The sequence below is a fragment of the Aythya fuligula genome, chromosome 14 (genome assembly GCF_009819795.1).
Source record: "Aythya fuligula isolate bAytFul2 chromosome 14, bAytFul2.pri, whole genome shotgun sequence".
Lineage (NCBI taxonomy): Eukaryota > Metazoa > Chordata > Aves > Anseriformes > Anatidae > Aythya > Aythya fuligula.
In genome coordinates this window covers 9,264,827-9,386,208 of record NC_045572.1, presented here as the reverse complement: position 1 = coordinate 9,386,208, position 121,382 = coordinate 9,264,827, and the positions used below count along the sequence as shown (strand labels likewise).

General features: G+C 45.3%; 1 protein-coding gene across 1 annotated transcript; it reads right to left on the bottom strand.

The window, feature by feature from the left end:
- Positions 1–12,897: 12,897 nt before the first annotated feature.
- Positions 12,898–66,849, bottom strand: UBTD2 (ubiquitin domain containing 2). The gene is made up of 3 exons (XM_032196913.1): positions 66,760–66,849; positions 36,330–36,566; positions 12,898–13,535 (listed from the first exon to the last, which is right to left on the bottom strand). Exons 1-3 carry the CDS (start codon positions 66,827–66,829, stop codon positions 13,138–13,140), a joined length of 705 nt encoding a protein of 234 aa, XP_032052804.1. The 5' UTR covers positions 66,830–66,849; the 3' UTR covers positions 12,898–13,137.
- Between the last annotated feature and the right edge of the window lie 54,533 nt (positions 66,850–121,382).

Below are 121,382 nucleotides of genomic sequence, written 5' to 3'. Positions count from 1 at the left end.
GAGTCTTGGATACAATGCAACATGCAGATTTGGCAGTGCTGGAGTAAGATTAGAATTAGAGCAGCTGCTTTTCAAAATCACACACCTTTTAATCTTATTTTTCCTCTTTTCAGTTATTTATATCAGTAGTAGTGTACTTACTTTATTGCAGAAGTGGGCCTGGGTGCTGCACACAAGCATAGAAATGGTGCTTGAATGGCACCCCCAGTGCTCACCCAGCCCAAGTTCCCACGTGGGGCAGGGGCATCATGGCATGCAGCGGGACAGGCAGCAGTCTGTCCATCTGAGTGCTGGCAGTCTCCCAGGATGGAGCAGACACCACCTCCCCAGGTTACCTGCTCTGGGACACACGCCATCCCAGGGGAAGTTTTTTCCCAGCTGCTACCTGTGGTCATTCCCCTTGCTCTGTTATCTACCTCCCTGATCAGTGTTTGCATCAGTCATCTTTGTAATTGCCACCACAAGAGCTGAGGGCACGTATTGGGAATCTCCATCCTTATCGGATTTGGTAAAGATAACCTGTGCCAAAGGGCTCGCAGTGTGGGCAGATGCCCTGCAGCCTATCGGAGGGTAGTCCGGTCAGACAGGAGCTCACACAGGTGATTTCTCTGCTAGCAAAAATTTTGCAAACACACATTAACCCTTCAGAAGTTTTTGAGCAACTCAGATACAGCACAGCATTTTGAGGGCTGTGGCATTTTTTATCCAGTGCTTGACACCTTATAACCAGATTTGCTGTCTCTTCACAGCCAAGAGGAACCAGCCATCTGCACTCTTTCCACCCATTTCTTGCAGAAAGCGTGCAAATGTTAAACCAAGTCAGCAAGCAGGCTAATCGTCTGCCTCCAGATTACTTCTCCTTACCATTTCCCAAATGATAAATAGGAGAAAGAGAATAGAAACTTCAGAAGCAACAACATAAACCCTTGCAGGTCTGCCCCAGGCTCACGGGAACAGCCCTGATCGTGTGAGCAGACTGCCACGAGCATCACCACTGCGTTAAACACGACTGCTCAGAGCAGTCAGCACAACACAACCGATGGAGCAGAAGCTGCTAACTCGATGATGAGACTACACACAGCTCTGCATTTAAATGTCGGCCACAGAGGGTCCTTGGACTGAAGCAAGCCAGTGGAGTTTGGTTTTATTATTAGTGATCCCGGTACGGTTTAGGGGGTAAGGACTGGGTTGGACTCATTCTGTATGGGAAGAGGAATTGTTGATGAACACTTCAGATAAATATGAGTGGTTCAGCTACCCGACAGCTAACCTGAATAAGAAGTTAGCCATTCCAAAGCAGCCATCTCTGAGCTATAGATCACAAGGATGTTTCACAGGCCAGTATGAGGTACTGGAAATTAGAAAAGTTAAAACCACGGCTAGCAGGAAAACCAAAGCACTGCATAGGGTGCTCTGTAGGACTACCTCAGCCTGGACATACAAAATTTGAGGTACCACTTGTCTGAGCTTGAGATTTGCATTACAGTCATTTGCTTTGCTAGAGTAAGTCCTTAAATCTGTGTTATCTTGCACAATTTAATCAGACTTAATGCTCTTAAGCATTGCCAGAATAATTTCTGTCACTTGTATATAATACATAATACATTTTATTTATATGTATATGTACATAATACATTTTATTATGTATTATGCTTTAGCAGTCAATGGTAGGTGAGGCTTTGCCTCCACAACTGATGGGAAATCTTGAAAACATGGAAAAAGCATTGAAGTGTGTGACAGAGGCTGTGTTCTGGTTCTAGGGCAGAGTTTTCTTATTGTGAGGGGTCAGCGCCTTGGTGCTAATTCTGTTTGGGAGATGAAGCTGAGATCTGGGTGTTTTCTGCAGCGTCTGTACTTAGATGAAGTGCTCTGCTTAGTGGCAGTGGCACTGGCACAGCGTTTCCAGTGCCTAGATTTTCAGTGCGAGAAAGCCCTAACAGCAAGCGCTTCTCCAAAATGAGATTGGCATTAATGCTATACAATTACAGGCCCTGTGTAATGTTTTGAAAAAAGATATAGGGAACGCTACATCGCTTAGGGTTTAAATCCGGAGATTACAAACACTGCACTTCAGATGTTACAACAAACGCAGCGCTCCGTAATACTAATTACCTAGCCGCTAGCTGATACGAGCGCTTGGCAATACCCCAAAGAGCTTTCTGTTACAGCACACACCAGCACGTTGTCCCTGCTCTATCACGCCCTGGGTGCGCTGGAAGTTACCTGGCCTGGCTGCTCCTGGACCTCGTACAGCTTGTGGGACCACCTGGAGCAGTTGAGGGGGATTTTCAGCTCCTACTGAGGGTATCCCTTTCCCCCTTCAATTGCCTCCTTGCCTATCTGTGAAACAGAAAGGGGTCCAAAATCCCAATAAACCTGTTTGATTTTATAGTATCACCACCCCCTGCATCCCAGCAGCTTGTAAAGCCCCCTGTCAGGCTTACTACCACTGCACAAACACGATAACCAGCTCCCGGCCCCATTGAGCAGATAATCAATGTACAAAAACACCGGGGTGGTGATAAAGGGGATCTTTACAGCTGTACAAGCAAGATGCCAGGAACACAGGGCAGGAGTGAGTTTCTGGCTCACCGAAGCTAATTCCTTAGTACTGCAGCAAACCCCATCATGTAATCCTTTCCATAAACCGACCGTGCTCCACGCTACAAAGCAGGTGGGGTTGCTGCCAACAGTTTTCTCCACATGGGGCTGTTCGCAGATGCTGGTCTGCTGGTTCACAGCTTCCTCACGTCCTGCCTGCAGGTCTGGAGTCTATTCCTGTGCTTTTGCAAGCCACCGTGGTGCTCCAGCTCAGACGACACCTCTTCCCATGGACTGAGCCACTGGCAGCAATTCAGGAGAAAAAGAGTTGTGTTTTTTTTTTTTTTTTTTTTTTCCCCCAATGTTTCTGGTTTACTGAAAAAAGTTTTTTGTATTTTTTTTTTCTTTGGGGTGTAGTGGAAGAAAAGGAAGACAGAAAATCATGGGTGCTTCAACATTGCCTTCCATGTAGAAATTGCATATGCCCCTTTCATAAATCAGACATCTCATTAATGCCATCTATTAATTCTGAACAGTATCTCTTGTCTGCTGCTGTGTTTTTAATTGCCTGTGCAACTTGTTTAGGAGCAGCGGGCATTTAAAACAAAATAAATCCTGCTAATTACTGCTCACAGCTTTGTGCAGACGAGGCCTGAGAGCTCACTCTTTTCCAGATCTGCAGTTTTATTGCATGCTCTGTTATGACAGGCCTGAATAAAAACCAGCTCGTGCTGCTATTTGACCTTCTGGACCACAACGTGATGGGGAAGGAAGATCGGCCTTAATGACTTCTGCATCACGGTGTGCATCCTGAACCACGAGGAGCCCCCCAGCACAGCCAACAGCCCCAACCCATCCATGTGCTGCTGCCTGTGCGCAGGAAGCACCGGGGGCTTGGTATTTCCTGCAGGCACAGCCAGAAAGGGGTCACCTTTATTCTCTGGACACGAGCAGCGTCTGGTATTCCACGTATTCTTTCAAAGCAGGAAATCAGCGCTCGTGACCTGTTTCTAAACCTTTCTGCCCCAAAACAGAACCGTCTTGAGAAGGATTTTGTCCACCAGCACTGGGGAACTGCCATTCAGCTGCTGGATGTTGATGGTGATGTGATTGTGTCATGAGTTTCAAGCCACAGAGCTTCTCTTTAACATCCAGAAAGAAGAACTTAAGATATTCAAAGACCAATATTCCTGGAAATGAGGTAAAATTAGAGAAATTACAGTCCAGACAGAGGCTGTGAAAATGCATCTGTATTTAAAATTAGTCCTTGGGAGGTGAAAAGTTTGCTGCCTCTGGGAGAGGAAGTCAGAAACTACATGGGAGAAAGCAAGAAGAGCAGCCTGTCTTCTTTAAGGATGTAATTCCCAAAGTATTAATTGAAAATGGTTTAACAGCAAAATAGCAAAAGGTAGAAAGTATTTTGGGGGGTAACAGCGTCAGTCCCACTGGGGACAGCTCTCCAGTGCCCTCAGAGCAGCTTCCTGGACCAAGCAGCCTCAGCCCTGGGCTGCAGTGATGCTGTGCTCCCACCTGAAGGCTGCCTGATGGAAAGGATGCTGTCGGTAGGAGCAGCCCAGCCGTGTGATGCAGTAGCAAAGGCTCTCTGCTTTCCCCCTTTATGCCCACGCAGTGACCCAGAGGTTATGAATTACCATGACACCTGCAAGTCATTACAGAACGGTGGAGAAATATCCATGTGCCAGGGAGGTGCCCTGTAACGTGTTTGGGTTGAGCTGGGGGCAATAAGTTGAATCCAATTTCTCCTGAGTGAGCTGGGGAACCAGAGCAAGTTGGAGAAGGGAGTGAGAGCTGGGGTGCTGGGTTTGCCTCTGTCTCTGAAATAACTGATTATATCAGCCAAGGCTTTTTTTGCTAAGCTAGATACTCATCTCCAGATCTAGAAATTGAGCTACGTGGAATTCAAGATGTTCGCAGTCTTCTGCATTGATAACCAAGAGGAGAAGAAAAGAGGAGAAGGAGAAAAGGGAACAGTAGCTGACCTCCCAGAAGGACCAGCATGCTCCCAGCAGACCAAACCAGACTTTCCCCAGCTGGGAACAATGCAGCCTTGCTTCTCCATCCTCCAGTTCACTTTCTAGACACCAAATAGGTGGATCAAACTTGTAGAAGGTGAATAAACCAAAGGGATGTGGCCCAGCAACTGCTTGTTCTGTTTTCTCCATTTCATGTTGCTGCTGCCCTACCAAGATGAATACCAGAGACTGACATCCGAGGAGGAGGAGGAAGGATGGGCACAACTCAGACTTCAGCCTCATGCTTCACACCTCTCCCCAGGAGTAGCTGATAGCAGCATTGCCCCCTGCCCTGTACAAAAGGGGGGGTCTCTGCATGCCCCCCAGTGCCATCACACACTGCCTTAGCAAGGAGCCTCCTCCCCGGCTACTTGGCGATGCTCAGATGCAGATGAGCACAAAGAAAAAACAATTTTATGTTCAGCAGCCTCATCTCTCCAGTGTAGCACCCATTTGGGGTTGTCAGCTTCCCCTTCCTGTGTTTTCTGCCTCAGTGTGCGTGCCTGCGGGTCGGGCAGCTTCCCTGCATCCTCGTCACTGCTCTTATGGGGAACAGCTCAGCTAAAGGAAACGCTGTTTTCTTTGTTAACTAAACCACCTAATTAAAGCCATGTGGAGGGAAAGCAAGAGAGGAGGTTTCTCTTGCTAAATATTGATTGTTTACACTTTGGACACAGCAGCCCAGTGAATTTATTTCCCTTCTCACCTTACACCGAGGGCATCACACCATTCAGCCTCCTCCACACTCACTGCCATTAAAGACCTCCCCTAATGAAGCTGCAAGGCTGTAGCATAAGGGATTAATTAGAACAGAAAATTCCCATCTCCAGGCTCAGCCACTGACCCCACATGAAGCCAGGCTTGAACACGCCTGCAGCATGGCATCCCGGCTCCCAGACCTTTACAACCGCTCCGACTCTAGAGAAAATAAACCGAGCGCCTGAAAGCCCCACTTTGAGGGATTGTGAGAAGGGAACACAATGAACCACTCCTCACAAAGCTGGAATTTACCTTTATGCCCTGTGTTTTTACGAGCTCCCCACCAGATTCCCCCTGTGGCACAGGGGGGCATCTGGAGTTCCTGCACTGAGGCAGCCACCCCAGTATGAGCAGCAGCAAAATGAGGTCCACAGCCAGGACAGTCCCTCCGTGCAGCAGATGTGATGCCTTTGGAGCTGACCACCAGGTACGAGTGCAGCACCAGGCTGCAGGAGCCCAGACGCTTGGGTGTTTGTATGAACAAACACCCAAGCTCACTGCTTGCAGCAGCAACTGGGAAAATTTAATTTCTCGTGCAGACTTTTGACACAAAGTTCACTTTCTGCTGGGGTTTTGCTTAGGTTCACAGTCAGGTTGGTGTTCCCCTGCTCGTTTCACACACCAGGCTTCTGGACACCACAGAGAGTTTGGGGTGCGTGGGGCTGTGCATGCAGACACGCAGCGATGTACGGTGAACATCCCTCCTGCTGTTTCACAGGAGAAAACACTGCTCAGCTAGAAGGTGGGTGAAGAGGGAAGACCACACGTTGCTTATAAATCATGGTGTCTGAGGGCATCAGCTCTGAGAATGGGAATATGTATATGTAAAAGGGATTATATATATATATATATACACACAAAAATATATATAAAAATTCAGGCAAGTTTATAATTCACATGGATTCTACCATGAAAATATCCTAAGACTTAAATAAATTAATAAATATATAAAACAAAAACAAAACAAACATTGAAAGGCTTGGTTGTGATAACATTAGATCAAAGCAGACTACAAAAAAAATTATTCGTACTCCTCTGATACATTAGGTAGTTAATCAAGACTAGGCAGCGGTGACCTGAATTAAGACAACATGTCAGTTAATTTAATTACAGGACAATTACACCAATCCATCATTTTGCACTTTCCCTGTTCACCAAGGAGCCTGAGGCACATTTGCAGGAGCCGTGGACACAGGAGGCTCCCATGAGGTGCCCAAAAGCTGCTCTACCCTTCCTTAGGGCCCTGCATTGTCCACGGATCGCACATCTGACTTGCAAGGTGCTTTGGCACACACCAAAACCACCACCAAAACGTGGCTCTAGGGTATTAGAAGGCAATGAAAAAGTCGTGGAATTCCAGCTCAGAATTAAAAGTCCTATTTAAAGAAATTCAAAAAGAAAAACAACACTGAGTTTAGTTCTTAAGGCATAGCATTTCCAGTATTACTTTTATTTTTAAAAGCAGGAAAAAAAAATCTTTTTGTTTGTTATTTTTTGTTTTAAATACAGGAAATTTTGTACAGCACTTCCAACTCATAGAAGATCATGATGGTTTGCTCTCAATGGTAAAAATCTTCCCTAGGTTAAAAAAAAAAATAATCACATAATTTAACAGTCTAAAGACAACCTACTTGTGCTTTGCAGTTGATTAAATATGTGCACACACTACTGCAAGATGTCAGCCAAGAAACAGAGGTACAATGTAAAAACACAGAATGCATTTTAAAAGTTACGTGGTGTTCACAGCATCTTTATATAGGCCTAGAACTCTTCACTGGCTGAATGAGCCAGGAAGGGGGGAAAAAAGTTAAAAACCATGTTTTACACAGTTGTAAGTTTGATTCTAAAAGATTTTATAAAAGTTACAGGGGGGAAAAAATCACATCACTGGGATTCCCTCATCCTTGTTTCGCTGTGTGCTGTGTATTTTCTGTGTCAGTACCAAATCTAGCACCGTATCCTACGTAGTATGAGTGTTTCTTTGTTACGTGGCACACACAAACAAACTGCGTACAAAAGGTTTTTACCATAAAAATGAAGATATTTATTCAAGAAGTACAAATTTGATGGTACCAGCCATCTTTGAAAGCCATTACCATGAGGCAGAGAGGACACAAACCTAAGTCTCTTGCTCAGAACATATGAAAGCAAGTGGCTTACAAATCTCCAGCTAACGCAGTAATGTCAATCATTGCTCAAAAGCCACCTCCACTTTTTAAACATTCCCTGGACTTGAGAGGCACAAACAGGGTTTTTAATACAAGACCAGTTAGTTATTTTAATAAAGACATCAGCTAAAATTTAATTGGATTTAAATTTCCTTAAATCGTCTCCAGCCTTTAACTGGACTCAAATTTCCTAAGGAAAAAGGGACTTTGAAACAAGCAGGTGCAGAATTTTTGGAGCTCAAGATGAACTACGAGTTTTAAGGCAGGAGTCAGGATTTTAAGTTCTCTGTTTGCCCCATGGCTCTGATCAAATGGTCATCGTCTGTAAAATATACAAATACAGAGTTCTACCGGATAAATACCCAACAAGTGGTCCTGCTTGAAGGACAGAAACACACTTCTTCGTGGAGAGTCCAGTGGACACATTTATTAGGTTTCCAAGTCCACAGAAAGAAGCCCGCTGGTTAACACATCTCTTCTTCCAACTGCTTGAATTTTGGAGGCTCGGTGGCATGTATACGTCTCCCGTGGAAGGAGAGCTTTAGCTCCATCTCCTAGGAACAAGAGCAACACACATGCGGCTACGGAGTATCTAAATGAAATGTGGAAGAGGAGAGCCGTTTGCAGAGCAGAACAATCAAAAACACTTGATGAAAATGAAAGTCTTAAAGCAGGCAGACTTGTTATATACAGTCGTTAACCAACAAAAGTGTTTGTAGCTGCAGATATAAGAGTAGGACATTCATCTTCTTCGGGAGAAGACAGAAGCACAGCTGCTGAAAAGTTTAACTCAAAGACTTCCTAGAGCTTGCACCAACATCTAGGGGGTTTGAAGGTGTTTTTTTTTTTTTTTTTCTTTTTTCTCCCAAGACAGTTTGCGGAGCGTACAAAACTCACCCCCACCCACCCAAAGCAAGTTTTCAAAAACTCCTTTCTCAAAGTACCTCTACGCCCTACTCCAAGAGGGTGCGAGCTGTCCAGGAGCTGCCAGCCATCATCCAGGAGGGAGCCTGATGTACGGAGGAAGTGGTCAAGGGCAAAGAGAAAAGGCCCCTTTCTAACAGAGACTGCTTTTATTTCAACGTAACAAGGTCTGAGCAGCTTAGTGAAAAAGCCAACAAAAACTTAACTTTTTTTCTTAAAAAAACGTAAACATTCTCTGCATAAGGTGCAGGGTCTTGAACGTATTTACAGTGACATAAAAAACAGTTTGTAAAATACAGATCAAGAGTCAGAAATGTAGCTACCACTTTTGTTTCTGAAGAAGATAGAAATGGAGAAATGTACAGCATTCAATTCGTCAACACTTACACAGCTAAAATGCTTTCAAAACTCCATGGCTAAAAGCATCCCACCACTGTAACAAACTAGGATTTTTAATAGCATTTTTGAAGTTTTTATATTATTTACTAACGATAGATATATATGCAGAAGCATGTCATACTACAGCAATATTTTATCAGTTGGCCACCTGGTTTACTAAGCGTTATGCACATGGCACGTGTTGCCTTGTTGCATCACTGGATCCCTTTCCTCTCCTCCCCAACTTGTGAGTTTTCTGTGAAAGGCAAAGAGGTGCTGTGGGTTTGTCTGGTTGCTCCTGGGATAAGTTGTCTTTTTTTTTTTTTTAGTTTTGTTGTTGCTGCTTTTAGCATTTGTGTGGCTATTTAAAAAAAATAAACTCGTTATACTGATGATTCACATCAGTTAGTTTTCCAAGCTCTAGAGAAGAAAAGGCTTTCAGAAAACTAAAAAGAGGTTTCACAGAGCAGCTATTCTCAACTACGTTTTCTGTAGAAAACACTAATAAGCAGAAGAACACAAAAAGCCAACGTAGTGAATCAAGCTTTTGGGTGCTGGATGCTCTGCAGGAGTGCTGTCACTTGACTCTGGAGGACGACCTGAAGCATCCTTTTGCAATGTACCTACAGCATCTGAGGCTTTCCTGGAGCTCCCCAGCAGACTCTGCAATGTTCGTGCCTCTCAGGCTGCACAGGAGCGTGGGTTTCCCTGGTTTACTACTTCTGGGTCAGGCAGAAACAACAAGAGCATAAAACTCTGAAGCACGTCAAACAGACCTGTCATTGACATGGCAAAAAATGTACTCTACTGGCATCAGTTCGTGGCCAGAATTAATCAGGAATGACACAAAGGGCTGATGGGTCTAACCAAACAAAACAAAGAAAATCCTATTACTCCTCTCGTCAGCGCTTGGCGTTGCTGTTCATGGCTGTGTGCGCTACAAATCCGCTGTGTTACTTCAGCTCTGCCCAGGACACCTCACCAAGCAGCCTGCCAGAACCAGCACAGGCCAGGCTGCCAGGAGCACCGAGCTTACAGCTCAAAGTACGCCTGTGCTACAGAGTAAAGGTGCAGCACCACCAGCAGGCTTCTCTCCGTCCTCCCCACGTGAGCAGCCGCATGCGGACCTGCACCTGGTGCTGTAAGCTAAATGGCATTTTAGTCCTTCGTTAGTCTTGCTTCAGCCATGCCTCCTCTGCTCAGCAAAGCCTTTCTCCTTTCCTCCCTGCTCTGGGAACAGCCACGAGTCCTGCAGGAGCCCCAGCCTGGTCCCCTGCACTTGCACTGAAGACAACCTCACAGGACAAGGACAAGGACAAGGCATTGCTCAGAGCCAGCAACGGCTGCTTTCGATGCGTACTGCAACCTCTAGGTATGTACAAGGGGTATGTCAGACAACATGCTGTATGCTTTCATTACTGGTTTTTATAATATATATAGATATACTTTGGAAACTTAGAATTCTTTCCTAATACAAATCTTGTAAAATTTGGTTCCAGTAGGGTACGTGCTTGGCACACCTGCCATTTTATAAAGAAATTAAAATTGTCTTCACTTCCACCTGTAAATGCATTTTACCATTTATTTCAGGTTTAGCTATGTACTAACTGGACAGGAGAGGAGAGAGGTTATCAGAGAACAGTGCATCTTCATAAATCAGGTCTCTGTTCTACTCAAAGCCCACTTATGACATAGCCTTCAGATCATCGCCTTGCTCCCTGCCATAAAACAGTTGATATAAAACACGGTAATCTGTTACAACATAACACGACTGGTGCTTTTCTAGGAGGGGGAGAAAGGAAAGAAGGAGCTCTCCCAGCTCCTACACGCTGTCATCTCAAAACCAGGACATGCTAACAACTGCCTGAACAAAAAGAAGAAAAAAAAAGTCTCCAAAAGGCAACCTAAAAAAAAAAAATTAGTGTTTTAGTGTTCGCAGTTGCAGAATTGTCATCCAGGTTTCAGCTTTGCTCTTTCTTAATCAGCTATCACAATTCTACCCATCCCACACCCCCCTTTCCAGAAAGGACTGGAAGGTAATGACACTGCAAAGACCATTTACATGAAGACGTAAATTATGTCTTATGAGACAAGTAGTGTCTTCCTGGCACAAAACTATCCTTTGACCAGTGGAAATCCAAGAGATTTTTGAGTTGTTTATATATCAAATAAATATTTTTCCCTCTGGAATGCAAAAGATCTGGCTGCAAAACCCCAGTATATTAAATCATACCTGTCTTTAAAAAAAAAAAAAAAAAAGAAAAGAAAAACAATAGAAAACTTTTGTTCTAGATTGTTAATCAGCTTTGATTTTTTCTTTAGAAAGAAAAAATAAAACCAAGTCACTTGGGTGTTTATGAGAACAGAGAACTAATTTTCCTTTACACACCTCTGCCACTACCCTTCAGTCATCCTGTACAGAACTGGGGTTTAAGGAACTGTCAGGAACTCTTTGCATACAACACAAGGATGAAAATGAAAGCTGTATTTATTCGGGGTAGAGTGGGAAATGCACAGAGAACGTGGATCTGTTTTCCAAGTGGTGGAAGTTGGCTGCACCAACATCAATGTAAATTTTGCATCCGCTTCCATCTGTTGGGAAAGACTTGCAACATTGCGTGCGTGACCTTAGCTCATTCTGGCTCTACACTGATGCTTGTGGAGCAAGAAACTCCAGTGGATTCTGAGAAATAGAGTTCTACTGCATGAATGCAGCAGGAACAGGTTTAAAATTGTCAATCCTAACCCACCAGTTTCACTAGCAGATGACTAAGAGTTGGGACAACTGTAGGTTTAGACCCTAGACGCAGAGAGGGAAGACAGAACCCAGTAAAAAGGATTAGCCTGATCAGCATATTAGACTTTGGAAGAAATAAAGTAATTTCAGTAATGGCTGGAAAAACAAGCCAACTAGCAATCAAGTTTAAAAGGAACAGGGAATTTGATCTCAACGAAAGGCATTGCTAGACAAGGGTGCAGAGCAGCCAAGGAACAGAGCGCATCTCTAACCAAGGTGACCATCAAGTTCTTTCCCCCACAGACATGCTCATCTGATTCAGATTTTTGAGACTAGAAAAGGACTTCTTGTGTGCCAAAAAGGCTGCTCTTACGCTCTGAAGGGAAAAGCACTGGTTATTGAACACTCTGATCATGCTCTGGGCTGCCAGCGTGTGTTGGTGAGGGTACCTCCAATTGTCCTGACTTCAGGATCACCTGAGCTAGAAGACAGACTGCTGCTGCAAATGACACTCAAGAGGAAAAGCTGCAATTTGTGTGCTTGTGTGTCCTCCTATTCCCACACTTTGTGCCCTCTAGGAGCCAAGCAGGGGAAGTTGCAATCCATTAGGTGTGGGTGTAACTGCAGTTTAACCTGGACCTATTACAGCGAGCAGGCCAGCGCCACTTGACAAGGGTCGTGCACCTACCCCTTAATCGCAGACCAGCGCATCACGCACCTGAGCTAGCTTGTTCAACGCTTGCTTTAATGATCTGAGTGACATACAGTAATTGGGCAGGCACGTACTCGGGTGCCAGTCAGCCTGTAAGCTTCAGGCTAAGTCAGTCGTGTAGCAGGTTTACAGTACAGTACACAGAAGTACACATTTACGAAGTTATTGCCTAAGGCTCCAGCAGGCTGTTTCCCCAGCGCTGGAGCCAGCAATGGCACAGGACTGCGTTGCCACCTTGGAATGTACAATTGCTTGGTCTGAGCATCGCCAGGAGCCACCCACGTGGGGCAGGGACAGAGCCCCCAGCCCAACTCCTCCGCCCAGAGCTCGCGGTGCCTCGGCAGCACCCGTACGAAGCACACAAGTTAGGTCAAACCACACACGATCCCCATGGACACGCAGCGCGGCTCCTACCCAGAGCAGCTGCAAGTCTTGCATGAACTGTAGGTGGTGCTGATATGAAATATTGATTTTCGTATTTATTTTCTTTTAAATCAAAGTGCTCTCTGTTACTCCTGCTCTGTAGATCAGGACACCACTTACAGTTTTAAGAATCATTACGTATTTGTATTGTTTAAGTGAAAGACCACCTCTTCCCCACCCCTCTTTGCGTGTCCCCCCTTTTCCCTTCCCCTCCCCACTCCTTTCTTTGCCCTTGCCCTGTGCTGCTTGCTGTTGGTTGTGTTAAATACAAGATCAGGCAAACCCCAAAGGCCAGTTTACATTTTTATGTTTTGTTTTTGCAGATCTCCATCACAGATGGAATTTTTGCTGGTCATTTCTTGGAACCAATCCATTAGCAGGACAAACCAAAAGAAGAGAGGGCAGTGAAAACCAATCCCATGACAGAGACGGAGGAAAGAAGAATCAATAAACAAGCAGAAATCAGTTCTCCACCGGGGTTGGGTTCGCTAAGGGCTGGCTCACGATGACTTGCACCACGTAGTCCTTTGGGATTTTCAGCTCCTCCAGTTTCATTTTGTCTGCGAGGGGCCTGCCCGAGAAGAACCAGCGCTGGCTGCCGGGCTCCACTCCCTCCACCGCATGCAGCCGCCTCTTCATGTGGTACACCGTGTCCATGCTGCGGACCATCAGTTTGAGGTCTTTGCCTGTGGACAGGCGCAAACGAAGCTGGCATTCGTGCCCCGAGTTAGGCGGCGGGTCGGGGATATCCAGAGTCTCCAGGTCGCCTTTCTCCTCGATCATGTTGATGGGGGGAGCGAGGCAGTAGACGGGGAGCTGGTACCGGTTGCCCAGTTCATCGTAACACTCCGTAAGAGCACCTTCAGGAGGTAAGAGAGAAGGGGGAAAGTGAGCATCAATGCATTTCACATTGAAAACTGAAGCACTTGTGCTTGGAAACGTTGACCCTGCTGTTAATGCACCTGATAAGGACTAATTTCAGGCCTTACCGGATCAGTAGGAAACCTTGAAGTATTCATTAAAAATTGCTTACTTTGTTTTCATATGGAAACTTGGGGTTGAGTTAAAGCACTCCCCACAAAAGCCAAACGCACCCAACCCGACAGATAAAGCAGGGTAAACTTCAAAAGCAGCAGGAAGGAAAAGATGAGGGAGGATACTATTTTCTCCACGTGTAATTTAAACAAAGAGCATTTCACTGGCAGCATGGATGAGATTTAGGGCATGCGAACACCCAGAAAACACTGCTGGGATGAAACGCGCGATCCCAAACCCAAAATGGCAAAGACTGGAGGCAAAAGACTACTATGAAAGAATGATTTTGTAACTTCTCAAACATTCAAAAATTGCTGAAGTGGTTTTATATAGGATTTGTGTTTTAGTGATAACTGCCAGAGAAAATAAACATGACCACCCAAGTTCAACAACTCTGTGGCTGTGGTGTCATCGCTGGAGCAGTGACATGCAGCGACACAGAACTGATGCAAGTTTAAAGCAGCTCCCACATTCAAATCCCTGAAGTTTCAGGAATGAATTTTCTCCCCCCAAAATCCCGAGAGGTTCCCCAGGATGATCTGGGTGTTTGTGTTAAAGCAAGACAGGGAAGCGGTGTGTTGCCTTGCATATGGCATATCCTTCCCTACTGAAATTGTGCAACATGCACACAGAACAGCTCGGAATTACAGCTCCTACAGAACTAACAAACAGCTTTTTGCCTTTTTAAAAAAAAAAAAAACAAAAAAACAAAACAACAACAAAAACAAAAAAACAATGAAACACCCTCACACCCTTTATAAAAAGGCATTTCAAGAACTACCCCTGACAAACAGCAGCACATTTTTCATTACCTCCTAAGAGTTCAAGTGTCAGAAGCCCAGAAACGAGAGCCCTAACACACAGCACCTATCACCTCTTGCAGCGAGCCAGGAAAACAAGACGCAGAGGAAGTTACATCCCAGTCCCAACAGAAATCCCTTCTCAGAGGGGTTAAAAACCCCAGGTAGTCACACTCCAAATAAATGCTGCACCAGTGTCTTGGGTTTACCTGCTGTAACAGATTTCCACATTTTTGCCCCTAGAGGGGGCACATTCACTTGCAAGATTCTCCATCCTTTTGTAGTTGGAAGTGTTTGAAGAGCAGCCAAGTCCTTGAGCTACAGAATATTTAAAAAACTCTTTGACTCGGCAGTTCTGCACACAATGCTCTACTGCTCCTTGTTATAAACTAAGGCTTTTTCTTGTTTTGTTTTCTTGGTTGGAGGCTTTTCTGTGCTGACAGTGAGTTGTCTTAAACTTCGCTGTTTGATCAGCAAAATTACTGCACTATAAAATTATAACTTGGGGATTTGTTGTTGCTTAGCTCACTCTTGTGCCAGATATATACTGTCTTTCAGGCAGAAATTCCCCATTTTTTTTATTTTTTTTTTAAGGGTAATTTATGTTGATGAACACAGGAAATCTTTGGCTAAAATATCAGTGTTTTAGGTACAGCCACTTTGGGGGGCTATTCTGTTTGTACCACTAGTGCTGAGGCTGTCATGCAGTGATATTTGTTGGGAAAACAAAGCAAAGAAAGGAAATTCTGCAGAAATAGTTATACCATTCAGTAGAGTCTTGTATCATTTATGAATCTCAGAGCAAACCAGCTTTATCAAAATTGTATTGGATCCAGAGCTTCCAGCATACTGTGTGTGTGATTTATATACCAGGGCCTGAAGCTCTCATATTTTAGTTTTAAAATGATAATTTCATTCTGTACACCTAATCAATTTAGGTAATGGCACAGTACTAACTTTAAATCAATGCATAGGAAAAAGCAGACAGTTTTTTGTTTTTTTGTTTTGGCTGAAAAGAGAAAAACCCAAACCCCAGTAATTCTTAAATTTAGGTAGAAAAGATAAAATTGTACCATTGGTAGGTATCTTAAAAAGGATGTCCCTATTTTAGAGAAGTACACTAAAGAGTTAATTTCAATTACAATGGTAAGCTAGCTATGGTATTTATTCATCATTTATATCCTTGCCCAGTTGAACTAACATCAAGGTCAAAGCATATGCTATAAACATGGGATTGCTTAATCATAATCAGATAAACAAAATTAAAATCCTCTGAAAGAGCAGCTAACTTGGAGGTGTGGGCGAGTTTTTTTTGTTTTGTTTGTTTTTATTTAAGACAGCACAGAAAACCTCTTGCCAATAAAACCTGCACAGTTTCATCCAAGGCTGACGATCAGTTAGTGACAAATTGATGATGCAAGCACAAGTTACCATAAACCTAACCAACAAACGCCCATCCCTTCACTCTTGCTGGTAAAAATATTCCTAAGACCCTCGAGCCGTCTCACGTACCACTCGATATCGTCAAGACTGGACATATTGATTAAAGCAGAAGTCTCCTGCAAGCTGAGGAGACTTTACGACTGCACCTACTTAGCCAGACCACGTCTGCAAGAGCCCAGAGGGGGGTCAGGAGGCGTCAGCCCTCGGTCCCGACAGACGTACGGATGGATGGCTGCGCACAGGCACGCAGCACTGCCCCGTCCTCTTCAGACAGCTCATTCACGCAGGGCTCCTCCAGGCTCTAAGGGATTTTTGAAGAGGATGGGGCTCTGCTGACAACCTTCAAAATGCTGTCAACGGTAACAACTCGAAGGCAGGGCGTGAAGAAGCATCGTGTTGGTTGCAGCTCAGAAGTTAAGGGACGGCTGAGTGCTTTTACCTGAAGGGACGGTGAGTCTGGAGCTATTTTAAGCAATGCAGGCAAAGCAAGTTATCGGAGAGGAAAAGAGAAAGCGAGCACATTACCCACAGCCATCACGACCGGGCCTATCTCCCCAGCCAGATGGCAGCTCTTCACCGAGGCGTTCGCTGCAGCGTCCCTTGCACAGAGCAGAGCACACGGCGAATTACACGTCGGGACTGCAGCCCCCTCCTAATTTCCCTGCTATAATTGAAAACCATGTTTCTGAGCCTTCCTGCGAGATACATCAGCTCTGGCCACAGAAGTCATTCAGCACAAAGGGGCATGAAAAGAATGTCAAGCTCTCATGAAAAAACACAGAGAAATAAAAAAAAATAAATTATTTTTTGTAAGGTTTCCCTGTTCCCTAGGCAACAAGGGTCCTCAGCAGCCGGTTACGGCACAGGAAGGATGCAGCCTCCCTTAAAACGGAGGAAAAGCAAGTGCCACACACGGAGGTACACACGTGAAAGCCCAAGATGTTATAAAAAGACTTTAAAACAATAGCAAGGAGAGAATAAATTAAGCACATTGATACTTTATATGCTTGAGTATTCATCATGCACTTAAATAGTTCTCTAGATGTTCTCATGACTTCAGTGATGACACACTAATCCTTTCCAAAGCTAGAACCACAGGCAGGTGGTGTTTTTGTTGTTGTCTTTTAGTATTATTTTTTAATAGTTCGAAAGTAATACAGCCCTGGAGACCGGGGAATTCTGGAAAGAACCACAAGACCAAGCTTCTTGCTGGTTGTTATCCAGGTAGGAGACAGCTTGAGAGTTTCGGGTGGAAAAATAAGCAGATGTGATCATCCAGCATACGGAATTGAAACATTTCGAAATGAATTGCTTTGCAGGCCATAAAGTTGTTTTCCTAAGATTATTAGGATGTGGATGTTTCTCTGGATTTGTAAGGGAAAACACTGAAAAAGGACTGGCTGAGATACTGTTTCCATCCCCAATGAGTTCCAAATTTGGATGTACTGGCCTTTTGCACATGAGAGCACTACCAGTGAGAGACCTAACCAGCACAAAGGTAAACTTCTCTAAGAGTTACTGAAATTAGGTGTATATGAGCACCTCCATCCAGAAACATAAAAAAGCTTTAATGCATTTTAATGGCATTTCTAGAAAGCTACATAACATTCTTTCTTACGAAAAAGCAACAAATTTCTCGTTTTCTGTTCCTAAAGTGCCTTTTAAGATTTTGAGCAGTTTTGCAGAGGGTTGCTCAGAAAAACCGAGCAGATTTCTTTTCTTACTCCCCTCCCCCAGACAGACTTGCTGCAGGAAGAGAAATTAAAACAACACAACCTAAAATCTAGCATTGCAAAGAGACTAGCTAATTTAAGGAGCTTAAGTGTCTGTGTATAACACATTTGCCCTAGGAACAGCTGCTTTGTTTGTTTTTCTTACTGAAAAACTCCACTCCAAAACCAAGCTCAGCATGGATTGCCGAATGAATTGGCAATAGCAGAGCTCTCACCTGTAGACTACTGCTTTTTACCCAAAACAGGTCATGAATGCCTGAAACTCATTACAAGCATCAGGAAACAAGTGGGTCTTATTCTGGATCCTACAGCACAACAATTCCTAGAGAGCACTGATTAAGTCAGGCAGAAAAGCCGAACTATCTCTTCATCTGTATTAGCAGCTGATTCCAGGTCATGGCTGGGAAACGCAGAACCTTGTAAGAAAAAAGCACACTGACGTCAACAGCACGCACGAGTGGTGAAGGGTGACTTTGCTCGCTAAGAGAACAGGATTGAGCCAAACAAGTGAAAACACGCAGAGCTTTGTTCTAGCTCACCTACAACCACTGCAAACCGGGAGGAGTTAAAAGACAGAAGTTATTTCACATTGAAGTCCGTATAATGTAATGACAACTGTAAGGGATTAATGCTGCAGTTAGCAGCTGTACTCGCCCATTTTCTGGAGAGCACCGTGTGGGAGTTACTTGTGGAAGCCTGTGCCTCAAAACATGTATGGAGAACACTAAACTAGAATCATTAGTGGTGTGGATGAACCATTTCATAATGAACTAAATACATGGGCCCCCTCTCATGCTTCTTCCACAGTAAATTTCCATGGGCCATGCACATTTAAGCTACAATAAGCGATGTACAGTCTTGTTTCTCAACTCTTTATGAAGATATGCACTTGCCTTCTAAGCCACTGCACAACCACTGACCCAACGCTGCTCTGCTCTCATTTTCAGCCTATTTTTATTCCAACGAACTTACTCCAGCACCTTAAAAAATGCGTTTTGTAAGTCATAAGTGTTAAGCATTTAATAATTCCCATTTCAAGTTCCCTGAGAAAGCTCTTCCATTAGGAGAGCATCATCGGTCTGGCTCCGTTCCATGGCAGAGCCGCTCCCAGAGGCGGCAGGGGATGCCAGAGCTTCGGGAGCTGCTCGACGAGCGGGGCCCGGCTCATTCCTGCTTGTGGCAACTGGCACAAGACAGACTGGAATTGCGCTTAGCGTACTGCGAGGGAGAGGAGCAGGAAATTTTGGCACTCTGCTACTGCCTTTGTAATCGTCCCGCCCCGTTCCTGGCAGGAGATGTAGCTAGTGGGTGCTGCACTGAGTCAGCTACCGCACTGTTCATACTCAGATCCCTGCTTGGGTGCTCTTCAGCGAGCCGAGCTCACCTGGGCTCCAAGATTGCTGATAAAATAATGTATGTTCAGCTGTCTGAAGGAGCTTGCAAAGCAGTAATGCAAGACATGCTTGCAGCAGAGCACTGGACTGGACAGCCTCGTGTGTCCCTTCCAACCTGAAGGATCCCAGCTAGCTGTAATTAACAGCAGAGCTCAGCCCGAGTATCTAGTCAGAGATCGCGTGCATGTTCAAGTCCTCTGCTTCCAGTGCAGCAGACCTCACCCGAGCGAGGGGCAGGGTTTGTGAAGCAGATCTCATGAGTAATCCATTCTTTAAACCAGTTTTGCAACTCACGCCTGCAGGCTGGAACACAGGAGGGTAACCCAAGCTGCTCCCACCACATCAGCAGCACGGGGCGCCTGCAGAAACAAGCCAGGAAAACTGAGACGCAACGAGACAAGTTTGGTTCAGCAGCAATTTGCTGGGTAAGAGGGATACACCATCACTACCCAAGTGAGAGACACACTTCATGCACGTGTTGTAAATTAAAGCCGATCTGTCTGCACGTCATCACTACCTACTTTTGTCTTTGCATTTGTATTGGGTTGGATTTGAGGGGTGGGAGGGAGCAGGGAAGGAGCAGAGGTGTTTCGTTTGGAAAAGGCTGGTGCAGATATGGAAAGTGCATTACTGGATATGCTGAGCCCGTCTCTCTGTCGTAACAGCACCAGCATCAGTTAATTCGTTAGCACTGATTAACTGGGCTGAAGGTAAAAGTTAATTAAGATTAACATCATCTTCTGAAAGACAAATTTCAGCACTAGAATAGCAATCCACTTTTCCTCAGATTTCAGCCACAGTTAGTACAACCCTGCACATCTCCTGCCAGATAACCCCTCTAAATAAGTGGGGCGCCAAAATCCAGGCTGGAAGCAAAGCCCCCCTACGTGACCCTTAGAGCAACACCAAGCCACTCAACTGGGTTTCACCACAAATGGGTGATGATGGGGCACGCAGATACACACACTGCCTACTACACACTCCACATAACAGGGACCGAGTTGACCCTATGGCAGTCTTCTCTGTCAACTCTGACAGAATGCATCATTTCATCCCAAAACATAAGGGGCAGAGGAGGCAGCAACCATTTGCATGTTTCTTCTATTCATGTTTTAGCCACAAGAAATTGCTTTTTCTTTCCTCAGATAAGAGAATAATTGTGTTTCAAGCATGAAATCTGCAATGTGCAATTCCCCCCTCAATTTTCAGGGGACCATGGCAGTGGTAGGCCCATAAGAACTGGGGTCTGCAGTCTCACCTTGCTTTCCTGGTCAATGGCATGGCAGTCCTGCTGGACAAGGAGAGGAAGCTAGAGAAGAGGTGATCTACATCTGAAAGCTCAAAGTTTAACAGCGATGTAACTTACAGAACAGTTACTTTTTGCTTTATATGTTTAAGTAGAGCACAAATACCTACAGCGAGGTTCATTCTGTTTTCACCTTCTCTAGTTGATGCACTCAACTAAGCCACAAGCTGAGCTAACGTGTACCTGTAACTCACAACAGAGCAGAGGGCAGCCAATAACTAGACCAGGACCACCGCTAATAACTGTGAGCTAAACATCACAAGAAGACCATGAACTTTAACCACAACTGTGGGTTCAGAGGCTGGTTAACCAGTCACACGGTCATAGCATCATTTACAGTAAATTTCCACTTCTGTTTCCTTGCGGGCTTTTGCTGTGCTACAAACTCTAGAAGGGGTTTGCTGGTGAGCATTCCTTTAACCAAATGAGGTTTGATAGAGAAAGTCAATTATGCATTAATGCTCCGTAGTTGTCACATTAACAATACCATATGTACTGCCACTTCTCCACCACGCTGTAAAACTTCAATCTAATATTGCAAGAAGGTAACAGCTTTCAAGAAACATTACATCAGGGTTCAAAGATGACAAGTCGTTTTACTAATGAAGTATTCATGCACTATTCTGCTTTGCATTTCATTAAAATGGATGTCTGTCTAGACAGGCTTCTTAGATAACCAGATTTTCATTTTTTGGTAAAAGAGCTCCTCTGTATATCCTTTTCATTTGCATTTGCTGTTCTCCATTATCCATTTTCTTTAAGGGGGTGAAGTGGTGTTAGGGGAAAAAAAAAAGGATGGTATTCTGATCATCTGAGCCTGCATCACATCCCTCCACACACAGCTAACTCCACAATGTGACCAGGTTATCCGGTCAGTGGGAGGATGCACAGAAGCAGAAAGGCCACCACAAAACAAAGCATATCAGCTCTTGAGCTACAAACATCTCATTTTTTTTCAGAAATAGAAGAGAAGGTGCCATTCAGACAGAAGAAGTTGTGTTAAATCTAAACAAGACCCCTGTATTTACATTTACAACAGGGCTCCATCACCCTATGAGCAACAACATGCTTTGGGAGCACTGTTTTCTGAGGGAAAAAAGCCTTTGCCCATTACAACAGGATGTTTTGCATAATAACCACATACAGAACATCCAGCTATTCAGCCTCACTTTCCTAACATGACAAACTGCTTTGCTATTTCCAGTTACTCCTGGAAGACAAGGTAACTGCTCTCTATTTGCATTTCCCTTTAAGAGGATTTTCCTCTCGCTGAGATCAGCAGGGCACTATTGATCAACACCATAAACTACTTCATCATCCAACAAATATGCCAGAGCCTGCTGCACTCCTTTCCAAATAAAGGACAAAAGGCAAAGACAGCAGCTTTACCTTTGCTTGGGACTAATCTCATTAGGTGCAATCCACTTGTCCTTGCTGCTTGTTCTACCTTGCACTGACTCATGTACCGACCCCAAGACACAGCACATCCTTTCTCTTGGCAGGCAGAGAAGGCATGGTGTGACCAGTGGAAGCAGTGCCCTGCACGGGGAGGTCCCAACAGCAACTCAAACAGTTGCTGAAACTCGAGCTGCTCCATCCCCACTGCATGACCAGCGTCAGGGCGCTTAACCTTGAGCAACCCCCTGCCAGCCACAATGCCCTCTCTGGGCAGCAGAATGATATTTGAGACTGAGTCTAATATGAGCTAGAAGTGGATATGGATGGAAATTTGGCTCAGGACGGTACTTATTATAGCTTGAGCTAACACAGCAGCAGAGACAACCCCGCAGACTGAACACAAAAGCAAACGTAGGCTTTTATGGAATGCACTGAAGTCCCACATCGGTTTACAGCGAGAGATGGACATGTGAAAAACGTCTGCTTTCTAAGACTAAACAGCAATCCATTCCCCTCCACAACCTACCTACATGCAACAGGGGGATGGGAAGAAAGAATAACCTAGATAAGTTTGCCCTGTAACATTTTGTTACTGCTCCCAAACTTGCTGATACCCCTGTGTTGACATTCAAAGCCAAGTTACTGAGCACCGAGTCATTCATTTGCATGCTCAGTCTCCAAGGATAACCAGGAAAAATGTTAAAGGCTCCAGGGAGGTCAAGCAGACTGACATAATCCCACATTAGTACCTATGTCCTAAAATAAAACTACAACACAGGACTATTTAAAAAGAAGGAAAGAGGAAGGGAGGGAGGGAGGGAGGGAGGGAGGATTAAATAAGGTTACGGAAAAGATTTAAAGCAAATCTGCAGAATTGCTTTTTACTCCATGTAACGTCCTCTTTACCCTCCAAGGTGTTGTTCCTTCAGTTACCTTACTTATAATAAATAAATAAAAAAGTACTGAGTAAGCATAAATGTAGAAGGCAATGTTAGTTAAATCTGTATCGCCCTCTAAGTGTGTAAATTTGGGGGGAGTCTGCACAAATTATGAGAACCCAGGCAGGTTAAAAATATAACACCTAGCTGTAATCTACAAAAAATTACTTGATTGCTACAAAACAATTAAAGACGGGCCTATAATTTAATTATTTTTTTTCTGAACAATGAAATTACTTAGAAATTAGTACTTTTTCTTTTTACTGGTAAATCCATATTTCACCAGATGAAGCCAGTGTCTCCCACATGGTTTTGTGAGGCTTCAACACTCCTTTGCCTACCAGCCTGGTAAACCTGCAAAGCGCTGGGCAGTGCAAGATATCCAGGAACCGGGGAGTTTTCTCCTCCATTTCCAGTGGTAAATCTATTCTGTAATACTCACTGAAACCCTGCAATGACTTAAAGTTACCACCTCAAAGTGTTTATTGAAAGACAATGTGGAAGATTTAGAGTGCTAACACATCTCCTTTTGGGTCGCTTGCCGACTTGTGAGTACTGTGTGGCTCCATAACGCACACCATGTAGGACTTCTCCTTAGTCATCACCTGACCCCAAAAGAAGCCAATTCCTGCAACTCAGACACTTCTGAACATAACTATTTTGCCTTGGCCTTGTAGAAAAGATACAATCATCGTCTTATTCAGATATTTTAAGCTGGAACAGAGAAAGATGACAGATATGCTGACCACCACCCACTCCAGATCACGGAGGAAGAGTGGGGTGCAAGAGTGGGCAGAGAACAAGCGAGGCACCTAAGGCCTTGCTGACCCCTCATTTATCTACTCAATCCTCCTAACACGCAGTGCTTCAGGTGCACCAGTTTGGGGGAAGAACATCTATATCAATTACAGAAACAATACCACCTCCGAAGACCACCTGTGCAGGGCAAAGGCAGCTCCTAGGTGGCTCTCGTGGCTTACACTGTTATTTTCTATGAGGAATACATTTTAAATGCTTCATATTTCTTTTTCTCATTTTACTAGCAGACAGCAAGGCAGATTAAGCAGATACCCTGTTTCATTGTTGTAAGCAGTCAAGGAGGGGGTAGAAGTCCACTGTGGAGTATCTAATAAACTACACATCACGTCCTGGCCACTACCAGATACCAAAGGAATTATTCACCTAAGCAGACATTTTCCTATCCAGAAGATCTGCAACACACCATCGACAAGCAGTCTGCAGCTCATTTGTTGCTTAATGGTTAGACTTGATGATCTTAGAGGTATTTTTCAACCTAAATGATTCTTCTGAAATGAATTTGAGACATTTTTTCATCACAAGGCCAATTTTATTTTGAGTGTTTAATGGCCATCATGTACAGTCAGTCAGTCTTTTTTTTTTTTTCTTCTTCCCCTTAAAGCAGTTAGCTGCACTTTCCTGGCCACACGTTAATGGTACAAAAAATTGCAGTTTTGAGAACAGTGCTGCACAGTCGTCCTTACCACAGCAGAAAAGGCAAACTGAAACCAAAGACAGAAAACAGACGGGCATATGCTACCAGGGGAAGAGACTTGAGAAGAGTCCAAGCAATTATGTTGACGAAGCTCCTCAAAATACCTTTCAAAAACAAGAGCAGAAGTTAAAAATATTTAAGGAAAACAACTGTAGGATGTAGCCATAAGTGCATTTTTACTTGAAGGGTTGATGCTTTCTAACCTGCACTTAGATATGTAACTATTTCAGTCAGCCACAACTGCTTTACATCCTGATGACTTGATTCAATATTCCATTTGAGGAAAACATGGAAATCCAGCATCCCTCAGAAAGGATACTGTGCATCTATTTTAAAAACATTAATCGCAGCAGTAATGTCAGACAGCATTATCTTAGCTGCTGATCATCAGGACTCAAGAGGTTTTTGAGAAAATACACTGCGTTTCAAGGTTAGGAGTCCTGCCAAGTACCCATTCCAGCCTGCGCAGCAGTAACGTGTCCTTTGCTGGCTTCAAGACACTTCACCAGGAGCAGCAATGAGACTTGTGCAATTCCTACTGAAAACACACGATTCATGAGAAAGCTGCCACAGACACATCACAGTGCCATGAGCACTCATGAAGGCTATAAGGAACCACAGAATGGTTTGGAAGGGACCTTAAAGATCACCCAGTTCCACACCCAGCTGTGTGCAGGGATGCCCTCCACTAGATCAGGTTGCCCAAAGCCCCATCCAACCTGGCCTTGGCCAGTTCCAGGGATGGGGCATCCACAACATCTAGAAATCTGATGAAAACATAATAAAAATAAAAATGGGTGCACCACTGAAATAAAAGTACCTGCAGTAGCAATGTAACAATCCCATTCAAACAGTTCTCATTATTTGACTCATTGATAAGCCATTGGCATTTCCCTTCATTCTCCTCTCACAAAACTCCATGTTGAGCTTTCCACTACATGCTATGCAAAGTGGTTGCAATACATAAAACAAACAATAAACCGGCCAAACATTAGTCTGGCTGTTATTTCCTTCCTCAAGAAGCAAAGAAACATGCACACTTCGGAGCACTGTGCAGTAGGCGCTCTAGATGCAACCTTCTCAAACGGAATTTGCCAATTATAGAAGAATTTATTGGCATTTCTCTAGTTTTCAGCCAGGGGATCTCTTGAAGGGCTCACTTTTACGAGCGTTTCTCTAATGAATGCTGCTATATAAACATACGGTTCTGATCTGGCCACAGGCTGCACAGTGACAGCCTAGCAATGGATGATAATCAAAGCACCTCTCATGTATCTCTGCCTCTCACCTCTAATCACACCGCAGTAGAGCGCCGTCCTCCCAGGACACAGGGGACACATCCCAGAGCTCTTCAGAAACCTGGCATCACACCCAGCTTACAACTCTCCAGCAGAGGGGATGGAAATGATTAACCCATTTAACGATGCTGTTAAGAGTCACTTTGTTACGTGGCAGACCGAGGTTCCTCTGCAGTGCGTTGCATTTTCAATCGGTGCTGGTTTACATACTTGTCCGAAACACACACAAGCTGACAGTTGTAAAAATAGAGACCTTTCATAAATGATCCCTTCCCCATCCACTTCTGAGGCTGTGGACAGATGGATGGATACTTTTCCAAGCAGCAAAACCATCCCAGCAGTTGCCTGACTCCCAGCTCCTGCACTGCCCATTGAGCTGCTCTGCTGTAGGTGCTTGCAGCTACATCAAGAACTGAACTTGGGAACTGATCAGTGCCAAAAGCAACCTGAGGTTGGGGCAAAGGACATTTAAAGCTAGAGATGTTCAGCAACATTGTTCACCATCCTGCAGCCCCATGAACAGAGGTACTGGGGGAAACTAGGAGGTTACATAAAGGAAAGCAAGCAACCTGCTTAGTCTTGCTCCGCTGCTTACAGCTTTCAGGGTCCACAGCCACGATCTGTGCTGGGAAGCCAACTCCTTGCTCTCTTGAACTGAGAAAATGCATGTTCTGCTTTCTTCCATGCTACCTCTCATACCTGTAGTAAACTACAAACACAGACACCTCTCCCCCCCCCCCCCAAAAAAAAAATTAGTTCTTGGTGCTTGCCCTGCTAAAATACACACTTCCCCCCTCCCAAGTGTCAACAGCTCTAAAGATGGGAACATGGCAAAGCAGCAGCCCCATCGTGCTGTGCAGTACTGCTTCCATGCATCCATCTTCTGATTCCAGTAAAAGCAATCTAAAGAATTGTATGAAATAGATAAGAAAAAGCAACGCCTAACTTTACTATTTAGGAAAGCAATCTTTTATACCACTTCACATAAAATCAAGGCTCTCTCTACCTCAGTTTATTTTATACCTTACAGCCACCTTCCCAGTAACACTCCACTTTGAATGGGTCCTTCTGGAGTAAAAACTGAAGCAAACACAGAACAAAACACATCTGAAGAGTAGAAACAATCGGCTGTGAGATTCCAGGTCAATGCAGGATTGCGTTATTCACATTATCTCCCTGCCCCTCTCAGTCAGAAGGCTTTCAAAAGGGAAATGGGTAGAGTACTCAAGAGATTAAGCGTTCAGAGCTCCACTTAAACACAAAAATCAAATCAAAGGTTTCTCCAAAGCTTTCTACTACCAGCTCTGAAGTGGTTACTACGAAAGATGTTTCTACTGCACCATAGTCTATAAATTAATGCTACAAATTTGCCCCTTTTCAGTGTGAAGGTAAACAAATGCATTTCTTTAAGCACCCAAGAACTGAAGTAATGTGCTGTATTTCCAGCCAGGAAGAGCTGTGTTCTCATGCATTTCTGTATGCTATCTCCTCCCCAGAGTTCTAGTTTAAAAAAAAAATAAATAAAAAAACAGATGAAGTTGCCAACAGTGCAATATAGTCACGTAGTGAGGCGTATGGGCTTACTGTTTTTAAATGACCACAAAGTGGTAGAAAAGAATGCAAAACACAGCCTTGAAAATAATTTAAACATTTAGTAGTTTGCATCTACATTTAATTCCTTTTCCAAAGGACAGAAGAAGGTAAAATCATTGGTGTAGTGATTCACTTTTGTCCTTTGTCTTTTTAAATGTCACATGGATCCAGGGCAAAAATTAAACAATTCTCTGCCTTTCACCAGACAACTTGTTAGACCTCCTAAATATTTGGCCGGTCTTAAATGATGACAACTGCAGAGCTGAGGGATCCTCCCTGACCCAAGTCTTACATTTTTAAGGACTTTGCTCATGCAAAGGGCTGCAGCACAGGCACAGCACATCCACTCTTTCCCAGCACTGCTTGCACATACACTTTGCTAGGAAAAGACATTTCACAAATGGAAAAAAAACACCTTGCCAGGTGTATGGGCTGTGTGACAGAGGAGATGCCAGGGAGCCAGGAGGCGGCAGAGGAGGAGCTGCCACCAAGCAGTCCCAGGGCGTGGGTTGCAGCAGGCTGAAATCGGTGTCTGAGCAGGGCGTGCACAGCCGGGGGGCACTGGTTGAAGATCCCTGATTTAGAAGAAGTCTCCTAAGAAAAAAAAGACAATTACTGTGCCTGAGCAGAACTGAAACGGCCAGAGCATTTGCGATGCTTCATACCAGCAGGAGGTGCTCACTTTGTGAGGACGGAGAGGGCAGCAGGAGTGGGCTCAGAGGCGCTCCCTGAAGAGGATGCTGAACATGCGAGGAGCTGGTGCTTGCCTGGCTGCAGATCGAGCAGCTTGGTGGTGGGAGCCCTGCTCACACTTGTCACACCCCTGCGTCGTGTCAGCGGCCCAAAGGAAAGCGACACCTAGACCACAACACCCAGTGGTCAAAGCCTGTGGGAGGCACCACCAAAGCCGAGCTGCGGCTTTCCCCGAGGTGTGCCAGCCTCCTTCAAACATCTAGCGGCACTGCTCGCAGGCACGATGCTATTAATGCAGTTTGGGTGCAGCTTTACTAAAAACTGGACTCGATGTATTTATTCACTAACCGTTTTAGCAAAGATAAGCCTAAGGAAGGAACTTGATGTCAACAGCTTTTAAAAATAGACACCAATGGGTAGAAGAAACACTGACACACGACGAGCACTCTCCTTATACATACTTATGTCCTCGGCGCTAACAGCAGCCAGACTGCTTCCTTGCAATACACCAGCTCTTCTTGGTTTTAATTCCTCACTCTTGTTTTGTGGTGGTGTGTTTTTTTAAACTGAAGAAAGAAAGAAAAAAAGAGAAAAACCTCCTCCTGAACTAAGAACTGTTTTCTGCTCAGCAGATTTCATACAAAAATAATTAAGTAGCCTCTGTTGTAAGTTTTATGATATCTATGACAGAAAGATTTTCAAGTTTCCTTAACTTTTATAGCCTGCATGCTCATCTCAGTACTACTGCTGATCATATTGACAGATATGCTTTCACAGTCAGACCTCCCAAAGCTTTCATAACTCGACTGAAGTCTAAAATTAGACAGCTAGAGTCACTATAAATATCATTCACTATCGTTTTAAACAGACATTAGAAAAACCTGACCGAGGATTCTGTATACAGACAGAAAAACACGTGGTTCACCACGGTTTTTATGTTTGAATGTAGACAATATAATACATAAAAAAAATTCTTAACAACAATTAAAAATCTCTTCAGACAAACAAGCTATTGAGAAAGTGATTTCTATCTCCTGAACCCACCAGCAATGGATACAGCAGCTTGCAGGCAAGGGTGGAAAAAACCCACAAGGATTTTACAGCTGAACAGGCAGCAGCAGATGAAATTCAAAACACTAAAGGTGCCCCTGTGAAACATACAGTATAAATTTCTGCAACCATAGATTCATCAACATAACAGTTAATAAATCGAATATAGCTATCACATACAAAGCACTGCAAAAATTAAAGAGTTCCACTTTTGTAGCTACTTATTTTAAGTGAGACATATCTTAAATGCTCAGTGTTAAAGATCTACTCTACAATTTTTCAGTGCATATTTCTGAATTATTGTACAAATTTAAAGACCAGCTCCTGAGCTTATTGACTACCTTATACTGCTTCCTCTCCTGTCTTTGTCTAGCAACTCACTTTTAGCAATTACAGTTTTGGGAGCCCAGAAAGTCAGGCTAAGAGATGGATACGCAGGGTCTTTTGCAGGAAGCTCTTACAGCAGCACCCCACCACTGGCATCTTTATGCAGCACCTCTTGGGTGTTAGGAAAGGTCAGGCGTGTGGCACAGGAGTCTTCAAAAAGGAGTAAGGAGTTTAGCAGACGTTCCCCATTAACAGGTAAGACACCAGAGTAGATGTATTTTCTAGGACTTGATGTGCAAGATCTGTGGCAGAATAAAATTCACGCCTAATCATTTGAACTACAGATGATGCTTCAGCCCCATTTAGGGAAAAGAAGTCCGATTTCTCTCCTGTATACCAGAAACCTTCTGATAAAGGATCTGGCTTTAATGCAAATGAGTTCGTATGTCTGTGATACGTAATATCTTTAATTAAATTAATGCCAAGTGGCTCAGGCATCAAGGGCTGACAAAGCCCTAAGACGATGCTTGCTCTTGGGTGCTAACTTACCATCTCCAGGACAGAAAGCTGCCTGGTTCCTTTTCAATAAAAGCACTGAATGTTACTTTCATCCTTAATTACTGTTGCTACAAAAATAAACTACTGTGACTCCCTCCCCTCCCTCGCTCCAAGCCATGCACAACCTTGGTCCATTTTGTTGTGCAAGGGAAGGTCTTTACAGACTCCTCTCTCCTTATAAGCAAGGACGAGGCTGGTTGGGATGTCTAATTAGTACTGATGGTATACACAGATCTGCATTCCCATCGCTACTGGGCTTCTTGGCCCTGCAAGGAAGAAGGAAATGGTATTTTGCTTGTGGTTTGCTTTCACTGCCAGTACAGACTGTTGTCCACCCAAACATGCTGGGGATGACTGCTTTACGCAAAGTGACTTTTTGTGTACCAAAAAGATCTTGGTATGAAGATTTCTCATAAAACTAATCACTTTTCTACAAAGCAAGGAGAAGTCTGTCTGCCCAAAACTTCCCCAAACACCAGAATCATCTCAGTAAGGATGGAAACAAGGTAATATTGTCATCTGAAAAATGGTAAAATAACACTATTCTAATAAAGCTAACATAAAAGTAGTGTGTCAGCCATAAACACCTAAGAAGCACACAGATACCCAACGTCAATACCCTGTGTGCCTGTCCAATGCTTCTGAGCACAGACACAGCTTTCATTTCCAAAAAAGTTTCAATTCTTCTTCTGATTTACACCAAGATCAGTGAGGAAAGGTGAAATAACTGCAGCAGGGAGTAGAAGTTTTCCAACACTTCCAGTGATTTACTTTAGCATAACAACCTCCTCAGGACTTTCTGCACAACGAATGCAATCAATGCTAAAAGCAACACTGACATCCTGCCAAACACACCCGGGCTGTGGGCTCCTCTCCCACTTACCCAGTGTCATGCGCTGTTTGATTGCATTTAACTATCACCCTCTCTCCTCTTCACCTTGCACTCTCACGGTCTTGGGTAACAGTGTGAAAACCTTCATTTGCAAACAGAAATGGAGTTTAACACCATGGAGGGTAACTTCCTTTCAAAAATAAAATAAATACGTGTTCTCCTTGTACTAGTTTTATACTTTAAGCAAACAAAGTAGTAGTGAGAAGCAGATGCATCCTGATGGTCTGCTGAACCCTGGTCCCCATCTCCTGATGTACTGCACCGAGATGCAGTGAGCACTAAAGGACAGCACACACATTAAGGCATTAACGTGTCCTTTCAGATGATGGAAGCCTCGGAAATCCAAATGCACCCAAACGAGAGACGGTGCTCAGAGGGATGCAGGACTTGAGGCACAAACGTTAAGAGCTGAGCTTTAGCGCAGGGAGCCCTCAGCCCAGAGGCAGCAAGCACCACAGCATGATGTATAATTACAGCTCAACAGGGGGAAAAATAGTTTTGCCAGAGTCAGGTTTTTGTGTTTGGATCGGGGTGGGGGTAAACAGAAGAGGCACGCTTCCTTTACATCACCATTGTTGGTTTGAGGTGTTGTTGGTTTTGTTTTTTTATGGTTTTCTGTTGAATATTTCACCCAAAGGGGTAAAAAACTCTCTACCCACTGCTAGAACATTTGAGTAACTTCATTTACTTTTCCCCAGCATTTAAGGTAAATATTCACATCCCCACTTTTCACGATCTCGAGTGTTACACACAGTAAATGTGACAGCTCTGCTTACACACAAAAAGCCAACGCTGCAAGACTGCTCACTGAAAAAGCTCGCTGCGAGCTACAGTAGCTGTATTTTAAGGCACAGAGAAGTTGGCTGCTCCTGAGCACAAAGCCACCAGGCTTAACAGAGAGGCCCTTTTATCGTTCAAATAGTATTAAACGAGATAAATTCAATATACTGGTAGCTATGCTACAGTGGATTAAGTGTCCATCCTGAAATTTTAAAACTCCACTTAACCCCAGAGAGATTCCAATTAAAATTAACTACTTCCAGGACAAGTTCAGCCCCAGCATTTGGTGCAGACCCTAATAAAATACTACACACTCCAACATTTTGTTCTTAGTAGCTAAGAAGTATGCAAAGTGTTCATTAAATTTAAATGGACTCATTAATAGAATATTGAGGATGTGCTACTTTAAGACATCAGAAAAACATAAATTGGTGAGAACGTTATTTCTATTTTTAAGTACATCCCACAGAGGCACCCAAGATAGATGAGAAGTGCTAAGCCCATCCCACAAGCTTATTTATTTATTTAATACTTACGTGCTATTTTTAACTGCAGAAGACAGCAAAAGGCATCCATTAGAAAAATTACATTGGTTAGATTTTTTTCTCACTCAGGTTAGACAAGGAAGATGTCTGGCTGAAGGCAACGGTAAAGAGAGATGCATTTTTCCTCACTTCCCTACAGGTTTTCAGAATGAAATAGCAATTTCATATTTGCAGGAGCAGCCAGGCCAGTATCTTTACCTGCAAACCTCTGCCACTCCTTAATCCCCAGACCCCTCTTCCCACAGGTTTAATTTTGTAAGCAATACACAGTTTGCATGCAAGCCCATCACACAGGGACAGTTAAAATGTAGGTGTTTGGCTATGTTATTGTTTTTTTTTGTTGTTGTTGCTTGTTTGTTTTTTTGTTTTTTTTTTTTTTGTTTTTTTGTTTTTTTAAGCCTCAGTTGTGTTCACACAAAAGAAATAAGAGGAAATGCCACAGTCTCATGTCAATGTACTGCATCATTCTATATTTCCACTAACAAAATTTATCCTAGTTGATGCTTGTAACACAGTTTCCCTTAGGAACTGGGGCTCTTTGGTGAGCTATGAAATCAAAGGAGGGTGTCCCATCCTTGTCTGTCAAAAAAATAAAATCAAATCCCACCACAAATAGCAGCTTTCATGGCCAGAATTACCAGAACTACGCTGTCAAGCTATTTAGAAAAAAAAATCTTGACATGATTTCTACACTTCATCTTACTAAATGCTTTCTTGCTTTGAGCAAGCAGTGTTTTCATGCACAGCCTAATCAGTAAATCCCCCTTTTTCCTCCTACCTGAAGGAGCAAAGCCTAGGCTCCAAGGACGCACATTAGCACTCCAGAGCAGTTTCTACCATGGCTTGTGGACCAGACGACAAAACCATGCGTGGGCATTTGTGTGTGTTATTTCAGGAGGCTCTGCAAGCAGTCGATTCCCATGCTAACTGTGAAGGACAGACAGCCTGAACTGGATGTGTATTTGCTGCACGGACAAGTAAACTGCTGTAGAAAATAAAAAAAGAGTACAAAAGCTGGATGTGAGGGGTGACACAGGTGGTACCTGCCATGTTCCAGGGTCAGTGCGAGGAGCAGTCCGCCCCTGGGGGGCAGAGCTGCAGCCGCTGCAAAGAGCACTGCTGGCAAGCACACCTGTAAATCTAGGTGGTGGCACTAGTCTGGTACATGTAGGATTTGGTATTTAATGCATATGCAAGCAGTCAGATTCCTTAACAGCTAGCTTCCCCTCTTTTTGAATTTCACCCAATTTGAGGTTTTTATAAACAAAAACGTGGAGATTTTTAGTGTCCCTTGGAACAAGGACAGTTTGTTTGTTCTACCTGCCTGGGGATAAACTCAGCTTGCTGATAACAGGCACTACCGAGCCCACAGATGAAAGGGTTTTATTCATAATCCATTCACGCATGACACTAACAATGCTTGATGACTAAGAAACACTTGAGTTTCTAAATGAAATGGCTTTCTCTGTAGTGGAAAGGTCACACAACATTGAGAACCATGCAAGCAGCTGATGCACAAGACGAGTGTCAACAGCAGAAAGATGGTGAAAGAGCGAGTAACTCAATTTTGTGGGTACAAAAATGACTGCACTCCACTCAAGATTCTGGATAAATACTGAAAATATTCTCTCTGTTTGGGATCTGACCAAAGGCCAGGCCTGCCTAGGCAACAGCAGCTCTGATACAAGCTTGATTCCTGGCTTATTTCTGAAATATTCTGAATATTCTGTATGTGGGCCTCAGAGCAGGCCGCAGTCTGCCAGTAGTAGGCAGTACCCCGAGCAAATTCTCTGCTGAAGAGCCAAAGCTTCACAGCACACATACTTCTTCCCCCTCAAGTATTACACTCAGCGTCATTGAAAGGGCTAATTTCTAGGGCAGGGCGTTCATCCTAAATTCCTCAGACTGCCCAGGGAGGAGAAATGAGAGCTATCTGCCCAGTTTCACATTTTTGCTTGCAACGAGAAACTTCAAGTCTGGGACTTCGAGTCTGAAACTCTGAACGGGATTAGTAAAACGCTATTTGAGAAGCTAAGAAACACTATTTTCAAAGTGTGGTAGTGTTAGAGGTATACATAGCACATCCTCCCTCCTGCTAAGGAAAGTGCACGGACACAGAAGTGATTCCATCTCAGAACCCAAAGACCTGAACTACTTAAACTTCCCACTTTGAATAAAATCCTCCTCCTCAACAAGTTGTTGTGCCATTTTAACCAAAGGAAGCAGGGAGCTAACATGTCGAGCAGCTTCTTAGCATGACTTGATGCTATAAATTTAACATTTCCCTGCAAGTGTTCTTCATATGTATACTTGTGCAACACTTAAAATGAATACATAATCCAGTGCTGTCAAAATACTTCATTATCAGGGTCTTGTCAAATTCCACGACTGCATTATACAAATAATACCCCTCTCTCTGCCAGAGCGTGCTCTGTGACTCAGATTGGCATTTACTAAATGAATTATGCTTCCATCAGTCTTTTGTGTACGGCTATAAGCAGAATGAGACCCTCACTGCAGAGGGTGAGCACTCACACATTAAGAGGTTATTTTTCAGGTTAAGCTCAAATCCCATCTGGAGATAGCTCACATCCGCTGTAAGAAACCATGGTGGGAGGCAATCTGCATTTTGTTCATCTTAACTCACTTGTAAGATTGAGTTTTCCTGACCTCTACTATTTTTATTTCACCACCTAAGCAAGACAATACAGTGGCTATTTTAGGTCTGCAAATACTCAGTTTCTGAAAAATTATTTCCATTTGAGGGGTAACTGAAAATTATCAGTATTTTCACCAATCCATTTTGCCAGACCCCTCCCACCTAGGCAGTTCCCACTAGGTCACAACTTGCCTAAATACCCAGCTTCTTCATATTTTCAGCAGAGTAGATGTTTGGGAAGGACAACAATTCAGTAACATTATCAATTTAGAAGGAGAATATTCTTTTTTTTTTTTTTTTTTTTTTTGGAGACAGTAAATATAACGTGCTATTTAAAATTCATACATAAAATGTGTATTGATGCATAAAATCAAGAAACCTAGTAGGTAATTTAGGATTTCCATGTTCTGGCCAATTTTATGAACCACTGCAAGGGAAGAAAACACATTATGACAAATAGAGGCACAAAAACATTACCCGTTCCACATTAGACAACCTGACTCCTGTCTCTATCTTTTGAAAAATCACACTAGCTTATAAGCAGTGGAATTACTTTTCTCTCCCCGATTGATTAGGACTAGAATATCGACAGAACTGTTGCAGGTTTGTAGAAGAGGAACACCGAGATTTCCTTGGCATTGGCAGGTTCTGGAAATAATTGACAAAACCATTTCCATATGCATAACTGCCCTTGACAAAAACTCCCTCGTTATCAGTCAAACCAGCAAAACAGAAACCTCCTTGAAAGCAAACAATGATCTGGGAGGACTACAATAGGCCGCCCATGAATTATGGAAGAGACAGGTCATGTTGCAGCACTGAAACTTTCCACCTCTCGGCTACGTTAGTGACATCCTACTGACAGCTCAACAGGAGTGGGAAAAAGAATATCCTGAGCCACAATGACTAGCAATGTTCCACACTTCAGTATGGAAAAAAAGACACCACATCCACCCTTTCCAAAGGAAATAGGTGATCAATCGACTGCTTACGGAAATCGTGATCCTAAACACAACAATGAAAGAAAAAAAGGGCAACACGAGTAGTCAACCTCACAAAGAGCAGTTACTGCAGAAAGGAAGGCGTGAGATCTTCCAAATCATCCTTTTTCTCTTCCCAGGAGACCTGAGTCAGCATATACACAGTGTCTTCTATACTGCACTCAGTTCAGCGTCTCTGGAAGTAGTTCATTACTTGGCATAAACCTCTTCACCTCCCTTCTGGTAGAAGAGACACCAAGAACAGCCTCTTTTATCCACCCCACCCTCCCTTTCTGTTTTCTCTTGAGATTAGCAAACCTATAAATCCATTAAAACTTTTCTTTTTTAATTTTCTGTATTTCTGTTTGGCATAAAGGGAAGTGATTCATTTCTGAGGAGCAGAGTAAGAACAGAGCCTGCAAAAATCAGAATTCAGAATGACAAAGTGAAAGGGAAAACAACCAAGATAGTAAATGCTTACACTGCATCCTGTACAAAGTCTTAAAGCAGAGTGTCAGCACCAAGTTTTTGGGAAAGTTTTTCATATTCTCTACGTACTAACAATTTTGCTTTGAAACACCAAAGAGAAGACATTGTGCATACTGGAATAACAGTGTTTGAAACTACTACTTGCTGCAATTGATTTTCATGTTAAAACCTCATTTGCTTAACCTCCTGTTACACTTCTCACCGGCCACATCCATCTCAGATGAACCTACCATGTGGTAGTGTTATGTTTGCGCCATCAATGATTGCTTGCGCCAGTTCATGATCATTGCTCTCAAAAGCGTGTGCAGCAGCCTTGAGGGCATCCCAAATCTCCTTGCGGCCTTCGAAAGCTGGTGCTGTGTCCCAAAACTCGTCCCTCTTACTGCGCAGCTGTCCGTCTGTCATGGGGTAATCACTTTTCCATTTCGGTTTCTCTTTCTTCAAGGGTTGGTTCCGACCAAGAGCAACTGTGGAGTAGAAAGAGGAAGAGAAATTGAAAAAATGGTAACAGCACAAAGTTACTCAAGCGTATCTTGATTATTCTGTCTAGGTTTTATGAAAAGAAAGTTCACTTTCAGGCAATCCCGATCCTTTTTTCACCCATCTTCTCCAGGAGAGCACGTTCCTCCCTCTGGCCTCCAATTTGTTTTTACCTCTCAGAAAAAATTAAGGGCAACCCAACACTTGCTGGTTCCACCTGCACCTCCAAGCACCCCACAACTTCTCTCCAGGCTCCTGGAAAGTGCATCCCTCCTCCTGCACCACGTGCCCCTGGCTGGCTGACGCAAACCCCACAGAAATTCTCGAAGGCAGCAGCAGCGCTGCAGGCAGAAGCCCATTATCTGCACACCAGGGTGCAGGGAGACAGCGCTGCATCAGGATCCTCCTCTCTGTGCCGCCAGCAACGCTCTCTGCTCAGCAAATGGGATACTTCATTACATACAGAGTTTTTAAGAGACTAAGGATTATTTTTTTGCATTATCTGCTTTTAAATGGTTTCAGTTCAGAGCAAGTGTGGAAAGGCAAATAAGATGCACAAAGGCTGGAATCGTCAAAGACGAATCCCTGAAGAATAATCCAGGAATCTGTCAAGCTTTAATAAGTAGTTACTTCATTCACAATAAACATAAGAGTGTTTGTTTTATTTTAACTACCGCTATGTTTATGCAATAGCCAGTTAAGATAATCACTTAGGTCTAATGTTGGCGGATTAAAACTACCTGCTCACTCTAAATTACAGCACTGCTAAGAGCATGCTAAAAGCCTCCTCTCGGTTTGGCTGCCTCATTTCTGTGAGCACGGGGTTAGTTCTGCTCCTGTCTGAGCACGGTGCCCAGAGGTGCCTGGGAGCAGGGTGTCTGAATGCCTCTTTCCTACGTGCAGGAGAGGCTCTGTTGCTAGTGTCTGCCCGAAACATATCCTGAGGACTGGAGAAGTCCATCGTTTGGGCTCTCCTGTTGTGGTTCATGTGAGAAAGCTGGAAGAGATCGGCTCCAAAGGCAAACTGCAATCAGCATTTTAACATTTGGATGGAGACCAAATACACGGAACTGGCTTCTACTGTCCTACAGAAAGGAAAACTAAAATTGTACTTTCCAAACATTCTTTCACATTACTTAACAGAGACTAAAAATTGTCCAACTGCAGAATGCTGAGATAGTACAGAAAAGCTTTTATTACTACCTAAAGTACAAAGAAAACAAAGGGAACAAACTTCAGTGCACACGGGGAATAGTTTCTCCCTGCAAGAGTTAAAACCCCACTTAAATCCATTCCTGGCAGCAGGGACCTTGCTGAAACGGGACACTGCGACAACAGCATGGGGAAGAGAGCAATGACAAACCACGAAAACAGTTCTCACCACGGCTCGATACCGCAAAAACCTTGAATACGTAGTTTAAACGTCTCCAGAGGAAACAAGATGTCCTTCAACAGTTAAACCCCCCTTTCAGGGTGTCTGCAGCTGAAAATAAGCAGCTGCATCAACATGGAAGGGTTGTAAAAACGAGGTGATGAATATTGAATGCTCCTGGGGGACAGGTAAGCTACCAGACCTGAAGTCCATTAAGGATCCCACCACGGAGATGTCCCCTCCTACGCTCTCTGTAAGGAGCCTTTGCAATCCCAAGGGAGCAGAGGGACTGCAGCAGCTGCCAGGCAGGGGAAGCACGAGCAGACCTGGTCCGTCATCCGATGTCTGCAGCACCGAGGCCAAAACAAGCTCACACGAGCAAGACACCGCAGCTGCCACGGCGTCAAGGCCCGTGGCACAAAGCTGCCCCTTATCAGGTGCTCCTGCTTCATCTGCAAGGAGCAGAGAGCCCCTGGACAAACATGAGGAATTACCTCCGGCATCCTGCATCCCACCTCTGTCCTTATAGATAGGAAGGAACACTGCTTTTCTCCAGGCCCTCTCATTTTTCCAGCACAGCTAACAAAAAAAACCTCATCTCTCTCCTCAATCTTACTCCAGCAGTCAGATTTCCACAGTAGAACAATCTCATGTCCAAATATTCTTCAGTTCTTAACCTAGACCCACACTGTATCTCCACAGCTAGCTACACACCGTATCTACAGCAATTCACTGCAGCTCTTTAATACAAGTGTGTACACGGTGGTGTGAGGGACATGCTGAGAGCATAAAGCTTCAATACACTAGAAATAGTGATTTCAGATAAATTGTAATGCCTTGCAAAACTATTTAAGTTGAATATTCCCTCTTCTTCCTTAACTTTTTCTACCATGGACACATTCAGCTCTGCTTTCAGAGCAGCAGCCAACAGCAAGTGCTGTGCCTGGGGGCTGACCATCAGCATCTGGTGTTGCAGAAAGCATTTCAACTTCTCAATCTTTAAAACACATCCTCACGGTTACGACTTGCCCCCTTCCACAGCCCTACTTGCTATGACCACAGAAGCTTCAACTCGTAGCTCAGAATGACATTCATGCTTAATAAGCTGTGTCTTAATTGAAAATAGGGTATTTAAAAGAAGTTCTGATGGTAAGGTGACATTTCCAACTGCGTGAATCCACGAGGATTCTTCAGGTTATAAAAAGAAGTCATTGCAGTTTCCATACAAATGCATCATCTAAACCAGATCACAAACAAAATTAGCAAACGACAATTGCATGGCACCCCAGCTGTTATTCTGCATCCCATGCAGAAACTCCCAATAACCAGCTTCTGAGACAGAACCCTTGCAAGTGACCACAAACATTTATTGCCTTTTGTTTCCGCGGGATTGCTTCCAGGAGATTGCTTCCATTTGCTTTTCAGAGGAGCGCTGACCATTCAGCAGATTTGGGAGCAGCAAACCCAAGTGTTTACAAAACACCAAGGCTCCTGGCAGAGCCCCGCCGCTGACGGTCCAAGCCCTGGCTGAGCTCGGGCAAGCTGGGAGCTGGGGATGGCTCGGCCCAGAACAATGGTGAAGGAGGCAGCCCAGGCAAGGACTGCATGCGTTAGGCAGCGTATTATGAAATGGTAGAAACACATGTGGTGAAACACTCCAACGAGGAATTGTTTCCTTATTGAGGCTTCGCAGGCAGAGCATAAACGTTTCAGACAGAGGAAACGTGACAACGCAACAAATTTGGGTCAGTGGGCATCTTTTCTTCCATTTTACTTAGGCTAACATCTGTTAGCATGTATGCTCAATGGCTGCTAATTTATCCCACAGGGCCCTCTCCTCCTCCCCAAGCATTAATTATGAAAGCGGGTTAAAGGCGCCTCTTGCAGTCCCCGAGCACGGCGGCGGCTGCTGCAGGAGCCCCGTCTGCCAGGTACCCAGCAACACAGCATGAGCTGCTCCAGGCCCTTTCCCTCCCATCTTTACCCAAAACAGCATCTGAATACACAGCTCTTCACCAAACAGGGCTGGCAGGGGGGACACGGAGATCCTAACAGTCCCAAAAAGCTTCCCCCTGGAGATCCACCCCTGCCCACACAGGCAGCGCTGACGATGAACCCAGCGATAGTTTCTCAAGCTGGAAAGCAGGATGGTGGAAGGAAGTGACTCTATAAACACCACTAAAGCCATTTTTACTCTAAGGAGCCGTTCATCCCAGGACTGAGCCTTTAAACACAACTTGGCTTCCCCAGCTGATATTTAAAAAGGTTTTTAGTGTGTTTACTATTTATTACAAGTGTTTCAAGAATCCCCTAAAAGCTTTAGGCCCTCCTGAAAAAATGTTAATCTGTTTTAGCTGTGTTGATAGATGGAGCAGAAAGGATACAAAAAGCCACAAGTCACGTAAAAACGTGTAAAATGGCCCATTTTTCACTTCAGGGTTTAGTCACTAGGCAGAAACATCACTACACAAACTATGGTCAAAGTTTTGGACTACATCAAAGGACTTTTTTCTGTAATAAGGTTGATAAAGACAGAAAATGCACTGAAACGTTAGCAGTCTGAAAACACTTTGTCAGGTATTTATAATGCCACTTTTATATTCCTCACTTCTGAAGTTAACGAGAGCTCAAAAGAAAACATTGACTTCATTTAAGGCCACGTACATCAGAGGCACAACAGCTTGCAAGATCTGCAAGAGAAAGTAACATCCCCATTAATTTTTCATCTTACATCACTTCAACATAAGTAACAAATTATTAATATCGTGCTTGAAAACATGAAATACTGTCTTATAAATGCCAAAGAGGCATGTTCTTGCTGAAGCAATATTGAAAGTCACACTTCTCATTAGATGGTGATGGTTGATCTTGTTTGGCAAGAGATTTATTTAGACGGAAAAACGAAGACCGTTAACAGTCTGCTTTCCAAAACTAGCGAAGATCAGCACATCAGCGACACCTCCAAATAATTCAGGGTGTTCCTGCTCCAGCAGCTCACGGACACCCAGGTGGTGCTGCGTATCTGAAGCGGGGCTAAGAAGTTGCTGACAAGCTGCAGGACCTTGCTTAAGAGCAGCCTTTCTACAGGAGGAACAACCACAGCCCATTCCTGTGGCCTCGCAGATGTTTTCCTTAGGCTGGTCAGAGGGGTTGCTTGAGAAGAGACTACAGATGCTCTTTATCCTCCCGGATGCCCGACCTGAAGGATGCCTCCTGCACTGCTTCTGCTCCCCTCCGGTTCAGTCAGACCCACCTACACGCACGGCACGCTGAGCACAAACTGGAAACACCGTTTTTAGGACTTGCTGTCATTAACCTAAAGGGACCTTGGCAGAAGCAACAGCTAAGATAAGAAGCCCTGATAATTACCAGCTGCAAAATGAACTTCCCAGGGCCCAGCATGCAAAGGAGGAAGATGTGCTCATGTACTTAGACAGTCCAGGGTATGGCAGGGGTCTGGGCAGAAGGGCTGGCAGTGCCATGCAGCAGGCTGCAGAAGCAGAGGCAGCCTCACCTGAGCTCCGTATTCATGTGTCCACATTTCTGCCATTCCCACACATGCAAAATCCAAGCACTGTTCAAGTCTCCTTCAAGTCAAGCATCCCTTCTAAGCCTGTTTCATCCCTCGAAGTCTTCAAGGGACCTAAAAATACTTCCAGACAAGCACGTAGGCTGTCTCTGCCCCATCAGCAGCTGCACATAGCGTGCTTTCACTTCCCAGGTAAAGAACAGCCCTGGATCCTGGAGGCAGCCACTCCTGCCTGTCCTGCTAACCTCAGCTCTTGAAAAACTGCCAAGTCGTCTTTTTTTCAGAAAAGACACATTTCTCCAGTCCTCAGACTATTTTTTACCATGAATCGTGAAGGTTTGTTTCCTCTCCCCACAGCTTCCCGTCAAAGCAGGGGAATCAGCGTTATCTGTGCTTCTTTTGAGTGAGCTTATGCAGATAAATCCAGATATTTAAATCAGTTTCTTCACAGAACGTCAAAAAAAATGTCTAAGTAGAACTCTTTAAACAGCTGTTGTGTTTGCTATGTCACTATCGCTGCGGATCAGAGCACTGCTGCCTGCTCTCGAGGCGGGCCAGATGAGCAGAAGCAGCTGGTAATGGAAGAGTCTCATAATAAATACCAACATCCAGCTAAAGCATTCATAATTCCTAGTTTATATACCCATGAACTGTAGCACTCAATAATCAAATTGGATAATATTTCTGCCCCAACGGGCTGACTGTCAAATCAAATAATACAAATGCAACAGCCGAATGAGACATCAGGCAACTGACACCCTCCACAGAAGGCTAGGTAGATCTCTGTGTTAGTTGTGAATTTGATTTTCCTGCTTCCCTGCTAATAATCACACTGGTAAGCCCCTAAGACAGTCCACAGGATTTGGTCCATTTTAAGAGCCTCCTGAAGCTGAGCTACAACATAACCATCTGGGGAGACGTCCCCTTTGCTTTCAGTCATCCTCCCGTCAGCTTCTTTCCTCCTTCCCCATTTTTTCAAGCATCTTTCACCTATTCCTTAGGACGAAGCGAGGAGTAACATTTGGCTTACGTTAAAATCCATGCAAATGCTCCGCAGTGAATTTCTTCCTTTTCTTTTGAAACAGAAGCATATGTTGCTTGCAGCGTAAGAATTTTGCTGCTCTTCTAAGAAAACACATCCAAATTTGGCCAAAGCATGCACTGGAAACATCTCCACGGGCACCTAATCCACCAGGGTGGGGAGGGCTTGGCAGCACAGATCTCAGAAGACGACTTATGGACTGGTCCCATGCTGTTTGGGGGCTGAAGACCCAACGCTGCTGATCATGCATTTGCAAGCAGTTATGTACAGGAGCTGCAAGAATAGGGCCCTGCTGTGCTTTCAGCTCTGTAGACTCATAGCAAGAACATTGCACATCAAGAAGTGAGCATGGGGAAGACTGGCATGGAGGTCTCCTCAGCCTGGAGCAGGAGTTAAGAGCAGATATGGGCAAACATTAGCAGAGAACATCAAAATGTTGAAGTGCCAACAGTATCGGGAGAAGGTGGGAAGATATGATAATTTTCCTTTTTTTCTTTTAATATGTAAGAGATGGAAACAACTGTTTAAGTGTTGAGAGATGAACGGTTTGGAGTAACTGTGTGGAACAGTGCAGGAACACGCAAAAGAAGTGCAAACGAAAGGGCAGAAAATTAACAAAACTGTCTATTTGGATAAGAAAGACGAGACATTTTTCAAAAACTGCTCTCAGTGGAAATGGGAGGATTGATGACTGCCAGGCTCCATGGGTGGAGGACAGAAACGATACTCCATCGAACAAGATAGACCAAGCTCTGCAGAAGCAGAGGCCAGCAAGGAAAGCGTGGCACACAGCTCCCGTGCAGCTTGCTTAAGCTGTAGGCATGCACAGCCTCAACAGAGGAAATGATATCCTCTCAGGGAGAAGCAATTTGAGAAACAGCAAAGAGTAATTATTTGAAGACAGTCATGAGAAGCTAGCTGAATATTACACAAATTGAACTAATCATCAAAAATATTCTTTGCAAAATTGCTTTGCGGTTGAGGATTGATTACTAACAAATTACTTTTCAAAGACAAATGAAATGCAAAGTAACAGTTTGCTACCTATAAAGTTCCTTTTAGTAACAGTCCCAAGGGCTTCCCTCCCCAAAATCAGTGAATAGTACTCTACTCTATCATCAAATGAGTCTCATTTTAAATCTACATTGCTCCAATTTCTTCATAAGCTATCTTGTAATTTGGTATCAATATCTAGATAGAATTTATCCCAATCATTTTTTTTCACTCCATCTGTGGCATAATCCTTCCAGGAGCAGAATTACAATGGGGTTTGGAGGAAGGTACAAAGGTTAGGTGCAGAAAAACAAGAATTGAGGAGGGGGAAGGGGGAAATGCATTGCACCTAAGCAGCAGACAATTTGAATTACATTGTCACCCAGGCTCACACAATGTAAATTACTTTAAGTAGCACAGGCTTACACAACAACGGGAAAACAGCAGAACCTTATCTGTTTATTGCTAGTTTTCTGTATTTTTTTCTGTAGAAGGTTACATTTTTGCAAGGCAAGAACAGTATTTTGGAAAGAAAGCGTCCCTGGGCAGTAGTAAAAGATTTTCAGCCTTACAAATGAAATATTTCACTGAATAATCAAATTTTCATAACGAGAAGGAACATCAGGATTTCATAAGAAAACATCTATTAGGACAGTCTTGAGAATATTCAGAGTAGTGTAATGCATCTGAGGATGCTGTGGGGCTGAGGGACTGGGAAAGCATGAACTTACCAGATGTTGTGCATGTACATGCATCTGTGTAGGTCCATCTATCTGTTGATGCTCGAAACTAAGATTTAGGCTTTCTAATGAAGGGAGATTGGGGAATGAATGCCACAAGAAAAACTCCATTTCCCAACAGGAATGAACACAAAAATTACATTTCTTGGTAGAAATTCAAGTTACATATTTGAATAGACGTGTCATAAAACATAAGGTTACAGACAAATCCGAGTTATAAAGGCGTAGGCAAAACAGTCAAAATTAAGCCACGCAAGTAGTAAACTTGTGGTGTGAAGATTTTTAGAGCAGCAAACCTAATAAGGACAAACTTGTGCGGAAGAATTAAACCCACCAAGCAACCCCAGGGCTATTTCCCCGTTCTCCTCCCTGAGAGGAGGTGAAGGAAGAAAGAAAAAGATGGAAAAGGGGAAGAAGCAGTGGAGGACATGGGACTGATCACTCGAAGCTGGGTCTGCACTCTTCTGTGAGCAGCCTGCCAGACACTTCGTGGGCTGGTGTTAAGTGATGTGGTCCCCCTGGGGATGGGGAGACACCCACTGTGGGCATCATCCTGACACAGAGCTGGCAGGGCAAACAGCACCACGTCCCCTGATGGCTACTCACCGGTGCCAGGACCATAGGTGTCGCAGAGCACTGCTCAAAGTGGGAGCAGGGAACACGCCTGCCCTGTTTCTCCAGCTCTCTCCTCAACTCTTACCAAGCACCTTCCTCCAAAACCAGCTAATTGCACAGAAACAAGCGTAGTGAGTAAAGCGCAAGTCACACTGGTAATTACAGTCAGCTCTGGACAAGTCATGCACAAGGCACTAAATCTTTGCAGAGTCAATCCAGAGGCTTCACAGCATGAGATACAAAACCCATGAAAGGACGAGGGCGTACGAATGTGCTGGACAAAGAAGAAAATTGACTCTAATTACCAGCTATTACACTGTATTTTCCACCGCTCCCATCATTTTCAACAGGAACTGCAAAAGAAATCGAGAGAGAGCCTGGTATTTCCAAGCAGCTCATCACCTCTCACATTTCAAAGGAGCAAACAGCATTGCAGCAAGAAATAAAAAGCTTCAAAGTTGTGAGATCTGCTCCCTCCCTGACTGTACACCACATCCAAACGTCCCGTCCCACCCCAAAATGCACACACGGGCTCCATCCAGATCGTCAGGAGCCTTGCCACTCGCTTCACGCTGGGATGTGCTGTGATAAGGTAGGTGGCCTTTCACACAACCCTGAAACCCATCAGTGTATTTTGTCTAGCAGCGGAGAGCCAGCTGGCAAGAGTAAACTTCAGCCTCTGGTCTGTTCATTCAGATTTTATGAGGATGATTTCTCTGCTTCCAAGGCTGTGAGAACAGGCTGGCAAAACCTGACATTTACAAATGCTCAGAATAAGCACTGTAGGAGAGAGCAATAATGCAAGAAAAGCCAGTGTGAGGTTCTCTATTGTTATTTGCCTCGACTTCTCATACTGTTTTTCAAAGGAAATTTTTCACATTGGTCTGCCACCAAAAAAGCTCAGCATTATTGCCTAGCATTAGTTCTGTGGCTTCATTATTAGTCTGCAAAAGCTGCAAAGCATATTATGGTTACTGCTGGGCCCTGCCTGCTCAGCTGGCTTCCTGCTGGAAGCACAAGCAGAAAATTTTCTGATTATCTCAATTAAGGTTTTGATATAACATCTCTTCTGACAGATGAAGATGTCTAGGGGAGCAAACACCCCTGCAGAGTCACCACCTCAAATCAGCTCCTCCATCAAGGGGAGGCTGCAAATAAGCCAGAATGCTGCCAGGCAGGGTGATGGGATGGCCAGGTGATGCCCACCTGTCCTGACTGCACCCCATCGGAGCCATCTCAGAGCCATGAACTCTGCTTCCACAGAAAGTAAGGAGCACAGCAGTGGTGGTACTGACTGCACACTGCCAGCTTCAGCATCCCAGTGATGCTCAGAGAGCTATGGTGAATGAGCATCAAGGGACTGCCCAATTACCTTTCAGTGCTGTTTACACTAGAATTTAAACTACTCTTATCTACCACATATAGGAGTAGGTTTCATGTTTTCAGCAGGACGCAAAACAGGATTAGATTGACCCACCATTAAGGAAGCTGTCAGCAACATGAAAATATTCTGTTTGACATGGGCTGCATTACACGGTTTAAGACTTGATCACAGTTGAGAGCTTTGCATCAATACAGCTCCTCAGTGCAAACAAAAATCACAGTACACCGCACGGTGGAGTTGGAAAACGTGGTGATGCAGCGGGCAGCTTGTGTGGAGCCTAACAAAAAAACCCAAGGCCCTCTGTCTCCCATTAGGAGGAAGAATGGGATTCAGCAACTTCACTTTTAACATGTTCAAACAGGGGAACTTGAGACACAGCAGCTCAAACTGCACTGTGATGGTTCCTCTGGTGGGTCAGCTGCATGCCCGCTGGTGGCGATGACGGGAGCACCAGCCTGCTGCTCCTGCCAGCAGGGATTTGATGTACCAACTGATCTAGTGCTCCCAGCTGCAAGTGGATGCTGGCCTGGCTCAGAAACCCCCTTCTGTCCTCAATCATATACTCTCTGTGACCACTGTGCAACAGTCACGTATATGAACTGCTAAGGAAAGCTTTAAACGTTTACTGGAGGCTGACATCTCCCATCAAAAAAAAAAAAAAAAAGGATTACAATTGAAGTGCTGCAAGCTTTTCTCTGCAAGCTAACAGCCAAAACCTGTGTGCTTCAAGCAAGACAGAAGTCAGCATCTGGCTCAGCACAGTTTAAACTGAAGCTTTGCTTTTATGGAGGCCTTGGCCATGGGAGCCGTGCAACTAGTGCAAGCCTCTGTCACACAGCCACAGGCCGACCACACAAGGTCATCAGAAATTCTCTGAATTTGCTAAGTGACAGACAGGGACATCTGCTGTACATCTGGTCTCTATTTAATGTGCCACAAGTACTTCCAATACTAGCACAATTTTAATTTAAGAAAAAAAAATTAAAAAAAAATAAATCAAAGGCAGCCTTATCAGACGTCCTGTCAGAGTTACAGAAAAGATTAGGCTAATAATTTTCTTTAAACAATGCAGCCAGCTCCACCCTGATTAGGTGCAAGGGTGCTGAATGCCAGCAGAAAAACCCTCAGCAGCAGCACCACGTACGGGGTGTGTGCACTGACTCTGCAACTTCTGAGGACTCTCTGGGAAACACCGTCGGTGAAATTGCTTCCTTACAAAAAGAAACCCAGATTTCTTTAAACTTTAAAACCAAGTGAGATCCCAGAATCTCAGGAGGCCCCCCTAAAGTAAGATCTGGGAGGAGCTGCAGAAGCTAGCACCAATGCTACTGAAGAGTTCAGTGGGCAGGGATCTTCAAGGACCATCTTGTGCAACTGCCTGACTTCTTCGGGGCTAACCAAAAGATAAAGCACGCTAATGACATTCATGTTAAGAACATAATATTCACATTAACATGTAAAATCATGTTAATAACATTTTCATATCCCATCTCACCAGTGTTAGTTTGCATCAGGCTACGTTGCTCTGAGCCTTCCACACCAAAACCTGAAATTTCACACAGCTCGTTGTGCTGTGTAAGGTGTAGTGCCCATGGCAGACAATATTATGGTCCTAGGAGAGTTTGCATGAACACGGCACTGCTGGCCACGCCACTTCTGTGCACAGAAGTCACACACTCCAAAAGGGAATGAATAAGAAAGCCTCCAAGGTAACTGCTTTTACAACGACCAGTGATTCAATTAGCGTAGTTACAGGACCTAACACCATGGCTTGAATTTATTCCCGTGTCATAGTCATTGGCAGGGATAGAGTTTCACATTAGCCAATTAACTAAATGCACTATTACTGTATCTCAGCTACTTAAGCTCATCAGTTAATTAAGAGATCAGTATAAGCTGAAAATAGGAATCTTACCTGACACACATACCAAACATGCATTACCTTCATGATTTAATTTTACAGTTCTGTGGTATGTTCCACGAGTGCCATTTCGAAAACCAATTGCTCAGTGTAAGGAACAGGCAAGATGCACAAAAGCAAACATTTAAAGATTCAATCAGCAGGCTGTGTTTTTTGTACTTGCTGCTTTACTAAGCTCCATTTTCCGTGGTATTTTTTCCATGAGAAAGTTACTGTTTCAGATTAATTTACAAATTATTTCTTTATCAATGTTTAGATGCTTTCCACTTGTTTCCCATTAACAAAATGTTTTATCTTGGTGTCTAGCTGAAACCTACCACTCATTTTCCCAGGACTCCACCCCAGCAATTTGGGAGAAGTGCTTCTGCCAGCACCCGCTGGACCAGGCAGGGGCAGACGGCGGCGTGCCGACGTGCAATGGGGAGGGTAGGATGCTCCCAATGCTCCTCAGACATCAGGCTTCTTTCTGTGAAGTCATCTCTCATCCATCTCTTAACAATAGGTGGTAAAATCTTCTTTAAATAGCTGTCAAATCAGTCCTGCCATATGCAGGACTATCACGAGTGATTTAGGAGCAGAAGTTCTTCAAGTTCCCTGCTCGCTGTTTACCCTTTAAGGGTGCACAGCACAAGTCATCACACCTTAACATCACTCAAGACTCCTCCAGAACACACACCTGCTTTTCTGCCTATCACAAAACCTATCTTTTGGGGTTGTTTGTCCTTCCTGGCATGCTTAAGGCCAAAAAAACACAGACTTGCAAGGGTGAGACTTCATTTCTGAGATGGGTTGATTAAAACAAGACAAACCACCCCCCAAAGCCAAACAACAAACCCTGTATACTTCAACTGCCCAGAAGCACAAAAGGCTCTTCATCCACAGAGGTTTCTACGTGCTTCACTAGCAAGAGTCACCCTCCTCTCCTGCTGTCTTGCTTCCCCTTAGCAAAAAGGGACTCATCACAAGATTAACAGATCAGTATGAGCACAGAAGCTAAATGACCACATCACTGAGCCTCCAGGTGCTCCCGAACAGCGAGATACCACAAGAACCAGATCCATTTTAGTTTTCATCCATTTGACTGTGCACACTGAACCCCTGCAGGGCAGGAGTCTCACAGAACAGCGGCTTAATGCCCCAGAGAAAAACAAAAACACTTGTTCACTTCTAGTCAGTACTTTCTGGATCCACAAGCCAGTTAATAAGCTTGAAAATTTATTCATAGACGAACCAATACTCGCAGCCTAAGCTAACTCCAGACTTCTATTCGACAGCGTGTCATGTTAAACAAGGAGGGGGTGTCAGGAAAAACCATGTGAGATGCAAGTTGGATCTTCTGGTCAGTCATTCTCCAGGCACTCCAGAACCTAAGACTGGAGAAAGCTCAGTAACTGGAAGTCTGGAAGTCTAAGAATCGGTGTAAAGGCCAAGCAGCAACAAGAGCTTACAGAGCAACATCCAGACTTCTAAGACAGCTACTAATACAAAGCTATCAGTAGCTGCCTTGGGATGCCAAAGTCTGCTTGTCCCAGTGCCCCCAATCAGAGGTTATAATGTACTGTGAAGAATGACTGAAGACAAATTTGGGATCTGCTTGAAAATTAACTGCTGTCAAAAATTCCGGTGGGGCCAATCCTACCTTTGATTTTTATCCCAGGGGAAGGATAGGAATTTGCATTAAAACAATGTGTAAGAGCCAGAGAAACTGAAGTGGATGCTGGAATCTGATTAAGTGTCTGGATCAAGTGATGAAACGGAAGACATTACTTACAGGAGCTTGAGAGGACCCCAAAAATCAGGACCTGGCTAAAGCAATTGACTGACAGCTCTGTTCTCTGGCTGAGGATGCTGGAGATTATGAAACATGGGAAGAAAAAAAGCAAAACCCTGAAAGGAAAGCAGTTCAATATGGGAAGCTCCAGAGTAGGATCTCCTGACAGCATAGGGACAGGACAAGAGACGACTTTCTCTCAAGTTTAAGTGAAGCTGGGTAATTTCCTACTACTACCTGCACCCTGAGGCAGCACGGTGCCACCAGGTCTCCTGTACACTGCTACTCCACTCTTTGATGGTGACATCCGTCCTCTTGCCTCTCATTTCCATGGATATGCAAATACACAGGTCATGGAAGAAACGTTAAAGCATGCCAGGAGTTGAGTTTCTGCTGCTGAAACCAAATTTTAACCATAATATCCAAAGTAGAAGATTTTAGGGAAAAACAGACGAACAAAAAAGTGTTACACAGCATCAGAGGGTTCAACCCACAGGCTTAAAGCTCCATTTGTTTTTCGGTACTTTGAGGAACGGAAAAAAAAAATCACACCTATGAATTAAAAATAAATAAATAAATCTTTCAGCTAACTGTTCTTCTGCAGTCAGACTAAGCGCTTACTTTCCATACCATTTTACTATGTAATTAGTAAGTTTAATGATAATAATTGCATCATTAATTAGCACAATTACCTTGGAGTAATCCCTATTTTGGTGACAAATGCAGAGAATTTTGTTCACTGCTTGTGTGTAACGCTAGATGACAAGAACCAACAGCATACAAGGTTAACGTGAACAAACTGCACTCAAAGGTTTGGCGAGGTGATTTTTTTTAAGCAAAAGACAAGATGGGCATATTCTACAAGTTTAGCTCACTTCTCAGTGTTGTTCAGATTAATACCGATAGAATTTATGGGACTGGGTGGATGTCAGAAAGTCTTTCAAGAACTTCCTTAGCAGGTGATGCTTTGGAACAGCGCAGTATGGGGAGGTTTTGTTAACTGGCATCTGCAAGCAGGACTGCTCTAAAATGGCACAATTACACTAGTTACTAAAAATGCTCAAGATTTTCAACTTCGAGACCTAGCTGCCTTTTGAAAAATGATGTCTATATTACACATGAAAGACCCTTAGACAAAGAATTCCTACTTCTGAAGTGTATTTTTTGTTCAGAAAGCCATATTTAACCTAGAGTCAGAGACAATTTATAATACATTAGGATACTTAGTGCACTGCTTTGTTATTTAGGAATCTATCATCCATCTTCCTAACCTAAAATGAAAAACGTACACAAACATTTACAGGTTGCAACAAAGGCTTGTCTCTCTCATATATTCAGGCAAAAAAAGCCCTACTCTTAAGCCAGAGCACTTGCACAAAGTAGCCTTAAAATTACATCCATTCAAGGCTACGTTAGCTCCCTCTGGATCTACTTAGAAAAAAAAGGCAGGCATATTATAGCCTATGGTGGGGGATTATTGATGCAATCCAACCTTAAGCATTTAACTGCGGGTGTTGAAATTAGGAGCATAACCTTCTGCCTTCGCACAGTCAGCAAACCCCGGCACACAGCTCAGCTCCTGCTGCGAGCCTCCTGTGGGAGCCTGCTGCTCTCCCTGAGACACAGGGACCAAGGAGCAGGCCAAGGAAACTGCCCTCTCCGTTTAAATTGCTCGAATTAAGATAGATTAGAGTAGCCAGAGCCCTTCCACCTTTAGCAAATTAATTTGATCTCCTCCAAAAGTCCCCGAGCGCACAGGTCTTTAGCTCTATTAATGGCCTGAGCGATGCTCGCTCTGTAACGAAGGGCAGCCTTTCCGACAGACGCAACAGCACTTCACTTAAGTAACTTCTCTTCCTTTTAAAGGAAGGGATGACTGCGTAATGTGATTTGATTTAAAATGCATTTAATTCTCAACAACTCAGAGCAAGCTAAAAACTCGCAGTACAATGATTGTGTTGGCAAAGGTAGCAGCCGCTGTGTTCCCAGGCACAGCTGAACATGGGCTTGCACATGGGCTACCCTCATCTCTCTTTTTTTTAAAATCTGTTCACCATAACACTCAAGGGAACTTACTTCTCTCATTTTACCATCTATTCATAAGCAGAAATGGTATTGTTTGTCAGGAAACATGCACCTTCCTTTCCGTGTCCTATAATTTAAGTAACGAGTGTCGTAACAGCAGGTTAAACCAAGTGCACGTTGATTCTGAACTTCAGAGTCAAGCTCCTGTAGGAAAAGTCTGATCCTAAAATTAAGGCAGAGCTCATCATTGTTAGGCAGACCTTTTTCCTCATCCCTTCTCCCCCTTACCTGATGAGAAAATACTTAGCTTCGAGTGTAAGAATGAGAAATTTCGGCACGTAATGAGGACGAGAGCATTAGCAAGATTTTTATTTCAGCCACTTAAAAACAATAGCCCAGAGCTCTCATGGGTTTCATACATTTGTTGCAGATACACAACGATTTTATTTAGGTGTAGTGACTGCTGAAAGCACTGAACAAAACGCTGGTTGCTGGTTCCAGCAGAAAAAGGAAGAATTCCCCAAAACAACTGGCTGCAAGTGCATTTGTGATCCGCCCAGCCTGCCGTACTAATTGCTGTGCTCTAATGAGCAAACTGTGCACACCAAGTGCTGCTTCTGCAGCTCTGAGCAAGGGCGCCTTGGCTCCAGGAGTGCTTTTTGGACAGGACCCGTCAGAGCCGGGGCTCCAGTGCTGCCTCCCTTACAGTAGGGATCACATTGTGAATACAAAAAAAAGCCATTCAGGTCCCCCCAGTGAATACCGCGGATACACAAAGGAAGTATTTAAGCTTTCTTGCTTTCAGAAGCCTGTATCAAACTAAGAATCAAAAACGTACGGCCAGGATTGGAACCCATCAATCCAGCCCCGTTATCACAGGCAACCTGCAGGCAGCGATTTTCCCAACAGCAATTTCTCTCTCTATACTTTTTAAGCTCTATTTTTGGTTCACAGAACTACGGCCAGCGTTCAGTACCCTCCCTACACCAGCAATATTTAGGCACTACTAGCAACAGAGGCTATTAAAAATAACCAAAAACGCAGCAAGAAACAAGAGATTCCTTTGCTGTGAGGAGAGCAATCTTTGCTGGGGTATGTCCAAGATGAGTGAATGCAAAATATTTAGGGACGGGTGGAAAAAGTCACCGAGGAAGAATAATCCGCATTTCATGTTCTTTTCATGCTACACCTGAAAGATTGATTTCCCCTATTCCGAACCAACTTCTATTTTTATGACCGAGCTGTAATTCCCCTCCCCAGATCTCAGCATTTTCCTCTCGGCTATCACAGAATAGCTTGTGCCTTCTGATTCATTCGGTATGAACTCGGTAAAAAAAAAAAAAAAAGGAAAATGGCACACTATTAGCTAGAAATCTTTTTCAAAACATCTATTCCTAGATAGTGAATATTTGCCAAGATTAGATTTTCTAAGCACCTATACTGAACATGCCTTGATGTCACACACCTCCTCTTCCCTTCTAACCCCCTACACGTTAGATAGTTGTAAAAATAATGAAAAACATCAAATTTATACTGAGTCAGGTGTAACTATTTTTAATCTAATTTTCAAGGCAAGGATCTCTTAAATCTTCCTGTAGTCCTTAGAATCAATACAAAATATTCACTGCCCAAAAACATTCACTGAATTATCCTAAGATACATTTTGTAGAGTCAAAACAGCATTGGCAGGAGTTGGGTTTTTAGTGAGGTTCTTTACAGTTTTTTTTTTTTTTTTTTTTTTAAGGAAAAGAATTAGGTGCAGATGGGGACAGGTACAGAGAATGGCCCCCACTTAAAGAGAACTGTAGAAGAAAATCTGTCATACTGCCAAAACTTATGCTTTCATCTCCTACTGCAAGAAATGGATTTCAGACCTAAACTGAAAAGAAAAAAAAAATCCCTGTTCAGAAGAAAGTGAAGACAGAATCCCTTCATATCCAGCAGGAAGATACACGGCTTTGGGGTTCAGAATCAGCACAGAAGGTTGGACCACTCTGCTCCCTTCCCTGCTTCCCTAAATCATTATCTAAAAATGCAAGAGAAATGCAGATTACTATTTTTTAAACAAACATAAAAATCACCAAAAAATATTTTTCTTTTTTCTCCTCAAGATGAAAGCCCCTCTAAGACTCGACAATATTATTAGAAGCCAGATGGATTTACCATAATCTAAACGTGTATATAAACAAAAGCTGAAAAACAGCAACAAAGCAATTTTTGGCATTTACATTACCAGTAACTGGAACAGCAGGATCGGATCCAAACTGTCCCAAGCTTTCAATCCAAACTGCCACCCAAGGAAACAACTACAGCAGGCGTGTTTTCAGCGGTCACACTGCTTGGAAAAACTAATCCCAGAGCATTTAAAGACGGGTCAATGAAGTACCTGGCACTCAGTTAATCAATGCCAAGTGCATTTCCAAAGAGCAGATAATAATGTAGTATCAGCCACAAAGGGAAGAAAAAAAAAAATGTGCATAATCTGAAGGTTTTGACCTGTGCAAAAGCTAAAGATGAGCATGAGAAAAATGCACCAGGAAATGTTCATGTCTAGGATAGCATTCACCAGAGCTATCCTAGCTGAGCACAGCTAGGATATGAGCCCATTCATATGGGCTCATTTTTTAGCATCCACGCTGACTTTCATACATAATAATCTGCACTAAAATATCTTGTTAGAAAATACTTGCTTTCTGAGAAACTGTTTCATTTCTTAGCTTTAAATATGAACAAGTGAATCTGCACTGGAACGTGTCCAAATAAGAACAAGAAAAGTGGTGCAGATACCCAAATCTGACTTGCAAGGCAAGAGTTCCTCCAGTTGGAAAAAAATCCTCATTAATTTATGATAATGAAAGAAGACGTGAAGGAGGGAAGGGTGACTGCACTGAGCAGTTAGAAGCAGACTTTATCAATGGAAGATGAATTCAGCTTGGAAATTTGGCAGGGAGAGCAATCAGATAGTGACAGCATACTTGAGTAGGCAAACCTGGAAATAGTCTAAGAGAAGATTAGGTCGGCTGGTACTGGGAATATTCTGCTTGACACTGCACTGAACTAGAAAATACAGATGCCTCTGCCAGCACTGCTATCTTGGACTTTGTGCAACCTCGTATAAATATGAAACGTCATTGCTAAAAAAAAAAAAAAAAAAGCCAACAAAAATCTCTCATTAACAGGTTTGGTTATCAAATAGCAGCTTTCACAGTGTCTCTCCGTGTAGTTTGCCAAGAGACATTAACAAGGTGGGACACTTGCAGGAACCGAAACACTTCCTCCCCCACCCTCCAGTATCTATAACATTTTCCTAACTAATGTGGAGCTTAATGCAAATTATTAACTCTTGGTAATAAGTTTCCACCACAAAAAGATAAAATGCTAATGTTGGTTCTTCCCCAGTTGTGCAGCATGCCGTTTCTCCCCCTGAATATAATCAACAGAAAGAGAACGTAACTGGAGTGAAAAAGTTGCCTTCCTAAAATACAGTGAAATACCTCACTTCTTTGGGATGGATAAAGCCGTAAGAGTGACATTGCAGAAGTGAACAATTAAACTTGTTTGTTTTCAGATCCAGTATGTTGAGGAAGTTGTGGTAAGTGCTGTTTTAACTATGTTTACATACAAATTATGGGCAAAAAGTTGTTCCTTGAGAACTGATCACGAGTGATCACATCCTGGGGCTGATGAAGGAAACGGGGAGAGTGAGAGAGGCCACCCACCGTGCCCATGCCATCACCACTCCTACACATTAGCTAGCTCCCAGCAATGGGGTGGGCACAAGGGTGGTGTTCCTTTCGAGTTTTACAAATTAACATAACTAATGGTAAATAAGCCAGGGAAGAACACCATAGCACGATGAAAAGATCAGGAATTAAAATGTTCACTTTTGATTGGGCCTATTTGACCAAAAAACTAATGCATGGACAGCTCAGAAAATGCAGAAGTTGCTTCCAAGAAACCTGCAATGTTGCAGTCAGACTAAAATCTTTGGGACCTGTACTGTTCCTTATGTTCCATTTATTCCATACCCATTGGCTTGCCCAACAAAAACTTGGTCTATGGCTACTAAAATAGTGTAATTCCATCTGTAAGCACAGTTTCCCCAAAGAAACCCATTTTAAACAAGAGCAGTAGGACAGAAGCCAATAGAGCACTGCAAGGTCGCAGCAAGTCACGAAACGCTGGAGTTTTCCTTTCGGCAAGGCTTCTGTCCATAAGAAACTAAATGTATGAAAGCTTTTGGAAATCTGCGTTTGGACAAACAGCATCATTTCCATAACGATCTCTTCAGGGTGGTAATGGCCTAGGCAGCTCTGTCGCTGTTTAGGAGCACCAGATGTTTCCACAGGGTTCATACCATTTAAACACATGAAAATAGCCCCAGTATAGTTGAAATGGTTTTAGAGGTTTATAGGAAAATCAACTGTTTACTGGATTGTTTTTCCTCATATTGAGGAAAAAAAAAAAAACACACTTTGAGTCTCTACTGTGTGTTAGAGTTTGAGGACTGGAGGGTTACTTACAGGACCCTCACGCTGGTACCACCTCGCAGCGCCGATCCGCAACAGCCACGCGCTCTTGTTCTGACAGTGCTGCTGCTCCTTTCTTCTCCCAGAGGAGAGACTAAAACTCTGTATTCCCTCTTGTTCCATTCCGAAGGCGTTTCAGCTAAAGCCAAAAACTGAGCCTGTAGTATTTTTGGAGCTATTTTTGTGCTGTAATATCAGTGCAGCAGCTGAAGCGCCTTGGATACGTACAATGACCGCGTTTGTTTCAGCCGCGTTAAGACAGTGATGGAACGCTGCATTAAGTGCCATCAGCGTGAGGCTATACAATACGTGACTGATTTAAAGCATGTGACTTCAATCAAGCAATGTGATTTCAATACACATGCGGTTTTCCATTGGAATTCAAGCTGTTTTGGCACCAGAACTAGTTTTCGATTTGGAGAAAGATACAATGGAAATATACAGATGTGAAGAGCTGACATACAAATGAGTAAGAAAACTTATCTGAAATGAGCATTTAAACTTGTCTTAGAATAATATCAGATATTGATGAGCACTTCACACAACATACTGCTATTCAACAATTGCTTGTATTTATAGCAAACCATATTCTTTTAATGCAGTTCTCTAGGCACACAGCAAAAAAAAAATCTTTTTAAAAAAAAATCAGTCATGCATTTTACTGAGCCAAGTCATCAACATGCATCTCAAGTCGGTTCCAATTTTGTTTAAAAAAAAGTTTAAATAGATATTTGACAGCTTTCCCCTTCTTCACCCCTTGAAGTGCTAACCTTCGGCTGGGACCCGCGATACCACCAGCCACTCAGTGGGTACGCTCACTGCATGTATTTTGTGTGTGCTACAGACACACGATGCAAAGGAGGAGATCTGCTCGCTCTCGGGACATTCTGATCACGTCCCCAAGAGGCAACCACACCAAATCCGGCAGCAGCGAAGGATGATGCTAGTTAGAGGTGTGAAGGACTGGAGCGCAAAGCTTCAGCTGAACGTATGCTTAACTACCGCTGCCACCAAATATAGCTTCCTGAAGAATGCATCCAGCAAGCCTGAGCGAAATTGTTCGTCCAGCCTTCAGATAACATTTGTTGTCTCCAAACTATTTTCCTCAGACACTAAACCTTGCTTCCCATTAACATTTCTTTTCTCTTGCCTCCTCAGCCTTGCTTCAGCCCTTGTGCCATGGATCAGCTGTCACCAGAGAGCTGAACAGGGATGCAAGCATCCCTCCCCAGGACCCTGCACAGCTCAGCTCCCTGGGAAGAGAGGGGGAGAGTGCAGTGCCACTCACAAGAGGGGCTCCAAAATGTTCGTTGGGCAGGAGCCCAACCAGAGCCCAGCACACTGCACTGAACACATTAATTTGACACATGCAGCTTTTGCTTATACCCCAGATTAAGCAAACACGTCTGAATATGCACTGAAAGCATTAAGTTCAATACATACGGCATACACAGTGTTTCTCTGTACCTCTGCCAAGAAGTATTTGTTGGGGTACACACAAACCATGTGAATTAGCGATTTTTACTTCAACTATTTACCTTTTCACCAGACAGACATTATCCTGCAATTGCCAGTGTTGTACAGTAGGCTCAGTCGCTCAAACAGCAGCACATTGCCAAATAAAAATTGGCAGGAGAAAATGGCATTCACCAGCTGCAGGTACTATCCGATGTTTTGCAGGTAGTCTTTTAGAAAAGACTGTATTTATCCCTACAGACAAGAAATCACAGGAGATGATAGCTCTGCAGCAGAAAAATAAAACGACAAAGTAAATGCCAGGAGAGATCCTTCTCACGGATCCGGAGCGCCCTTGATCACAGCATGAGAGCAAAAATTGAGTTCCAGAATTGAATTTTAAAAATACAAAGGTAACAAGCTTCCAACCCCAAACTATTGTGCTCTGCTCCTGATGCAATTTCAGGCCCTGGGAGTATTCTCAAAGAACATGCATCTCTAATGAGAAAAAGGTGAAAAATGACAGCAGACAATGTAGGAAGGCAGCACTCCAAGAATTATTTACAGTTGGTACAATTATTAGAAATTCTTGTTCATTAAAAGTTATGAATTATAAGATGCTTGCAATGAACGGTATTTTAGGTATTTATAGAAAAGTGTCAATAACAGGAGATTAATCATAGTAAGGGCAAACATTCCCTGTGAAACATGAAATATTAACATGCAATCTCAAACATTATAGATTACAGGCTATTTCATGGAAATGTTTTTCCCCAGGCAGAACCTGTTCTCACTGAAAACTACTGAAGTAGTCCTCACTAGCATTTGTGCAGGGCCTCCTCTTTCATGTTTGGGATTGTAGGAAAACCACATGATAGATCATGCAGAAACTCCCCAACCCTCCTCTCCTCTACCTCATCTTAAGCACAAGGATGCCTTTATATACACACGCACATAAAAAAAAAAAAATCCTTCATCACATCTGAGTTTCGACAGAAGGGAAGAATCATTTCTTCAAAACCGTGCCTATCTCCTCCCACAAACGGCTTTCAAGCAGTGCTTTGAATTTTTCCTTTTAAATCATCTTCACTGAGGAGGTGGGGAGAAGGGAATAGAAAAGGACACTGGGAAAAAGAAGAACAGAGGAGCTGTAAAAGTGGTCTAATGCACAAGCACAGCAGCAAGGAGCCCCCCCTCTGTATTTGTACTTTATGAAGTGCAATTCTCAGTTGCTTTACATTAGCTCCTAGCAGGTCAAATGGATGTACAACAACTGCAAATTCATTAACTGCGTGTTATTAGTGGCTTCTGCACTTATCACCTGCAGAATCTGCAGTTGCTCTGCATCTCTCACTACTGTGAAGTCTCCACATGACAGGCTGCTTATGTCATTTTAAATATTTAAGGTAGCCTAAGAGACTCCAGCCCCATTCAGCATTTAAAACGCAGTCCCATTTATTTCAGAGGCAGGAAACAGGGGAAAAACCATTTACACAGTTTGCACCGCCCCAGCTTTCGGCCATCGCTCATTTAAACAAACCTGCTCCAAGCCTGCCAGGAGCGAGAGCGACTACCTGGTAACAGCTGGGAGATCAGCCCAAGGTCAGCAAGGGGCAGAAGGTGTAAAACTCAGGTTCCAGCTGAACCTTAAACCACAGCGGACGTGGTGCATATTTTACTGCACGCAGGTCAGGACAGTGAACTCTCACGTTACGCTGAGCTGTAGGTGCTTGCCGTGGACTGGACACGCAGCGTAACGTGAACACCCGGGCAGCTTTTGGATGTGCTGCTCCGACAGCTGCTGCTGATCCTGGATAAATCAGCACGAGGCACTGAACTCCATTCCGCACTTTTCACACTGGAAATGCAATTACAACATGAGGGAAAAGCTTTTTCTTAAAAATAAACAAGCAATCCTCTATTTCTTCTGCTTCTCAAGCAGTGGAACATTCCTGTGCCTCCAAATCTTAGATTTCAGCTGTTGTTTTTTTGTTGGTTTTTTTTTTTTTTTTTTTAATTCTTCCTTCTACTCCACCTGCTTCACAAAACAGGTCACCTCGCTGATTTTGGGTAACTGAGTCCTGCCCCTCTCCCACCCCAGTCTCCTACAGCCATGGCACAGCCGATCCCCCAGGGAACGGATCCGACGTGCCGTGTCCTTTCTCCCGACACGCAGATCCACCTGTGCCGCGCCAAGTCCCCGGCTACAAAGTCGCAATGCAAACTCCAAGGGCTTAGCATGTCTGTGAGTAAACAGAGCCCGGAGGTTTGCAGTTCGCAGAGCAAACAGATGACTGAAAGCCCCGAGTATATGCACGTAACGCTCTCCTCGCCCTGGCATCCACCCAAGGTCAGCCACCTTGCAGCACGCTTACGTTCAGCATCCCAAATGGGCAAGGCATCCCTGAGTACTGCCTCATCAGCCTGCTGACTGTGTTTTTACTATGATTAAAACGAATACAGCCGTCCAAATGAACTAGCTTTTAAAACTAGATATAGCAACATTCAGAGAGGCTTTATTTCATAATCTGACTTTTACAAAAGAAAGAGGAGACCTACAGAGCTTCCAGCTGGAAGAATTATAAACCAAACCTCCAGAAGCTACACCCTAAGCACCTGCATGTAGGAAAGATGAAAGCGAATCAATGGCTCCTGCCTTTAAGCTGACACTTCAGCAACATGCATCCAACAGATGCCACGCACAGTCTTCTTTCTCCCTGCTTCACCCTGGCTGCTGGGAGGCAGGAATCCCTGGAACAGGGATGCCACCAGCTCTGGGAAAGGGAAGCTTGGTTCTGCACGCTCGGCTGGACCTCTTCTCATGGACTATCCCACCAGGAATGGAAACCAAGACTCTGCTGCATTTTATTTCAGAGTACTTTTTTGGAAAGCCACAAGAGCACGGCAGCAGGTACTAGTACCTGGTCTCTGCAGGACAGGATGTCTGCACCACACCAGCCAAGCTCAAAAAGTCATCTGAATCTGATGAGAACGAATGGGGAGGATCACAAAGCACCTACTGGCTCTCAAACCATAGTTTCCTGTGGCCGGCACAAGCAATTTGCAGAATTACGTGTTTGTGTGAGTATATATATATATATATATATATGAACGAACATATGTATATACATATACATAAATACAAGCACACATACACCATTTAAGAGGAAAAAGTAAATGAAGTATAAGAATTTGCATCAGAGCAGTCTGAATTTTAAGGAAGTGACAGAGACAAAGCAAACGAGTAACAACTGCCTAAAAATGTAACTGACAAATACAGTGCTAGCCTACAAGACGGGGTGAAAGTGCTTTTTACATAAAGCCCTTTAAGCAAAAAATGGATCGTGATGCTTAAAAACAAAGGAATAGTTGTATTCATTGCTAGAACAAGGTCATGTGGTCAGAAGTTCTTCAGATTTAGTTATATATTTATTTTTAAGAGCTGGGTAAGTAGACCAGCTGTGGCTACCCTGATCCCTCCTTGTACCTGCAAGACTTGCAGCAATTGTCAGGACTCTCACAAAAGATCTGCTATAAGGCAGATCTTTATTTCTGGCTTCAGTTGCATTATAACTTGTGACTCATAAATTGTATTATTCAACATTCATATGAAAAATAATAGCTATCATATTACCCACTGTAATAAGAGCAGATTGCTGACTTTGAGTTTATTAAAACAGAAAACAAACAATATTTTCCATTTATCAAAAATCTCCAATGCACAAAGAATGTTCAATTCATTATATTTAATATTCAGGGAGGGGAGGATTTCATTGCTTTCAACACTGAAATCCCAAACAGAGAAATTAAAACAAATCACTTCATCTAGAAACCAAACAAACAATTACATGGAGGAACAATGCCAAAAAGGAAACAGAACAGCTGCATTAGTCAGCCCTTATTAACAGCACAAATAACACCTTATTTCATTTGCCACCAGTTACTTGTTATCACCTGAAAAACAAACGAGGTCTCTTGGGTTACAAATGAGAAGTGCCATACCAGCAGAGTGATATTCGGGTGCTCTCTGCGCTAGATCTGCCGATCCTACCCATCCCAAGCAGGCTGTGGGTGCCCAGCCCTTAGGAAACCAAATCATTCATTAACAGCTACTTTTATTACACAGCCCTGATAAAACACACACGTACTGCTGTGGAAATCACGAGAGATTTACAGCAAGTCGTGAAAACCATAGATATATATAAAATAAGGAAAGCTTAGTATATTTATTTTTTTTTAAGGAAAGCCACAGTAAAACAACACCTAATGCCAGCTCTGAATTTAACATTACAAAAACACATCCAGCACCTTATTTCAGGGTTGCATTACAAGGCAGCAGGAACTACCTGAAGCCTAGAACACCCTCCTTTAGGTAGCAGCAAACTCCCAGGAAGGTGCTACGTGCTGGCACGCGCTACCCACAGCTTGCGATCAACAGCCCAAACACTGCAAAACGCAATCTGGGAGATTCTTTGTATGCTGATACGCGGGGTCCGCACCAAATGCTCTTAACTGCTCAGTCATAAGAGCCTTGTTTAAAAACCCTGTGCAAGCTGTGCATGGGCCCACTGTATCAGCCCAATTGTGAGCCACAAATCTGACTACTTAATATGCAAATTCCCTTGGTCAGCCTGCCGTAGAGGCACCATGAAAGCAGTTATTGTAGCTTCAAATTAGACATGTGATGCGCAGCATTACACAGCACTCGACTGAAAATATTTAAGAAACTGTTGTCCAGTTCCCAAAAGCAGAGGTCAAGCTTGGCATTTGGCTTTCCAGAGCTTAATGAAGCGCCAGTACTATATCAAGTACTGCAGGAAGAATTTACGCTTCTAATATATTCTGGTGTGTCACTCAGATGGGCAGACCTATTTCCGCTTGTTCCTATTATCACTGCTGGGTGATAGGGGCAGCAGTAAAGAAGACAAATTTCAAACAGAATCATCGTCTTTTATAACAAAGAATAGCGATAAGAGCTCCAACAGGCAGGCTAACATCACATCAAGAGCACAGCAGCAATCAGACAGCTGCAGCCAAAAGACTTAATCTATAATGACTTGTCATGCCCGCGCTTCGAGACATTGGATTTCCTGCCCTTTCGTTACTCCACACAAATAACTGTCTCGCTGAACTTTACGAAGTCAGACAAAGTAATATGCAGCTTATAATAGGGGAAAGAGTTTACTGGGAGAAAATGAACTGGTTCATTTTTCTCCTTTCCCTTCACAAACTTCCCCCTCCTCCCCTCCAAAAAGATGAAAAGAAATTTAAGAAGAGACCTCCAAAAAGGCCCTGCACGTGGGAATGCAAATTCCCTGGTTTATGCTAAACCAAACATAACCTGATAAGCTGTTAAACCATACTTACAAGCACAATACATGTTTCTCCAGCTGCTAACTCCTAACCCAATACTTCAATGCTTTTCTTGAACACACAACTGAAGAAGTCCCACAAGCTGTACATGGCCAGAGAACAGCTATTTCTCCCTCTACTCTCCATCCTGCAGAAATTCAGTCACCTTTAACACGGCACAGCAAGCAGAGATTGGTTGCTTGGCTCCTGAAAGCCTGGAATATCTGACGGGAGACAGCTGAGCTAAAGGGATGGGGAGAAACACCTGTGTCTATAAAGCATATAACCATCATCTTTTATTGTTCTTTTATCTCCTCTAAAGAGTCACCAATAAATTCATCTCATCATCTAGGACATACGCACACCACAATACAGCTCTGCTGGACTATAATGCACCAAGCTTTGAGACAGGAACTTTCTCTCTAAATACAGCAATATTCTATTAAAATGAAAACTCACGAAAAAGAGCAGTGATAATGAAACAGCTGGTATCAATCTGAAAAGACCATTTCATTTCCAGCAGGATGGGCAAAGCAGCATCTGCTTAATTCTTGTTAAGTAACAGACTCCTCCTGCTTTGGTCAATGTGAGCAGAGACGTGCAATGAGCGGGTACGCATGTAGCAGAGCTTGGTGTGTTTGATTAACTCATTCTTACACTCAGAAACACACCAAGTGCATTAAATAGTTTTCCGGGTAAATGCAAGCATCTCTCTGACCTTGAAAAACACCACAGGAAAAGACAAAGGAACAGCAGACGGTCAGGGCACTGTCAGCTTTGCTGAGCAGCAGGGAAGTAACTGGAAGTGCCAGTGATTGACAAAAAGACCAGGGACAGTATGGGGATGTGACAAATTCTCATCTCAATTCCAGTGATACAATCTAGCAAGATTTCACCAGCTCCTCACAGCACTGTAATAGGTTGAGACTGGTAGGAATTAGACTTGAGATCTGGCTCCCAATTTTATGCAACATCAAGCATGCTATTACTATCTAATCAATGTCACAATTGCTTGGAATTCTTTAAAAAACTCTTCTGTTCTGGAGGGGAAAAAAAAAAAAAAAAAAAAAGTTCCCCCAAAGCCAGTCTATCACTGGCAACATTCTGGCTATAAGTGAGATGTTTCTGTTCTAAAGCACCTTCCTGAGATTTATAAAATGATGCAGCCCTGCTGACTGACAGCAATTTGAAAGTGATTACGCCGCACTAGGTCACAAAACAGGAGTTGGAGGAAATAACCCTTGTATTGGAAACAGGAATAGGCTGCCCTTCTGTCCAGCACTGGGCTCAAAATCATGTCCACTTGTGCTTCAGCTGTTTCCTTTCCTGATGTCTCAAGACATAAGCTCCCTCCAGAGCTCAAGTACTTAGCACAGGCACACACACAAAGAATTTGGAAATCTAAGGATTAGTGAAGGCTGGACTTCAGTGTCTCAGGAGTTAGATTTATAGAAGATGTGCTGAGGTTCCTGCACCTTAACACCCTTCCTCGCCCCCCCTTTTTTTTGTTTCCTTTCAGAGAAGCAAGAACAGCTATGCAACATTACAAAACAGGCTATTGCACACTGTAACTCATTGTTTAAGACAGTCCTAAGAAGCACATAATTCAACCGAAATTTCATCACTTCTCACTTCAGCGAGACAACCTTAAGGAGCATTATCCTTAGAGCATGAATCAACATGAGCCAGCTGACATGCGTTTTGCATCTCTTACATCTTGAAAAACCCAGCTGCTGCTCTAATGCACCAAGTACAATAGGTTATTTAACCCAGAAGCCACAGCGTGCCAGGCCTGTAAACACTAGGCAGTAACATGCTCTGAGTAAGTCTACCCAGGACAACAATTTTTAGACAACTTGGACAAAAACTGTCTACCTCACGTACTGCTACTGAGCGCTTAAGACGGCAGCATTACTATTTTACAGCATCAGCAAAGTTCTGATTGTTTTCCCCATCTCATTCATTGGACAGCACAGAGAAGAGTGAGGAAATTAAACCACAGCTATTTCTGTGACATAATCTCACCTTGCAACACCTAGCTACTGAAGCAGGTCCCTGAAAAATTGTCAGCACAGCTTTTAATGCTATTTTTTGGTCAAGATTTTATAAGTACGTTACTACTCCTTCCATTCTTTTTCCTTGACATCTAATATGCTCTGGTCCCTTACCAACCAGTAAGAGACGCAAGAGCAAGTAAGTTTGCTTAGTACTTATGTAGTTTTTAGGTAACTTGCTTTTTTTAAAAATAAAAAGTAGGGGGGAGAGTAAGAAAGACTCACATTAGGCAAAGCTATAAAATTCCTTTTAATGTCAATGATGTGATTAAATCCTACACATCTGGACTTCCTGGTATTTCTGTGAACTATGTATCTGGCATTAATCAGCAGGTGGCTGCCTCAGATGTAAAAGCTGCGTTTTTTGGGCATTATGGAATAGCGATAAAGTCACTGCTGTGACTGAACAGCCATCGGCTGGGCTGTCTGAGGTAAAAACAGACCAATAAATAATACTCTGTAAGGCACAGGGGAAGATGTAGATCTAGGTCAGCAGTTTTCAACCTGAAATCTGTGGACCCCGCATGTGCGAGGACTCCTTATCCAAGCGTCCTGTGGGTAGGCTGACTTTAAACGACCACACAGCAGAAAGAGCTCTGCTGGAGAACATCAGGGGTCTGCAAACTGAAGACTGAAAAAGCAATCGCTCAGACGTTTAGGTAGAGAAAAAGCATAAAGGCTGAGGCCACTTACACTGCAGAAGGGTTTCCACACAGGCTGGGCTCGCTAAGGAGGTGTGTGCTTGCACATGAGCGAGCACACGCTGCTCCAGCAGCTGAAGTCCCTGGGAACTGACTATTTAACACGGGAGATCCAGGCTAGAGGAAAAGCATCCATCTTCCTCGGAGAGAATGAGGAAAAAAAAAAAAAAAAAAGCCCAACCCACAGCAGTGCCAGGACCTAAGTTATCTGAAGAATTATTTCCCACACACCACAAGGAGCCGAGCCCAAGGAAAACAAAGTTTGGGAGCCCTGGGCAGGCCGTCCCCCCAGCCCCTGGTTATTTCCCCAGCACTGGGGCTGGGGGAGGGCAGGGGGGGAGGCTTCGTCCGCGTTCCCCGGGGCACCGGGGGGGGGAGCGCAGCTCCCTGCTCCCGGCTCCATCCCGGGACGGCTCCCGGCGAGCGGGGACCCCCGGGAAGGGCTCGGAGCACCCCCGCAGTGCCCTCCCCGGGAAAGTTGCGGCCCGGCCGGGCGTGTGGTGGGGAGGGGAACCGGGCACAGAGCCCCGAGCACGGGCAGAGGGGGGGCACAGCGCTGCCCTCCCCCCAACCCCGAGGCTCCAGCCCCGGCCCCACCGCAGGCCCCGGGTCCCCTCGCGGCTCGGTGGGCAGCCAGCCCTTCCCCTCCCATCCCCTCCCGTCCCCTCCCGTCCCCCTCCGTGGGCCCGGCTCTCACCTCCGGTGCCGTCCGAGTTCTCGTTGAGGCTGCCCGAGGAGTCGTGGTGGGAGCCCACACACCCGCCCATGGGGCCCGCAGACCCGCCGCTCCCCTTCTCCGCTCCCCTTCTCCTTGCTCCCCCCACCCCCCTCCCCCTAGGAGCCGAGCTCCGCCGCCGCCGGCCGGCCGGGCAGGCGCGATGGCTCCGGAGCCGCCCCCGAGCTCCGCAACACCGCCTCCGGGGCGCGGCCTCCCTCGCACCGAGCCGCTCAGCCCCCAACGCCGGGCCCCGGCCGAGCCCCGGCCCGCTCTGCTCGGGGCCCGACCCGGCCCGGTGTAGGCCGCGGCGGAGCCTGAGGCAGGGCCGGGCCCGTCCCCGCCGCCCCGGGCGAGGCGGGTTTGGGGTGGGCACCCGGGGCCGGCTCCTCGCTGCACCTCAGGGTTCAGGCCCTGGGGTCGTGAGGGGCCTGCCCTGAGCTTGCTGTGCAGGCTGGGGCTTTCCTTCCCTCCCCTTCATCCCTGCACCCTTCACGGTTTTACATAGAAAGTGCACACACACTGGGATAATCACAGAATCACAGAATTTGTAGGTTGGAAGAGACCTCAAGATCATCGAGTCCAACCTCTGACCTAACGCTAACAGTCCCCACTAAACCATATCCCTAAGCTCTACATCTAAACGTCTTTTGAAGACTTCCGGGGATGGTGACTCCACCACTTTCCTGGGCAGCCTGTTCCAATGTCTAACAACCCTTTCGGTAAAGAAGTTCTTCCTAAGATCCAACCTAAAAATATAACCTATAAATCTATATCCTGCTAACAGCACCTCCGTGTTAATAGCGTGCCGGTTTAAATTAAAAACAACAAGGAAAAATAACGCCTCGAGGCCAAGCAGGACTTGCCTTCAGTCCCTTGAGAGGAAAAGTTTCCTTTTTTTTTGTGCACTTCATGCCCAAAGTGGCTATATTATTTTAGGTGCAATCTCACTGTGGAATTAGGGTTCGGACGCTATCAGATGTACTGTCGCTCTTCGAAACAGCTAGCAATAAGTCAGAGCGTTGAACGTTAAAAAAAAAAAAAAAAAAACACAAGTCAGAACATTGAAAAATGGAAGCAGATGCTGCAAAAAATAAAACATGGTAACAGACCGAGCTCTGGGTTCCCCTACGTTCTGCTGTACGCAGCAGCTTAATGTTCTGCTACACAGAAAAAGCAGAAAACGGAACCAAAGCTGAGCATATTTTACCTACTTACAGATAGCATTGCAAATGTATTTTTTTTTTTTTATTAAAATGCTGTATCTGTTCATAGAGCTCATAGTCAGCACAATGAGAGGAACACACAGGCAAGTCCATTTCTACCATTAATTTTCATATGTATTCTTCATGCTGGAAGGTACCTGTGTCAATAATTAAAATCCCAGATGTATGAGATAAGCTGAGTGCAACAGACTGAACACATTACCATCTGAGAACAAAATCACATAGAGCCGGTCTGCTTTATGGGTCCAAATAGGAATATCATGAATGCTAAAAAAAATGTGGGGGAAAGATCATTAGAATCTGCCCACATTCACACTAATCACAAGAAAGGCAAAATTTTCTTTTCTGTGAAGAACTTTAAACCAGAGAAAGGAAACACATAGCACTCAAGTTGCTTGAGCTTTCTGTTCAGCTTGTATCTGCAGGCCACACAGGTTGTCTGCCTGAGCGTACACAGGTATATTTAAAAGTATGCTGGGTACATGTTTGTTTGTCTGTTTTTTAATTGAATGTAATTTGTTCAAATTGTAGAAATAGAGAATAAAATAAAGGATGTTTGCAATTTTTCATGAGAGTAAGGGTGTAACTGTACAGAGAAAGCAGGCACAGTGCTTAGGTGCAGGAAAGGCTTCTGCTGCTGGCTATTGTCCTGCCCAGTGAGATCCCAAAGATCTGCCAGTGAAGCTGGTGGGGGTTAACCAGAGTGTGACTCTGTTCCATAACGGAGTGGCTGCAGGACAGCAAGCTGGCGTGGGAAAGTATGTCCACCCGACACAGCAGTCTGCATTGCAACGACACATTGACGCATGATGCTCTGAGTATTTGGTACTAAACCCTTTCATTAACTACCTTGTTCTCACACACACTGTATTTAGTATTTGGTAGATATATACATGTATTAGTGTGTATGTAAATATTCAAATTGTTCAAAAATTTCAATATTTACTGCTTGATCCCATGTATTTGGATGCAGTTGCAATGTACTAATAAAGTACAGAAGACAAACAAAGGCTTTTCTTAAACAAATGATCTATTTTGAAGATTATACTCCTCAAAGTACTTTTCACAAGAAGCAAAGACTAAGCTTTGCAGCAAAGTTTTTGCACTCTAATCTTGGCTGTGCCCTAGATATCCACTGTGGCCTTGGACAAGTCATATAACCTCAATTGCTCTATTTCTGTCAGTAGATTAATGTTTGTCTACCTACCTCTTGGGGTATGGTTAGGATTAATTAATTCTTACTCTTCATTACTTGTTAACTGCCTGCAATCTGTGGGATGTAAAATACTTTGAAGATTGGAAGTGTCATTTCACAAATTAGATGGTGTAATGAATCGACTATTCCATACAGGTGCAATGGCACTATATGGTTGGAAATTATTCTTTGTAGGCCATAAACCCTACAGCGCTAACTGCTAAAGAATCTTCTTGTGGCAGAGGATGCTAGTGGACTGTGTGTTGTACCAGGAGGGTCAGAATAATGGGGTTCCTGACCCAAGGAATGCAGCATCTGGACAAGTCCAAAGTGAATCTGCATTTGTATTGTCAGGGTTATTTCCTGTATGTCCCTATACATTAAAACATTTCATGTACTTCACCTGACTTTGTTTCCAACTGGAATCTCACGGTTTGCTTGCAGTCAATGGCAGTGGTTTATGCCATCACGCGATGATACAGTATGATAAATCCCTGCTCTCTGATGATTCATCTTTGTGTGGGAACAAGAATGAGATACTGACAAATTGCACCAGGGCTGAAACTTCTGTCTCAGGCATCAACATTTTGATTTTTATCCATGCTACCCAGGACTGTAGTATCAAAGTCTTATCACTGTAAGTGAAAGTCTGCCCAGATCTCTTTCATCCTCCTTTGACAGATGGGAAAGGGAGACACAAGAGATGAGGTTATTTGCCAGAAGTCCCACAGGAAGCAGAAGCAGGAAAGAACCGTTGAGCCCAACCACCGTGTGATGCTGAGCCCGTCTTCCTCCTCAGAGAGCCTGAAGAAATTTAGCAAGTTGCTATTTTCAGATTTACTTCCACATGGCTCTCTTCCTGAAAGCTAATGAGGCTGTAGCCTCATTTTCAAAGGCAGCATGATCGAGATTCCCCTGCCCCCATATGATGCATAGTGCTTTCATTTAGATGCGGTTTTGAGGAACGCCAGCTCCCATTCCAAAATTCCCACCAGCAGTTTTTAGGCTGACTCCAAGCTAGTGTAATCTGTCCTTTAGAAAACCATACCAAAGCATCTGGTACCAATCCCTACCACCTAGAGACCGCAAAGCTGTGTCAAAAATGATGTTAAACTGGGCAGAGTTTGTTTTCATGGGATCACAAGCTGAAAGAAATCTACTGCACAGTGGGGTCCCTGTGGCTGAGAAACCCCATCAGACATCAGGACATCGACAGCTGGCTGAGTGTGTACAGACAGAGGGAATGTCTGCCCAGTCCTGTGCCTTCTGGTAGAGCATGCCTTTATGTGGATCTCCTGCAGCACAAGCACACCACTCTGAATGCCTTGGCACACGTCTCTGCTGCTTGAAGTGCTGGGATGGGCAGGTTGAGCTTCCGGGGGATCTTCCATCGGTCAGACAGCATATTGCTGTCAAAAGCAGGCTGTGTTTCTCTCCTGACCTCTGCCAAGCTCCTACACCTGTGGTCGACTTTTGCTGGCTTTTGTTCTCATCTTCTCTGCTAATAGCAGAAGGAATGGTAGTGTTTCAGCCTTCTTTGATACATTTCTGCAAGCTCTGTGGTTTCTGTCCTCGGTAGCTGTAGAGAAAGGGTCACTGGAAAGGCTAAAAATTGCTATTTCATGTGCAGCATCAGAGATGACTGTAGGAATCTCCAGCAGGAGCAGGGGCTTACTGCAGGAAACCACAAAATTCTCTCAAATATTCCTTGCTGGCAGTTTCATTCTGCAGAAGACCCAGATGTCCAGAGTGCACATGGTCCAGTGGTGTCAATACCGTCTGCTGACAGTCTTCAGAGCAAATGATAATTTTCCATTGAACATTTCAGTACCAGTACTATTTTACAGGGACTGTAGATTAATTATTATTATTTTTAAACTTGATAACCTTGAAAATAGGTAAGTTTCTCAGCACCGAGTTTAATCAGAGACTTCTCTCTCCATCAATGCCATTAAAATCAGAAAAATGTGATTTTATGTTTGTCAAATAATTTATGTCGGAAAAGAGTTGCTGTATCTTCAGGCTATAAGTGTATAAGCAATTCCACTGTAAGTTTCATTTCTTGTCTGCACTGGAAATTCAGAACTGACAAACTCATTTTTTAAATGGAGAGCAGGACCATATATCCTGAAGTATTAGCTTTTGGCCAGCAGGTACTGTCATGACAGGCACGCATTAAGGCAGCTGGCAAGTGAGCTGTCCACTTTCATTTTATGTTTTGTGACAGCTTTATTGCTTCTTCTCCTTTTAAACACGCTTCTCATTTTTAATAAATTCTGAATTCTGCAAGCTGTTCTGAAAGCAGATTTTTTTAACCTGCAGTCCCAAACAGCTCCTGTCAACTTAAGTTCTCGGAATAAGAGACTTACTGGGTGATATTTATTGCTTTGTCACATCAGGGAGGTTATTCTAATAGTCAAAATATACATTTTTTTAAAAAGAATTAGCCTCCAATACTAAAGAAACGAAAGTGAAACATTGCTTCCCTCTTGTGGTGTGCTTCCTGACTGCACGCTGAAATGCTGTATTAGTACAGAAAAAAAATTGCAAATATTAAGTGATTATTTTTCGTGTTATTCTGACGACATTTGCAGACTATCACTTTCTTGCTGATCTGCAGCCAAGTAGTCATTCACATCCTGCTGTTATTGTTACAGTGCGGGATGGAGGTTTTCTTTGCGAAGTTTAGCTGTGCTGTTTAAGCACACAAAGTGTCAACTTTTAATAGGCTGTGATAGAAGATGTGCGAACTCACGTCTCATTAGGACCTGCTGTTTATGGACAAGTTCTCCTCTTTCAGCTGCATTTTAATTGATTCTGTGTTTGGGGGGGGAAGAAGGGGGGGCATGAGTATTGCGTTTCAGTGTGCTAAATAATGAAGTAGATTAGTGGCAGCGGGACAAAGGGAGCAAGCATGGATGAAGGCTGTAATCCTGCTTGCAGAGCACGCTGATGCAGCATGAGCTGTTCTACAGGCTGCTGGGCCAGCACAGAGTGACACCAGCACAATGGGTTGTATTCTTGCCATTTCTGCACTTGCTACTATTATAAATATTGTATTGAGATCTGGAGGGCTCAGCCAGGGTCCCAGATCACCATCCAGAAGGACGCTGAAGTTTCAAAGGGAAGACATGGAAGTGTAGGATGTGGTTTACTTTAGAAAAGGAATGTAGCAGGCAACATGATAAAAATATTCGTGGTCATGAATAAGTGCGAAGAGTCAGGTGGAGAGATTTGGATTTCTTTGTAGTGCAAGAATGAAGACAAGCTGGCAATGATAGCAGGATAAGCCAGAGCTGCTAAAGAAACTTTTTTTCCATGGAGCATGTAACTGAGTCGAGGGTACAAGAAACTGATAACCCTGTGGAAAAAAGTTCCCAGAGGTTCATATGTGGAATTGGAGGAGTGACAGAGGGTGGTCTGTCGCATCTGAACCTGCTGAAGGGTTTCCTGCACCTCCCTGTGGAGCAGCTGGTGCTGGATGCTGGATGCTGGAAGGGGAGAGACCCTAGGTCCAACACAGCCTCTCAGCTGCTTGCTCTGTTAATCCAGAGGCAGAGGGTGTCCTGCCTGTCTGGAGCAGTGTGGAGGAAAGCACATTAGTGGCAGAGTCACAAGCTAACAGGCACTCAGGTGTGCTCACTGCAGAGTGGATTATGAGGGATGGGAGAGGGTGTGGAGAAACTTTCCAGCAGCTAGTTCATGACCCATTGCTTCTATCTTGGCTTAGCACCAAGGAACACCAAAAATTCCTTTTGGAAAGAAGTTTTTGTTCACTTGTTCCTGGGATTTAACTCTGCTTCCCAAATACAAGATATTTGAAATCTGAGCTAAAGCCCAGACAGAATATCCAGACAAGCTTCTCACACAGGACCAAAGGAGGAGTTCATCTGAGGAGAAATCATACAGTTTTTGGCGGGAGGAGAAGGAGGGGCGGGAAAGGAAAGATGCTACCTCCTGTCAAAATGCTCTTCATACAACAAAAGCTGAGCCAGATGGGAACGGTACAGGCTAATGTTACCATATGGCAGGATCAGTCATGCAAGAAATATGCTACGTTAAGGAACGTGTGAAACTGATAGATGTTAATATTCCAAATATTTGAGATGTGTATCTCGAGCACTCTCATGGGCTCTGGAGCTGAGAGAAGATGCACGTGTTGAGGAAGCGTTTGCTTGGACCGCAGTCACACACCGGGGGGATTTTCCTCCGCCGCTCTCCTCAGCAGCAAGGAAACATCTGGCCTAGCTATTGCTTTGCTCTCCCCACGTCACACAAGGGTATGTGCCTGGGCAGGTGCTTGCCCGGAAGGGAAATGGTGACACGGGAAGGGAGAAGGGCTGACGGCATGCAGGGGCAGGGCAGGGATGCTGGCAGCACCATTTAGTCCCCGCTCTGCAGGCGTGCAGGACATCGGAGGAGAGGTGTGGTGTGTGGAGGTGCCTCCTGCACGGCTCTGGAGGGGAGGGAGAGGAAAAGGAGCAGGGGTGAATGAGCACTGGCTCCAGGCCAATTCAATTCTGTCTGACAGTCATAGAGAGAGAAGCAGAAGTCATGGCAGCAATCACAAACAGTGTATTTAGGGCAAAGTGGCCACTGCTTGAGGTAACTCAAGTAGCTCGAAGACCTTCTGCCTGCCTTGTGTGTGCTGGAGGTCTGGAGAAACCACTGAAGGATGCTTCTGAGAGGTGTTGAGGTCTAAGTGATGGTAGCTATTGCTGAGACATGGTTTCGAGGGTCATGAGCAAGCCCACTTCTCCAGGCATTGACTCCTTGTCCCTCTGTCCCACCCCTACCTCTCCTCCCTCCCTATCCTTCAATGCAGGGAAGACGAAACTGTGGCTTCTCACCCACGGGGGAGCAATGTTCAGGATTGCTTCAGATGGTGAAATGCTCAAAGCCAGTTCTGTCTCAGGGAGCCCATGAATTTGTGTCGTGTTCACGGTATGGGAGAGATTTCCCATGTTGGTGAGCCAGACACTTGGACTGATGAGATTTCTCATCTTCCACATTCATGCCGGCTTTCCTAGTTGTGACATGTGGTATTCAGAGGTGAAATACTTTTTTCTCTTTTATATAATGGAGTTTCGCATGGAAAAAAAAAAAAAATCCAGCATGGCAAGATTTATTCACACTGAAATGTTCGATGACTTTTCCTGGATTTACGTCAAAGCTTGTTTCCTCCTATCACTATTGTGTCTGAGGATAAGCTTATTTCATATGTACTGTAATTCTAATGAGTTGGTGGGATTATGTCAGGGATAATTCAAAATCTGTTTTGAACTTTTGATGATGATACACATTGACAACAATAGCAACAATAGCAAGAAGAGGTCTCTCTGTTGTTTGTCCCCTGTGCTGTACACTGCCTCCTGCTTTAGAATAGCATTGTATTGTTATATTTCCAGTAAACAAAGAGGCAGTTTCTCCTCCTACTTTATTAGATACTCTTTGTATGAATAGAGGAAAATAACAATGACTGTGTGAGACAGAGCACGGCGCAAGGGACCCGTCCTGTCCTGTCCTGGTGGACGTGGCCTACAGCACATGCGAGGGAACCAGCTGAGGGACACACACAGGGAGTTTGAAAGTGCATGAATTCAGATAAATACACATTGCTTTAATTTCTACTTCAGAACTCCAAGCTCTTCTGTGAATCTTTTCCAGTGATTCAAACTGGAGAGATGCTGGGACAGAGTGAATGGCACCCCCTGAAGTTCCTTATAGGAAAAACCTGAAGAGAGAGAAAAATGGTTTAAATATTGATAGTAGTAAATGGGAGCATGCTATTACTGTGTATGGAAACATAAGAGAACCCTTAAACTTCTGCTTCAGGACCTGGGTCAACCCCTTTCTGCTGGATCTAGCAAGACACACATTTCTGGGTATGGTACTGAGACATGACCATAGCTGAGATTTCCTCCTTTGGCTTAAATAGGCACAGAGATTAATGTGGATGAGCATCTTCAGTCCCTGCCTTCAGAATGGGACAATCCGGGACTCACAGGGCCCAGCAGGACGTGATGGCACAGTGCACACACCACAGCTCATCCATGCCAGACAGGACTGCAGTACTGTGATTCTGCAGCCTGGTGCTTAATGCTTAACCCTCACACTCAAAACATGTTTTCTCCACTTAGGCTACCCCCTCCAAAGTTACTTTTTAATGAATGAACCTTGGGAAAAGAGATTTTCTTTGCTAAAAATAAAAATGTGTGAGCTTCCTCCAGCTCTGTCAACATTACTAGTATCAGTACACAACAGTAAATTCTAGGTTAACCATTGTAATCAGCAAAAAAATACTCTGCACGCAGGCAGAAGTGATAGAGTAATTGGTATCACCACCCTTTCAGTGATGCTTTGTTAGTTATTTCTTGTTTTGCATTTGTACATTCGATTTTTCCTGCCTAAGCCCAGTACTTTGCATTTGTCCTCATTGAGTTTCAGCTTACAGATTTCATCCCATTATCCAGATCAATTTGAATTCAGATCCTGTCTCTACTGTTTACAATACCTCCCAGCTTATAAGATTATATTATCTTTGCTATCATATAAATCAGTTACTAATGAACATGATGAAGAAACTAGGCTCCTGCGTCCTCACTTCAAATGGTCTCTTTGAGAAGTGCTTTTCCTCCTGCTTATGTGCCCAGATTATGGTAATTCTGTTTATGTTCCCATTTCGCTCACATGCCCCTAATTTGCTCGTGAGACTGTCATGTAATACTGAGTACGCAGTCTTTTTACAGTCAGGATATATCACATCTGCTTCTCCCTTGTTCACCAGGCCTGTTATTCTGTCAGAGGAGGAAATTAGATTGATTTGATGTGATTTGTTCTTGAGAAATCCACGCTGGCTATTTCTTGTCATTTTATTATCTTCTAGGTGTTTATATTGATTATTTAATGATTTGTTCCAGTATCTTTCCAAGAAATAGAGTTAGGTAGGGTGGTGGATAACTCCTGAGGCCTCTTTTTCTCCTTTATAAAGCTGGGCTACTGTTTGCTTTTCCCCTCCCTTGGGGTCTGCCACTGCCGCTTCTCAGAGATAACCACTGATGCTTTAGAAATCCCCCTGGCTGGTTCCCAAGTGCTCTGGGATGAATTCCATTAGCTCTGCTGACTTCCAACCATTTTCACATGTGCTCTTCCCTTAGTCTAGCCTGTGTACATGGTTCCTTTCCCATCCCTGCACCGGGCGCTGCTTCCTGCAAGGGAGGACACCATGGTGGAGAGTGTCTGCATCCACCCAAAACTGGGGGTGCATGCAGGCAGAGAAGCACCCAGGCAGGGAGCTGGGAAGTCCTGGCCTCCATAGCATAGACCTGGTCTGTCCGACCGTAACCTCTGAGCTGGAGGTTCATTTCCCCAAATGTCTGCAGGAAAAACAAGACCACAGTTTTGCAGCACTTAGCCCTAAAACTCTTGCTATCAAACAGGGATTGTTTCCTGATCATGTGTTTATTCATCAAACAGTCAGGCTACTGAATTAAAAGATGAATTGTGAAACTGTGAAAAATTGGTCCCACATCCAAATTGCTCTGAGGACATCTATGGCTCAGAGAAGAATGTAGAATTCAAGGGCTTCTGGCAGCTGAAACCCTTACAGCTGAAACTGTACCTTCTAAAAGGTATTGGGGTATCAGAGTACAGATTCTCCCTTCTGCCATGGGGGATTTTCTCTTCCCTCGCTGTTTCAGTCCTGGTCCAGATCATGGCTGCTGTCCATGGGCTGTTGTTTTTCCATGTCAGGACCAGAAATAAGGACTGGGCATTTTCTGCATCTTTACTTGAGTGCAGATTTGCCCAGGTCTGAACCCAGCAAATTCACTCCAAGAGCACGTTTACAAATCTGAGAGATCCCACTGGTGCCAAAGGCACAGCCACACAGGTACTGATACACACATGTGGGACACACCACATCTTTATTTGGGTAGTGAGGCTGGTTACACTGCACCACAGAGGCACTGGGACATGCAACTCAAACATGAAAGTGTTAATTATCAGTGGCCAGGCAGGTGGGCAGAGCAGGGTGTGAGCTTGACATTTCCAAGTAATTTCTTGCATTTATTAATTATTAACTTTCAGAGTGTTAGGAATACATTTACAAGGTCTGGGAATAAGAGTGGGCAAGAGTAGGTCATGCTCATACCTTTCACAACAATTCATCTTTTTATTAAATTTCCATCCAGGAGGAATTTTTATGCTGATGAAATTATTTGAGGAACTATAAAAAAAATACCATAAAAATCCAAATTACATTCAGGGCAGCAGAGAGGACATTTTATGAGATTTGTTAAAAAGCATTTATCACCTAGAAACACACCATAGTTAGCAAAATCCAGTTTGCTTTTAATTTAACTGCTCACAAGTGATCGGATGACTTTTCCTTAATACTTAAATCACCCAAAGCTATTAAAGAGCATTACATACATCTCATTAAACTTCAGACCACTAGGGTGAGCCAGACTATAGCCAATGCCAACTGCTGTGTACCATGAAATGGAAATGACATTTCAGATCATGAGATCCAGAAAAATAAGATGAAATGTGTGATTACAAACCATGCCCATCAACTCAGGACTTCACCTTTCCCCTTGCCTATGGGCCAAGGGATTGCCTACCTCCTGTGAAAGTCTGTCTTCACCTGGAGAAGGTCCAGAATTAGCTCCTGCTAATGCTTCAGAAATTATGTTGTCTTAGAGCATAATTCAGGTTGGCTGCTTGCAATCACCCATTTCTTCTCCTGGGGCTTTCTGGTGCTAAATTTCATTTTGTGCCTTGGAAACTCTCTAATCTTATCCTCGTTATTGCTAGGAAAAAATAAAATAAAATCTTTTAGCTGCAGTTCTTAACTAAGGAAAGTTAAAAATTCTGCCTACCAAACTGTCCCCTTTGTCACCTCAGTCTGGGGCACATACAAAGTGACTTAATGTGATGAGCAAATTAAGAACATTTCAGTTTAGATTTGGAATCAGCTGCCCTGCGTAAGGGCATCTTCTGGTGGCTGGTCTAGGGACCAGAGGTAAAACAGCTCCAATTTGGGAATCACATCATGGCATTAAGCTGACATTGAGCCAGAACTTGCATAGCCTGCCTTATGGACAGTATGAGCACACAGCTGGCAGTCCCCTAGCAAAGAATCAGCCTTGTCCACGGATGGCATAAATTGTGCTAAATAATATTTAGGAAAGAAATGCTGGAACTTGACGATACTAAAAAATCAAGGCATGAATAATAAAGTCTTTGCAGGTAACATTGATGATCTAAGGGTATGAGGGAGACAGAGCTGACAGAGGAAAAATGGTAACTTGTATTACATTGATATAATGGGAAAAGAAATGCCAATGAACCCTTGGGTGCACAGTGTCTGGAAGTGTCCAAGTCTGGAAGAGAAAGAGCAAACTTCATGCTATATACAGGCTGAGGTCAATGGCTCTGAGTTTAACTTAACCAACAGGTCAGGAGAAGAGAAAGGGCTGGCGGGGCACAGGGAAGAGGGAAATATTGGCTTCCTGCTTAGAAGTAAGGTGCTAGTGTCTGAAGAGGATGGAGCTGGAGATGAGGGGTGGCAATAGCTGTAGTGTGCCATAAAAACCTCTGCTGAGTCTGCTGGTTTTTAATACCAGGGACTATTAAAATAGTTCCCACCCTTGTCTGGTGAAGCAATTTTCAGTGTTCTGTGGAAAATCAGTAGGAGAATAAATGGCCTGTGAGAAGTGTTCCTCCACCTTTCATGGGGTATTTCTGTCCTTTAGTAATGGCCTGTGTGGATTCATTTAGGTGTGTGGACTGGTTTCACCCACATCTTTGTCAATGGACAAAACATACAACCTTCTGATGTGTGGGTGTGATCCCTAGATGTTGCAGGAAGCTGTCATTGTAGAGGTTAAGGGAGTGCATATGTGTGCATATGGGCTGCCCCTTGGCCACCTCCTGGCCCCTGCATTGTGTGATGTGACCCATGTGTGGTGTGGGTGCATGCTGCCGGGGGCTGTCCCCTGCTGCCATCAGGGCTCCTGGTGGCACTTACCTCTCCTTGGTCATCGTGCCTGAGTTCATGGGAGAAGGCAGCACCAGCAAATGCAATGCAATTAAAAATACATGAAATATAACAGTGCCTCTTCCTCGTTATTTCTCCATGCTGGGTATCCGGGTGGTTTGTAATAACTTTCATTGGAGAAACCCTATGAATGCTTGCATTAGAGAACATTTCAAAGGACAGCGGGGCTCTCTTGTTTAAGGAAAAACTTCTTGGAATAGTTTGAGAAAAGCCTGCCAAATACTTGTGCATAGCATTGCTGGATAAACAAACAGGGCTCTGCAGGCGAGCACAGCCGGCTTCGCATCATTTAGGTTAAACGGTCACATAATGCTCCCTCTTCATCTCCTTCCAACACCAGAAAACAAAGTGGCAGTTTGCTATTATTTATCCCCTGCACTCATTGATGTCAGTCACTGAATAGCCCTTCAGGGGGCTTTACTGCCCTGAACAAACTGCAAAAAATGTGCTCTATTATCTGAGAGCAGGTTGAGCCCACGGCTGCCGCAGTGTGGTACTCCGGCTCTCGAAGGTTTCCCCTGGCAGTGGCATGTCCTTGTCACCGGGCTTTTGTACAGGCCCCAGGTGGCTGAACTGGTCCAGCGATTGGCCTTTCCTTCCCGAAGCTTGACTGTAAAATCTCTGCTGTGCTGGAGCCAGAGCTTGGAGGCTCCTCGCTGTGGGTGATGCTGGACCCTGCAGCTCAGGCAGGTGCCTGGTGCACCGCGCGCTGCAGCACATTTCATTTCTGCTCGACTCATCTCCTGTTCTGTAAAGACACAACTCACAACTAAATATTAGAGCTCTTAGGGCTGAAAAATGATAAATTTCAAGCAGTTTTAGGAGGTCAGATGCCAAACCTTTTGCTGCTATTTTTTGGCAGCGGGGATTGAAAGGACTGAGACCTCTACTACGCTGAAATAAATCTTACAGGAATCCTTCCTCTTTTTCCTTCAGCATTGTCTTTGTCTTCACAGCATGTTGTAATCCTGAATGCAGATTAGATAATACATTCCTAGGAGATGTGCTTGTCCAAGAAGCTATGTACCTACGTTAATATGGCCAGAGTTAGCTGTCATATCCCGTGGCCTCCTGTTAAAAAGATATATCCTCCTTGTGTACCTAGGCACAACAAATGAGCTGTGGAGGGGAGATGTGCCTGAAGAGCAGAACGAGCTCTTTATCTTGGCTCTGTGTTTAAGGTGGCAGCAAAAAGCTGCCACTGCCACCCCGGACCCAGGACACCCACCAGGGCCGCCGTGGCACCTGCTCTGCTCCACAGTGAAGCCGTGAGCAGGTGCAGGTGACCCAGCATGGCGGGGAGGCAAGCGGCCAGCCTTTAATACCCGCTGTGAGCCTCTCCTAGGGACACCTCTCTGGGATCCATCCCATGGGCACGCAGGTGTTTGTGCCTGCAAAGCAGATCTGGGATACATGCAAGAGAGCCAATCTGGGTTGAAAGATGCCAGGACTTTGATGACAACACCAGTTTAAATGTATATCAAAGTATTGCCTGATTTTAATTCCCCTGCTTGCATTGCTTTTTATTCCCTTGCTTCCTGCGCTGGAGGATGTTTGAAATACTTTGACCATGTGTATGTTGTCTTTGCACAGGCAGAACAGTCGTCTTCTCTATATCTATCTAGTCTGCACGCCTGGACTGACGCAGATCCCACCGGCGAAGCTGACGTCCTCCAAGATGTTTGCTCCATCAGTTTTTCCCACTCCCTCCTTCTGCGTCTGGGAGATGCTTTCGGCGGCCCCTTTTCCTGCGGTGTTCTGGCATATGCTTCTTAGCAGTGTAACTACGTTGCTCCTTTTCAAATGAAAATATTTGGGAAAACATGCACAATTTCCTCAGTACCCAATTCCCCACAGATCCATCAGCTACCAAATGAGATAAAATACAAATGTGCACGTCTCTTCTCACATGGCCGTTCTCTTCAAACATGCGGTGATCCCAGAAGCTGCAAATGGAAGAGCCTCAGTGGAGGGGAGCTGGTACAACTTCATGCTTATTGTAGTTTCTGGTGTTTTTGACAAGACCCAATATAATTAAATACCTCAAGTGTTTTAAACCTTCCTGTCAGTGTAATGGTACACAATTTTCTTGCTAATTTGATTTATGCAGAAAACTCACCCCAGGCAACAACAGTAATAGCTGCAGGCTCACACAATTTTTTCAGTTGTAAAACAACATTTACTCATAAGAGCTGGCTGACAACTCTGGGAATACACAATTATAAACAACTTTTCTTCGGCAGAGTCGTTTCATTCTGGTTTATGGCCCTCCTTCGAGCAGTTGTCTTCACCAAGGAAGTGATACTTGGCACAAATGACAAACAAGGGACATGTCAAATGTCAGCACATGCCTGCAGCGCTGAAGTTTTTGGGGAGAGTGTTTTCAGGAACAGGCCATCTGATTTGCTTCCTGAGGGAGGAAAACACACACCAGGAGAGCAGGTACCCATACAGCCCTCGGTGTTTGGCTTTCCTGGACAACAAGAGGCCACGAGGCCATTCTGCAGATTCTGGATGATGAATGGTGAATGTTGAGAGATACAAATTGCCTTCTCAGATTGCTGTTGCGCAGCAGTAAAATCCATTTTAAAAGTCTCTCCTTCCCTCCATGGTCTCCACCTCAATTCCTTGGTCCTGTTTGAAGGAGGATGCTCCTGAACAGCTTTCAGGGCTGTTAGAACAGCCTCTGGTTACCTCTGCAACACTGAAGAGGCTGCAAAGAGAGAGATGGACAAGTGTCTGCCTTCACTGTTGGAGCAAGTGTTTATGTCATGACATCCTCCATCTCCTTAGGTTTGATTTTCCTATTATACCGTGTAAGCTGCATTTCCTTTCCTGAACACCTTCCAGTTCCCATCCCACAAACTCCTCTTGTATTTCTCATCTCTTTCAGTTCATTATAAACTTCAGCACAACAATGACAAATTTTGGCAAAAAGTGTTTCATTAGACTTTGGGGTGAATTCTTCAGAGAGTTTGAAAACCGGACATTTTGGAACTTGCAGCCAGTCTTCAAGGCTGTCTGCAGCTTCTACCCTCATTGCGAAGGAAGGATGAGGATGTCCTGGCCTCTGATGGAGTGGGTTCCTCCTCTCAGTCCCTCAATCATGCTGTGTGGATCTGGTTAAACTCCGGGGCTGATAAACAGTCTGCTGAAAAATGTTTTTTCCACTTTGCCAGGCAGCTGAGAAAAGGCTCTCCTGACACTCCTGGTTCCACGTAGTGCCGTGCTGAGCTGCTCCATCAATGCACTTAGTGGGCTTTGGGGAACAAAGCATAAATATTTCAGAAGGGATCTTTAATAGGTGTTTGTTTGCTCAAACATTGCTGAATCCTTCTTTGGTAGTTGCTATGGTAAAACACGCTGATTTAAACAGGAAAATGAGCACAGGCTGGAGAGGTTCATTCCTCGTGTATATATGTCAGCTCCTGAAACCCATCTCAAGAGCCAAAGGAAGGCTCTGAGAAGGTGGAGAGGCAGCTCTGGATGTGACACCAGCCAGGCAATCACGTCAGTGTTCACCTCCAGGAAAATACTGCTGGATTTCCCCACCACTAGTACCTTTATCCTGTAAGTTGCACCCACTCCACTTTTAAAGCGAGGTTTGCTGAGTAACCTGAGGAGTGGTGCGATGTGTGCCATGTCCCTGCCATCTCCACCGCAGTGCACAGTGCCTCTGCTGCTGGAGAAGGGCCTCTCCAGCCAGAGCAGCAAGGCTGGGCATGAGCATGGTCATGGTTCCTTGCAGATAATGAAGACAACTCCAGAGTCTACCACTGTTAAAATCATCCGCATACCACTTTTTGGCCTGACGAATAGAGCTGAAGTGGAAGGGGAATTTTGTGGGGAGCATCTGGACAAAGGATTCTGTTATGTTTGCCACAGTATGAGCAAAACACCACCACCAATTTCCACCATTTCCCTGTTGCAGAGTAGCAAAACAAGCACAAAGCTGTTGAGAAGTGCAATGTGCTATGGGTTTGCCAAGGCCAGCAGCATCCTCCCAGTCACTGCTGCAAGATAAACTTTGCCCTTCTGCCAGCGTTAGTGCAGGCAGCCTAGGCAAAGCACCACCACAGATAATGGGAGGGACCGAATGTATTTCCCTTTTCTGGCCCATGGCTCTTCCTAAAACAAGCTGCCTTTGTTTCTGAATGTTCAGGAAGCTTTCCATCAGCCTTGGATGCCAAACAGCAGCATGGCGATGCTTAGCATGGAAAAGCTTTAAGGGATACTTGAGAAAGCTCTTGTAAAGACAGAACACGTCTAATTCACGTAGGCACAGTATGGTGCTGCCTTTCCTAAGTGTGTCTGAGAACAACAAAGGCATCAAAGCTCCTTGGTGTCTCTCTTTCTGTGGCAAGTGTACAGAACACAGGAATTTGGGTTTCTTCCTCATAATATGTTATTTTTTGATATAAAGAAGAATCATTGTGAATCACTAAGGTTACGGTCATGAGGCATTCCCTCGTGGAGCACCTTTAGGAAGGTAGCTGGAGGCAGCACTAGAGAACTACTGCCAGGAAGTACAATACAAATAAAGAAAATACGCTACAGCAAAGAAACAAAAATAGAAAGGCTAACAGATAAGGCCCTGACAGGAAGCTAGATGAATTGTGCCACTTGAGCCGTGCTTGTTTAGACCTGTCCTTCTGTATTTATTCAGTGGATTCCAGCATCTCTTACTTGGAAGCTGCTCAGAAGTGCTGGCCAGTTCCTGTTCAACGAGAGCACACAACCTGCTGCGTCCACTGACAATGAAGTGCTCGGCAAAGAAGCGTGACCCGGACAGGAGAGGATGTGCCCTTTCTGCTGCTGTAGGGATGTTGATATGGGAACGGTAGCTCACCATACAGCATGTTCCTTCTTTTAAACCAGCTGGGAGTTCAGAGTGGGAAACAGGCCGAAGGAACTGCTCAGAGTGCCTTGTGCTGGAGCCAGCGTGGTCCCCTCAGCAATCAGAGGTTTGGTGCCTTTCTTCCTCATTCGTGTTGCTGCTCTGTGCCAAAGAAGAACAGGCTCTGGCACATGCAGCCTCAGATGGGAGATGCCTGCTGAGATCTTCTGCTGAACCTCTGCGTGTGCTGCAGGAAACCCAGCCTGGTGCTCCTCCCTCCTCCGCCCTGCTGCCGTGCAATGCTTGTACTCACGGGATCCGTTTAGCAAGCTGCTGGCTAGTTTACAGGCAGATAAAAGGTCTTGTAACATTGGGTCCAAAGACTTTAACACCAGGAGCCAGGGCCTGCAGTGTCCTGGGGCTCCTGCGAAGCAGTTGAACCAGCCAGTGCTCTCTGCAAGCACGCACGGAGCTAGCACATACACACCCACAGGCTGCCTTGCGAACGGGGTAATGCTTCTTGAGAAATTATCATTTTGGACATTTCATCTTCTCTCTCCGCTGTATGTTAAAGCCTTATTAGCAATAATGTGACATCCAGAAGATTCTAATAAAATCTCAAAAGTTTAGATCAATAGTTAATTAGCTGGGGACCTGTGGCAGACAGTGCAGTCAGATGGAGTTGTCAGAGCATAGCCGTCTCCTGTATTAAGCCTTGTCATCTCTGAGTCGCTGAAAATTTGAGGAGATGGCAATGTGAGCTTGCTGTACATAGAGGAATCCCATCCAGACACCTATACATAGCTAGAAGGGACTATTATTTCATCTCCGAAGGAGTTGAGTTAGTGCATTTTTTACATCTCCTTCATCTCCTTTTATGTCTCCTGCATCTCCTTCTCCCACTAAATTTCAGCTTTGCAGAATGGCATCTGTGTGCTTTAAAGCAAAGTATAAAAATTGTGTGGATCTGCCTTGCGACTGCTAAGATTTGATCACATTATACTGTCAGATCTGAAAACAGCCAAACCCAGTGAACACCCCATAGAAAGATGTAATAATCTTTTTATTGAAGCTCTTTTCATAATACACACAATATAAAGCATATTTTATATTTATCACAGCGATTTCTTTCTCTCTTTGTGTGGGTTGCAAATTAACTCAGAAATAAACACTGCACAAATCAATAAATACTTCATCCCCTGGCCTCTGGGCTTATTTATTCACCAATAACTTACACTGCGTAGCCAAGGAAAAACAATTCTCTCTTCATTATTTTCTGGTTGAACAACTCTGAAGTAGCAAAAGTGGACACACTCTGCTATTTTCCTCTGCTGCAGTAGCCAGAATTTCTCCTGATCTGTTAGAGGCAGAGCTGGGCAAACAACAATTTGCAAGTTACATGGAAAGTGGTGCCAGGAACATAACAAAGTGATAAGTCCCTGGGGCATTCAACTAGCATGGGCTATTAGCAGTTGAGACAACTGAGAATTTTCTGGAGAAATAGCTTGTTTTGTTTTGTTTTGTTTTGTCAGAAAATGCTGATTTACTGAAGTGGGGACTTTTTGTGCGAGAGGTTCTGGAGGGGGTATTAGGAGTGTTGCTAAACCTCAGGGTTTGGGGTGGAAGTGCTGGGACAGAGGGTCTTCTTTGGGAATTGCTGATTATGTCCACCCCAAGTAGACCAGTAATGACTCCTGGGCATCCCTGAAAAATGCCCTGTTGCCCACCAGCCTCCTCCATTCATACAGTGCCCTTATGGAGAACAAAAATGACCCTTAGGACACCTCGGAGTGCTTCCCAGATGAGCAAAACCTCCCTCCAGCCTGTGCCTCAGTGAATGGCCTCCTGACTTTAACCCCAAAACACTGCAGTCAGTCAGGATGGGGTCACTGGGGAACCTGCAGGGAGAATGGGGCTGAGAGGGGGCTTGGGGATACCCCAGGGCAGGCTCCCAGGGTGGCAGCCTTTTTGGGGTCCCAGGGGTTTTTCAGCATCACTGCTGCTTGGGATCATTTCTGTAATGCGGATCTGAGCTCAATTTGCCAGGAAATCTGTTTTTCTGCAGTTTCCTCCCTGCTGTGGCTCAGGTGGAATATTGTTTGGTATTTCATGCACCGGGATGGCCAGGGAGAGTCCCTGTTTCCTTGAATAGAGTTTGGAACTGGTCTGGGGGATTAAATACAGCAAAAAAATCCCCTGCCATACAACCTGTCCAAGAGCAGGGATTGACTGCTGACTTTGCAGGCACTATTTTTACACCTGAAAAGTGTTTCCAAGCTCCCAAGGGCTTAATAGAACAGATCCAGGGGAGACATTTGCTGGGGAAGGGCTCTGCCGACCAAAAGAGCTTTCTTCCTGTTTCTTAGCTGGACTCGCTGTGTTTAAAAGCAGGAGAGAATGACTCTGCCTATCTGCTGTGTGAGGAAGCCCTGAAACAGAGCATGTCCCTTGCCTTGTTTACTGGCCAGTGAAAACAATTGTGGGGAAAAAAACAAAACAAAACAAAACAAAACACAAACACCACCACCACAAAAAAAAAAAAAAAAAAAAAAAAAAAAAAAAAAAAAAAAAAAATGAAAAAGCACAAATCAAATCAAACCAATAAAATAAACCAAAACCAAACCAAACAACCAAACAAATAATAATAATAATAATTAAAAAAACACCACCACCACCACTTCTCTCCTTGGGGCGGAGACGTGCATTGTCCTAAGGTGGCTCCCATCATGGATTTGGGGACTTCTCCATGCTGCAAACTGGCTTGCTCATGACTCCTGTTGGCCAGCTGTCCCAAACCCACCTCTCCAGCCATCTCTTGAGCCCCACCAAGCAAACTCCACCTCTCCTCTTGGGAGCCCTCCAGGTGTCAACTCGTGTCGCAAAATATCCCCTTGGTCAGAACTGTCACAAAGCAGTCACTTGATCCCCAGCAAAGCTATTTTGAGTGATAGGAGGCCCATGACCAACTCCTGGCTAGTTTTAATTCTAGCCAGCAGATGGTCATTGGTCCTCCAGAACCAGGTGACAACCCACCTACTGCTGGGTGCCCGGTGAGAAATATCCAAGCAATTCCAGTCTGATCCAGCATGAAATATACATACACAGCGGGGCCAGTGCTGTGTGCCGGTGGGATGCTTGCCAAGTAGTTTTGGAGTGAAGTCAGCATTGAGAAACCTCTGCATCTATCTAATAACATGGCCCGAAGCAAAATGTATTGGACAATCAATAGGAAACTAAGTATGAAATGACAGAGAGCTCTGCAGGCTGCACTTAAGGGAATTATGCTGGGAGCCCTGCATCCACATCTGAGCCCCATGCAGATGCTGATTGATACAGCAAATAGCTCAGCTTGGAAGGGGACTTTGAGATGCACTTTATAAATCAAAGTCTAAGTAAACACAAAACCGCTGCCAAGTGGGAACGTTTACAAACTTTGTAGCTTTGTAAGCTCTGAAATGCCAAGAAGGGAGAAGCCCCTTGAACCCCACGGGCTGGGAAGGCTGCTCCACTCTGGGGCACTGTTCCTGCTTCTCTATTAACTCTTACAGGGAGAAATATTTTGTTGGGTGTCAATGTGTTAGACACAATAAATATAGATTAAATAAATAAATAAAGGAAGGAAGGAAGAACATTTTCAGGGCTTAATGACCTGAAGGCACACGCAGCATGTACCTTCTCCTAGGTATAACTAAAAGTACCTACACAGACACCATAACCCTGTGCAGCTAACAGAGCTTTAACTCACAGGTCTGAAGGCCAGTGATACAACCAAACTTGGCTTGGATCACCTCAAACTGATGTGAGCTCTTCTGTTCGGACCACAGAGTGAGGTGTAAGAGAGCAGGGCTGGGGTGTGGGACAGCCCCAAGTGCCTGCAAAGGGCTGTGCCGGGGTGAAGGGCCAGCCTGCAACAGCGGGGGGCTGTGGGGAGACACAAACAGCTGGAGAGGCATGAAAGCTTCCTCTACCAGACAGGGACCTGAGGATGTGACAGTGTAGACCCCACTCATATGGAGACAGCAATCAATGCACAGTGGAGATGCCTCCACGCAGCAATTTTCCTCTCCTTTTCCTCCCACAAAGCAGGTGGCTGTCATTCGCCCTTCCCAGCTGGGTGGGAAATGCTACCTTACAGAGCACAGCGGTAATTTTGAGCATTTAAAAATAATACCCTCTTTTTTTTTTTTTTTCTTTTTTTTTTCTTTTTTTTTTTTTACGATGCCTCAACAAATCTTTCTGTCTGTGTGGTTCTGTGCTTGGTGCAAGTGGCCCAAGACAAGCAGAGCAGCAGCCTGAGCACACCCAGCTCCTCACCTCCTGCATCTGTTCACCCGGCAGGGGGTTGGCAGAAAAGGGTTTTCCTTTCACCAGCTGCAGGAGAACATTTCCTCCCTGTCCAAAGCCAGAAAAAGTAAAGAGGGAGGTGTCTTTTCCTGGCCCCCAAATGCTCCATGTTTCTGTTGACTCCGGTGGGGAAGGACGGGGTGTGCGTGTCTGGCAGCCTCCCGCTCCCAGCCTCTTTGACGTGCTTGTGTTCCCTGATTTCCAGTCAAAGCTGGGGTGGACACAGCCGGGACGTGATTGCGGGGACGTGCAGCTACGTGGTCGCTTTCCTGCTCCTCACCAGCTGCAAGGTGCTGCTGATGGGGACACCGCTGCCTCCTCTGCTGATCTCTCATATCTGTACCTGGCCACTGCTGAAATCAAGCAGCCTGGGGTCGTTGTTGCTTTCCCGGGGCACCAGGTTCTGTGACGGGCACACAGCGTGTTGTATAAACACACACATTATTCCTGGCGGTGCTGCACCACTGCATCCTTTGGGCCAGTTGGTGCTGGGACAGTTTGGGCTTGGTTGGGAGGTTGTCTGCAAGTGTCCCAGTTCAGAGCAGGTGTCCTACAGCATCATCCCTTGGCTCTTCGGGGGCAGCAGGGAGGGGACCACAGTGCTCACCATCTGTGCATTAGCTCTTTAGTTTCTGGACCCTGCAAACGAGGAGGGAATAACTCAGCTCTGCTCCCCATCCAGTCTCTGGAAATCTACAGCATGACTTCAGCCCAGGCACTGTGCTGGCATCAGCCAGAAGGAGAGGAGCTCCTTCGGGACTCAGGAGCCAGCCTGAAGGTGCAGAGGTTGCTCTGCATTCCTGCAGCAGTGTGAACCACCCCGAAGGCTGCAGGGAAGCAGTCCATCTTCTGTACGTGCTGGCTTGCATGCTTGGTGTGCTTCTGCTGAGCTTGCAGAGGATCCTCGAGGTAATGCCAGCCAAATCCCACCCAGGGATGGCTGCAGTGAAGTGTGGCATCTGTGCACGTGTGTGTGTCAGTGCCAGCGTGCACACCCACAGGTGTGTGCCAACTGAGTGCCTTGGGAAGGGCAGATGGCTGAATATTCACTCTCTGGTTTTGGTGGGGTGCAGAAAAATAAATTTGAGAGGTTGTGCCTTCCTTCTCCCCCAAACACCTGGGAAATAACCCTGTTGTCTTGCTAGCTCCTGATTTCCCTCAGCAAAGATAACTCAGCAAAAGTTTTCACTTATGAAAACTTAGGTAGGTAAAGCAATAGAGAAAAAGGAATACCCAGGAAGTGCTCCATGAAAATATTTACATGGTTGTCTGATATAAGTGCTCATTCTGTTCTTGCTGGTATTGCTGTGCTGCAGTGCAAAGCTGAATAAGTGGGAAGTAGTTTTTGCCTCAGAGTGTTCCTGGATTTTTCCCTGCATTCCTTTCTGTTGCTCATCTGGACTGATAAACTGCTAATCCAGACCGTCTTTTGTGCTGCAAGGCTTTATTTACAGAGCCAATAGGAGATGTAATTATGCTACAGATACAGCTGAGTGCCAGAAGTCTGGAGAGCGCAGGGAGGGACAAGCCTCACTTCGTGCAATTTGCTACCTAAGTAAGAAACAGAAATGCATCTGGAAGATCTTCTGACAGTTCCAGCACCACCTGAGGCTCTCCTGCCATTGTGCCCCCAGTGGCAAAGGCGGTGAGGAAGAGCCCTCAGCTGCTCCTGTCTCAGCCAGTCTCTGCACCAGCCTCTGGAGTTTTCCCATCGGTATTTTATCATCGATCTCATCAACACCGGTACAGGGAGACTTGTGCACAGAGCATGTGAGAAAAGGGGAAGAAGTCGGGAAGCAGTGAGATGTCTCCTGAACTGCTACGTGGCGCCACGCTGGGAGCCCACAGTGCTGCAGCAAGGGAGCAAGGATGCTCAGGAAGGGAAAATTTGGGGTGGAGGAAGTGTGTGTATGTCTGTCCTTCCTGCTGCAAAGGAAGGATGAAACTCTGCTACCGTGTGCTCCCTGTTTTTTCAGGGCTGAGGTCAATGAAGAACATCACCTGTGATGCCTGGGAAGTGGGACAAGATGTCCTGGTTGCCTCATTTCTGGGGCTGCGGGGTTTTATCACTGCCAGGAATAAGAGACATCCTATTTTCCTGTTACGGACAGGCACGAGTCCGTCGCCACCTCCCTCCTGTGAAGTCCTGTGTCTGCCCCCAGTGGAAAATCCAAGCTGCCATCCCAAACAAGGTGTTCTTTCACTGGATGGTGAGAAAGTCGGATGGCCTCACCCGGTACGTGCCCTGGGGCTGGCAGAGAGGCTGTCCTCCCAGCAGAGGCTGGCTCTGCAGAGCCAGGCAGCGAGCTGTAAGAATTAATATATAGGCAAACAAAGTGGAAGCAATCAGGAGGGAACATGATATCTGGAGTGCGTCACAAAGCAAGGGCGAGCAAATATACTTTCCAATTAAATGGCTAGAAAGAAATGGAGGGGACTACACGAGAGGAGGGGATGGAGGACAGGAGGTCCTTCTTCGTGGCTTTTTTCCCTGTGCGTCATCTTTTTCTTTTTTTTTTGCCAGTGGAAAATGCCTGTAAGAAGCAAGCAGATCAAAATGGTAACCTTTCACTCTGGTTCCAAGCACTGAGATGCTGACTCTGGGAATAAGGACACTGCAGCCTGGCTGGTTACACCGTGGAGGCCACATTGCCAGCCTGGTCCTGCCCCTTGGTCTCGGCTCTTGCAGCAGGGAAGATGCTATTAAGCCTGAGGTACTGGAGGGCCAATTGGTGCTTTGGACTGCGAGTTAAATTTACATGTGATTGCAGGATTATTTTGCAGACTAGAACCCTCTTCTGGTAGAAAGTTTGTGTTTGAGGTTGTTTTGGAAAACTCTGTTACTAAGAAGAGCAAGGGTGAGAGTTTCATAACATTTCATACCAATGGTTGCTGGTGTCAGGGAAGATTGCTTCTTTAACGAGCTGACGGTGGGGGTCAAGCACTCTTCTGAGATATCATCACTGTAAAATACCCAGTGTTTCCAGGAGAAAAAGTGTCTGTGTCCTACAGGATGTGCTCTGTGCTGTACACTCTACCTTCTGCACCCTAGATTTGTCACTTGGCTGGGTAACACAGCTCAGCTTCTCACTGTCCTGTGGCTCTCAGACTCTTGTTTAAGTTATTCCCAGTGTCATATTTGGGGCATTTAAAACAAGTTTCATTCTACAGGCAGAAAGACCTCTCCCCCATGGGAGGCAAGAGCTAAGCTCTGTGCTCGCAGCATCTTCCCCTGTGGGAATGGCTGTTTTGTTCGTCCACTTGTGCACCCATCTTCCCAGCAAGACGAAAGAGAAAGTCCTCTGCGAGGAATAAGCCCATCTCCATTTGTCATCTTGAAGGGTTTGTTTATCATGCTTGCTGGCGTTTTCCAAGCTGGATGATTAAGGGGCTGAAAGTTTCCCACAAATATATCCCCAAATTAGCACAGAAACGCTGATGAGTTAAAACAAACGTGATATAAAAGAGGGAGAAACAGCCCTGCCTGCTTCCTATCTCTGCATGTCTTTGCACAGCAGATCTTTACACACCTCGAGCTGCTCTCCTGGGCCTCACTTTCCCACACCGCTCTGTCACAACACTTCTTTCCTGGCCCCCGCTGCCTCCTGCTCCATCCCAGTTTCCTTCGGGAGGAATTTGCTAAACACACCAAGTTATGGTTTGGTTAAGTGGAAAAATTATTCTTGGTATGACACGGCGAAGCACAAATGAAAAGCTGCTTCTTGGGGATGTACCCTCTCCTGCCAAGAGTGCTCTGAATTAGCACAAGGGAAAAAAAGAGGGCTTTGCTTTTTTTTTTTTTTGATTGATGCTTGAATAGAAAAAGCTAATAAAAATTTAGCCTGCACTGAATTGAAATATTTTTATTTCCTTCTGAAAAAAAAAAAAAAAAAAAGAAAAATGTTATTTTGGCTCAACTCAAAAGCTTTCATTTAGTATCATTTTCAGCTAATTTAACCCTTTCAAACCTTTTTTTTTTTCCTGTGTCTTTTTCACAGAATGGGGCAGTTTGGCAACAAAACCATTTCAAAATTATGGTCTGACCACTTTGATTGTAGCCCATCTGATCTTGAAAATGATGAAACACTGCATTTTGACTTTCTCAAGATGTTGTCTTCTTCCATCTCAGCTTTTGTCTCTGGAAGTGTTCAAAGTATCAAAGAATTCAGCTTTCTTTTTTTTGGGGGGGAGGAGGAGGTTGTAAATCTACTGTACTCTGAAAAAAACGTTCCCACAGTATTATTCTCAACTTTCTTCATCTTTAGCTTGTCTTAGCTGACTCACTAAGAGCTACTGTAATCATATGCTTTTCACACAATAATTGTTTACAGCCAACTTCAACCCATTTTCATCTGTGCTTTATCAGTCGCCGCTACTTAAACAATATTTTCTGTCAATAGCTGTCAGGAGTTCCCGGGATACTAATGTGTTTGGGCCACACAGACGATGAGAAGCTCACAGATTGTGGGGAGAATAAAATCAGTCATCCAAAATAATAAGAAGTTCTTTCCAAAGGGGAAAAAAAAACACCCCTGAAATGTAGTTGCAAAGCTCAGAGGAGGAGAAGAGTCCCCAGAGGACAGCAGGGAGCACGAGGACCTGCTCCTGCTCTGACTCCTTTGTTAGCCTGGCACAAGAATAAAGGTGAAGCCGACCTCTGCTCGAAGCCTGGCTGTTGAGCAGGTCACTTCCCTGCTCTCTGACATGGGAGCAGAAGCCCGGCTCCTCACACACGGTGGGTAGGAGGCAGGACGGCCCAAGAAAGCATCATTATGCAATTCAAGCCCTCACCAGGGCAGCTGGCTGCTTCTGAATCTGCTAACTCAATAACTGCTGTGCCCTGCAAATCCTCTTCAGGCAATGAATCCCCTTTTACTCAAGAGGTTTATTCAGTTACTCTCTGCTATTTTCAGTAGAGAAGGCATTTTTATTGCAGCAATTCAATAAATTAGCAGGGATTGGTGTCAGTAACCTCCTTGCAACGTCAGAAATGCAAAGCTTCATGTGGCACCAATCCCATTATGGGCCTAATCTCATCTACTTCTCTACAGATAACAGTGTGATAAAGGGTCAGATTTCCTTGGCTGCCTTTGTGAGCGTGCTAAGCTTATTATCCTCTCCTCATCCCCTACAGGAGACAGGCTTTCACCTCCTAACCTCTGCTGTAATTATTCACTCTCTGTTACTGGAGCATGGCAGGCCTGGCTCTTGAATTCTACTTAATATGATATTATTTATCTAGCCAGTATTCTCCTCTCAGTAGGTTTCCACTGATGGCCTTTTCCTCTGCTGCTTTCCGCCCCCCCGTCTCTGCAGTTCCTCCCGCTGTGTAGGCTGACCTTTTAAAGCATTTCAAAGGCCATAAGGATCCTCCCGAAGAAACAGGACTTACAAGGAGAGAGGACAAGAGAGAAACATTCTTTGCCAGGTTGTGTTGATTACAGAGAAATGAATGGACTCCCCGAACAGCCCGTGATGAGTTACTGTGAGGGCCCTCCTTCTGCTCACATTCCCTGCTGGTGATAAATATTTGCTTTCTCTTCTGGAGGCTGGATCACGTCGGGTTTCATTTCAAGAAAGCTCTTTTACAAGAAAATATCTCTGCTCAGTAAGAAGAATTTCAAATTCTGTCCCTGACTATATTTAGTTTATTGGGAATTTATGGCTTGAATATGCTTTTGTTAGCACAGGGGTGGTTGCAGATGGCACCGGCTGGCAAAAATGGGAGCTCTCCCACTGGAATGGGTTGTAGGAGGGAAAGAGGAGGCACACTTTGGCAGGCTCCTATTAATCGTGATAAGAAATGTTTTAGAAATCCCCTTCCAAAGCAGGGAGCTCAGCAGCAAGTCCCAATTACACGGTGAACTACACAGCCTGTTTTGTAATAGATCGCTCCTCGCTGGCCTTGCTGCTGTCAGCTGCGAAACACCGCTTTCTTCAAACAGGCTTAGATTAATGAAGTCACAATCATAGCTCTACAAAGTAAGTGTGTCAATGGGCACTGCTTTTATGCGGAGCACAAGACTGCATTTTTCCTACTCAGATCCTCTGCTTTCATCTATGTGCAGTATAGATTTCATCACAGATCCCTTGATACGATTATTTTATCACCTCAATGGATGGAGGAGAAAGTCAGGATGCTCAGTCCAGCCATCTGTATGCAGGATGTGCATGGATGTGAAGGCAGCTGGCAGCAGTACGAGCATGTCAAAGATCCCACTCAGGCTGGGGTATCTGAACACAACAGCAAACCAGAGGACATAGAACTGCTTTTGACTCCAATTCCCCTTGTCTACTCTCCTTCCAGCCTGCGGACATCCAGCATGTTTGTCTTTGGCTGCCTTCCCATCATTTCCCCAAAGGCAGCCAGTGCTCACTGCACACCTAGCTTGTATATCGAGCTTGTGTATTGGTTAATCAGCTGGAAGTTATGTTCTCTGATCTTAGGAGCTGCATTCTTCCTCTGAATTGGGAAATGCAGCAGGAATTATCCATCCTTTCTCTGTTACTGCTTTCCCTGGCACAGAGAAGTTGGCCAAGAGAACAGAATGAAGGAATGGAGGCCAAATCCATTTTGTAGGAGGTACCTCAGATCCACAGCATGCTCTGAAATCACTGCTGGAACTCTTCTAAATCTATAAACAAGAATTCAAAATGGATCTCAAAATGGTCTACAAATATTAACAAACAAATCCTTAGTGCTCCGAGCTGTTATTCCACTGGTAGTGATGGGAAAATTGATAGAGCAGTCAGGAAACACAGCAATTAATTTTACTAAAGTAAAATTAATGATAGAGCTAAGCTTAGAACTTAAAAGCCCTGATGTGCAGTACCTGAACCTAACCACAACATAGGACAGGTCATTGTTTTACTATCTGCATTTAGTTTTATAAAATTAAGATATTTTTTTTTCTCTCTATCTCCATTTAATTTTGGAGCCCAGCAATATTCGCAATGACTACCAGAGGCAGAGGTAGAGAGAGGGAAATTGTCATCTCCATAGAGACACTTATGGTACCTTAAACGTACCTTGAGCAGAGAGGCAGATAGAGCAGCACACCTCCTTAGTCCTGCAGATGTCTGTGAACACAATCCGCCCTGTGGAAAATGGAAGCAGGAGGCTATTGGCAGCTGCTGGAGCTATGAATTAAATGATCCCAAGAGCCCAATATTTAATTTTCACTCCATGCAGAGGCTGGCTCCTGTGAAAGTGAGAGCCCTCACCCTCTCACCCCAGCGACACCGAGAGGAAACCTCTCACCTCCATGACCCCAGGAGGATTAACAGGCTGGCTCCTTATCCTCCCACTCAGTTTTTAATGAAGTGTGATGGCATGTTGAGGGAACCTGTAAGTGGGAACAGGCCATATGACATCCTCTGTCCTCAGTGGCACACAAATGGGTCTGTTTACAAAAGCAAGATGAAATGAAAGGAAAACCGTGCATCCATGCCAGCAAATGAACATTCTGTCCTGCATATGCTTCCTCTGGGACACGGGGAGGAGGAGGATTGCTAATCGACCAACTATTTCTCACCATATATTATTTGCGGTTGCAGGATTGCTTATTTAAAGCCACTGTGTATGCAGATGGTTTGGTTTGGGGTTGGCTGAGGAGATCCTAATTTGTAAAGAGCTATCTCATTTAAAGAATTTGAAAGGACAACAGATTGGAAGGACTGCTCCACCAGTTTGTATCAAAGTCCCTTTTTATCTCCAGAGTGTGTATTCTGCTTCTCTAGAGTCTGCATGGGCTGTGTAAAATAAATCCCTATGACTTGAAAAAGGTTCATTAAGTTCCTATAATTGCAGCTCACCAGGAGAGGAGGAGGGTGACTGTATAAACAAACAATGCAGGGCTTCTTATTCATTTGCTAAGCAATGCCAGACAATCTTTTTCTCCAGCTAGAAATTAGGAGCTGATTTTCCTATTTACTTACAGCCCAGACTCAGCCTTGGGACTTGGAGCCTTGTAGTGGGACCATTCCTGCCTCTTACTGGCCATCCCAAGAAGAAATATCCTTGCTGTATGGGGCTGGGTTGGACAAGGATGTGGGCAGCGGGGTGACAGGCTGCATCCCCCATGGGGCAGCCGGAGTAACTCTGTGACAGATCTGACTTCAAAATCTGTTGTGTGGAAGAAGCAGCGCAGGCCCAAGGATGGACAGAGCATATTGTGTCCTCAATCATATTTGAAAAACAAATTGTAATGTTAGATTTCATATCCCGAGATGTGGTCTTCATCATATATGAAACAGACCCTTGCTTTACATGCCAGTAACCTTTACCCATGGAGCAGGCTGCATTTCAGCAAGGCAGTGTGTGAACAGCAAGCAGAGAAGCAAAAAGGTGCAGTAAATGCAAAAGCTGACAATGCCCAACAGTCGTCTGCAAGTTTTAATACAGAAAAAAAATGTGTACGTGTGCCCAGCCTGTTCCACAGGGAATTGCTCACAGCTGTGCTCGCGGAGCCGTTTATCTTGGACCTCACAAGACGCTGCTCGCCCTGTAGTGACGCTCTCCAGCCTTCCTGCTGTTACATCCCCTCGTGCCAGGCATCTCTGAGAGCTTTATGACAATAATCTAAGCATGGTGGAAAATAAAAATCACTCCGTTCCCTCTGCCTGCTTGTGAATATAGTGCCAGCAGCTCTTCATAAACTTTCCCCATTCTTCTAGCTCATGAAACGTTTTATGTTTTCTTGCCTTTGGGGAAGGGCATGTGCCAGGCACACAATGCAACAGAGGAGGATAACTAGGGTGCAAAAAGGCTTTCCCCACACTCTCCCCAGGGTTAGTATCCCATTTCCATGTGTCCTTTATTGCCCCATGGGACTCTGCTGGAAGCTGTAACCAGCTGACTGCAGACCTCACCAGCTGAAAGCTGTGAAGCAGACGTTTGCTGGGGCTTTCCCTCTGCCCCATGGCTGGGGTTGTACCAGCCACTTAACAGTCAGGAAAGCCAAGCTATGGACAGGGCTGAGGCATTTTAAGAGCAGTGCTATCAGCTATTATATTGAAATAGATCCAGATTAAGAGCTAGGAAAGCCTGATTTCTTGGTGCAATGCTGATTGCCAGGTATGGACCCTTCCAAGTTTTTTGTCCCTTTGTTTGTTGCCCATCAGCTCCACCAACATTAGGAGATAAATATTTATGGGGAGCCTTCAATGCAAGCACCTCTGGGGTATAAATAAATCTTGCTAAGAAAATGCTGCTGAGATAGCTGCCCTCACCAGGTGCTGCAGAGTCGTGAGGCAGTGCAACAGAGCTGGGACAAGACATTTTGGTGTCAGAGAACATGGAAGAAAATCTGTAATCTAGTGGGAAACCACGCAGGGTTTGAAAGGTGCTGCATTGCCTCGTTGTTTTCTATCTCCTTATGTTCTGGTGGCTGTGCTGTGTTCTTGGGTTGGATGAGAAGCCAAAAGCATCTCAGGCACAGGAGCTTGGAAAGCTGGTGTTGGGGCAAAGCACAGTAACCAGGTTCCAGCTGCAGGACAGATGGACCCTGCCTGGGCTCTGTGTTGGCATTTGGGATTCTGAGCTGCCTGCCTGCTGCTGCAGTGTGAGGGCGAGCCAGGTTTGACCAAGAGAAAACAGCACAGCCATTAATATTCTTCCATTATTAATTCATTGCAGCACCTGAATGTGAAATGAGAGAGAGGGATTCAATTTGAATGGCCCAGAGTGGAGTCCTGGACCTAAGCAAGGCCCTTTCATTTGGGAAGGTTTTTTCTGCTGCTGTTTTGGTGACAGCTGCTGGGCAGAACCCCTTGTTCCACAGTGATGATCCAGCCTTCACAGCAAGTCCTGTGTCCTGGCTGTGCCAGCCAGGGGGTTGTCCTCTCATACCCCAAAACCCACCCTGAGCAGTCGGAGAACCTGGCTCATGGCTCACTGCGTGGCTTTTCACCCTCCCTCTGTCCTCACTGGGCATTAAACAAACCTCCCAGTGTACCAGGGCTGGGCGCTTGCCACCAGGCCCGGGGACTGGAAAGCTCTCTTGTTCCACGCTGATCTTCCTGCGTTTCCATCCATCACAGGAAGGACTCCTTGTTCCGCTGCCAGGATTAGTGCTGGCATCGCTCCTGCCTCGGTCTGAATGCCCTCCTCTGAGCGCGTCTCGGTCCTTTCCGGGAAGGCTGCACGTGGAGGTGGACAGGCATTGATTTCATGGCCAAGAGGAGGGAGATGTGGCCACGTGCATCACAGGCGAGAGCCTGGAAGGGGCCTGGCATCAACTTTCTGCGTACCTGAGAGGCTCAGGACCCTGCTCTGAGGTCCTGAGTGATGCCTCCAGCATGGCTTCAGGCTGCTGAACACAGCCACAAAAATTATACCCTGTAATTCCAGATGGGGGGCAAACCTCATAAAAAGGAATTTTTTGTCTGGTGTCATAAGGAAATAAGGCTCCAATCATCTTTCTCTCCCTCACTACCTGTCCCACTGATGACTTTGGGATTGTTGGATAAATTTCACAAATCAGAGGGACACAGGTGCCAAGGATAATGTAATTCTTAAAAAAATAGATGTCCAAGCATCAGAAATTCAGTCTATCAATATCCCCTCTGAGGAAGAGGCTGCAGCATCAGCAAAACTTCCTGAGGTCTCGGGGCATAGGCATGGGCACTGGATGTGGGAATGGCTTCAGCACTGGAGTTGCTGGTAGGAGGTGGTGTCTTATCAAGCAGCAGCAATTCCAGCCCTCCAGTAGGGCTGATCTCACAGGCATCGTGCCCTGCATTAGGACACTCAGCCCCAATGGTACACACAGAATAATTTGGGTTTAGCTGCCACAGCAGGGCTTGCTTCTGGCTTTTTACACCTCGATCTTTTCTGACAGCACCTTTCCCTGCCTGTTCTTTGGGCCAACAGCAGTCCAACACCATGAGACCCCTTTCTTTGACAAACTACCTAACGTTCATCCTTCCCTCTGCTTCCTAGCAGGGCCATCTGTCTTCCTGCACACTGGAGGTTTTCTTGGAGGCAATAGCCTGCGTGCAGCCTCGGGAGCAGAACAGGTGCTAGCAGGCACTTACCTTGTGGAGGCAGCGAGCCCCTGCTCTCTGGTGACCCTCAGTAGATTAACGGGCTGACTTAATGGGAGTGAAGCTCCATTAGTCACCAACAACCTGACACGTCTATCCCTGGGCTGAAAGCACTTTGCTCTCAGTAGATGAATAAGGACAAGCTGTTGTCAGAGGTTGCAGAGCTATAAACAGCAGGTTGCAGAAGCTGGCAGAGCTGTGGAAATCCTCTGGAAGTGTATGGGGTCATGAGTCATTTTGGGGAAGATTTACCTGAGTTTGGCTTCTCAGTCTGACTTTGGAGCAAACATGTTATGATCAGGGGATGCTCAAGCTCAAGTTTGGAGTCTGGGATATGAGGTACACCTGATTTTGTGTCCCTGCTCTGGGATCCCGAAATTAATCTGTAGACCAAAATTTGAAGTAAGCTGAAGACTTACAGAACAGATGTGCTAAGACATGTTTTGGAGCTTGAGAACACTTTATGGTGTCTGTTACGAAGCAGGTTTTGTAACTCATTGCCTATCACTTCTCTGCATTCATGTCATAGATGAATAAAAGTGAGTGAAAATAGAAGGTCAGATCTTTAATTCACTGCACAAAGTGAACTGCTTGGGAAAATCCACTGGTTCAGGGACGTATTTATTCTGTGGACAAACTGCCTTGTCCAGTCCCTGGAACCAAGAAGGGAGCATGCACGAGCTCCCTCCACTCACCCTGTGTGCAATGGGAAGCATGAAGGACCTTACAGAGCAGACGGTGCTGAAGAGGCAGAGCTGCGATGCTGTGGAAGCAAAGCAGTCATCCCAGAAATCACACACAGCTGCAAAGGTCTGGGTACATGTGGCCAGTCATGCCCAACGTAGTGAAACTTATTTTTCCTGCTGTCTGCCAAGGGCACAGATGAGTTTCTAGCTGTTCCTCTCTTGCCATGCTGTTAGATTTCATGGATGTATTTTACATTGCTTAGCCACAGCTCTGCAGTGCAACAGACCTGCAATGCCTTTTCATTAGCTGTGAAGCAGAATGGTCACAAGAATGGTCCCCATATTTCTTTGTGCCTCTGGCAATCAATAGAAGAGTTTTTATCTGTAGCAGCCAGGAAACTTGTGTGGGCAGGTCCTGCCTTCTGGTTAGAACTGATGGAGTTTTAAAGGCCTTCCTCTGCTGTTGATGCTGCCTGGATTCCAGGGTAATGCTGCTACTCCTTTGTTTTTATGAGGTTGCTCATATATCAAAGCTGTGGGCACAGCCTGCCTGCTCAAAGGCAATCGAGATATCTGCACTTTGGCATCCAGATTCAGCTGTTGCATGAGAGGATCCCACATCCCTGCATTCATCTTATTTATTACTGCACTACAGGGATTCTGGAAATTTTAGCCAAGAGCACTGTTTCTTTTATAAGAGGCTTCATGTTCAGAGGAAAGCACTTTGTGATTATATAGACCATTAAGCGTCACGTGGCATTTCCAAATCAAGAGCGGGCGAGAAAACACTGGATCATATTTCTTCCCTTCCTTTCTCTGCCTTGGACCAGGTGTCCTCTGTCACATCCTGCTGACCCAGCCAGGCTGGCTCGCTGTGCCCGTACAGCCAGGCTGTAAACAGAGCTATCCGGACAGGAGAGTTTTTGCTGGCTCAGCATCTTTGGTATGGACAACATCTGCTGCCATCCAAGGGCTCTTCTCATTGTGGGAAAGGTCTGCAGCTCAGATTTGCCCAAGGGCAGATCCTGTGTGTCCTGGGCTCCCTGTCCCCCCCTCTGACTTGCAGGAGGCTAAAAATACAAGCTAGTTCATGGGTGCTATTTTGGGGGATCTGTGTTTTCCCCTGCTATAGCTCCTCTCACATGTGCTGCTATTTTTTTTCTAGTAATGATGAGAATCACCCTGTACATTTCTCTTTGGAATATATAATTTTAGACCTGATTATGTAATTATTACTACTCTAAATCATTTGCTGAGTGAATTCTTTTTTCTTAATTAAAAACAATAACAATTTTGGATTCATTTATAGCTTTGCAAAATGGTTAGCCCCAGGAGTAGAGCCGGCTTCTCTAGGGACTGCACTTTCCCCAACACACATCAGTCTGTGCAATGTGTTTCAGCCCTGTGTTTCCTCCAGAAAATCACCAAAATACGTCAGCTTTCATATTGTTGTATGAGGTGAGGAAATACTTGTAGGAAAGGAAGACAAGGCTGTTCATAACTGCAGGCTCAATTATAACATTATTACCAAATCAGGGGGAGTTGAAAACGTATTGCCAGAAGCAAAGTAACTTTATTGTCTTAATACTTTGTGATGCTTTGTTTTGTAAAAGCACCATGGGATGCATTTTCTCATTTCCATTTGAGGGAGTGAGAGGATCAGAAATGCACTGGAAGCACTAAAATGTTCAGTACTAGTACAGGAAATGTTACAAGTTACTCATCTTTTTGTCCCAGGACCGGCAGGCCCCAAATGCTTTGACCCTCTTGTGTCCTCCTGCTCTGCTCATCTTGCATTTTATCTGTGGTGGTTCAGTTTCGATGTCAGTGTTTGGGGGCAGCTGGGAGGGCTGCTGGGGAGCCTGGGTACTGAGCATCCTTTGGGGCTCCTCCAGGAAAAGATGAACCTGCCTTGGAGCAGGGGGCAGGACCAGCTGGCCTCTTGCAGTCAATATTTATTTCTTCCAGGTCTCTTTTTGTCCCCTTCCTCTGATTTTGGCCAGATTCTACAGTTTACTGCTATTAGTGTGAAAATGATTCTCATCTTCACTCCATGCTTGTGCAATCCATCCACTCTTAGTGAAGGCATAAATTGAATATGGCACAAGAGTCAGTATGTGGCATTCTGCAGTGTTCAGGCAGCAAACCCTTTGCTGGGCTTAATCTCATGCTCTCCTTGCTGGTGTAAGCCAATACACTTGAGTAAATGAGTCCTTTGTATTAGCAGAGCTGCTATTCTGTGCAAATCGTCAAAGCTGCAGCCTGGATCTGGACAGCTGGCCATTCCTTTTTCTTTAGTAGATAAAGTCCGTGAGCTCTTTTTGGTTCTGTTTCCCTTTCTACAGTTTTTGACACCCAGCCTTTTCTCCTGCGGCGCAGACCCCGGCAGCAGCACAGGCGTGACACACAAGCATGCTGCTTGCCTGTGCAGCTGCGAACTGAACATGTTGCACCTGGGCTTTCAAATAACCTCATCCGAGTCCTGCAAGGGGTGTCATCAGCAGATGTTCAATGGGTTGTTCATAACTTTCCTTGGAGGATAAGAGCAAAGATGCAGCCGTTCAAGTCTGATAGTGCACATGTTCAGAACAGGAGCAGCCACGTCGACATTCAGCCTGGTTCAGCACAAACTTGAACAGGATCTGTGGGAGGAACCGATGAGTCCTCCATCTAACTATGGCTAAGGGAGCAATGTGAGCAACTTTGCCAGTGCTGGAACTCAGACTTGGAGCTCTTCTCTGAAGAAAGGCAGCAAAACATGGCCTGGGAGTGTGTGTGGCCCTGTCTGCAGGCTGCCAGCTCCGGTTTTGCTTCCCTTCTGCTGCCTGTGCAGAGCTGAGCTTGGCTCGGCTCCAGGCCCTGAGGCTGGGCATCTGGCGGGGGGACCCTGATGTCCCATGGAAAGCAGGAGCATCACAGCATGCTACCCACTAAGCTTTGGCTCCAGATCTTCTCCCAAACAGGGACTTTAATTGTCTTTTATCCCACTTTGCTGCACAACAATGATGGAAGACAAAAATCTCTACCATGAGCTCTATACAGTGGGAGCTGACCAGAGGTGGGTAATTCGTAGGTGTTTTGTGGAGACTTAAGAGAAAAAATGAGAAGGCTCTCAGGTTATCTTAATGTCAGATGATGCTTCAGGGATGCTTCCTGGGTCTCTGCCCCTCTTGCTCTCTCTCTTTTCTGCTCTGCAGGACCACAGTTCCTGGCAGCTGGCCATAACACTGGTGCTTTTTACAACACCAGGAGCTCAGCAGCTCACTGGCATTGCAGAGGCCTCAGAGTTCAAGTCCCCAGCTCAGAGCACACTTGGTGTCCCGCCAGGACTGAGGTCCTTCTTCATCTGTGGCATGAGGGAAAAGAGCTGGAAGGACTCCTTTAACTTGGCCTTTATCTTGTTGAGAAAAGCAGAAGAGTGTTCATCAGGTCCACATGGTAGCTGAGATAATGGCTCAAATCCTCACTCTGTGCCTGCCTTTAAAGACAGCTGTGGGGGAAGTTGCTGAGGGCTTTGATTCCTGGCTCCCAGTGGGCCAGTGGCTGAGTCAGGCTGCTGGGAATGGGAGGCTTTTATCAAGGCTGTGTTTGAAGAGTGGGAAATATTAAAATGGGCTGGCCGCCTGTGCTAACCCATGACAAGACAAGGAGACCCTTTGAGGCACATCCAACCCAGTGTCCCAGTGAAACAGTGCCTGTGAAACACCTACCACTCTGAAAACAACATTAAATGTGGCAGAGGATGCAGCTATGTGGAAGGATAAAACAAACAAACAAACAAACAAACCTGACTGGTACCTCAACAAAGCTGATCATATGGGGAAAGCCTTGGCTCAGAAGCATCCAACCACCATTGTGTCAGGAAATGTACGCATGAATGGGGCGGATTCACCTGCCTGCCAGCCTCCACATGCCTCCCACTAAGGGCTAGCTCTTCATCCCCGTGAGCAGAGTTCTGGCAATGCCACCTTGGTCTGAGAGGCCAGGCAAGGGGAAGGGAAGGAACTGGCTGGTGTGGGATGGAGACTTCTGAGCCCAAACCTGAGCTGGGGAAGGAGAATGGGGAGAAATCTGATGAGTTACAGTGAGAGGGAGAGTGGAGCTTGCTGGAGATGGCTTGGGAGCTGGCTCTGATGTTGAGCCATGTACACATCCAGCCCCAGTAGGAACCAGGCCTGCAGGCCCTGTTGGATGGCGTCATGTTTGCTGGAGCTACTGGTGGCTGTACTTGCATACACACAGAGGTGTTTATGTGAGGAACACGCCACATGAAGGCTGACATGATGCATGTGGGCCTTGCTGCCCCATACGGGGAAGGCCCAGCTGCACCCGAGCCGTGCTCTTTCCCATTTCGCTTGGGATCAGCAGCCTTGTGTTCCCGGTGGTACCAATATAGAGCAGGGAGGGGATGTGAATTTGGGCACTGTCACCAGTTGATGGATTGGATGTCCCTGAGGAGACCGAGCATGACCCAGGGTGGTGGGGGCTGGCACGTGGTCCTGAGCGGAGGTCTCTGCCCCTTCCTGGGGATCGGAGGGTGAGGGGGAAGGTGAGGGTAGGAGAGTACTTGTGCATTGATATCACCCAGGACAGAAGCCAGCGTGTGGCATTGACGTCAAATCTGACCCCCATCAGAGCCGTGTCGCCTTACAGTCCAGCAGCATTTAGCTTCAGGAAAATGCCTCTGTGCTGAAGCGGTTACTAATGGGATAAATGCTGGAGCTCCTGAGGGTCTGAATAACTACAAGGTTCTCACAGGAATACAGCACTGCCTCCTTTAAAGTAATGACAAAATAAAACTTCCGAGCTGGGAGAAGTGAACTGGCTCTCAATGATGTAAACTCTGGAGTTACTCTAGACAGCTTCTGTCTGCCCTCACATAACCACCTCGTTAAGGGGCTCAGAAACTGATGCTAAGAAATCCTGAGGGCTATTTATCCAGACCTGGAAATGATGATACCACCCCATGAAATATGTATTTCTGTGTGGAAGTTTGTGGACCAAGGCCAGCAGCTCCAGCCCCGGTACCTCTGCTGCAACAGTTTGCTGCTCCTCAGCCGCAGGCAGCATGCCCTGGTGCCCTGATGGAGCTGAGCCAACAGGACAGGAGATGGAGCTCAAAGCCTGAGTAATCCAGCCAGACCTTTACAGCCTGATGTGTGGCTGTCTGTACGTCTTAAAGCTTGATGTCAGTCCTAGGACTGGGTTAGGATACTCAGGACCAGAGATGTTTGCACAGAGCTGCTGCTGGTGGTTGAAGATGGTGGTGTTAGTGGGCCGGTTCTCTTCCAGGGAGAGCTGGAGACGTGCAGCCAGGGCTGTGCTCTCCCTCTGGGCATGTCTGGTGCTAGGTAGGGGCTCTAAGAAAATTAAAAATGTTTCAGAGTGTTCAAGCAACAGCATGAGGATGTCTGGAGTCAACTCCTGCTCCCATACACTTCCTTGGATGTGACATCCACTGCAAGAAATACAGTATGTTTGACCTGCCCCAAACTGTTGGTGTTCCATATCTTTTTTTCCATCTGATCCTTGCCTTTGTACCAGAAGACACTTTCAGCCCTTTAAAGAAGCTTTTCTGAGAGAGGAGTGATGTGCCAGGGAGATGCTGGGCACTGTCCACTCCATCCAGGCTGCCAGCAAATTCAACATGGTTAAATATAGGCTCTGAGCTGAGGCCTTCGAAGCAGCACTTGGAACCAAGTTCCTCGAACACGGCTGGAAAAATTCCACTTGGCATGAGGCTATTCGCCATATGCTGCTGTTCTCCTTTGCTTTTATCCGGACAGTGCCTCCAAGCTCCGTGCTGTGGAAGAGCACCTATTTTAGGAGGAGCATTTGATATCTTTCTGTCTCCCAGCCATTCTTGAAGGGGCTGTCTCCCTTCCTCCAGGCTAGGACACAAACTTCCCAACTTGCTGCACCAGCCCAACTTCCCTGATTTGCAATGGTGTATGGCCAACAGCTGGGCCATGGGGCTCTGGGGGAGCTGAAGGTCTCACCCTGTCATTGCTACATGTCAGCAGGCTGAGACTGGCAGACACCAGAACATTCACCATCTGCACTAGGTTTTCTCCAATACAACCTATGAGGCCTGTAACTTTCCTCCACAGCTTCCACATTCAAAGAAGACTTCTGCATTTCTATTTTGACTTGCAGCTCTTCTGCAAAAGTGTCTAGGAAGGAATTTTTGTGCCTTCTATTTTCACCCAGTGTCTAAGGCTTTATTTATTTATTTATGGCTCTGTGAAGGAGAAAGTTCTTTGAACATCTACTCTCAAGTAATTCTGCCGTTAGGCTGGGTCACACACCAGATCACACACAAAGTCAACATGCACCTAAATCATCAAAGCATGCTTGTACCACCCAGTGAGTTTGTCCTGGGATCACTAAGAACATGGGTTTCACAGCAGGCCTCCTGCAAAGCTGCTGTAGGTAGCCTGCAGCAAATCTCAGGGAGGACCCTCCTGCTGGATCTTCAGGACAAGCCTTTGCTTGCCCATCACTGCCAGGCGGTTGCATGGCAGGGCGAGCTCTGCTCGGTGCAAAAGCCCTTAATGTGGAAGCAATTACTCGGACAACTTCTTTATTTGTTGAGTCTGAAACAAACCTCTTCAGATAAATACGGCTTTCTCGAGGGAGAGGAGAAATGCGCCTCCCTGCAGAAGTGTTGGAGGTGCCTAAATATTTATTTTGCAGCCTGTACACTGGTGTGATCTGCTGTCTGACACTCTTGCAAAGATCCTGATCAAAGATCCTCAGAGAGCTTTCTGAACTTGTTTCTGCAGGGGCTGTGTCTGGAAATAAATTCCCTTCCTCCAGACCTTCCTCCCCTAACTCCCCTAATGAGGACAAGCTATACACCTCTCCTTCATGCTTGCATAGCATCCCTCTTCTCTCTCATACATGGAAAATAGTATTGGGAGCTAAAATACACTTGTGTATTTATAGCTACTTCTAATTGAAGTAGCAGCTGGAAATAAGGAGCAGAGCCAGCGCTGCGGTGCCAGCCAGCTCTTTGTAGACACCCAGCAGCTGCTGCCCAGCCCTGGGCTCGCAGTCATTTGGCAATTTGGGACACCTGGGTGCATGTTTGGGGCAGCGCTGAGGGAGGTGCTGCCCGGCCAGAGAAAGAAGCTGTGAGTACTGTGTGTGCTCCCATACACAAACCTGATCTCAGGGTTGTTCAGGCTGTGGCCAGCCACAGCAATGCTGTTATCGCTCGTCCCCCATGCAGCTGGAGGCTGGACAAGCTTACAGCGAGGAAAGTCAATATTTGTCATCTCTTGTGTTTGTTAGTGTTATGAGAACACCTCACCCAGAGTTGCTTCCCTGACTAATCCATGCTTATGTTTATCTCTTAGTAAGAAACTGTTATATAGAGGTAGCAGGGAGAGGGTGATAAAATAGCAGCTCATATCACCCATGGTAAGAAACTGGAAGAGAAACTGCACATGCTGCCAAAAGATCAGGAATTGGGGTGGCTTTGGAGAAGCGAAAGGAGACAAGTCAGTGAGCGAACCCTCAAATAACTCTGAGACCCTGGGAGGAGTTCAGATTATTAATAGGCAACATGCCATCCTCCCTGGTTGTTTCAGCAAACACAGAGGGAAATACATTTCCTTGCCTCCCTATGTACACACCTCTGTGTGAATGCTGCATGAACTGGAGACCAGGCAGGGCATCTCTCCCTGTTTGCAGCCAGCCCAAGGAGAGCTGGCAGGGCAAAGAGGAGGAGGGCAGGGTCTGGGCTGTTTGTGTGGGGTCCTGCTGGATGGGGGAGCTTGGAGCTTTCCCGGGATGATATGGGGTGGGAAGTCAGGTCTGCGGGCAGGCTTGCTGCTGCAGCAAGGGCACCTGGGCTAAAGGAAGCAGAACCTCAGGTTGTACTGCTGTAAAAACTGCACAACTGTCATTAAATAAATTGAAATCTACAATCTCTCTAAAGAACAAAGCTTGATTTTCTTAGAAATGCTCTCTTCATTCAAACTGCTTGCACAGCTCTGCCTCCAGAATGAGTAAAGCTGGAGTCGTGGTGACTGTGCTCCTTCCTGAGTGCTCCCAGACTCAGTACTCTCCAGAGCAGCCCAGGGTGAACACAAACTGAAATTGTGAAACCTGCACTTGACACTGTGCTAAATTCATGCTTAACAGCCTCTGCACAGAAAAGAGAAGCACAGTTAATTTTCTGTACCCCAGCTGGAGGGCTGGCTTTCATCCCAGCGCTCTTCATCTTCCTCTGTTTCAGTGCGAAAGGTCCACCAGAAAAACCTTTGGCGCTGGGGATTTGTCAGCCTGCCATTTTTATTCCCATATAAACACCTACTGCAACCATCAGATTTAGTGCCTGGCAGGAACAAATAATTTCTGAAAGGCAGGAACACGGAGCAGGCGGGTGATTAGGAAAATCCACCTCCAGTGGAGGAAACATGCTCGGCAGGCAAAACACTTGGCAGTGTGGGAGCGGGCGGCACATCTGGCGAAGGCAGGCATCAGGCTGGCCAGCATCCAGCTACAGGAAACATCTGGGCGAATGCAGCCTGCAGGAGGGATTTGGGATGCGTCTTTGGGTAAAGTAAACCCTAGCTAATCTGCACTGCTTAGCCTATGTGAACTGGAAATCTTAGAAGGGAAATTGTGTATATTCATGAGTGTTTTTTTCCCCTTTGCAGAAACTTTTCTCTCTCTGTATTGCTGTTGTGATTTCCTCTGCTGCTGTGGATAGCTGGAGGACACCCACAACAGCTGCAATGCAAATTGGGAAGGGTCTGCAAGTGCAGCAGCTCAGTGCCACCCCATTCTCTCTCTGAGCCATTAGCAGAGAGAATAAGGAGGAGACCCAAGAGGCGGTGGTGGGATGCTTGGTCTTCTTGGGAGCAGGGTGGCCCTTGAATCACAGACTCACATGGGAATTCTTGCCTGTGTCATCCATAAGAAAAGGTCTGGCAAATTGTTTGGGGACTTGGTACACCTCCCTGTACTCGTTCTTGGCACTGGGTTCCTACTCCATCACCAAAATCCCAGTGAGGATAAGTGCAATCATTCCCAACTGCTCTTGGAAGGACTGTCCATTTCTCTGCTGGGCTTAGTGTAGTTCTCTGCAGTTATGTGTGACATTAAAAGTAGCAGAGCTTTTATTGTCAGTGGGGTGTGATGAGCCTGAAGCATCCAGCTGGACTCCGTGTGTTTGTAAAATGAGTAGGCTCAATCTGGAAGCAATTTGGAAGAAAACAAATGGGAATTATTGCAATGGTTTGTATCTGATTTTACCTTGAAGGACACAAGTGCCATTTCCCGGTTTTGCAAGGTACAAGGGAAATATTCCCAGGCACACCTCTGAAATGGGGTGGTAAACACAGTAATCTAAGAACTAACAGGCACAATTAATTCTCTTCGCATTTTCTAGTGGCAGGAGAGGCTTTCATCTAGCCGGGTATATCCATTTCAAGGCAATTTCCTTTATTATTCAAGCTTGCAAATTGCCTATTCCTATTGGTCTCCAATGTAAGTCTTTCAAAGTTTAACACATCTGCAATTTTATAAAGTCATTAGTTTTAATTAATAGATAAAGCTCCTCCGTTATTCTCAGAATTAACTCCAGCTGAGAAGAAGACACAGAGCTAATACATGGCTGTATCTATTCACAAGAAAATTCTTCTGAAATGCTGTGATTAAAGGCTTGAAAAGGAGGAGGTGGAATAAAGATGGATTTACTGAAGATAAGGCATAAGGTGGTCAAACGCATCACCCTGAGACCCAAAACCTGGAGGTTCTAAATGAAAATTTCTAAGCTGGGATTTATGGAAGTGTTTCCATTTGATGGTCCATCCTGGACAGGAGCTGGCTGTGCAATTTCTCACTCTCCTGTGCTGGTCGGGCAGTATTAAACTCCAAGAAGCCATCCCAGAGCTGAGCAGCAAATAGCTTTCCTGTTGTAAAAAAAAAAAAGGTCCTGAGCTTTCAAGAATTCAACCCTGCTGCTAGAAGGGGACATTTACAACTATTTAGCACTGTGCAATGACAGCCTAGGGCTTGCATCATGTCTGTTGAACCTTTCTGTGAGCGGCTGGGCTTTTTAACAGCAGCAGCTTTTCACTATGTGCAGAGCTGGTCATCAGGATCTTCCTTCCTGATGCCAGCCAGATCCCAGTCCTGAGCTCCTGAACCCAGGGTGCAGCACGAGCTGAGGCCCTGGAGGGATGTGCAGAAGAGCCACGTACACACAAAGCAGAATAAGAAAGCTTGGCACTATCCTGCACGGACAGCAGTTGCCGCCAAGCAGCTCTGCTCAGCTGAAATCAGACAGTTTGCTCCTTTGCTCAGCAAAAGCCAGAGACAGAAAAATGGCCTGGGCATAATCAGCTGTTCCCCTGGTGGGATAAGGTTGGAAAACTCAAGTGGAGCAGGAAGGCTGGGACAGACAGCAGGGAATTGTCCCCACTCCTGCACTAGCATAAGGCACTGAGTGACATCCGCAAGCTGACCTGGCCTCACTAGTGCATGTGTTCATGGGCAAAGAATACAGAAAAACAAATAAATGCCACAAGGCTTAAGTGGGAATTAGTTCTGCAGAGGAAAAGGCAGCATGGTGATGACAACTCAGTAAGTGGCAGCATTGTATCTCTTTGGGCCAAATGTGGCAGTTCCAGTTCAAAGCAGAAGTCAGAGGAGCTGTCAGCAGCTTTGGTGGGATAAAAAATGGTGCTCTGCAATTCTTATGCTCCATTACATGAATACAAAGAAGCACCTGGGCTATGGTAAATCAAGATAAGAGCAGTGTAAGAAATGGGCTCGTGTGACAGAGCAGGGAGAGATGCATGAGGTGGTTTGCAAAAGTCTGAATTTCCACTGCCAGCTCCTCAGCTCCTATGGTGGCAAAAATCAAGGTCAGCTGAAAGGGACCGGATTAGTCTGAAGTGATGGGCTCAGAAGGAAGCCACCTCTTCTCAGCAGCTTGCAGAGTCTTTTGCATTATTTAATAGCCACAAAACAAAGGCTTTGCCTGAACCTGCTCTCAGCTGGCAGCACAGGGCAGAGCTGTGTGGGGCTGTGTTCACAGGGCTGGGGGCAGCTTTCAGAAGAAAACTGGAGCTGCTGGCTGGGACACTCTGCTTTCCTGCCTCTGCCATCTGTAGCTTCCTAAGAAATCAGCCAGTGCAAGAAGGGACTTTCTGCCTGGTTTAGGTTAATGGGTGGAAAAGGGCAGTGGAAGGTGCTCAATTCAAAAATTAGAGGTGCTTGGCATCTCTCTGGGTATGAAAGAAGCTAGAGCTGGTGCGGGGGAGATGTCTCGTCTAACATAGAGGCAGGGTATCCCAAAGCAACTGCACAACACAGCTGAACAAGGAATGAGACAGGTTAAGGCTTTACACAGGCTGTCTTGGTCAATTTGTCAGCCCAACAAAAAAAGGTTTCTGCCATGCCTGAGTTGGATGCAATGCTTCACTGTGCTCTGTTCTGTGCTATCCCATTGCTCCTCAAACACCAGCCAGAAACATCTGTGACACAGCAGAGGTCTGCGATGTCAGGGAAATGGTGAATGGTCCTGGTGTCCTGTAGCACTGCAGGAGCCCTGTAAGCCTGGTCTGGCTTGTTAGGAGATGGGAGCTGCTGTGCTGGCTCTTAGGAGGTTGGGTGTGCCTTCCGTCGCTGTCCAGAGCCATCTGAGCTCCTGGGATGGGAGGCATTCAGCCAGCACTGAGCACTATCAACCTGGGCTGTTCCCTTGCTGTGCCCTCATTTCCAGAACATCAAAAACTCAATAAAGTCCTGTGGTGCTGGTTTAATTCGTCAGCTATTTCAGATGAGAATGCCAGAGCCCAGCAGCTCCCCAAATTGCCGTGAATGATGAATACTGAGGAGGGCGGTGAGGTGGAACAGACAGGGAGGACATGGGTTCTGCAAAGAGCCAGGGGTGACCCAGGAGGGCTGGAACTGAGCTGAGACAGCAGGACAAACACAGGAGTCACAGCTCCTCAAGATGCTTCCAGCGACCGAGGAACAGAAGCAGCGTTAATGGGGACATCACCCATCGGGATTTAGAGACATGGTAAAATCCTGTAGTCTGCGATCACCAGGCCCAAAACAAAGACATCAAAGCCCTGTGGTCTCACAAGCAGCTTCCCCTCGGTGAGCAGCCAGGTGAGGCTGATCTGGCTGGTACCAGCACCAGGCTGCTTCTTGTGTCCCCACGCTCAGGGTTCAGTGCGACCCTTTGTATATTTACAGGACATGGAAGGCATCTGGCAATGGGGAAATGAAGACCCAAATCTCCAGCTAAGTGTGAAGATTTGAAAGTAGCCGGTCTCCAGCAGGAGTAAAGCAGCAGCAGCAAGCCTGAGGCAGCAGCAGTGTAATGCTTTACACCACGGAGGATATGGCCCCAAGGTTTTTAGTCTCTGAATTTGCAGTGCTGGGAAGATTTACACAGGGCTGCTATTGCATCTACAGGAAGGAAGCATAGCCACTGTCTGGGTTCTCAGAATTCAGAAATGGGTGCTTTTATTTTTAGCATTCTTGATAAAGAATGGTCCGTGGTGCTTTCCTCTGCTGACATTCAGCCTCTGTTGTCACGTTACCTCTTCTGCCCCGCTGCTGAACCCATACCACACAATGCCAGCTGTGAAATGTGCTCCGTACATTCATCTGCAGACACAAAAACAGCATGCTCAGAGCACTTGGCTCCGGTCAAGAGGAACCGAGCTGGGGAAAGGAGGCCAAGATAGGCAAGTGTGGGGAAGGAAAGGATGAGAACTGGGGAAATAAAGACTGACAAGTGGGTGTAAAAGCTCTCAGACAAGTGTGGGATGGCAGAGAAGCATCTCTCCTTGCACTGTTTTTCTCTATCACTAACCCTATGTATCTAGACTTGCAAGTCTGTTCATGTTCTCTCCTTCCTTCCTCCTTATAAGAAAGGATTTTTCAGAGGAATCAGGACCTCCTTTCATTCCTGATCTTTAACATTCACTTGCTTTGAATTTTCAAGCTCTGCAAATACCTAGAACCATTTTTTCCTCCAAGAAAGCTGAGATCCTGATGCAACTTCTCTAATGCTATAAGTGAGGCTACAACCCCCGAATAGCAGGAAAATCCCAGGCAGGTAAGCTGTGCCTCTCACAGCACTCTGATTATTCCTGCTACCTTTGTAGCAAGGAAGCTTCTCACCACTTAGCTGTACACTGTCTCGTCTACAAACTGTGGCTGGGAATGGCTGTGCCTCTGCAGCTGCTGCAGTTTAATGCTGGCTGTTGCCCGTGTGCTGTCACTGCCCTGCTTGGGCCTCGAAAGGAGCAGATGAGCACCCCATCCTCTCCGGCAGGGACTCCAGCATCTCCCAGACTGGTTTACTCTAGCCCTGCACCATGACACCCACGTGCCACTGGCAGCATGGCCAGCCAGCTGCTGGAGACGCTGGCAAAATCAATCTGGATTAAAGCCGGAACCCAATTACTTTGCCCCCAGTTATTTTTGACAGCGGTCCACTCCTCCGAAGAACCACAAGGGACTGCTTCATCAGCACACCAGAGGTAAAACTGCAGCTGCTGTGGGATGCTATCAGCTGCAGTTCTCTGCTGATGTATATCATCACTGTAATACACGTATTGTTTGTGCACGTTCTAAGACATTTTGGACTTTCTGTATTGTTGTGGATTATAATTCTGGTTAACACGCCTACTCTTAAATGGTTTGTAGATGGTATAACTGCAGCACTTAGCTGGCTGGGTGAGCAGCCTGAAGGCTTGCTGTGGCCACGTGCACAGTGCCTAAATACAATGGCAAGGGCTTGCAGAATTATTGGAACCTTTGGGGTACTGATGCTCAGATTTAGTGTTTTTTGTTTTTCAGTGTGCAGAGTGAGGGAAGGGCATGGGGAAGGGAAAGGAGACAGTAACAGACATGAGAGGAAAAGAAGAGGAAGGGAAGGGGAGAGCAGAACATGTCTTTGAAGAATGTTGCTCCAACTATTCATGCTCTTGGGCTGTTTCACTGGCATAGTGCTCCTGGAGCAGACAGAGCAGAGCTCCTGCAGGTAGGTGTGAGGGCAGGGAGCTGCCAGCTTGGGCAAGAACCAAAGGTACTGAAAAATTGGGCTACAGCAAAGTCAATGGTTCTGCTAGGACTCTGCCCTTATAGAAAAACTACCTCTTTCCAAACCAGGCTGAGCCTGGCAATGCACCAATAGACTGAGGAAACTGTTAAAGCATTGTAATTATTATCAGGGCTGGCAGGAGGAAGCACAGTGAGCATCAGAGGGTTGTTGGAGCGTGTGGCAGGATGATGGCATCGGTCCCAGCCAGGCTGTGCCCATGAAGGTGTGCGGTGACAGCTCCCTGCTGCGGCGGGACAACTCTCTGCGGTGTGGGACCGAGATAACGGGGTGTTGGGTGGAGGAGCTGGCACCTTCCCAAGTGGCTTGTGGGGCCCTTGAGCTTCAGGTTTCTTACCAGCTCCCGTGAGGCTCAAATGTGGCACTGAGCCTGAGTTCAAAGGGCAGCAAAGGAGTGCAGACTAGACATAGGTGCTAAGAAGGGGAAAGGGCAGGCTGGGTGTATATCAAAAGCAAGATAAAGCCAATTGTAATTCCTTGCTGGTTTATGGCTCCCTCCCATCTGCACAGTGCAAACAGTGATGACCTATCCCTTTCCATCTACTGAGACAAGCTGATTTTGCTCTCACGTTTCCATCAAGGAAAAATGAGGCACAGCAGCACATAGGGTCTTACCTAAACAGGTGCATGATCAGCCAGAAAAGAGTCCCAATCACTAGGTTTCACTTTCTCCATGGGAGAATCATGCCATGGAGAAGGCTACGGTCAGGATGACCAGGTTATATTGCCCCACGCAGCTTGCACTGAGATCTCTCCATATTCACATATTGCCTGGCCAAAGGTTTCTCTTCTACTTCAAAACTCAGCCTCCCTTTCCCTGTTGGTAAAGCAGGAGGGTTTTCTGTGACCCTGGGAAGGACAGACCATAGCTTGGCATTTTGGAGAACCCTTGGACTCCCTCACCCACACATTCCCCAGCAGCTGCAGTTTCCTTTGCGGGCTGGAGCCAGCTCTGTGTGCACATTCCTCACACATTTGCAGCATCTTTGCCCTTCTTCACCCAGCACCTGGTGGCCAAAGTTATTTGGCCACCAGGTGCTGGATAAGAGCAGTGGTCGCTCTTGTCAGCCACAGAGGCAACAAGGAGCACTATGGAAGTATTTTGTCAAGAAGAAGACCTCTTTCTGGGAAATCCAGCAGCAGGTTGAGCCCTGCACAATCTGCTCCAGTGCAGCACATCGCACCCTTGTGGGTGCCTCTGCACTGACCTGGGGCTGAGGCACTCTGTGATTTCCTGGGCACTCACCCACCAGACACAGCCCTGGGCAAGGAACAGCCTGTGCTGCAGTCTGAATTTGCTTTTCCCACTGTTTGGGCTGACTCGTGATTGCCAAACTGCAGTTAGGACCATGGGCCAGAGCCGAGCTCCTTGGGAGCTGTATGTCAGAGCCTCTTTTACAAGCATGGTCTGGAGACCGTCTCCTCTTACCTGGGCTGCCCCTGCTACCAAGCAGGCCTAGTGGAAAACAAGGCTGTTAAAGTACCTTTGACACAAGCAAGTGAAAAATACCATGTCAGAGCATTTTCCTTCAGCCACTTGAGATACTGGCTGCTAGGAAACTGTAAACCTGGGTTGAGGCTCGCAGCCTGCTTTGAATGGCTCTTTGAGAAAGAAATAGCTAAATCCCAGCCTGAGCCCCAGCTGGATGTTGTCCTTTGTGTGTGAGAGACATTAGCAGCAGAACGTAACCAGGGTGGCTCAAGCAAGAGGGGAAAACACGAGTAAATAAGAAAAAGGTTACTATGCGAGGAAGGCTCCAGGAGTAGGAAATGTGAGCCTCTCTGCCCATGCAGCGGTGTGCCAAGAACCTCTGACCCTTGGAGAGAGGCAAGCTGCCTGATAAAGCTACCCAGCAAAGCCCTTTCTCAGTGTAAATGTAAACTCAGCCTCACCTTTCCATAACAAATTAGGTGTTTGTTAGTCCCTTTGGTGCCTTACTGGTCCCAGACAATGAGACGTGGCTGTGCTGTTTTGCGCAGCAAGTGACAAAATTCAGCATCTTTGTGGAAAGGGTTGTTCCCTAGAAATAACCGTGTCCTGGCTTCAAAAGGAGAGGTCAGAGAGAAGAAGGGGTAGTGGAGAAGTTCCTGGAAGTCCAAATGGAGAAAAAAGGGTGGTGGCAGTCACTGCAGTACCTCATAATATTTGGTCTCATGGGAGAATGAGAGTTGGAGGGGTGGGGAGAAAAGAAAAAGAAAGGAAAAGAAGAAAAAAAAAAAGTGGAAACTAGCAAGGCATAAGAATCTGTGCCCCTCGAATAAGTATCAGTCAAAACATGAAAATCCATCCTAAGCACAGCAAGGAAATTGTGTTGGCAACTCGAATATAATCCAGAAATGAGATTATTTACTTGGCACCAATTTGCACCTTTCAAGATATTTTTTCCAAGCAATAAAGACGAAGAAATTGTCTAAAATTGGAGTGACCAAAAAAGAAGTTCTATTAGCAGTTTATGAGTTGGTTCAGGGAAGGACTCCAAGCAATGTGAGAGCTCCCATAGACTGGGCAGGATGAACTGCCCCCAGGAGCAGAGAGGCTTTACACAAATGCTCATGGGGTGTTACAGTGGTTGACAATTTTACAGATTTTAAAGGAAGAAAAGAAGGAACCACAGTTATCATTTAGTTTTCAGTGTAAGGCATGAAGTTTCACATAGTGCTTCCATTTTGGTTTCTTTCTGGTCTGGTTACAAGGCAGAGGAAGTTTTCTGGCTGAGGTCTGCAGATAACTGGAGCACACAAAAGGTTTCTAAAGAAGTCAGCTCCACACATTCTTCATTGCAAACCCCATATGTGACACTGATAAAAAAAAAAGTTTCTATCTTCACTGGGAAATTTTTAGCTGTCCCTAAACGAAAGCAGCTGAAGAACACTTGGAAAGACATCAAAGTTTGAGCTAAAGGCCAAAACTTGTTAGTTTTCTTTGTAGCTAAAAAGAATAAAGTAGCTGAAGCACTGACAAAGGAAGACTCGCTAAACTATCAGAAGACTATTTCATGGCAAAATGCCTGTCTTTGGGTCTAGGAATTGTCTGAGATGAAACTGGGGATTAAAACTATGAATGCTTTTTGGCTTTAGGAAGCACTGTGTAAACGCCAAATAGATATGGCACAAGAACCAAAAAACAAGCATAATTTATATAAAGGATATTTGTGCTCCTCTAGTCTATTATAATTATTTGACTACAATGATAAAAGTATAGATACTTGAGAAAGAGAAACCCTTTGCATTCCAAAAAAAAAATAATTTAAATTAGGCCAGGAAAGATATTGATTTATTTTTAAAGGATGTCAAACGCTCAAACAAACAAACAGCACCATGTCATATCATATGCCAAATACTAGGTCACATTGGAAGGAATGGATTGAACACCTCGTACAGTGAGAGCATTGCTGAACTCCAAACGAATGGTACCCATAAAGGGAATGGATCTGGGCATATACACACAGCTAAATAAAGAGCAAGGCTCCCTGTGCAGCACTGGCCTGAAGAGTAAACAAAATGGTAGGAGGCCTCAAGGTTGGGGTAGGAAATCCTCTGCCACAGCTGCGTAACCTGGTGGAGCCCTGACCTCTCCAGCCTCGTTTAGCTGTGATTACCCTGTTTCAGAAAGGCACGTGCTGGGAGGGAATGGAACGTCTGAAAATGCTCAGAGGCCTCCTGGAGAAGAGAAGCTAAGATGGGACCTGTTGGTCAGGGCCCCGCGCGCACTAGTAGGTCTTGCTGCTAGGGAAGCAATGAGCTAAGGAGGAATACAACAGAGATATACTGAGAAACAAGCAAATTTACATCCGCTGTAAATGCAAGGCAAGAGAACAATCAACAGAATCAAATGGCAATGTGTTTAAATTGATAATAGCCCTTTTATATGAGTCACAGTTCATCTTTGGAACTTGCTGTTACAAAATCATACAAGCCAAGAAGGCTTAAAAATCAGCTGTCTTCCATATTATATTAAAACATTGATGGCATAACCTTGTGAAAATCTTATAAATTTTGACAGGCATGTGAGGACCTTGAAAGTACTGAAATCTCCCAGTCAGAAGCACATGAGGAAGACACATGAGGAAGACACATGAGGAAGCACATGAGGAAGACACCTTCGGGTCCTTCCTCACCTGGGATTTTTGCTGTGTATCCACGAGGAGCTCTGGCAGTCAGCCTCCCTCTGATCAGTGCTAACTAGATCTTTGCTGTTTGACAAACAGTTGATCTTCCTGGTCAAGATCACCTGTTTGACAAACAGGTGATCTTTCTAGGAGGCAGCAGCACACCAAGAAAATGCCAGTTCTTCTGCCAGGAGCTCCTCACCAGCATGAACTGAAAGGCCAGGCTTCCATCAGCCATCCGTGTGTTATCAGTGGTGACATCCTTCAGGGTGCAGTGAAAGCAGAGACTGCTTACACGTTTGAAATGTGCCACTATATAAAATGTCTAAATGCATCCTTGGAACTGAATATCTCTACCCTGTTTATCTGTAACATGCAATGCATAAAGCCCTCTCAAACTGGAGGCTTTTCTGAGCAGCCTCCAGCCTGACGGAGATTTTTAAGCAACATGCCTGTAGTTGGGTGCTGTGGCAGCTTAAAAGCAAAGCACAGTTTAAGGACAGGAAAATGCCAGCCTTGTGACTGTAAAGAGCTTGTTGTGTAAATACAACAGCCCTGAAGATCTTTATGGTGTACTTGGTATATGGTATATAGCTCTGACCTGTTAGTATCCCCAGGGTCTCTGCGGGATGTACCTGAATTTTGGAGCCCTCCATTGGTTCTGGAGCAATTTTTCAGGTGTGGAGAAATACAGAGAGTAGATGGTAAATGGAGTCAACCTTGAAAAAGCGCTAGAGGGCTGTGAAAGCTTGTAAAGAAGAAGGGAAATGCTGAAGTGCTGGAGATGTCACAGCACAGCTCGTGGTTTCACTTCACCCTCCTCCAGTTGTTTGTCTATAAAAGGTTCATTCAAGCTTCATTTCTTAGCTGAAAGGATTGATAGCAAAGATCTTTATCCTCCAGTCAGCTACTATTCTGATGAGCAAAATAGACAAGCGCTGCCAGAGAAGAGCCTGTTCTGTGCTATATTTGTAGCTGTGAGAACACAAAAAGATATGCCTTTGGAATATAATTGCCTGATTTCTCAGATGTCCTTCTGGACCCAGGCCTGGCAGCTAATTTTCCTATCTCCAGTGTTAATCTCCAGATTATTCCAATTGGGTACCCGGAGTTTTCATCTACAGGCACTGATGCTGCAAGTTCTCACTGCTCAAAAGGAACATGTCCTGGGAGTATCTTTAATCACTGAAGTTATTATCCTGCAAACAGGGGAAGGGGGGGAAGAGGCTGAACGGCTTCTTGTACCTGCTGCAGAGGCTGAGTGATCGGTGGAGCCCACACTGAGCTCACCCCTCTTCAAAGTGGAGTTGTGGCTTTTTTAGGGCATCACAGAGACAAAGCTCTTACAAATGCAGAATCAAAATCTTGCATGGAGGCTCTATGATGAGCATAGAAAAGGCTACAGGTAGGATGCTGCCCTGTCCCCATCCACCACTTTTGGTGGGAGATGGACATGTAGCCCTGTTTAGAAGAGAACAGGAGTAACCATATTCAAGCCCCAGCACATGCTGGGTATTCTGTCTTTCTTCCTACCCGTTAGGATTGTAATTCCACAGCAACCAGCCCCGGCCTGCTTTCTCCATCAGGCAAGCAGCACCCAAAGATCTGGGCAGTCCTCACAGTTGCTCCTCCCTTCTATCACCTTAAACACTCTGCTGTTGTGTCTCAAAGCTCCAGACCACAGCCCAAGACAGACCTTCTGGGTTTGTTTTTTGCTTGACCCAGCAGAATAAAGAGCTTTCTTCCCACTTTCTTCCCCTTCGAGCTGTGAGAAAAACAACATCCGAAGGAAACTGAACAAATCAAGCTGATGACCCAGATGCAATGATGGGGAGCAAGCAGTGTGCTGGAGCTGTGCACACAAAGAGCTGAGGCAGCGCTTTCCCCAGCCCAGAGCACGACAAAGGGGCCAGAGTAAATGAAACCTACAGGCTGAAAAATGATACTGAGAAGCCTGGTTAGCTGCCTGCATTACATGGTGCTGGGTAACGGGGATGATCACACGTCAGGCAGGCGGTGAGGAATCCTCTCCCTCCTGCAGACAGATTGGATGTCTACTCCTGATCCGGTGTTTTTCTACTTTGCATGTACCAGGATCCCAGATGCAAGAGCAACGGAGTAAATAGCTGTTGCTGGCCCAGCCAGGGAACCTCTGTCCCTGGAGCAGGGTTTGGAGCACCCAGATCAGGACTCTGCCTTCCCTCTCACACTTTGGCTCCCAGCTAGGAGAGCATCCAGGAAAGATTTGTCCTCCTGCATGAGCCAGGAATGGAGGTGCAGGGGAGGGAAGGTGCACTGATGACAGAAGAAAAGTCATTAAATCATATCAGCCTGCAGGAATGGGCCATGAAACCCAGCGATGCAGAACTGCAGAAGGAAAGCAGCTGGAGGAGGGGGCCCAAGGCAAACATCTCAGGAAGAATTGGAGTAGAATCACCTGGAGAGTGTCTGCCTGCATGAAGTGAGACCGTGTGCCTGCGAGGGGACAGCACCAGAGCCAGTGCCAGCAGATGGCACTCCTGGGTGTGCAGCCAGGCTGGAGATGCACTGAGCCATCACACTGGGGATGCACTCCAGACTGGTCATACTGGGGACGTGCGCCATGAATCCCACCCAAGCTGCCACCAAATGTGACTTCTGCACAGTCCCAGGTGAACACATAGCCATGCAGTGAGGCACTGAAAGCTGGAGGGCAAAACATAGCCATGCATCTCCTACCTGCGTGATGGTGCCCACCCCTGCTGCACCCACCCCGGGAGTGTCTCAGCATCCTCCATGGCTGTCACCTGCTGTACAGTTTGACCATTGGCATGAGATCCATCACCATCCTGTACTGCCTTTCAGGCCTGGTGAACTGAAGGAACTGTTAAGGCTCTGAACCTCCCATGAGTCACTGGCTCCCAAAAAACTGCCAGGGCTTGCTTGCCACGCATTGACCTTCAAGGCTGTGAGGTGTAAGCCCTGGTGGTTCAGGTCTACCACACCACTCTACACA

What these genes read in the sequence shown, in the direction of transcription:
- UBTD2 (XM_032196913.1), bottom strand. Translation starts at nt 66,829, where the DNA reads ATGGGCGGGTGTGTGGGCTCCCACCACGACTCCTCGGGCAGCCTCAAC. An exon ending in GAACTCGGACGGCACCGGAG is followed by an intron (nt 36,567 to 66,759) that starts GTGAGAGCCGGG and finishes TCTACTCCACAG; the next exon opens with TTGCTCTTGGTCGGAACCAA. An exon ending in AAACATAACACTACCACATG is followed by an intron (nt 13,536 to 36,329) that starts GTAGGTTCATCT and finishes TACCTCCTGAAG; the next exon opens with GTGCTCTTACGGAGTGTTAC.